The 120,563-nt window shown below is 41.8% G+C and overlaps 2 protein-coding genes, 1 long non-coding RNA gene and 2 other non-coding genes across 15 annotated transcripts; 3 read left to right on the top strand and 2 right to left on the bottom strand.

Annotated features, from left to right (window-relative positions):
- Positions 1–1,801: 1,801 nt before the first annotated feature.
- smco4.L lies at positions 1,802–25,496 on the bottom strand. The gene is made up of 2 exons (XR_005965530.1): positions 25,211–25,496; positions 1,802–2,509 (listed from the first exon to the last, which is right to left on the bottom strand). It is a non-coding gene; the product is annotated as a single-pass membrane protein with coiled-coil domains 4 L homeolog (transcript).
- A 1,231-nt stretch (positions 25,497–26,727) lies between these two features.
- LOC108708753 lies at positions 26,728–40,811 on the top strand. Of its 10 annotated transcripts, none has more exons than XR_001934524.2 (7): positions 33,554–33,792; positions 34,929–35,035; positions 35,149–35,300; positions 36,521–36,734; positions 37,668–37,790; positions 39,277–39,356; positions 40,691–40,811. It is a non-coding gene; the product is annotated as an uncharacterized LOC108708753 (long non-coding RNA). The 10 variants fall into 10 exon arrangements; XR_001934522.2 differs by having other exon boundaries at positions 33,556–33,792; positions 35,154–35,300; XR_001934529.2 differs by having other exon boundaries at positions 33,563–33,792; positions 35,149–35,217.
- On the top strand, positions 37,224–37,290 carry LOC121400262. The gene has a single exon (XR_005965668.1). It is a non-coding gene; the product is annotated as a small nucleolar RNA U2-30 (small nucleolar RNA).
- A 4,556-nt stretch (positions 40,812–45,367) lies between the features above and the next one.
- Positions 45,368–73,984, top strand: med17.L (mediator complex subunit 17 L homeolog). 2 transcript variants are annotated; one of them, XM_018244665.2, is made up of 12 exons: positions 45,368–45,735; positions 49,040–49,206; positions 49,829–50,048; positions 52,351–52,487; positions 52,591–52,675; positions 54,891–55,043; positions 63,409–63,539; positions 64,925–65,109; positions 65,522–65,659; positions 67,640–67,757; positions 67,892–68,051; positions 73,672–73,984. In XM_018244665.2, exons 1-12 carry the CDS (start codon positions 45,501–45,503, stop codon positions 73,875–73,877), a joined length of 1,935 nt encoding a protein of 644 aa, XP_018100154.1. In that variant the 5' UTR covers positions 45,368–45,500; the 3' UTR covers positions 73,878–73,984.
- A 15,115-nt stretch (positions 73,985–89,099) lies between these two features.
- vstm5.L (V-set and transmembrane domain containing 5 L homeolog) lies at positions 89,100–111,532 on the bottom strand. Its single transcript, XM_018247780.2, has 4 exons — positions 111,029–111,532; positions 94,987–95,313; positions 94,254–94,391; positions 89,100–89,746 (listed from the first exon to the last, which is right to left on the bottom strand). Exons 1-4 carry the CDS (start codon positions 111,087–111,089, stop codon positions 89,700–89,702), a joined length of 573 nt encoding a protein of 190 aa, XP_018103269.1. The 5' UTR covers positions 111,090–111,532; the 3' UTR covers positions 89,100–89,699.
- Between the last annotated feature and the right edge of the window lie 9,031 nt (positions 111,533–120,563).

Raw genomic sequence — 120,563 nt, 5'->3', positions numbered from 1 at the left:
TCTGGCTAAACCCAGCGCAAACCACAATATCTTCAAATTGGGATAATTACATCCTCCCTTTGACTTACACGTGACCTCGAGAGGTCTGAGATTGACGATTTTCGGATTCAGATTTTTTGCAGCATTGGGGTATAATAAATCTCAAACAAACTGAGTTTTTGCCCCAAAAAAACCCAACCAGATAAATTCAAGTTTAGTAAATAACCCTCTAATTGTTATTTCACTAGTCGTGAGAGATATAATTCGGCATTTCCCAACCTGGCAGGGGCAAGGGCAGTACAGACGTAAGGTCACAACTGTTGATCTCACAAGAGGCTCATAGTGTCTGGATGCCTCAAGATCTACAGTAGCCTATTCTACACTGTAGTATGTCTGCCTTGCAAGCTCCTATAGACAATAAAACACTTGGGAGGACCAGTCTATGGTTGAAATGGATGATGCAAGTTAATGGTGGTTCATTTGCTTTGGTGGTAGCTTTGGAATGCAAAAATGCACCTTGATTTGTGGCCCATCTAAATGATGACTCCAGGGCCTTGCCACCAGCAAACAGCACTGGCTGCATGTGATTAATTGGAAGCCATTTAATTTCTTAATTCTTGAAATATAGGGTTGTGAAAATATTAAGCAGTTTGTCTTGGTGTGTGACCACAAAAATAAAAAACAGATTAGTCTCATTTCTGATCCAGCTGCCTAATAATGTGCCCATCTTGTTTAGGAAAGACCTCAGTGAGAAGGTTGTTATTGTGGAATGTGCAGCAGGAGCTCACTTTACTCCAGTTTCACAAGCAACATTAGTAGGGCATTTTGGCTCAGAGGGAAAGATCATCTTTTAGAAGCAATGGCAGATGAAAGCTCACTCCCCTCAACCATGATGGCTGTGGTTTTGATGAGCAGCTCCTTATCAGTGGACTACAACTACCAATCTGGGCCCAGAGAGAAGGTGGTGTTATGGAGTACAGTCTATGGAGAACGTTCCAGAGGAGGAGATATAGTTGGGTGACAGGTCCCCATCCATACCTTCGGAAGGAGCTACCTGGTCGGGTGGTGAAATTACTAAGCAAGTCCACCTTTAATCCACTATAGACCTTTTTTATTCTAGTGTTTCAAATATACCTCATCTGTCAAAGTCCATAATAAGCAGTTTTTTTTTCTTAAAGGGACACTGTCATGGGAAAAAGAATTTTTTCAAAATAAATCAGTTAATAGTGCTGCTCCAGCAGAATTCTGCACTGAAATCCATTTCTCAAAAGAGCAAACAGGTTTTTTTTATATTCAATTTTGAAATCTGACATGGGGCTAGACATATTGTCAATTTCCCAGCTGCCCCAAGTCATGTGACTTGTGCTCTGATAAACTTCAATCACTCTTTACTGCAAGTTGGAGTGATATCACCCCTCCCTTTTCCCCCCAGCAGCCAAACAAAAGAACAATGGGAAGGTAACCAGATAACAGCTCCCTAACACAAGATAACAGCTGCCTGGTAGATCTCAGAACAACACTCAATAGTAAAAACCCATGTCTCATTGAGACACATTCAGTTACATTGAGAAGGAAAAACAGCAGTCTGCCAGAAAGCATTTCTCTCCTAAAGTGCAGGCACAAGTCACATGACCAGGGGCAGCTGGGAAATTGACAAAATGTCTAGCCCCGTATTCAATTTTGAAATCTGACATGGGGCTAGACATTTTGTCAATTTCCCAGCTGCCCCAAGTCATCTGATAAACTTCAATCACTCTTTACAGTATGCAAACCCTGATTCCAAGATGTACACACTTTCCTTTTCAGGGGACCACAAACAATGTAGACTTTTTTTTCATTCTTTATTCCAAAAATAAATATCAGAGATGGAGGATACAATATAGATAATCAACATCACCGCAAGGGAACGTCCTTTGGCAACTGCATAATACAGATACGAGGTTCTTTTTTTCTTGATACATTGAAATGAGGGCAGTATTGTTTTCAGATTATGGGGTGTCATTTACACTGGTGCATCAGCATATTTTATTAAAAATTAAAAAAATCACTATAAAAAGGCACAGTAACTGTTTTACTCGGAACGCATGGCACGTTTGTCATGGATATTTGCTCTTCGTTACATTCAATAAAGGACAGTTGGCTAAAAACACTGCAGGTGATTAAAGGGTCCATTTTACAAATTGTCAGAATGGTAAAATTCTTTAAAAGAAAAAAAAAAAAAAAAATCTGTTTTTGGCTCCATTGCCAGAAGGCAGCTGTGTATGAGAAGACTCTATTCTATTGTATTTGGGCGCGTTGCCACATACACAAATACAACGATTAATGCCACCACCACGGCCAGCGTGGGAAGCACTACAGTGGTTATCTGCTGCCGGGCCTCTTGCATGGCCTGTTTCCTCTCCTTTTTATCTTTTGACGTCTCTTTCTTGGGCTTTCCCTTCAGCTGCCGCATTATGTAGCCTCCGGCTTAATCCGGTTGTGCTGGTGACACCAAATTACGGCCTCTTCAGACTGCAGAAGATTTGCTTTCCTGTGAATTAAAACAAGTAGTTCAAATACAATCTTCATTTAGAACTCACTCTAATTATTTGTGATGGCATATTGAGTGGCTAGGTTCAAGAAATGTTTAGCGTTCACTCCTCCATCTTCTGACCAATAGTAGGCTTAAGGGTTTCATCTAAGTCATGCGTGTGGGTCAGTTAAGAAGATGAAGACCCTGCTTTCACACATTTTCTCATGAAATTTCTTAGGAAATCTTAAAGCAACTGCAAATGATCTCTAAGTCTAGCCATAGAGAGGAGAACGAAGGAAGAAAATAAAAGAGCAAAGTATACGAGATCGAGAAGAAGCAACGGTAGTAGTCAATCTAAGCTGCGTTGGCTAAACTGAAGCAACACACAAGACAATCCCCACCATGCAATAGACTCAACTCTCAAAATATATTTGCAGTTCCATTAAACAGAGCTGCAGATAGGTCCAAAAGTGACCCTTGCAACACTGCTCACTAATCTGTTATTAGAAGAACAGCTCTGGGACACTTGTGGAGAAAGGTTGAGCAATGGGTGAACTTAAATAAAACACACCAAGTCAGAACACATCAGAGGCAACTAAAAGGGAAAAAAGCTTCTGTATTGTAGGGTCTCTTGATAGTACAATGGTTACTCACCACGTCAAGGAAGTGTCCCAGGTGCCCTGCCCTGGGCCCTCAGCACAAGGGGCGGATAAACCGAAATATCAAAATGGAGCAGGCACTGAAAGGCAAATACTTCCACCAGGCAGATGTTTAAATGTGAAGAAGTTTATTGTGTCAACCAGCCTGACGCGTTTCGTGTTCCAAACACTTAATCATAAAAAAGTGAAGGAAGTCCTGTGATAACTTGGGCCCTGCAAAGCCTTGTTAGTACTGTTCAGCCTGTCATAAGGAACTCCATAATATTATCTCTGGGGCCAACAGAGAAGAACATACATTTTTCTGATAACACATAGGGGCAGATTTATTAAGGGTCGAATAGTAAATTCAAATTTTCGAGTCAAAATTCAAACATTCGAATTTTAATCCCCCTTTTCGAATGTAAATCCGAATGTGAGATTTATCACATCTCGACCATGAAAACAGTCCGGATTCGAATATTCGCCACTTAAAACCTGCCACGTTCATATACAAGTCAATGGCAGAGGTCCGTTGAACATGAAAGAAAGTTAATACCTGATTATCATGGATTAAAATTGGGATTACCCCGTTTGCTGCATAATCAGGTATTGTCTTTCTTTCATGTTTATTGGATCCATCACTGACTTGTGGCTAGGCCAGTGCCAATTACCTGCATCCCCTCAATTGACTTTGTGCGATAGGTCCATTGAGCCATTTGGAGATGTTAATAGCCTTCCTGACATTTCAAGGTTTTTTTTTTGGAAAAAACTTAATTCGTACGAATCGAATATGATTCGAATTTTCAAGTCTGAATCATTCCATTGAATATTAGCCATTCAAATTTTTTCTTACATACCCTCCCAGTCGAATTAAAAAAAAAAAAATCACAAATTCCAAATTCGACCTCTGATAAATGGGCCTCATGCCGCAGTCGTTCTGCCCCAGTAATTCCGCACGGGGAGGATGAATGCAGACATGGCAATTCTTTAAAGAAGGTCCCTTTAAGAGGCTATCAGGGGCGTGAATAGGTAGAAAGTTAAAACCTAAATAGGACTTATACAAGTGAACCTTCTACCTCAATAATATAAAACAAGGCGCAAAGTTCAAGATCTTTGTGACCTTTACGTGGGAGGTAATTGTGTGGGGAGCGGGGGGGGCTAGGCAACTTTACTGGATGAACCTTGGTAGATAAACTGAAATGGAAAGACGCTTAGGCAACCAAATTTGATGCTTCCAAAAAAGAGGAGGATACAAAAGAAAGATATGTCAAGATAGAAGACACTATCATGAAGAAAAGCACAAGCACAAATTGGATGACTTTTGGATATCCTTGTATATCAATTGGGTTTATTTTGGGTACCAGGAGGCCAGGCATTGCAGCTCTATCTCCTGGCCATTAAACTGCTAATTCCACGGCCTGTCTGGCGACGTCATCAGTAGGCCACGCCACCATCTGCACCTATCACAAAATTTGATGGTAACAAGACTAAGGACAAACCAAAACTCTACAGTGCACCAGTTCTTAATGATCAAGGCCCAGAAGAACCTGCCCCCATGAGTTCATAACAAACACGGAGAGAGAACTTTCTAGGCCTCTCAATACACAATTATATTAAATTATATCAACGCAACATTCACAACACTCTGCATAACCCATGTCTAAATCAGATGGAAGGACTGCATCGCTAAAAGGTTCCCAATAGAGTATCGGCTCATGGTAAATACACTGGTTCCAGTACTAGCAATGGCTCCCGACATGTATACAGGATGAAACCTCGCTTATCAAAAATAGAACTGCAGTTGTGTTTTATTTTTCTTTATTACCCAACAAATGGTCGGGATGTGCTGGCTGGGGATCGCTGCAGTACAGAGCTACCTCCTACTGATCCAGGTCATTTCTAAATAATAGCTTACTGGGAAGCAGCAGTGTGTGCTGGAAAACAAACAGCTTTGTTAAAAACTGAAGCAGAAGCAGTTATCCCTCTAGAAACCCCTAATTTATTGGTAAAATGTATCTATCCAGCAGATTCTCTATACAACACTGTAATTTTCTATTTTACTGAAGCTCCATCCAGTCTGTTAACCAGTTCAGTGTACGGCCTTGCACTACTGGAACTCCTTGTTGGAATGGTTTATTCTAAAGGAAAGAAGCCACACCATGTGACCACCCAACCAACCACCCCTGTGGGATGGTTCCATTTGCAGATATATACATTACCTTGCAAGGTCTACATCTAACAAGAGACAACGTGTTTCCTGATCTATAAAGGACCACTGTCCCATCAAAGTGGACAACGTAATTGCACTTAGTGTAGGGTAATACCTATGCTGGCATAGACTTTTACTGAGCAGACTATTGCAAAATACAGACCAATAAGTACAGTGCCATTTAGCTGCCCACAACTACATCATGACAACTCTTGACCATCTCCTCACACCAACCTTCTTATAAGAGGACAATAAACCCAACAGAAGCCCTAGGAAGTGGTGATGTGCAGGTCAGGAAAAACAAACCACACTTGACCCTAACCTGCGAAATGTTGCCATTGTAGGACCCGCACCCAACAAGCACCTGCAGTTTTCACTCTCTACCCTACTTCCGTAAGCACCTGGTTCCAAAACAGGAAATCTTTGGGAGCAGTGGAGCAGTGCACTTCTCCAGTCTGCCCACACCCAAACCTAACAATCAATGGTTGGCCAAATTTCAACCCAAACCTTCCCAACCGGTGGTCAAGCTGCGGGTCGCTGTGCGTCAACTCATACATCATTACTAGGAATATATTAGAGGATCTGTTGAAGCCTTTGAGTAAAACATTGGCTGCATAGGCAAGGCAAACATGGACCCTTGGTAATATGGGCCTGACTTCCAGTGGCTAAAAATGCAATGTTATGAATTTGAGATTTAAAAATAAGCAAACCACTTAAACCCTCCTCCTAAAGAGAGTCCTGCATAGCCCACTACTTAAAAAAAAAGTTTAGCAAAAAGTTGCAAAGACCTCTCCATGCCAAGAAGCGCAGTGGAGCTCACGGGCAACATCTTCGGTATCTTCGCTAAAGGACCACAGAAACAAAGCTTTTTTTGCGCATGGGCAGTTGGAGCCAGTTTGCTGTTCACGCCTACTGCGCGTGTGCTTGAAAGCTCCGTAGATAATCAAAGGTTAGAAGAGGATCTGAATATGGCACCAGTGAGCTCCAATGCGCTACTCTGCATGGAGAGGTCTGTGCGACTTTCTGCAACAATAAGTATCGGCCTATGCAGGGAAGAGGCAGCGAGGGAGGCAATGGGGGCTATTAGATGGCGACTCTCTTGAGGAGGGGTTTAGTTCTCTTTTAAAAGCAAATCTTTGATGAAGAAGGACCTGGTAGTGCTTGTAGATACTAAACTATAGTAAGCAATGCCAGTCTAAGGGCCTAAGACCCTTACCTGCAAAACCTTAACCTGCAAAATGTTGCCACTATAGGACATGCAAACCAATTCAGACTCATCCCTGCTCCCTTCGCTAGGTATCACAGACGACTACAGATGATTCAGAGTGCGTACATTCATGCAGAGCTGTAGGACCTGCGCTCAACCCAACATGTTCTTGTCGTGTGTACTACTTCTGTGGTAGCTTCTGGTTCCAAACAGGGAATCTTCTGGAGCAGTGGAGCAGTGTACTTCCCCAGTCTGACCCTCATCCAACCCTAAACCGCAATGGTCAGCCAAATTTCAACCCAAACCCACCCAGCACATGGGCACCATAAGCCAGGCTCTAACTTAAATATTTGTTTAAAAGTAAAATAACCTACAGAGATAATCCTTGATAACCAATCCAATCATGTTGCTGCTAGGCCAACAAATGGAGGAGCCTTGTGTAGACAACACATTCCTGGCCTAATGTGGACCTCAACAGGATTTTATTGCAAGCCTCACTGATACCTGAATAAGCCACAACTGGATATCAAGGCCATCTTCTCTATTCCATGCATGGACCAACAAGCTGCAAATCAAGTCAAGAGCAGCAGGAAATATCATCATGTGAATGGTCAGATCTAGACTGTAACCACCTTAAAGCAATGACTTGTAATGGATAATCGGTTCACTACACAACAGATAAAGATAACTGGATAATATTCCTTTTCTGGGAATAGCCAAGGACCAATATGAAAACTAGAGCCCACTTACATTATCCACATTGCAGAGAAATATTGTGATAATTGAATGTCTTACTGAAAGAACAATTAGAAATTTATATCCCAATTAAAAGATGGAGATTTACTGTTCCCAGCACTAACCTTCCGTGTCACGCAGACGTGAAATACAGCCGCAATTATTTCAGCAGTAAAATAATCTTTAGCTGCACAAACACCAAGCACCCTAAATGATCTTCACAAAAGCTGCAGAATTTTAAAATGTGCCTCAAAATAAGTGTTTTTTTTTTTTTTAACCTTTATTTTTTGCCAAAGCTTTCCAAAGACACAGCAGAGCAAGGCCGGCTAAGCTTTACTATTATTAATGTACCTTTAGTTATTACAGTTGCCTCCTGCTCTGATCTGTTCGGCAGCTTTGTGGGGGGATCATACTGGTCACTAGAAGAGGGGAGGCTCTTTGGGGGAAGGCTCGATTTTGGATGTTTGTTGGTGGGATTTGCTTTCATTCAGCCATAAGAGCATTAGTGAAGTTGGGCACTGATGTTGGGGATCAGACCTGGCTCACAGGCTCTCTTTTCAAAGGTAGAGTGGGCATTGTTGGCTTGAAATGGGGGTCCAAGCAGGGGTGACTGCACCAAGCTGAGTAAGATTAATAATCCACCCAAGTTACATTCTAGGCTAAAGACTAAAGATAATTCTTTAAAGGGCAAGTCACCCCCATTGCTGGCCTACGTGTATGATTAAGTACACAGGCCTGCAGCAGTGTTCATAGAGATATTTGTGGATTCAAAAGGCTAATTTAGCTCTGTAGATGCAGCGGGCAACTTGCTCTTTTCTCTGCAGTAAGTTGTGCCTAAAACCACTCAGTAAAGGTACTTGTGTCGAGATCCACTCTTTATACTTTGTATAGTTGTGTTCAGTCGTTCCAACCTTCTGTCCCAAATATCTGCAGCTGCACCTATCTACACACGAAGCTCAGGGCACCCTTCAGCTACCGTCTGGTCAGGAGGTGGTGGTAGCTCCAGGGTGCCCTCTGCCAATCAGTTGCGCCTAAAGAACTGGACACATACGTCACTTACACACTGAACACTGGAAATGATGCCAGGCAGACCTCAAAAATATTTGGAGCAACAAAACACGTGACCGTATTAGTCAGCACAAGTCCACGATTCGGAAGGAGGTACTCAAATTACCTGTTCCAGCTCATTTTCACTCAGCACGACATTCCGTAGCAACCGTCAGATTCCTTGTGCTGGAGTCTATTGCCCCCCCACGTCAGGGGGGCAATAGACTCCTGCAACTCCAGAAACGAAAAAAATTTTGGATACATACCTTACAAACATTATACCCTAAAGGGTTAAATAGAGAGTATGACTTGTACCCTTTGATATAGTGAGGTAACTCTATAACTTATGGATATAGGGTGGAGGTTGGGATAAAGGCACATCCTAAATATATGTGGTATAAACATGTTATATATTCATGCTGTATATTCATATTGCGTTGTTCACATTAGTACTATGATACATTTTGATTAACCGATCGGTTGTTTCTATGTGTATACCTTAATGTTAATGGTCTATTTTCCTCATTTTGTTAAAATGGTCATATACTACATTTAAATATATACCACCCCCTTGGGGGCGTATCTTCAGCTGTAACCTTTTTAAGGATGTGAGATCATTGTAATCTTGATTGCTTGATAAAGAAGCGGTTGCTTTGAAACGTTGCATATTCTTGCCTGATAAAGCATTTTCGTTTTGATCACAAGACAAGTCGTCTGGACTTTTTTGTTTATTATAGATTGTGTCCTTAATTGGACTAAGTCACGGACTGGTACACACTCCACTCCATTTTGTTTTGAGATAGAGAGAGAGATATAGAGAGATATAGATAGATAGATAGATAGATAGATAGATAGATAGATAGATAGATAGATAGATAGATAGATAGATAGATAGATAGATAGATAGATAGATAGATAGATAGATAGATAGATAGATAGATAGATAGATAGATAGATAGATAGATAGATAGATAGGCTTTCTGCATTGCCCTAGTCTCTCTGATCTCTGTTTAATGTAGAAGTAAACCCTTCAAATGAATATGGCTGAAGCTGCCATATTTTATATAGTAAACTTATTGCACGAGGCTTAAGTTTCAGCTTGATCTGACCTCATGCTGTGAGCGCTGGTTTTCCTTTGAAACTTTGAATCCTTGCTTTAAGTCTGAGGGAGAACAGACAGACGATATACCGGCAGAGGAAGCTGACAACCAGAATACTTGATATCTTTTTTTTTTTTTTAAAGTGTCAGCTTGTCAATAGCAGCAATGATCCAGGACTTCAAACTTGTCACAGGGGGTCACCATCTTGGAAAGTGTCTGTGACACTCACATGCTCAGTGGGCTCTGATTGGCTGTTGAGAAGCTAAGCTTAGGGCTCGTCACTAATTATCCAGCAGAAAATGAGCTTCCCTGTAATATAAGCTGATGCTACAGGTTTGCTGATTATTAAATTCTGATGCTAATTGCACTGGTTTCTGTGCTGCCATGTAGTAATTATCTGTATTAATTACTAATCAGCCTTATATTGTGACATTTCTATTCTATGTGTACTGTATATTGTGAGTGCCTAAGCTCAGTAAGTGACAGCAGCACAGAGCATGTGCAGCAGAAAAGAAGATGGGGAGCTACTGGGGCATCTTTGGAGACACAGATCTTTACTGCTAAAGGGCTGTGGTTGCCTTGGGCTGGTACAGAAATTTCTAGCCTACTTCTTTAGTTTAACTTTCCTTGCCCTTTACTCATGTTTGTCGGAGCGACCTAGACTGCTACTTGTGCCTATTTTGCCGAATTTCTGCCCCCTCTTTTCCTGTTTTACATGTTGGCTGTTTCCTAATGGCACCACTAAACTGATTAACTGAACAGACAAGTCTAAGGTTTCTCCTTATCCAGTCCGTCATTTCTGATGAGACACGCATGCAATAATGCCTCCTTTGGTCTCCACAGTTTCCATATAAGGCACAACAGGATTGGCCATTTCAGTAAACTGTCCAACAATCGCTCCATCAGAAGTCGGCTTCTCGTGGCCCAATGGCTACTGGCCCTAAACTTTTATGGCAGAGACAAGTGTGGAGATTTAGTCATCAGCGACAAATCGCCTCTTCATTTGGGCGACTAATCTCCACGAACTGCCTTCCCGACGGCAAGAATCTAAATAGAAGGCAGGACGGCACTCGGATCGTTTCCCGAAGTTGCCTCAAGAGGAAACTTCGGGCGACTTTGGAAAACAAAGCTTTCAGAGCCATCCCACTGGCAATGTAGATTCTAGCTGACGGAAAGGCATTGTGCGGAGATTAGTCGCCCTAAGAAGAGGCGATTTGTTGAGACGTGTGTCTCTGCCCTTAAGGTTATTCCTGCAAATACCTGGCCAACCCCAACACACACACAGTCTATAGCCCCAGCTGTGATGAAGGTTGAAGCATTCAGTGATGGTCTACAAAGCAAAATCCAGTCCCATTAGCAGCAAACACTACAAAAAGCAGAAGGTAAATTATCTCAAGTGACAAGAAAAATAACAAAAGGTTTCCAGCGAGTCCTGAAGCGCCAGGATAATTTAATGAATTTACAGCAGCTCCTTTGTAGCCACCAGATCTATTAATTTAACTTTATTCCTGCTGCTCCGCTCTTCTGCCAATAATCCCTTTGCTCCTAACAAGTGCGCTCGGCTGACGAGGGAAGACGGAAATCAATAGTGACTTTTATCTACTGTTTCTGAGCCGGAACACAAGCAAGACAGAAAGGTGCCGTTGTTATAGGAATAACAAATCCTTCTGCTTCCTGATCCACAGCAATTTGGGTTCTTTAAAGGGGTTGTTTACCTTTAAATGAACTTTCAGTATGATGTAGACCGTGAAATTCTGAGACATTTACAATTGGTTTTCATTTTTTATTATTTGTGGTTTTTGATTTATTTAGCTTTTTGTTCAGCGTCTCTCCAGTTTGCAGTTTCTTTAGAACTTACAGCTGGGAAGGAGATGCCATAGAGTGTAGCGGGCTTGAGCCTTCAGTACAGGTATCTGCAGAAAGTATACACAGCTCTATAGAACAACAGGTGACCAGGTAGAGACTTTAAATCATGGTGACACTTTACCGAACAGGTTTAAACCCTTAACTATTATATTTTACTGGCTAGGCCAGCTAAGGGCATGGCTGGTACAGGTATCGGATCCGTTATCCGGAAACCAGTTATCCTAAAAGCTCCGGATTACGCAAAGGCCGTTTCCCATAGACCCTTTTTTATCCAAATAATCCAGATTTTTAAAAATGATTCCCTTTTTCTGTGTAATAATAAAACAGTAGCTTGTACTTGATCCCAACTAAGATATAATTAATCCTTATTGGAAGCAAAACCAGCCTATTGGGTTTATTTCATGTTTACATGATTTACTAGTAGACTTAAGGTAGAGAGATCCAAATTACAGAAAGTAATTTAAATTACTTATTTAAATTAATATCCGTTATCAGGAAACCACCAGGTCCTGAGCATTCTGGATAACAGGTCCCATACCTGTATTACAATTTACCAGCAATTACCTTTTTGTTCTGCCTGTAGCCCACCGACTTTGGCACTGATTCACCCCAAATGTAGCTCCAGCTTATATCTATCTCTGCTGGGATAAACCTATATTTACTGCAAGGCTTTCGCCACTTTACGACTTTGATCTGCCCAATCACATCATTACTATACCCATTTGCATCATTGTTACAGCCCCTAAATAACTGCACCCCTTATGTCCAAGCACCCACCTAGAAACAGGGGCCAGTAAATCTATATTAAAAAGGTGTCAATCCTAACTGGGTTAAGACTAGAGGGCCTAGCCAGTCAAAATCGTTAGCCAATATCATTACCCCCCCAATGGTCTTAATTTGGCAAGGGGGCAGTCCTGAATCATGGGCCCAAGAGGGGAGGGGTTATTGGTTGTGTGGAAGACCTTAAAGCGGAAGTTAACCTTAAGTTAACTTTTAGGGGCAGATTTATCAAGGGTCGAAGTGAATTCGAGGGAATTTTCGAAGTAAAAAAAATTCGAAATTCAAAGTAATTTTCTTGGATACTTCGACCATCAAATAGGATAGTACGACTTCGACTCGAAGTAAAATTGTTCGAATATTCGACCATTCGATAATCTACTTCAATACTTCGCCAAATTAAACCTGCGGAAGTGCTATGTTAGCCTACGGGGCCCTTGTAGAGCATTTTTCTACGTTTTTTGAAGTCGAAGAAAAATCGTTCGATCGATGGATGAAATACTTTAAATGGTTAGATTCGAAGGATTTCATGGTTCGATCGAAAGATTTTACTTCGACCGCAAATGGCCAAATTCGAATATTCGGATATTCCAATTCGATGGTCGAATTTTGAAGCTTTTTCTACTTCGAAATTCGACCCTTGATAAATCTGCCCCTTAATATGTTATATAATGGCTAATTCTAAGCAACTTTTCAATTGGTCCTCAATTATTTTTTATACTTTTTGAATTATTTGCCTTCTTCTTCCGACTCTTTCCAGCATTCAAATGAGGGGTCACTGACCCCGTCTAAAAAACAAATGCTCTGTAAGGCTACAAATTTATTGTTATTGCTACTTTTTATTACTGCTCTTTCTATTCAGGCCTCTCCTATTCATATTCCAGTCTCTTATTCAAATCAATGTATGGTTGCTAGGGGAATTTGTACCCTAGAAACCAGTTTACGGAAATTGCAAACTGGAGAGCTGCTGAATAAAAAGCTAAATAACTCAAAAACCACAAATAATAAAAAATGAAAACCAATTACAAATTGTCTCAGAATATCACTCTCTGCATCATACTAAAGTTAACGCAAAGGTGAACAACCCCTTTACTTTATATAGAGTGGTGTAATGCATTACATAAAAACAATGCACAGGAAGCATTTTATGAAGCAAAACATTCCCTTCTTTCTAAAATGCTTAAATTCCGAGGGTGCCGCCAGGGCTCATACCATGGGTGTCAATCAGTCATTCTGCCTTACACATTTATAGGCAAGGTGCCCCAGCTGCAGGGAGCAAAAAGAGGGCTGTTTGTTTAAAACCTTGTTCCCCAGTCAAGCGACCGATATCATCACACCCATAACACTTATAGACTTTTGTTAGGAGATAACACAGTAGGGAGCTCATGGGACGCGGTGTGTGAAAGCCTGAGAGGCAATGATAGTTTAGGCAAGACTAAACCTTCATACATCATCATGTAAAATCTACATTGACTTTAAACAAATACAATACGAAATTTAAAATAAACCAAGGTATAGGGGTCCTTTAAGATGAAGTGCTGGGAAGCGATTAAAGGAGCTAAACCCTAAAAATAAATATGGCTAAAAAAGCCGTATTTTATATACCGATCTTATTGCACCAGTCTAAAGTTTCAGCTTGTCAAAAGCAGCAATGATCCAGGACTTCCAACTTGTCACAGGGGGTCACCATCTTGGAAAGTGTCTGTGACACTCACATGCTCAGTGGGCTCTGATTGGCTGTTGAGAAGCTAAGCTTAGGGCTCGTCACTAATTATCCAGCAGAAAATGAGCTTCCCCTGTAATATAAGCTGATGCTACAGGTTTGCTGATTATTAAATTCTGATGCTAATTGCACTGGTTTCTGTGCTGCCATGTAGTAATTATTTGTATTAATTACTAATCAGCCTCATATTGTGACATTTCTATTCTATGGGTACAGTACATTGTGAGTGGGTCCCTAAGCTCAGTAAGTGACAGCAGCACAGAGCATGTGCAGTGAATCAGCAGAAAAGAAGATGGGGAGCTACTGGGGCATCTTTGGACACAGATCTTTACTGCTAAAGGGCTGTGGTTGCCTTGGGCTGATACAGAAGCACAAAACATAATGTACAACATTTCTACCTACTTCTTTAGTTAGGCTTTAGTTCTCCTTTAAGCTCTACAGTGTAGCAGTTATACGGTTTCCCCATTGTTATAATATGCAGAGTTGTTTGTTCATTCTATGGAGATGCAGGAAAAGTATCGGTGCTTAGTTAGGATTGTAGATGAATGACATTTTGGCCAGTTCAGGTTTATTAATTCTGCAAGAAGAACATTACTGTCGGCACGAGGGAAGCCAAATACTATAATGATTCAGTTCTACACAAACTCAAGCTGAAGCTTATTAGCAGCTGCCCCTGTAATCTGGGCTCCGGCATTTCAGCCACACAAACACATTCATTTCCCTGTTCTCCATGTTTGGTGGGTGCCGGGATACAAATCAGCTTCCCACTGCTACAGACATTCACTGCTGAAAACACAGCCAGCACTCGGGATAAAGGGGACATCACAAAGAAAAAGAAAATAGTAGAAGAGCTATAAAACTGTATTTCTTAGGAGGAAAGATAAAATCAATCTGGCCGTACACTTAACAATAAATCATACATCTTTTGGTGGGCCATACTATACCACCTGATCTCATTCTACAGGTATAGGATCCGGAAACCAATTATCCAGAAGGATCCGAATTACGGAAAGGTGGTCTCTTGTAGACTCCATTTTATCCAAATAATCCAAATTATTAAAAATGATTTCCTTTTTCTGTGTAATAATAAAACAGTAGCTTGTACTTGATCCCAACTAAGATATAATTAATCCTTATTGGAAGCAGAACCAGCCTATTGGGTTTATTTAATATTTACATGATTTTCTAGTAGAATTAGAGGCACATTTATTCATGCGAGTTTTTCAAAACTCCCCTAAATTCCCATACATTTTAAATTAGACTTATCGAAATGTATTAATAAAATGTAAATTTTTTTACTTGGATGAATATAAACGACCTGAAAATTCAAATCAAATTCGATCAAACTCGATTCGAGTTTTTTCCCCCGGAAAAAAACTTGCATGTCAGGAAGGCTGCAAATTGATCCCTGGACCTCTCCCATTGACTTAAACAGCAATTCAGCAGGTTTTAGGTGGTGAATAGTAGAATTTGTATTGTAAAAGGGCTAGATTATTATAAATTTCAAAAATCAATATTAAAAAAACAAAAAAAACTCGAATCGAATTTGGATAAATCGCTAGTCGAATTTGACAGTTTTGACCATTAAAAAAATCGACCCTTAATGTCTAAAGATCCAGATTACGGAAAGATCCGTTATCCGGAAATCCCAAGGTCCTGGATAACAGGTCCCATACCAATACTATAAATAAATTGCTTGGGATATCGTCCGTAACAATTAAAAAACAGAAAGGATGCCCATGTCGTTCATTGGGACTGCAGGCCGGTCAATTGCCAGATTAAAGGGATACAAAGAGCCACGAATATCTGGTAAATTCTATCCTTATAAACAATGTCAATGGCAATGTCATCAGTTATAATCAGAGCTTAGTGATGTCATTTCTGTCACATGACTCACTGTAATTTGGATATTATAATAAAGTACTCTGTGTTGAAAAATATGAGGATATTAAGTCACTTTGGAGTTCCATAACCTGTATAAAAGCACTGGGGGGTTATTTATTAAAAAATGATTTAATTTATTTAAAAAAAAAAAAACCACAACCAAACTCCAATGCCCGATTTGATCTTATTTATTATCAAAATAATCCCAAATTAAATGGATCACAGAAAAACTCGATAAAACCGACCGAAAACCAGAATCACTTACGTTTTTCGAGTTTTTGTCCGAAATGGTCAGATTTTTGGTCCAAACCCAGAGCAAACCATGATAACTTCAGATTGAGATAGGTGCCTCTCCCATTGACTTATACAGGGCCTCGACAAGTCTAAGACGGCAAATTTTTGGATTCAGGCTTTTTTTTTTTTTTTTTTTTTTTGAGGTTTTCTTTCCCACAAAAATTTGAGTTTTTGCCCCGACCAGATAAATTTAAGGTTTAGCAAAAAACCTCCTTGGTGTTTGATGGCATATAATATCCTTATAGATTGCAAAAGTGGGTACTTTATTCACTACACAAATACAAGAGCGAACAGTTTACAAATGCTTTTGCCTGGGGTTTTCCGGATCTTGATACCTTCAGTTTACTAGAAAATCATTTAAACATTAAATAAACCCAATAGGCTGGTTTTGCCTCCAATAAGGATTAATTATATCTTAGTTGGGATCAAGTACAAGCTACTGTTTTATTATTACACAGAAAAAGGAAATCATTTTTAAAAACTCGGATTATTCGATTATAATGGAGTCTATGGTAGCTGACCTTTCTGTATTTTCAGAGCTTTCTGGATAATGGGTTTCCAGATAATGGATCCCGTACCTGCACAGGCATTTCACTAGAATTGATTGACAGTTACAATTGGATATTGTTAGAAGGCAATAGGGAGAGGGAAGAATCTAAGAGAAAATCAAGGTCTGATTATTGAAAAAGATGCAATATTATAAAATCTCTAAAGAGCACCAATAGAATAGTGGATACACTACATGGTCGCAAACGCTGACAACCCCTTCTAATTTTTGGAATTGGCTATTCAAGACACAATAATCATTTTCCACACAAGTGCCATTACACAATACAATGATATTCTCCAGTGGTCTCCAACCAGTTGACCTCAACCAACCCCTTGGATGTTGCTCCCAGTGGCCTCAAAGCAGGACCTTATTTTTAAATTCAAGGCTTGGAGGCAAGTTTTAGTTGTATAAAAACCAGATGCCAAACAGAGTCTCCCATAGGCTGCCAGTCCATATAGGGACTACTAAATAGCCAATCACAGCCCTTATTTGTCACCCCAGGAATGTTTTTCAATCTTGTGTTGCTCCATAATGCTTTTTACATCTGAATGTGGCTCATGGGTATAAAAGGTTGGGGACCCCTGTTCTTGGGCTTCTTAAGGTGGCCATACACGGGCCGATAAAAGCTGCCGACAGACCGTGTCGGCAGCTTATTGGCCCGTGTATGGGGGCCCCCGACAGGCTTCCCCGATCGAGATCTGGCCGAAAGTCGGCCAGATCTCGATCGGATGGGATTAAAAATCCCGTCGGATCGCGGCCGCATCTGTTCGTTGATGCGGTCCCGCGATCCGACCGCCCGTTTGGCGAACGCTAGGATCCGATCGTTGGGCCCTAGGGCCCACGATCGGATCAGCCCGATATTGCCCACCTCAAGGTGGGCATATCGGAGGGAGATCCGCTCGTTTGGCGACATCGCCAAACGAGCGGATCTATCCGTGTATGGCCACCTTTACTTTGTGGAAACAGTTTGGGGAAAGCCTTTCCAGTTTCAACACAATGAAGCCCAAAGTAAGGTCCATACAGAATTGGGGATGCACCGAATCCAGGATTCAGCCTTTTTCAGCAGGATTCAGATTAGGCCGAATCCTTGTGCCTGGCCAAACCGAATCCTAATTTGCATATGCAAATTAGGGGCCGGTAGGGAAATCACGTGACATTTTATCACAAAAGAAGAATTTTTTCCCACTTTCGCCTTTCCTGCCCCTGATTTGCAAATGTTCCAACATCTAGTGAGGGTCTTCACTACTATAACAGCCGTTACTCTTCTGGGAAGGGTGGAGCAACTTCATATTAATCCCCTTGGTTTGGGAATGAGTCCACAGACAGTCCTTTTGGCCATTTTGGGTAAATTGCATATACCTGTTCTCCTTTAAATTAACTTTTAGTATGATGTAGAGAGTGATATTCTGAGACAATTTGTAATTGGTTTTTAATTTGTTATTTGTGGTTTTTGAGATATTTTGCAGTTCTACAGTTTGCAAATTCGGCAATCTGGTTGCTAGGGTCCAAATCACACTAGCAACTAGGGATGCACCGAATCCACTATTTTGGATTCGGCCGAACCCCCAAATCCTTTGCGAAAGATTCGGCTGAATACCGAACCGAGTCCTAATTTGCATATACAAATTAGGGAAGGGGAAAACATTTTTTGCTTCCTTGTTTTGTGACAAAAAGTCACGCGATTTCACTCCCCGCCCATAACTTACATATGCAAATTAGGATTCAGTTCGGCCAGGCAGAAGGATTCGGCCAAATCCTAATCCTGGCAGGATCCCGAACCGAATCCTGAATTAGGTGAATCCCTACTAGCTACCGTGCCTTGATTTAAATGAGAGAGTGGATAATGAATAGGAGAGGCCTGAATAGAAAGAGGAGTAATAAATAGTAGCAATAACAACACATGTGTAGCCTTACCGAGTATTTGTTTATCATTGGAAACAGTCATAAGAAAAAAGAAATAATCTAAAAAAAACTATATAAAATAAATAATGAAGACCAATTGAAAAGCTTCTGAGAATTAACCATTCTATAACGAACTAAAAGTTAACTTAAAGGTGAACTACCCCTTTAAACACAGAACAGAAAAATAAGGAAGGTAACACCATGTGGTGTTTGACACAGATTGTGCCAACCCCCAGTTTAACACTCAATTTAATGAATCCCAGTAGGGACCCGAATAAAACTGTTAATGACTTCACAGATCCGGGTCGTGGAGGCGCGCAGAGCTCACAATCTCAGGGCTAAGAGCAACGTATTGGTTCAGAAACACAACGCTTTTGGCACATACGCAGGCTGCAAACACAAACTGTTAATTTGTACGTTTGATCAGCGCCCTCGCTGGGTTCTTCACTCTCGTAATTTATACTAATTAAGAAATAAATGACAGGAAACAGAAGCGCACTGGAAGGAGCTAATGAAATAACGTGTCGGGGTGTTTAAAAGGGTGATAAAACCCAACTGCTTGTAGATTTACCCTTTGTAATCAGCACACGATTCCTGCGCAGTTCCTTTTCTTATGAATCTCTTTGTACAGTATGGGATCCATTATTAGGAAACCCGTTATCCAGAAAGCTCCGAATTACGGAAAGGACCAGCAGCCAGTGGTGTTTTTTTGGGAAGGCATTTATTAAAGTGCCGGCACTCCACTGAAATTCAGCATACCACGAGCTGTTTGGAAATCACAGGCTGTAACTCACTCTCAGCGGTTTAGTTTGTGGAAATGAGACTTCCCCTTGTACTTATATTCAAGCACACGCTTACTGGAGTCTCTTAGAAATGTGTCATGTACAATAAAATGCCAACCAAGGGTCACATCTGCTTATGTGGCTGCCACCAAAACTGCAGCACATATGCCCCTCCCCGGGCCAATGACTGGATCACAATGTTGGGAGATGGCCATATTGTTGTGTTCTTCGTAAACTGGCCAATAAATATCTGGCAGATTTTCCAACCCATACTAATGGGTAGCCCCGGGGCTGCGACCTTAAAGGCTTCCCTCCCAACGTCCGTGCAGACCCCTCACTGGCACAACACGTCCCCTGGCCACCAACATCCCCCCCACGCGGCACATTTAGTTGAACTCCTTCATCCGTCACTGTGAACGAGGGTGACAAGTCGGAGTCCAGGGAGAGTGAGCTTGGGTCAGCGGCCCAAACCAGTGACCCACGGTGGTGATTGCCCACTAGTGATATGCAAGTTGACAAAAATTCAACCCACCTGCTCTCAACACACACCTGAACACAGCCGATACCTCCGTTTATAGACCTGCATCTGACCAGCCCATCTCTGACATCATGAAAAGGGGCAGGTGGTGCAGGTGAGCCCATATAAATGGAGGCTGCCAGAGCCAAAAGCCGGCAGAGTAAAGTCACTCAACCAAAATCTGTCCGCGACCTACTAAATGTGTGCGGAAGTCGGCCCAACCCACAGGTGCCACGGCGACTGCACCTGATCATTCCTTTTATAGACTCGCGTTGACCCACCCCTATGATGACATCACAAAAGGGGTGGGGCGGACAGGCACGCACCTATAAAATCGTAAGTGGGCAGTTTAAGGTCGCGACCCGCAAATGGGGGAGCGAGGTTGGCCCGAACCCGCCCATCACTACAACTAGGGCTGCCACCCGGCCAATATTGAAAACGGTATTGTAGTTGCTGGTGATTTGTAATACCCTTAAAGGAGAAGGAAACCCCTTGGGCGCAAAAACTCTCCCCCCTACCCTGTGTTGCTCCCCCTCCCTCCTCCCCCCTGGCCTACCTGTCCCGATGGGCAAATGCCCCTAACTTGTTACTTACCCCTCTACGCAGGTCCAGTCCACGGAGTTCACAGACGCCATCTTCTTCCACGCGATCTTCTTCCTGCTTTGACTGGCGTTTTTGGCGCATGCGCAGTAGGAGCATTTCACCGGTACGGATCTACTGCGCATGCGCCAAAAGTCTCGAAGTGAAATCGGAAAACTTTGTGACTTTTGGCGCCGGTCAAAGCAGGAAGAAGATCGCGTGGGAGAAGATGGCGTCTGTGAACTCCGTGGACTGGACCTGCGCAGAGGGGTAAGTAACAAGTTAGGGGCATTTGCCCAGCGGGACAGGTAGGCCAGGGGGGAGGAGGGAGGGGGAGCAACACAGGGGAGGGTTTTTGCAACCAGGGGGTTTCCTTCTCCTTTAAGAAAAAGCCCTTGGCTCGCCCCAATTCGCTCAGTACTTTTTTTTCAGGTTTCTGTCCATCGTAAATGTTGCTCCGCCCCCTTTTGCAGCACTAAGCTTGACTCTGCCCCCTTTTATGTCACGGCCCGCCCCTTTTTGTTCCCCCACCGGCCGGTAATTTTTTTTTTTTATAGTAAAGGTGGCAACCCTAACTACAACAGACCGATAACAAATGTACTGCTGGAAATTAAGTCATGGCTGGAGGTGAGCTGGTTCTGCTACTTTCTTTCAGTAGTCAGAACTAGCATTGAATGCAGAGAATAGAGGCATGTCAACATCAATAGGACCATCTACAGGATAACCTTCTCAAGCAATTCATGCCATGCACCAGAGCATTTGGGGAAATAATTATTTACCTGTTGTATTGGTTATTGGGGATTGTACTTTCCTGTATGTTTAAAGGACCAGTAACATCAAAAAATTTAATTGTTTTAAAGTAATAAAAATATAATGCAGTGTTGCCCTGCACTGGTAAAACTGGTGTGTTTGCTTCAGTAACACTACTATAGTTTACTGCTGTGTAGCAATGGGGGCAGCCATTCAAAGGAGAAAATGCTCAGGTTACACAGCAGACAATCTCTTTAGAAGATAATGGTGTTATCCGTTATCCACTATTTCACCTGTGCCATACAGGCTTTTTTCAATTTCCACCATTGTTACACAGCAGCTTATTTATATGAACTATAGTAGAGTTTCTGAAGCAAACACATCAGTTTTACCAGTGCAGGGCAACATTACATGATATTTGCATTACTTTAAAACACTTATTTTTTGGTGTTACTGTTCTTTTAAAATATACATCCATTTATTGTACAACACTGTGGCATATGTTGGGGTTTATACATACATGTCATTAATATTAATATAATGGGGTGATTATTCAGCGATACTGTCAGCATGACTAATGGTCCTCTCTGAACAGCACACAAACTGATCCACCATCATTACTAAGAAATAAATAGCGAGACGAGACCTGGATTTATAAAATTCCAACGACTTGCTGAAAAACCAAGATCTTTTCTCTGCCACATTCTGGAAAAAAAATCCTCCTTGACGGTACAGTCAGTAAATATAAATTAAAGTACAGCCCATACATGTGATATTCATATCAACCAACCAGCCGATTCTCACTGGCTCAAATAATAGAAACAACCACTAACACCGTGCGGAATTTAAATGACAGACTGGGGATGTGCAGCATGATCTAATAGTAACACAGGGATAATAGTCTCTGGGAAGGGAGTGTGACTGTGGGATAGCAGGTATAGTAGGGAGAGATGGTGCCTATAGTAACAGTGGGATAATAGTCTCTGGGAAGGGAGTGTGACTGTGGGATAGCAGGTGTAGTAGGGAGAGATGGTGTCTATAGTAACCGTGGATAATAGTCTCTGGGAAGGGAGTATGACTGTGGGATAGCAGGTATAGTAGGGAGAGATGGTGCCTATAGTAACAGTGGATAATAGTCTCTGGGAAGGGAGTGTGACTGTGGGATAGCAGGTATAGTAGGGAGAGATGGTGTCTATAGTAACAGTGGATAATAGTCTCTGGGAAGGGAGTGTGACTGTGGGATAGCAGGTATAGTAGGGAGAGATGGTGTCTATAGTAACCGTGGATAATAGTCTCTGGGAAGGGAGTATGACTGTGGGATAGCAGGTATAGTAGGGAGAGATGGTGCCTATAGTAACAGTGGATAATAGTCTCTGGGAAGGGAGTGTGACTGTGGGATAGCAGGTATAGTAGGGAGAGATGGTGCCTATAGTAACAGTGGGATAATAGTCTCTGGGAAGGGAGTGTGACTGTGGGATAGCAGGTATAGTAGGGAGAGATGGTGCCTATAGTAACAGTGGGATAATAGTCTCTGGGAAGGGAGTGTGACTGTGAGATAGCAGGTATAGTAGGGGGAGAGATGGTGCCTATAGTAACAGTGGATAATAGTCTCTGGGAAGGGAGTGTGACTGTGGGATAGCAGGTATAGTAGGGAGAGATGGTGCCTATAGTAACAGTGGGATAATAGTCTCTGGGAAGGAAGTGTGACTGTGAGATAGCAGGTATAGTAGGGAGAGATGGTGTCTATAGTAACAGTGGGATAATAGTCTCTGGGAAGGGAGTGTGACTGTGGGATAGCAGGTATAGTAGGGAGAGATGGTGCCTATAGTAACAGTGGGATAATAGTCTCTGGGAAGGAAGTGTGACTGTGAGATAGCAGGTATAGTAGGGAGAGATGGTGTCTATAGTAACAGTGGGATAATAGTCTCTGGGAAGGGAGTGTGACTGTGGGGTAGATATAGTAGGGAGAGATGGTGCCTATAGTAACAGTGGGATAATAGTCTCTGGGAAGGGAGTGTGACTGTGGGATAGCAGATATAGTAGGGAGAGATGGTACCTATAGTAACAGTGGATAATAGTCTCTGGGAAGGGAGTGTGACTGTGGGATAGCAGGTATAGTAGGGAGAGATGGTGCCTATAGTAACAGTGGGATAATAGTCTCTGGGAAGGGAGTGTGACTGTGGGATAGCAGATATAGTAGGGAGAGATGGTACCTATAGTAACAGTGGATAATAGTCTTTGGGAAGGGAGTGTGACTGTGGGATAGATATAGTAGGGAGAGATGGTGCCTATAGTAACAGTGGATAATAGTCTCTGGGAAGGGAGTGTGACTGTGGGATAGCAGGTATAGTAGGGAGAGATGGTGTCTATAGTAACAGTGGATAATAGTCTCTGGGAAGGGAGTGTGACTGTGGGATAGCAGGTATAGTAGGGAGAGCTGGTGTCTATAGTAACAGTGGGATAATAGTCTCTGGGAAGGGAGTGTGACTGTGGGATAGCAGGTATAGTAGGGAGAGATGGTGCCTATAGTAAAAGTGGATAATAGTCTCTGGGAAGGGAGTGTGACTGTGGGATAGTAAGTATAGTAGGGAGAGATGGTGCCTATAGTAACAGTGGATAATAGTCTCTGGGAAGGGAGTGTGACTGTGGGATAGATATAGTAGGGAGAGATGGTGCCTATAGTAACAGTGGATAATAGTCTCTGGGAAGGGAGTGTGACTGTGGGATAGCAGGTATAGTAGGGAGAGATGGTGCCTATAGTAACAGTGGATAATAGTCTCTGGGAAGGGAGTGTGACTGTGGGATAGCAGGTATAGTAGGGAGAGATGGTGCCTATAGTAACAGTGGATAATAGTCTCTGGGAAGGGAGTGTGACTGTTTGATAGCAGGTATAGTAGGGAGAGATGGTGTCTATAGTAACAGTGGCTAATAGTCTCTGGGAAGGGAGTGTGACTGTGGGATAGCAGGTATAGTAGGGAGAGATGGTGTCTATAGTAACAGTGGATAATAGTCTCTGGGAAGGGAGTGTGACTGTGGGATAGCAGGTATAGTAGAGAGAGATGGTGCCTATAGTAACAGTGGATAATAGTCTCTGGGAAGGGAGTGTGACTGTGGGATAGCAGGTATAGTAGGGAGAGATGGTGTCTATAGTAACAGTGGGATAATAGTCTCTGTGAAGGGAGTGTGACTGTGGGATAGCAGATATAGTAGGGAGAGATGGTGCCTATAGTAACAGTAACACTAAAAGATGTTAAATTACAAATTCAAAAGATTAGTTCTGTATAAGGGTCTGGGCACACAGGCAGATTCAGGCAGATTAGTCACCAGGCTTCACCGACTTCCATACAGGGCACTGCTACCGGTACCATAGGGGCATTTTTACATCAGTGGAAATTTACCCTTTAAAAATAAAGATCAGAATGAGGATCTGTCAGAATAAGAATTTAACTTCATTTGTGTATAAGAAAAACTGGCAGACAAAGCTGCTGGAGGTTACATGGGCTCTGGCGGTTACATGGCAGTCACAGGAGAACTGGCAGTTTTACATGGGATATGGCAGTTTATTGGCAGGTGGATAAGGCAATGCCCAGTCTGGGGAACAAGTGGATATTAATCAGGACATTGGATTTCCCAGGTCTGGGCTTGCTTTGTGCCAACTGGCACCTTTACCAAATCCGACAACTACTGGACTCCCAGCTCCCCCGCTGTCAGTTGCATATTTAAAGGGACATCACAGGCATTCTCATCACTCAGTAACGTGTGGGCGGTGTAACAGAGTCAGTTTAGCCTACAGGGCAAGTAGAGAAGGTGAAAGACTCAGTACAGACAGAGGAGGACACTACAATTAGCAGGACATTGTATTGGCTACACTCAATAGGCCAGCTGGCTGTAGAAAGTAAAGGGAAAGTTAGTGCTGAGGTCCATGTGCCCAGGCCAGAAGTTGTGAGAGCTGCAGGGGCAGCAGGACGGACACCCCTGAGGTCACGTGGGGTTAGGGGTCCCCCATGTGTCAGAGGGAGGGAGGGGTGACACTCTACGATATAAAGTTCCAGGGGTCGCCCAGTAGAACAGAAATAGAAAACCCAGCGGCTCCCACTGCAGCTGCTCAGCTCCCCTCGGTCACAGACACCTCCCAACTGCCGATCCCTCCAGCCCTTACCTCCGACTCGCTGCCGACTCCCAACCTGCAGGGGAAGCGCCAACAGCAGCCAAGACTACAACTCCCGACACGCCGAGCGAGGCAGCCAGCAAGGGAGGGGGTAAAGCATTCAAACGGCAGAGAACTTTATTAGAAAGGGAAGCGGGTGATGGATTTGCGAGGTGACGTGGCTGCAGGGCCCCGCCCCCTCCTGCTTGATTTAACCATTTCAGCGCTGAAGGACAGAGTCACAACCGATTGCTGTTTTTTGTGAGATTTCCACTTGGTCGGCTCCAAAGAGAATATTGCCCTGGGCTCCTTAGAGTACAGCACTAGGGCCCCTCGGGGGAGGAGCTTAGCAAAGCAAAGGACTTAACAGTAGTTATACATCTTTTAACTTAACTATTAATATCTTATAGAATGGCCAATTCTAAGCAGCTTTTCAATTGGCCTTCATTTTTTCAGTCTTCTTCTTCTGACTCTTTCCAGCTTTCAAATCGGGGTCACTGACCCCATCTATGAACAAATTCTCTGTAAGGCTACACATTTACTGTTATTGCTACTTTTTATTACTCCTCTTTCTATTCAGGCCTCTCATCCTATTTATATTCCAGTCTCTTATTCAAATCAATGCATGGTTGCTAGGGGGTGTTTTGGGCCCTAGCAACCGGATGGCTGAAATTGCAAACTGGAGAGCTGCTGAATAAAAAGCTAAATAACTCAAAAACCACAAATAATAAGATAAAATTAAACCCAATAGCAGATTGTCTCAAAATATCACTCTCTCATAAAAGTTAATTTAAAGGTGAACTATAATTTTAAATGGGTGGATCACCTTTAGGTTAACATACTGGGGGTCATTTATAAAGTTCACGCAGCGCATATTTTTCACAAATGGTTGCATAACCCACTGCTCTGCCCGTCTTTCCGTTTTTTTGCGAATTCGCAGTGTGAATAAATTTTCGCAAATGGCGCGCAAATGAGACGGGAGTTTGCGCGAGGGCCCCCACTGTGCGTGGTTGTTGTGCATGATAAATAGCGCTGCCAGTAGCTTAAATTCGCAGTTTGCAAAACTGTTTTGCGAATATTTTATCAGCCACCAAAGTTGTGGCATAACTGAGTCGCAGAGTGTGCGCATAAAGATCCGCAATTTGCTAATTGTGACATATTTAAAAAGCTCCTATAGACATTCGCATCGTGAAAAAAAAATTCACAATTCTGTTTGCACCCTCTTATTCAGCTTTATAAATATAACCATGCGCAGGGCAAATATATTCACTTTGCGAACCAATCTGCCCTGCACAAAGTTTATAAATGACCCCCCCAGTAACATCTATGGTGGTAATCCACCTAAATTCATTTATGGTGTACCAAAATGGCTCCTAATTGGAGTCAAGGGTGTAACCTCTAACCACACCTATCTAAACTGAATAGTGATTGGTGCACCTGGGTAAAGTTTCTGGATTGGTTGTTTTTTTCTAATTGGTCCGATGTTTTGATTGGTGCACTTTTGTTTAAATATTTGAAGCATGGCTCTGCAAACATAGCCTATGGTTAAGTGTTTCTAACACGAAAGGTGTAAGGCTGCGGACTCAATGAACGTTTATTTGCCTGGTGTAACTTTGACTTCTTTGAGTGCCTGCTCCAAAGGTTCTTTTTGGTTTGTCTGCTACCTGTGCTGAGGGCTTAGGGCACCTGAGCCTCTTCCCTTATGTGGTGAGTAATCTCTTTTCTACTTGCAGACCCTAAACTCCAGATTTATCATTAACATAGTAACAGAGTAAGTTAGGTGAAAAAAGACACATCCATCAAGTTCAACCTTCTCACTCTATTTTAACCTGTCTAACTGCCAGTTGATCCAGAGAGGAAGGCAAAAAACCCCATCTGAAGCCTCTCCAATTTGCCTACTTTTTGGTGTTTCCCCCCCCCATGGCCTTTAGTGTTCCATTAAGGGGCAGATTTATCAAGGGTAGAAGTGAATTAGAGGGAATTTGTGAAGTAAAAAAATTCGAAATTCAAAGTGGTTTTTTTTTTTTTTTTTTTTTTTGGAAACTTTGACCATTGAATAGGATACTACGACTTCGAATTTGATTCAAAGTAAAATAGTTTGAATATTCGATTATCGAAGTACTGTCTCTTTAAAAGAAAAACTTTGACTTCAATGCTTCGCCAAATGAAACCTGCCGAAGTGCTATGTTAGCCTATGGGGACCTTCTAGACCATTTTTGTAAATCGTAACACATTGAAGTAAAATCGTACGATAAAATCGTTTGATTCGAACAATTTAATCGTTTGATCGAATGATTTACTTCAATTGTTCGATGGCTAAATTCGGTGAAAAATCCTTCGACTTTGATAGTCTAAATATTTCAATTCGAGGGTCGAATTTCGAATTATTTATCACTTCGAAATTTGACCCATGATAAATCTGCCCTTAAGTGTCGACTTGTATTTCACATGTGTCTCCATGTCATGCTTATGGGTTTTGTTTGTCTTTACATATTTAAAACAATACAAATTACCTATACAAAAGTTAATTTAAAGGAGAACCACCCCATTAATAAGCTTTACCAGCAGCTTCTTGGCACAACAAGCTTGCTCTCTGGTTATATCCCAAAATTTCTTAGTAGTTTCTTATTAGACAGAATGTATTCCATTTACACTTTACTGATGGCCAGACCTATAGTCTTCTGTGCCCCAGTGATGGGGAAAATCACCTTCATGAGGCTGCGGTAAATAAGGACATTGATATGTTTTTGTTTTACATATTTATTTAATATTTTATATTAGTGTCTTCTATTTTAGTACCGGACTCCACTGACACAGTGAAACTAAATCCATGTAGGCTGCCATCCCAGTGATTGCTTGCTAACATCTGCTGCCTTACAGCTCCTCTATACTCCCGTGGCCAAGGACTATATAAGTGCCGACATTATGTCTCCTGCCTGTCATACATACACACTGCATGGCATTTAATCCTATATAAGACGGCAGATTGTATGAGCCAGTATTTTGCAGATCTGTGTTTATTGCAGTTCCCAGAAGCATTAACATAGCTAATATTTCTTTAAGTTCATCAATGGGACCTGGGGGTTTTACGAATAAGGGCTCTTTCTGTAATTTGGACCTTCATACCTTAAGTCAAATTAAAAACAACTTAAACATTACAGAAACCCAATAAGGAATTATTATATCTTAGTTGGGATCAAGTACAAGCTACGGTTTTATTACACTGAAAAAGGAAATCCCTTAAAAATTTTTTTTTAAAAAAACGGAATTATTTAATTATAATGGAGTTTATGGGAGATGGCTATTCCATAATTCGGCGCTTTCTTGATAATGGGTTTGCTGCTCTGTTTCTATAATTTGATATGTAGCATCCCAAGTAAAAGGAAGATTTACCAAGAAGTGAGAAGTTATACTTGGGGATATAGTTCATCATTCCTCAAAATTATGGCAATTGGGAAGAGGCCAGTGTCTATAAATGCTTAATATCTAAAAAATATATATATATATTTACTGTTAAAGGATCCCTACCCCACTGCACACTCTCCTCTACCATCTGCCAACTGCTTGATTTAAAAGCTCTCTCAATTGACCTTACAATTATTTATTGGCCGTGGTGTAAGTAGCAGGGAGCAGCCTCGGCACCAACGGGGGCCCACAGTAAGACAGGACCCAGTATGAATCCATGACCCCACACCTTTTCAGGCCCTAATTCCTGTACCATCTTTGAAACCCCATTCAGGACCCCCCCCCCGGGTAAAATCCCTGGGGCTGCCAAATTTTAGCCCCTCAAGTATTGCCACTGTTGTTTTTTTTTTTGTTTTTTAGTATAATGTAGATAGTGGTATTCTAACAAATGTGTAATTGTAGTTAATATTTTATTTGAGGTCTGTCTTTTTAATATATTCACATTTTTGTATTGCAACTGCAGTGGGCTGAAATCTTTTACAGCTATCTGGTGGCTAGGATATGATAACCCTAGCAACTAGGCAGCAGTTAGTAAAGAAGAAATGAAGATTGCAGTTAAAAATTCAATAAAACATATATAAAACTACTTTACTAGTCACTTGTATAAAAGCAAACTGCTGATTGGTCGCTATGGGTTACTATAATTCGGCAACCTTTGCTCATTTTTATAAATTCCCCCATAGACTCGTAGTGCTCCTTTTATGCTGAACAGAGAAGCATCAAGAGATTTAATTTTAGTTTGTGGGATTGTGTCTAGCCTGACCGACAAAACGGCAAAGGGGAACTCCACTTATAAATGAATATTAGCAGTATAAAGCTGCTAATATCAGGAAAAACTAAAGAATTATAAACAGTTCAATCAAACCATATCACAAGGGAGGAGCTTTTTACTAATTTTTTTACTAATAAGCAGAGCAGGAGAATAATGCCTCTGTGCTAATTGGCTGGCAGAAAGGAATGACACAGGGAGGCACATTTATTCAAGGGTCAAATTTTGAATTTCATTGTGGTACACTCCCTTAAATTAGAATGAATTCTAAATTCGACTTGGTGAAATGTATTAGTAAAATAGTTTTCAAAACTCGGACCAATTGAAACAACCCGAAAACTCAAATCAAATTCGATCAAGCTCGGTTTGAGTTTTTTTTCTCCAAAAAAAGTCGGGAAGGCCGCAAGCATCTCCAAATTGATCCCTGGACCTCTCCCATTGACTTAAACAGCAATTCGGCAGGTTTTAGGTGGCCAATAGTTGGATTCGAATTCTTAATGGGCCAGAGTATGACAAATCTCAAATCGAATTAGAATCTTAAAAAAAAAAAAAAAAAAAAAAAACCAAGTTTGGATAATTTTCTAGTCGAATTTGACAGTTTTGACCATAAAAAAAATGAAAGTTTGAATTTTCTATTTGACCTTTAATAAATATGCCCCTTAGAATAGGGTTTAGGGTGTGTGGTTAATGTTTGTCTCACTGAAATTGCCATTCAGTGAGACAAACAGGAGTTTGAACTGCTTATTTGTTCATCTGTAATCTCTGTATAAATGCTGCTTAGAAAAATATTTCAGCATGTGATCTCCTAATCACAATCATTCCCCCCCCCCAACCTGGAACGAGCTGTTTGTTTGTGAAAACCCATTGCCAGATAGTGAGTAATACTAATTTCCCTATGAGCAGCGTCGGCAGATTGAATTAATCAAAAACACGGCTAGAATTTAATCATTTCAGAAAAGGATCTTTGTTCTTTTATTAGATTCTGCTGCCCAAAAATCCAATAATGTAACCCCTACCCTCCTCCCATTACAGAAATGCAATCAGGTATTCAGGTATTCTTTCAAGTAAATTAATTGTTACCAAACCTGAATAGTCTGATGGATGTCCTTCTTCTTAAAGTGATATTGTAGGATGTGTAAGTATATACAACTTGCCGATCAATTGGACTGAATAAAGACATTACTGCTTTAGAGATTCCATTACAATATAAACTACAAGAGCTCCAAAATGCAATTATCATGCTGAATCAACCTGTTATTTCTAGTGTTGTCTTTTTAAATTATATTCACATGTGAATATGTTAATTAGCATGTACTTCTAATTTAGCATTTCCTGTGTTACTATTACAATCTCACCCTACTATACCTGCTATCCCACAGTCACACTCCCTTCCCAGAGACTATTATCCCACTGTTACTATAGGCACCATCTCTCCCTACTATACCTGCTATCCCACAGTCACACTCCTTTCCCAGAGACTATTATCCACTGTTACTATAGGCACCATCTCTCCCTACTATACCTGCTATCCCACAGTCACACTCCCTTCCCAGAGACTATTATCCACTGTTACTATAGGCACCATCTCTCCCTACTATACCTGCTATCCCACAGTCACAGTCCCTTCCAGGGGACTATTATCCACTGTTACTATAGACACCATCTCTCCCTACTATACCTGCTATCCCACAGTCACATTCCCTTCCCAGAGTCTATCATCTCACTATTACTATAGGCACCATCTCACATTTATTTACACACTGAACATTCCTGCTTGAAAACGGAGCTGACATATAAACACCGAATTACTCACAGTTGGCAGTGACCAATGCACATGAGACACTAATACCTTTTTACAACAAAACACACGACATATATTATAAAAAATACTGTTTATAATTGAGTTTATACAAGTCTGCATTTTGCCTATAATTCTGCAACAAAAACCTGTGTGACACAACTACAGCCTGCTGGATGATGTGTTGTCTGAGACTATAAATATATATATTCACTTGTCAGAACTCTGTTACAAAGACTTGCAGAATCCTATCCTAGGACAGGTATAGCCTTAGCCTTTCTAACTTGAAGAAATGTCCTCTGTCTCCCTCTACTGTAGCAGAGTTTACCTGTTCGCTCTAATTTAATCCAGGCACACTGCCCCTGTCTTGTAAAGTTTACACTCGTTATTAAACAGTCAGCCCACCCCATATCTGCTCAGAACTTGACTAGATATCCATCGAGGAGGCTGACATCCTATTGGCCCAGGACCTCAGCATGATATGTATGCAGTGACAGGTCCCTAATGAGAATTGCCCAAGGGTTCCAATCCGCACAATGTGGATAATTACTTCTAAGATCCTCTTGAGCAGATTGTAATATTTATGGCCAAGGAAAAGAAAATGCAAAATTTACTTGGGGTTGCCTAGTAAACCTTAGCATTATTTCTTTCCTTTTAGCAAGAAAATGCTCTGGCCTAGAAAAAAAAAAAAGTAGCAAAGCATGGACCAGCCATCTTTCTTTATCTACCCATGTAAGAGGTTGCATGAAAAATCCCATTCATTAAAGAGGTGGTTCACCTTTAAGTTAACTTTTAGTATGTCAATGCATGGCTAATATAATTTTTGAATAATTTGCCTTACTCTTCTGAGTCATTCCACCTTTCAAGTGGGGGTCACTGACCCCATCTAAAAAAACAAATGCTCTGTAAGGCTACAAATTAATCTTGCTACATTTTATTACGCATTTATCTATTCAGGCTCCCTTCTATTCATATTCCAGTCTCATCAAATCAGTGCATGGTTGCTAGGGTAATTTGGCCCAAGCAACCAGAAGACTGAAATTGCAGATTGGAGAGCTGCTAAATAACTCAAACCACACATAATAAAAAATTAAAGCAAATTGTCTCAGAATCTCATGCTCTGTCTACGTCATACTAAATGTTATGTCAAAAGTAAACAACCCCTTTAAGATAAGCAGGTCTCTTGGGGAAACTGACTTGCAGCTTAAAGGGATACTGTCATTTTTTTGAAAATGCATGAGTTAGTAGTGCTTCTTCAGCAGACTTCTGCACTGAAATCCATTTTTCAAAAGAGCAAGCAGATTTTTTATAAATTAATTTTGAAATCTGACATGGGGTTAGACATATTGTCAGTTTCCCAGCTGCCATTTGACTGTGGCATGTGACTTGTGCTCTACTTCAGTCGCACTTTACTGCAAGTTGGAGTGATAGCACTTTACTGCAAGTTGGAGTGATATCACCCCCTCCCTTTTCCCCCCAGCAGCCTAACAGACCAATGGGAAGGTAACCAGATAGCAATTTCATTTGTTTACAGAATACCTTTACACATATTGGTCTTTAATATAAAATGTCTGCTTCTGATCTTTTATATACTGCTGCTAGGGTTGCCATCTGCCCTGGGCCGGTAAAAATGAAGCTTGATACCAATAGGGTTGCCACTTTTTCTGGAAAAAGACACCAGCCCTCCTATATATTTTTTTTTTCCCTATTAATAACATTGGGATCAACCATTTTTACCAGCTAGGGTGGTAAAATACCAGGCAGGTGGCAACCCTAGTTACTAATGGGGGCAAAATGCATAAAATATAGGAATACCAGTATTTTTTTTTTTCAAGAAAAGGTGGCAACTAGGGTTGCCACCTGGCTGGTATTTTACAGGGCTGGCTGGTAAAAATTATGGTTGAACCCAATGTTATTAATAGGGAAAATAGATAAATCTATAGGAAGGCCAGTGATATGATCCCAATGTTAATAGGGGAAAAAAGATAAATATATAGGAGGGCTGGTGTCTGACTCTGCTGCCATGATAAAATGTTATTTAAATGTATTTTCAGATGCTAAAAAGGCAACTAAACCTTTCTTGCAAGGATTATATGCCAGTACAATGGCTTCAGAGCCGGAATATCATAGTTGTCATGTAGATACTGACTTTACAATAGAGCAATGTATTTCTCCTCAGTCTCAAGCACACAGAAAACAAGATTTTTAATTTATTACTTCATAGCGTTCCCCTGTTTACCACTCTAGTGCAACAGAGTACATTATAATGTCAATGATAATATAATTTTAATTAATCAGAATAAACCTAAAGCACAGATTCGGCTGCACTGAGAAACTACACTTCCCAGGATTCCAGCGTGTTAGTGAGTGCGCATGCGCGAACAGGTCTTGCTTCGTCTCTATGATATCCCTCGAATGCCGTGGTAGGACTTGGTATTGGCGCGGCGTTTGAAGACCGGAAGTGAAGTGACACGTTGTTAAAAGGAAACGAGTAGAATGTTTTTGCTGGAGGCCGTGACTGCTTGTTTTTGGGACAGAGCTGGTGCAGCTGTTTAACTGCAGGTAACGTAGATACAGGGAAGGGAAGAGGTTTTTGCAAAGCCATCATATCCCCGGCTCTTTTCACTGGGTAAAGGCAGAAATGGCAGGGATCTCCCAGGTGCCTTTGTTGATTCAGCAGGAGCCCAGGGTACATTGAGAGAGTCTGGCCCGTGCAAGCGGTTGTGAATCGCAGCGATCTGGTTGCTAGGATAAACAAACCTCTCTGCAAAAAACATGACTACAGGTAACTTAGGGGCAGATTTATCAAGGGTCGAAGTGAATTCGAGGGAATTTTCGAAGTAAAAAAAAATTCGAAGGATACTTCAACCATCAAATAGGATACTACAACTTCAAATTCGATTTGAAGTAAAACGACCATTCGATAATCGAAGTACTGTCTCTTTAAAAAAAAAAACTTGACTTCAATACTTCTCCAAATTAAACCTGCCGAAGTGCTATGTTAGCCTATGGGGACCCTCTAGAGCAGTTTTGTAAGTTTTTAAGTCAAAGAAAAATCGTTCGATCAAACTATGAAATCCTTCCAATTGAAGGATTTTATCGATCGAACGATTTTAATTCGACCACAAATGGCCAAATTCGATGCAAAAAAAACTTTGATATTTAAAGTTGAAGTATTCCAATTCAATGGTCGAATTTCAATGGTTTTTCTACTTCGAGATTCAACCCTTGATATAAGTCAAGGGTCTATAAGAACTCCTAGGCTAAGGCACAGTACATAATACTCAGGGGATTATTCATATGCAATTTTTTCACGGCGTCCGTTTTAACTCCGATGAGAATTTTTTATTGGTGATTTATTATACCCGAAGCTGTTCAAAGTGCGAATCAGAAAATGCTCCATCTCAAACCTGCTGAATTCATTTAAAAGTCAATGGCTGATGTCCCCTTAACCATCTGAAGATGTTTTAATCCTCACAAAATATTTGGGGTTTGGCCCTGGTTTTCCTGAGAACTCAAAATTTTTCTGGCATCAAATGTGGAATTTGGATTTTCTGCACAACAAGCAGAAAAAGTTAGTGTTTTTTTTTTCTTATTGATAGATAAGGGCAAATTGTGGATTCTAGTTTGGTTGGGCTTTTTTTTTTTTTTTTCAGAGTTTGATAAATAACACCCTTAATCTCGCTTATATACTAAAGGAGCCTGACCTTCATGCAATTGAGAGACAAGCAACAGTAAATAGACAGAAAGCAGAGAAGCTCTGAGAGAATGAAACCAGCACAAAGAAACTGTGGAAGTAAACCTGGTGAGTCTGATGTGCACTTAAGGATTTGTATTATTTAAACTGTTTTATTTTTTTTTCCCGTTTGGCTTCTAATGCATCTCAATTGACACCTGACAACTTTGCTATTCTGGAAGTGAAGACACTAAGAAGCGGCAGGCCTTCTAGCACAGGGCCATTGGGGAAATAAAAGAACAGCCGCTCAGGTACAAGCTAAAAGTCCCAATGCAAGTACAGTTGACCATTTTCAATGAGATACAAAGATGAGTAAGAGGACGTCAATAGAAAGGTAATTAAAAATGATAAAACGGTAGCCTTGCAAAGCAATATTTGGCTGCCAGTCCTAACCCTCGTTTGAAACCCGAAGAGAGTCAGGCTGATCATTCACAAAACTCTTAAACTAAAAAGTTTAAAGAATTTTGAACCCTGTGGAGCTTACAATCTTAATGTCCCTGAGGCAAACTATTAAAGGTGTTAAGACGGGAATCGAACCTAGGCCTACAGTTTCCATATCACTGAGGGAAAATGTTATGCTTTTAACTGTCTGAGCAATGATGAACATGACATTATCCAGATCTAAACCATGGTGGCTTCTACACTTGATCTGAGCTCCGATATCCTTTGTTTTATTCCATTTCAAGTTCTGCACATCCTATGATTGGTGTTGGAACATTGATTATCCTGACACAATCGGGCTTCTGTTGTAATTCAGCGGGAGCTGCAGAAGGTTACTAATTACAAATGTACAAAGCAGAATACAATCTGGAAAGACGGCTTTCTATCTTTACCCACCTTGAATCTGACAACATTTTGATAGTTGAGTAGAACTTAAAAAACTTTAGTGTGATTACTAGTTCTAGGACAATATTCGCCTCTTATTCTGCTAAAATTGAAGAGACAATTTAGATCTCCCCCGGGTAGTGTTGCCATGCCACCTGGCCGGTATTTTACCGGCCTAGCCAGTAAAACACCAGCCGGGGCCAGTATTACAAATTTACCGGCAATGTAGCTGCTGGTAAATTTGTAATACATCAAACAAATGCCCGTGGCCTGCACCCAGCCTAGTAAAAACTAACCTTTTTGCTGCTGGCTTGAGTCCAAACGTGCACTGTGGCCCTGCCCCCTTTGACGTCACGACCGGCCCAGCCAATCACGTGCCATGGATCCACCCCTTGATGCAACCCGCCCCTTTGCAGCCAGGGCTCACCCTTTTTATTCCTGCCCCCTCCACCAGCCGGTAGAGATTTTTTTTTTAAAAGGTGGCAACCCTAGCCCCAGGTGTTTTTTTTTTTTTTTTTTTTTTTTTTTTTGGGCTGGCTGTACCCCCAGAGGCAGACATTGTAAATAGGATCGGTTACCCCTGAAACATAGGCTCCTGTTCCTTTCTGCTGAATTAATGGAGGTTAGGCAAACCCTACCCAATCTATATGATGTGCCAGATAGGATGATCTATACCAAATTACAAGTACGGGCTTGGGTGCAAATGACTGAATTTTAATTTTTCTTTAGGCCAACAAGAAAATGTTGAGGGTTGGAAAGGTGTCTGCGCCCTCTGCTGACATAGAAGAAAACAGCAGACTGAGTCAAGCCAGTAACTTTTCTTTAGCAGATCCAGATTGTTCCAAAACATCTGCCAGCAGTAATGAAGACAATTGGAGCCGGACTAAGTTATCTTGGACATTGTCTCTGGAAGTTGCTTCATTCCATAACTTGAGCCTCCCAGGTAAATACACTAGAAACACTTTTTTATTGTAACCTGGCACATCTGTGAATACTTTCTTACACTTACTAAAAGGCCACACCAAAGGGCATACGATGTACAACGACCTTTAAGTTACACTTATACACTTCATCTGGTACACAAACATGTGCCACTAACATATATGGCTGACATTAGAGATCACAGATATAAGGTATCCAGGGAACTGTCATCGGAAGTAATTTTAATGATCAGAGATTAAATATAGCCAAATCTACTGTGTGTGTATAAGGTGAGCATGGAGAGAACATGTTGTGCTCTTGTCTGCTTGAGCAATGATGATTATGACATTATCCAGATTTTACTATGGTGGTTTCTACACTTGATCTGAGCTCAAATATCCCGTGTGAGTGTCTGCATAGGAGTGTAAGTGTGTGTTTGTGTCTGGGTGTATGTGTCTGTGTATAAGGTGTGAATGGAGAGAGAAAATGTTGGTTGTGTTCTTACTTGTCTGAGCAATGATGACAATGACATTACCCAGATTATAACCATGATGGTTTCTACACTTGATCTGAGCTCAGATAACCTGAGTGAGATGTCTGTGTGTTAATTAACATCTACTGTATTTATAAAGCACCAATATATTTTGCAGCGCTTAGTAGATTTAGTTCTGTATATGTAGACAATTCCAATATAGGAAGAGATCGACCACTAGTAAAGCGGTAGCCAAAAGTATTTATAAAATTAAAGACTTTTATTAGGACATATGCAAGTCTCTTCCTATATTCAAATTTTCTACATATTGCAAAAAATGATTGGCAAACCACCTGACTGGGGGGGTTCCCTTGGTAAGAGACCACTTTACAAGTCATTCTTTTTTGATTTTTGTTCCAAGAAACAGAGCCACACACCACTGTCTATGCGTTTAATAGTTATGTATGTGTGTCTCTTACACAGGGGGCAGCAGAGCTGGGAAATTTTTGATAAAATGCACAGACTTTCAGTGATCACTTTTCGACGACTACCATCTTTACGGGCAGTTTCCTGGCGAGCGAGAAGGCAGATTCAAGCATAATTTAGGTCAGGAAGGTTTTGTTTTAATAATTTTATACATAATACAAATATACATTTTCTAGTAGCCAGATTTAAATATACTGCGACTTGTACATGTGTATTCTTCTACTGTAAATGCAGCTTGGAATTCCAATGGCCCTAAAACTTACATTTGATGACCCAAGACTTTAGGCCTGCACAACTATATGCTATACATAAAGCAGCAGTTTTTTATGTTTACTTGCAAAGCTGTTGGCCAGGAGACTAGATTACACCTTGTCTCTTACCCTGGTTCTGCTCATTGGCTGTACCATTGATGGCTAACCAAAATTGGTGGCTATTGATGATTAGACCCGATACAATTTAAGTAGCTTTAAGGAGGAAGCTGTGGGTGACTGTTGATTCTTCAGTTTTGCTTGAGTCCTAGGCCTACAGAAACCCAAATAAAAATAACAAAAATAATAATAATCGCTCAAACTCCATTCCCCCTATGTGAAGTTAATTTAATAGGGCTAATTAACACCACTTCTCACCATATAACTGGGCGGGCCCGGGTGCAAATGCCCTGGACCTTTCGCTTCATCAATCTACGTTCACAGGCATTCTGTATGTGCAGGTAACTCACAGCTTGAAGTCCCTCGTCCGGGTGCAGCGCCTCGAACCCGCAGTTTAGCGAGACACGATAGTCCATAAAATTCCAATGTTGCATGCACTCACGGATCAGCATACAGCGGAGGTTTTAAAATGGCTTTATTTGCCCAACAAAATCACCTAACTCACTTAGTGTCATCACACGTACTCATAGTGATGACACACGAAACGCGTCAGGTGATTTTGTTGGGGAAATAAAGCCATTTAAAAACCACAGATGTCTAATGCGTGAGCTCAACATTGGAATTTCATTGACTACAGAAACCCAATTGTTCTCTCAAGTGATCCAGTATTCTGATTAGAGAAAAGTAGTCCACTGAGCTTAATGGGGTTGTTCACTTTTGAGTTAAGATTTTAGTATGATGTAGAGTGATTCTGAGACCGTTTGCAATTCGTTTTAATTTTTTTTTGTGGTTTTTGAGTTATTTAGCAGCTCTCCAGTCTGCAATTTCAGATGTCTGGTTGCTAGGGTTCAAATTACCCTAGCAACCATGCATTGCTTTGAATACGAGACTGGAATAGGAGAGACCAGAATAGAAGAGTAATAAAAAAAAGTAACAATACATTTGTAGCCTTACAGCACATTTGCTTTTGTTATTTAGATGGGGTCAGTGACCCCCCATTGGAAAACAGAAGGCAAATAATAAAAACTATACAAAATAAATAATGAAGACCAAGTGAAAAGTTGCTTAGAATTAGCCATTCTATAACATACTTGAACGTGAACTACTCCTTTAAGTAGAAAAACCATGTTTTTAAATTCTAAAACAATGTCCTCCTTGTATTGCTTTGTGTCAGTGACCACCTCAAAAACTGGTTTGTCTTCTGATCTCCTCACAAGCCTTTGCATTGTTTCGTTTAGGTTATACAACTGGCTCGATAAAGTCAGAACCAAAAAAAGGAGTCCTGTGCCAGAAACAGAAGGCAAATGAGTTTAAAAAGGTATGTTCAGAAGTTGCCTATTAAATACCTATAGAAAACTCTCTCCTGACTTCCAGCCAGTGCCCCAATTTGCCAGCTATGCAAGCACACGTGATGTCACTTCACACGCCCCAGTGACCTAGGCACCCCCAGCTCCACCCCCAGATTTAGGCAGCTGGGGAGAATCTTCTTCTAAAAAAAAAAAAATTACCCTTTTTATATAGGCAGCAGAGGGCCATCCCTTTAAAGGAGAACTAAAGCTTAACTAAAGAAGTACGGTAGGTAGAAATGTTGTACATTATGTTTTCTGCTTCTGTACCAGCCCAGGCAACCACAGCCCTTTAGTGTAGTTACACACGCTAAGATTCTGGGGAGATTAGTTGCCCATCGATAAATCTCCTCTTCTTCGGGCGTCTTATCCCCCTGAAATGCCTCCTCGTGAGGCGACTTCGGAAAACGAAGCGATTAGAGTGCCATCCTGCCGGCAATTTAAATTATAGCCTGCGGGAAGGCTTTTCGGGAGATTAGTTGCCTGAAGAGATTAGTTGCTGGGCGACTAATCTCCCCTGAATTTTAGCGTGTCACCAAACTTAGCAGTAAAGATCTGTGTCTCCAAAGATGCCCCAGTAGCTCCCATCTTATTTTCTGCTGATTTACTGCACATGCTCTGTGCTGCTGTCACTTACTGAGCTTAGGGACCCACTCACAATATACAGTACAAATAGAATAGAAATGTCACAATATAAGGCTGATTAGTAATTAATACAGATAATTACTACATGGCGGCACAGAAACCAATGCAATTAGCATCAGAATTTAATAATCAGCAAACCTGTAGCATCAGCTTATATTACAGGGGAAGCTCATTTTCTGCTGGATAATTAGTGACGAGCCCTAAGCTTAGCTTCTCAACAGCTGCTCAGAGCCCACTGAGCATGTGAGTGTCACAGACGCTTTCCAAGATGGTGACCCCCCTGTTTCAGGACTTCTTGCATTGTTACTATGACACACTTATCACTCTTATTTCTATTCAGGCCTTTCCTGTTCATATTGCATGCTCTTATTCAAATCAATACATGGTTGCTAGGGTAATTTGGACCCCAGCAACCAGACTGAAATTGCAAACAGCTGCTGCATAAAGTTAAATAACTCAAACCTTAGATAATAAAAAATGAAAACCAATTGCAGATTGTCTGAGAATATCACTCTCTACATCATACTAAAAGTTAACTCCAAAGTGAACAACCCCTTTTTAATATCATATTCATGAAATTCCTGATGACGAAGCTGCGCTCCTGACATTGCTTGTGAGATAATGCTCTATTGTCTGTTATTTCCTTCTATCTATATTATAGAAAACTCTGGAGAAGCTGAGATAAAGGAAGAAATAACTTTGCTCTGAAGAACGGAGTCTGTCCCCTTTGGACCAAGGATTAAAGAAAAAAAAAATGTGTTACATTCAAAACTAAAAAATAGTTTCTGTTAATCGTTAGTTCCTGTTGGGAGAAGAAGCGTATCTTTGCATCCAAGTCTTTTTTATAAGAATTTACGTTTTATTTATGCTCGTTGCTATGGCTGCTGTGTGAATAGAAAGAATGGTATATGTTGGTCTATATAGATAGGTGATGGTGAGGACAAAAACTATGCAGAGTAGTAGAACTTTAAACAATGTTACTTATCGCCCCCTCATCTGTTCCAGCTCTGTAGCATTAGATATCCCAGTTAAAGGAAAACTATACCCCTCAAACAATGTAGGTCTCTATAAAAAGATATTGCATAAAATGGCTCACATTTAAAAACCCTGCTTTGTGTAAATAAACCATTTTCATAATTTACTTTTTTTGTAGTATGTGAAAACTGCCATTTTAAAAATTAAGGGCCGTCCCCTGGGATCATATGATTCACAGTGTACACAAACATACTAAACAAACCATACGTGTTGGGTCACATGAGCCAATTAACAGCCAGAGTTGTCTTTTGCTTCCACACTTCTTGTTAGAGCTGCAGTATTTCTGGTCAGGTGATCTCTGAGGCAGCACACAGACTATCACAAAATGGTGGCTCAAGGGAAGAGATGAGAGGGCAAGTTTTACTTAAATATATATTGCAGTTTGGTAAGATTCTTTAATAAGCTCGTTAATTTGATATAAACTATCTGTTGCTCAAGTATTCATTTTGGGGGTATAGTTTTCCTTTAATTTCACGCATTGAGTTATTCATGTACTTAAGCACTTGCTATATATATATATATATATATATATATATATATATATATATATAATTTATATTTTCATTCGGTGGATTATTCCTGTTTCAATTACTTTTATGTCTGTTTTAGAAATAAATTAATAATTCTTCATCTTTCTGTTCTTGGTGCCTTATTGTGGTTATATAATGGATAAACTTCGAAATAGCAGAAAAATCAACTCTAACTAGAGTAACATCCCAAGACTCGGGGAACTTTCCAAAATGTAGCCAATTGGCTGAAAGGACCAGCAGGTGGAGCTGTTTCAAATTCAAAAGTTCTTAGAAAGACACTGGTCAATTTTACATTATTGAGAGTTTACATTTTCTTTTGACCACTTCACTAAGAAGCCCTCTGTATAAACAAACCCCTCCCCAGCAGCCTTTTGTTAAGCTTACAGATAAGGAGAAGCTGATTAATACAGAATTTTGGTATTTACCCAATCAGAATCATACATATGACTGCAGCACCGCTCAAAGTTCAAGCTTGTAGCTTCAGCCTTGCCTAAACTGCCATTTTTTTTTTTTCAAGCTGTTTGGCTACAACCTCTATTGTCTTAAATCCCCATAAGGGAGAGTGGACTGAAACTCTTGGGTATGACCAGCTAAACCACATCCATGTAGAACAGTGTCAGGGCCTTACATTTTATAATTACCAGCATGCAGCCGAATGGACTGGATTCTCACTGTCTCTAGGTGACCACTTCAACCCCTGTTCTATTTGTTAGTAACATAGTAAGTAAGGTTGAAAAAAGACACATCCATCACATTCAACCTTTTACCTCTAAATATAACCTGCCAGTTGATCCAGAGGAAGGCAAAATACTCAATTTGAAGTCTCTCCAATTTGCCTCAGAGGAGAAAATCCTTCCTGACTCCAAAATGGCAATGGGACCAGTCCCTGGATCAACTTGTACTATGAGCTATCTCCCATATCCCTGTATTCCCTCACTTGCTAAACACCATCCAACCCCTTCTTATACCTATCTAATGTATCAGCCTGTCTATTGCTTAGGTTACACCACCTGACCGAACAACATTCGCGTGGATGGAGTATATTGACTGAGAACAGAGGAATTACAAAAAATTAAGACCAATTGCAAATTCACCCCTTTTACTTGAGTGGGAACCCTCTTGTTGGGAAGGTAGAAAATTGTGCTTGGCTTTCGTCGCCCTGTTCACCCCAGACCCTGCAGGGGACAGAGTAACTGGGTTAAAGCCCTCTGTTATATAGTGAATAAAGTACCCCCTTTTGTAAAACATAGGGATATTAGTTACCGAGGAGTTTCATGACCATATAAAAACACGAGGCCGAAGGCCGAGTGTTTTTATACAGGTCATGGAACTCCTTTACAACTGGGGGTACTTTATTATAATACACAAATTTCAGTGAGTCATGTGACAGAAATTACATCAGAACTCACCGTTTATAACTGATGACATCAGAACTCACCGTTTATAAGGATATAATTTACAGGATATTCATGGCTTTTGTGTATTATATGTTAATAATGAGGCTTCTGATAAAAAAAAAAAGTAAGAAAAGGTCACCATCAGAAACTCCCTTTGGCTGGGGCCTCATTTCATGATTTATGCTCTGTTTTTGGTTCCCCCGGTAACAACTAAAACACAGCCCCCTACAACTGTACCCCAGATTATCATCAGAGATTGTGGGGTCCCAATACTATTAGATGAGCAGTCCCTGTACCCCAAGGTGGCCATAATTAGTAACTCAACACTCCACAAATTTTTGTACGATATTCGGGGCACGTATGGTGGGAGACGAGCCGACCAATATTGACAGAACACTTTGATATCGGTCAGCTCGTCAATCAGGCTGGCCGGAAAATTTTGATTGGGTGCCTTTTAAGTAGGGATGCACTGAATCCAGGATTGGGTTCGGGATTCTGCCTTTTTCAGCAGGATTCCGCCGAATCCTTTTGCATGGTGAATCAGAACCCTAATTTGTATATGTAAATTAGGGGCGGGTAGGGAAATCGCTTGACTTTTTGTCACAAAGCAAGGAAGTAAAAAATGTTTTCCCCTTCCCACCAATATTGGGTTCGGTATTCGGCCGAATCTTTCGCAAAGGATTTGGAGGTTCGGCCGAATCCAAAATAGTGGATTCGGTGCATCCCTACATTTAAGGCACCCGAACATCGGCCATTGTTAATGCTGAATTGTCAGATACAGGTAGAATTCTATTGTTTGTACCTGTATCAGCTCTACACGTCTGTATTGAAATGAACGATTTTTCTTTTCAAGGAAAGAACGGAATTGTAACGTCTATGGCCACCGTAAACCCTGTGCACCTGCAATTAGCAACTTTGTGTCCCTTAAACCCCCTCCTCTGCTACAGTCAGGGGCCCCTAAATAGTGTGTACCCCCTAATGGTGGCACACACTGCCTGTACCCTCCCTCCTAATGGCTGACAGATCTGGAGCAGCTGCTCCACCTAGTTATTTCCCATGAACCAGAGCATTTGTAGCCTATAGGCAGGCCATCATTTTAAGGGGCACTAATATCAAAAAATTAAACAAAAAAAATGTGTATATTTTTTTTAAGAAACATTTAGGGGGTTATTCATCAAAGTCCAATTTTTATCTCCACATTCTCTGCTGCAAACTCCGATCAAATCCGCTTGGGTTTTTTACGCTTATTTATTATTACACTTTGCCGAAAATTTGCTTTGCGGGGAAAAAAAAATCAGATTTTCACGATTTTTCCGGATATTTCACCCGAAAACTCCGATTTCTTTTTTGCCCGCAAACTTCGGGGTATTGCACAAAACCCAGCGCACATCAAAAAACCATTGGGACTTATATGCAACCTCGACAGGTCTGAGATGCCAGATTTTCAGATTTGGACTTTTCCAGCCTCGGGATTTAATAAATTCCAAAAAATTTGTGAATTTTTAAAAGTCCAATTTTATTAAAAAAAGAACCCCACAAATTTTTCGGGATTTTTGCATTCGGAATTTAGTAAATAACCCCCTTAGTATTTTAACCACATACTTCTTAAAATGGCATGTTTCTATTAAAGGAACAGTAACATCAAAAAATTAAATTGTTTTAAAGTAATAAAAATATAATGCAGTGTTGCCCTGCACTGGTAAATCTGGTGTGTTTGCTTCAGAAACACTATTATTGTTTATATAAATAAGCTGCAGTAGCAATGGGGGCAGCCATTCAAAGGAGAAAAGGCTCAGGTTACACAGCAGATAAGCTCTGTAAAACATAATGGTGTTATCTGTTATTTAACCTGTGACATATAGCCTTTTTTCCATTTTCAGCTGCTTATTTAAAGGGTAAGTAAAACTTTAAAATAAGTGAATGTAAAATTGATGAGAGTGCTATTCTAAGAACGTTTGCAATGTACATTATTTTTTTTCTTTTATTTTTAAGGTTTACTTATCCTTTAAATAAACAAAAGCAGTGTTTCTGAAGCAAACACAGCAGTTTTACCACTACAGGGCAACACTACATTATATTTTAAACATATTATAATATTGTACTTTTTAACATATTATAAACACTTTTTTGTTGTTACTGTTCCTTTAAGAAAGTCCACTTCCCGTCTCTTGCCCAGCAGCACTTCTCTCCTGCTTTGCGGCTGAGTTTCCGACTACTTTTATACCAGTATAATCTGACTACAATGGTGGAAAGCTATGTGTGCCTTTAAGATCGTTATTACTGATAAACTTCATTTAGGGGTTGGGACACAGGGTATTAGAAACCAAACGGTTACGGGAGGATTGAAAAAACAAAGCCACTGTTCTGCAACTCGGCGACTGGGTAAACGCGTGCGCAAGTTTTTGACCTCACAGGCGTACCGTAGATGAGCTGACGCACGGAGTCTGCGCATGCTCGTGGGTGAGCTGGTGTCTGTAGTGAGTTCCGGTTGTTCTGTATCTGTGCAAAGATGTCGGGGGGTCCAGCGGTGAATATCAGCATCGAGTCTTCCGCCGAGAAGCAAGTGCAGGAGGTGGGGCTGGATGGCTCCGAGACCTACGTGCTGCCTCTGTCCATGTCCCAGAACCTGGCCCGGCTGGCTCAGCGCATTGACTTCAGTCAGGAGTCCGGGGAGGAGGAGGAGGGGGAAGCGCTCCGGGAGCCCGAGTGGGCGGAGCAGGAGGAAGAGGAAGGTAATGGGGAATGTTAGTACCTCACCTGTCACTCTATGGTACTGACTTCATTGGCTTCATTTTCCCTCCATCTCTCTCTCCCACTGCCCAGACACTTCCCTCCATCTCTCTCTCCCACTGCCCAGAGACTTCCCCTCCATCTCTCTCTCCCACTGCCCAGAGACTTCCCTCCATCTCTCTCTCCCACTGCCCAGAGACTTCCCTCCATCTCTCTCTCCCACTGCCCAGAGACTTTCTCTCTCCATCTCTCTCTCCCACTGCCCAGAGACTTCCTCTCCATCTCTCTCTCTCCCACTACCAGAGACTTCCTCTCCATCTCTCTCTCCCACTGCCCAGAGACCTCCCTCCATCTCTCTCTCCCACTGCCCAGAGACTTCCCCTCCACCTCTCTCTCCCACTGCCCAGAGACTTCCCTCCATCTCTCTCTCCCACTGCCCAGAGACTTCCTCTCCATCTCTCTCCCCACTGCCCAGAGACTTCCTCTCCATCTCTCTCCCACTGCCCAGAGACTTCCTCTCCATCTCTCTCTCCCACTGCCCAGAGACTTCCTCTCCATATCTCTCTCCCACTGCCCAGAGACTTCCTCTCCATCTCTCTCTCCCACTGCCCAGAGACTTCCTCTCCATCTCTCTCTCCCACTGCCCAGAGACTTCCTCTCCATCTCTCTCCCACTGCCCAGAGACTTCCTCTCCCTCTCTCTCTCCCACTGCCCAGAGACTTCCTCTCCCTCTCTCTCTCCCACTGCCCAGAGACTTCCTCTCCCTCTCTCTCTCCCACTGCCCAGAGACTTCCTCTCCATCTCTCTCTCCCACTGCCCAGAGACTTCCCTCCATCTCTCTCTCCCACTGCCCAGAGACTTCCCCTCCATCTCTCTCCCACTGCCCAGAGACTTCCCTCCATCTTTCTCTCTCCCACTGCCCAGAGACTTCCCTCCATCTCTCTCTCCCACTGCCCAGAGACTTACCTCCATCTCTCTCTCCCACTGCCCAGAGACTTACCTCCATCTCTCTCTCCCACTGCCCAGAGACTTCCCTCCATCTCTCTCTCCCACTGCCCAGGGACTTTTCCTCCATCTCTCTCTCCCACTGCCTAGAGACTTCCCTCCACCTCTCTCTCCCACTGCCCAGAGACTTCCCCTCCATCTCTCTCTCCCACTGCCCAGAGACTTCCCCTCCATCTCTCTCTCCCACTGCCCAGAGACTTCCCCTCCATCTCTCTCTCCCACTGCCCAGAGACTTCCCTCCATCTCTCTCTCCCACTGCCCAGAGACTTCCTCTCCATCTCTCTCTCCCACTGCCCAGAGACTTACCTCCATCTCTCTCTCCCACTGCCCAGAGACTTACCTCCATCTCTCTCTCCCACTGCCCAGAGACTTCCCTCCATCTCTCTCTCCCACTGCCCAGGGACTTTTCCTCCATCTCTCTCTCCCACTGCCTAGAGACTTCCCTCCACCTCTCTCTCCCACTGCCCAGAGACTTCCCCTCCATCTCTCTCTCCCACTGCCCAGAGACTTCCCCTCCATCTCTCTCTCCCACTGCCCAGAGACTTCCCCTCCATCTCTCTCTCCCACTGCCCAGAGACTTCCTCTCCATCTCTCTCTCCCACTGCCCAGAGACTTCCCTCCATCTCTCTCTCCCACTGCCCAGGGACTTTTCCTCCATCTCTCTCTCCCACTGCCTAGAGACTTCCCTCCACCTCTCTCTCCCACTGCCCAGAGACTTCCTCTCCATCTCTCTCTCCCACTGCCCAGAGACTTCCTCTCCATCTCTCTCCCACTGCCCAGAGACTTCCTCTCCATCTCTCTCTCTCCCACTGCCCAGAGACTTCCTCTCCCTCTCTCTCTCCCACTGCCCAGAGACTTCCTCTCCATCTCTCTCTCCCACTGCCCAGAGACTTCCTCTCCATCTCTCTCTCCCACTGCCAAGAGACTTCCCTCCATCTCTCTCTCCCACTGCCCAGAGACTTCCTCTCCATCTCTCTCTCCCACTGCCCAGAGACTTCCTCTCCCTCTCTCTCTCCCACTGCCCAGAGACTTCCTCTCCATCTCTCTCTCCCACTGCCCAGAGACTTCCTCTCCATCTCTCTCTCCCACTGCCCAGAGACTTCCTCTCCATCTCTCTCTCCCACTGCCCAGAGACTTCCCCTCCATCTCTCTCCCACTGCCCAGAGACTTCCCTCCATCTCTCTCCCACTGCCCAGAGACTTCCCTCCATCTCTCTCTCCCACTGCCCAGAGACTTACCTCCATCTCTCTCTCCCACTGCCCAGAGACTTACCTCCATCTCTCTCTCCCACTGCCCAGAGACTTCCCTCCATCTCTCTCTCCCACTGCCCAGGGACTTTTCCTCCATCTCTCTCTCCCACTGCCTAGAGACTTCCCTCCACCTCTCTCTCCCACTGCCCAGAGACTTCCCCTCCATCTCTCTCTCCCACTGCCCAGAGACTTCCCTCCATCTCTCTCTCCCACTGCCCAGAGACTTCCTCTCCATCTCTCTCTCCCACTGCCCAGAGACTTCCCTCCATCTCTCTCTCCCACTGCCCAGGGACTTTTCCTCCATCTCTCTCTCCCACTGCCTAGAGACTTCCCTCCACCTCTCTCTCCCACTGCCCAGAGACTTCCCCTCCATCTCTCTCTCCCACTGCCCAGAGACTTCCCCTCCATCTCTCTCTCCCACTGCCCAGAGACTTCCCTCCATCTCTCTCTCCCACTGCCCAGACACTTCCCTCCATCTCTCTCTCCCACTGCCCAGACACTTCCCTCCATCTCTCTCCCACTGCCCAGACACTTCCCTCCATCTCTCTCTCCCACTGCCCAGAGACTTCCCCTCCATCTCTCTCTCCCACTGCCCAGAGACTTCCCTCCATCTCTCTCTCCCACTGCCCAGACACTTCCCTCCATCTCTCTCTCCCACTGCCCAGACACTTCCCTCCATCTCTCTCTCCCACTGCCCAGACACTTCCCTCCATCTCTCTCCCACTGCCCAGACACTTCCCTCCATCTCTCTCTCCCACTGCCCAGACACTTCTCCCACTTACTATTACTAACCAACAGCAGCCGATCCAGCTTGTTTTTACTGGTCTTCTGGAACTTTAAAAGCAAATTCCTGATTGGTTACTGGTTACCCAAGTTGCTTCAATTCAAATTTGTGTATATCCTCTTTAATTGCACTCACCCTTGTTCTAAATTGTAAAAGCATTATTTCCCGTCATTTCACCTCCTCTCCCTCTTTTGTTTAATGCATTATGGGATGTTGGAAGGTTCCTAAATTTGCTCATGAAATGTCCTTTCATTAATGCACATAAATTCCGTTCTGCAGGTTTAGTAAAGTTCCAGCCGTCTCTGTGGCCCTGGGACTCTGTAAGGAACAATCTGCGTAGCACCCTCACTGAGATGTGTGTCCTCTATGATGTCCTGAATATAGTGAAGGAGAAGAGATACATGCACCTGGATCCTGTCTCCCAAGAGGCACTCCCTGCCAAGCCGGTATCTGTCTGTCTACATTTGTAGTCCAGTAGTTACTTTTCCTAGTAAAAAGACCCCCATGCCCTGCTGACTTACTGAATGCTTTAAAGGGGGAACTATCGCAAAAATTAAAATGTAATATTCATGCTTCATCATACTGAAATGAGAAACTTTTTATATACAACCAATTAAATATTCTGCATAGTCTTAAACAAACAAAATCTAACAAAGTAACTGCCTTTTGCACAAATCCTGCATGTAGAGAGACGTGATGTCTGGTGATTATAATAGCCCCCCTATAAGATATAATGGAACTCATTTATGACACCCAACTGCTGCATGAAGACAGAATGAAGAGAACAGATGCTGATAAAAGACTAGTGAAGATAAACTTGATTATTTCAGAAATGATGCAGAATAGTTAATTGATTGTGTTTAGAACATTTTTTATTTTCGCGATAGTTCCATCTTGGGCTTTATTTCCATTTAGACTTGGCCTGTAGAATCTCATAGTAGTGCCCACATTTGGCTTCTTCTTCCCATTAAGTCAATTATCATTGGAGTAAGCACTCATCCTATGAGCATTTGGACTCAGTATCTACAGGGGATTCAATGTATTTCTATTCTTTTCCATTCTGACCAGAATCAGCATGGTCTGCTGTTGGTTTCTAAGAAGAAGTCCTTGGCTGCAGCTGCACAGATCCTTCTTAAAGGCGCAGAGAGGTTGTCCAAATCAGTCGCAGAAAACCAAGAGAACAAGCGGCAGAGGGACTTCAATTCTGAATTACTGAGACTGCGACAGCACTGGAAACTGAGGAAGTTGGGGGACAAAATTCTGGGAGACCTGAGTTATCGTAGCGCCGGTAAGAGAGTTGTCTTTGTATTTGGTTCAACTGTTTTAAACTGGAATCCAGAAGCCATCAGCGGGTCTTCCAGTTCTCAAAGCAGCTGGTGGTCCTTGGTGTCTAGAATATGATGACAGTTTATGCCACAAGTGGAAATACTGCCAGTGATTACTGTTTGTCTGGTGTAAAAAAAACGGATCCGCACACATAATCGGTGTGTGCGGATCCGTTTCTTTTACACATTGGTTGCTAAGGGACCCGGCCGGGTCAACGGAAGGAACGCACCACCAGCTTGCAGGATTGGTGAACTACAGGTGTGCGGTAGGATAATTACATTGTAATCAAATACTGTTTGTCTGGGACAGCCCATAGGATTAGAAGAAGGGAAGCTGCTATGACAACTTTGAAAGCCTGTTATAGAGTTGCTGGTGAAGTAATTTCAGTATATTAGAGGGATCCTGTCACAGGAAAACATGTTTTTTTCTTCAAAATGCACCAGTTAATAGTGCTGCTCCAGCACACTTCTGTAAATGAATCTGGAGCAGACACCTGGGCCACTTCACTTATGTGGTGAGTAAATACTCTACTTTATGGAAACCCCCTCTTCATCTTATCACAATTCCAGCACACTTCTGCACTGAAATCTGTTTTTCAAAAGAGCAAACAGATTTTTTTTTATATTTAATTTTGAAATCTGACATGGGGCTAGACATATTGTCAGTTTCCCAGGTGCCCCCAGGCATGTGACTTGTGCTCTTATAAACTTCAGTCATTCTTTAGTGCTGTACTGCAAGTTGGAGTGATATCACCCGCCTCCTTCCCCCTCCTCCCAGCAACCCATCAGCAAAACAATGGGAAGGTAACCAGATAACAGCTGCCTGGTTGATCTAAGAACAGCACTCAATAGTAAAATCCAGGTCCCACTGAGACACATTCTGTTACATTAGTAGAAGAAACAACAGCCTGCCAGAAAGCAATTCCATCTTAAAGTGCTGGCTCTTTCTGAAAGCACATGACCAGACAAAATGACCTGAGATGCACCTACACACCAATATTATTGAGTTTTCCCTTAGCTAGGAAGGATGGTTTCATGAATCCTGTTTTAATGAATACATATTGAATGAAAAACAAGAATGTGCCAGTGCATTATACTCCTCTAAAGATAGACACAATGGGGGGAATTCACAAAAGTGCCGGTAAAATAAGTAAACCAGAAGTGGCAAATTTGTAAAATGTCGTATGAACGGCAAATTCACAAAGGCAGATGTTACCATCTCTGAATGTCTCGTAAGTCTGTCAATTTTCTAAAATGTCGTATATCTTTTCATCGTACAAACGACATTTACCAAGACTTTTCAAAAGACAATTTGACAGACATTTTCGTTTTGGAGAGCCTAAAGTGTCTGAAAAATTGTCGGTAAAAAAAATGAGTTTACAAGTAATTCTTAAAAATGTCGGGAAAAGTGGCGCCGAAAAAACCACGCCCACTTTTAACGACACTAATTCAAAAGTGTCGCACATGTCGGAAAATTGGCGGAGAAATGCTCTGTGAATCTGTCGGCTGTTGCTACGACACTTTCTACGACATTTTAAAGACATTTTTTCGTTCCCGACACTTTTGTGAATTCCCCCCAATGTGCTTAAAAAAGTAGGTGCACCGAATCAAGGATTCGGTTCGGGATTTGGCCAGAATTCGGCCTTTTTCAGCAGGATTCGGTTTGGCTGGATCCTTCTGCCTGGCCAAACTGAATCCTAATTTACATATGCAAATTAGGGGTGGGGAGGGAAATCGCATGACTTTTTGTCATAAAACATGGACGAAAAAAAACATAATTTCGAATCTCTCATGAAGGATTCGGGGGTTCGGCCCAATCCAAAATAGTGGATTTGGTGCATCCCTATGAAAAAGTAGTGTTTTGGGGTGAGTTATTGAAAATTTCTGCAAAAACCCTACTGTACAGGGGAGCTGGCAGCACTCAGCACACTGCCCTATAGGACACGAACCAATCAGCAGTTGGGTGGACCTGATAGGAAACAGAAGCTTGTCTTTGCTTCTGTAAATGCAGGGCTGTAATTGGCTGCCCCCCTTCTACTTCTGGCAGGAACGTTAGGGCACACCCACCTCTCATTTGAAACTCAGAAAACTTAGCAGATCTATAGGGAGCTCCAATAAAGGGGCAATTTTTAAAGTTAAAGAATGTTTTTAGCCCAAAGTGAAATCAGAACCATATATTATTGCCTACAGGATTGGGGGGGGGGTTTCATTAATTGTTTTATCCCTTTTAAACAATGTAAGATTCTGCCTTTCTTTTACTTGTAGGCTCTCTCTTTCCTCATCATGGTACTTTTGAAGTCATAAAAAACACAGACATAGACTTGGATAAAAAGATGCCAGAGGATTACTGCCCTCTTGATGTCCACATCCCTAGTGATCTGGAAGGGTCGGCTTATCTCAAGGTCTGTTTCAAACTCCGTACTTTATCCCAACCTCTAAGCTGTTGTTTATCTTAAATTACATATTTATTATATATACGGTATATATATTCATTTTATTTTGTAGGTTTCGATTCAAAAGCAAGCTCCGGACATAGGTGACCTTGGAACGGTTAATCTTTTCAGGCGTCCTTTGCCGAAGGCAAAACCAGGTACACGAGCCAACTTTAGTCTTTGTGTCATTCATATAATGTCCAGGGATTTGTATAATGACTTATAACAGGATGACATACTCCAGTACATAACATATAAATACCTTGTGTAGAAATACAATCATTGTATCAGTTGTAGCTACCCTGCTGCACTATTTCAGCTTCCAGATAAATGTCTGATTCCCCCTTGCGCCTGTCATTAATATAAATAGAGTGTCGGCTCTTGTGACGGGGGTTTCCTTCATTTAAATGTGCTGCTCCCTATATCAGGCCTCCTATCAGTCATTTCTGTGCCAGTTGTTTCTAAATGTAATTGCTATTGAAAGCAGTGTGTGTGTGTGGTGGTCCCTTTCTTTCTGTATTCCACTTTCCTGGCTCAGTCTCCTAAACAACATAGCAGAAGCCTGCTGATATTAAAAGGGTTGTTCACCTTTAAATTCAATTTTAGTATGATGTAGAGAGTGATATTCTGAGACATTGGTTTTCATTTTTTATTATTTGTGGTTTTTAGTTATTTAGCTTTTTATTCAGCTGCTCTCCAGTTTGAAATTTCAGCAATCTGGTTGCCGGGGTCCAAATTAACCTAGCAACCATGCACTGATTCAGTAACGTAACTAGGGAGCGTGGGCCCGGGTGCAGGCCATGCAGTTGGGTCCCCCCCATCACCCCCCGGAAGAGAATTTTTTGGCAGATCGCAACTGTGCGAACCGCCGGCAGGCCTGAGGGGGTGCAGGCCCTGGTGCAATCTCACCTTCTACACCCTCGGTAGTTCTGCCACTGCATTGATTTGAATAAGAGACTGAAATATGAAGAGGAAAGGCCTGAATAGAAAGATAAGTAATAAAAAGTAATAGCCTTAGAGAGCATTTGTCTTTATATGGGTTCATTGTCCCCAATTTGAAAGCTGGAAGAAGAAGGCAAATACTTCAAAAACTATAAAAAAAAAAAAAGAATAATTAAAGAAAATTGAAACATTGTTTAGTCTATTCTATAACACACTAAAAGTTAACTTAAAGGAACAGTAACGCCAAAAAAATGAAGAATCCTATTGTATGCTACAGAGCTTATCTGTTATCTACTGTGTATCCTGTGCTTGAATGTCTGCCCCCATGGCTACACAGCAGCTTGTTTATATAAACTATAGTAGTACTTATCTGTTATCTACTGTGTATCCTGTGCTTGAATGTCTGCCCCCATGGCTACACAGCAGCTTGTTTATATAAACTATAGTAGTACTTATCTGTTATCTACTGTGTATCCTGTGCTTGAATGTCTGCCCCCATGGCTACACAGCAGCTTGTTTATATAAACTATAGTAGTACGTATCTGTTATCTACTGTATATCCTGTGCTTGAATGGCTGCCCCCATGCTACACAGCAGCTTGTTTATATAAACTATAGTAGTACTTATCAGTTATCTACTGTGTATCCTGTGCTTGAATGGCTGACCCCATTGCTACACAGCAGCTTGTTTATATAAACTATAGTAGTACTTATCTGTTATCTACTGTGTGTCCTGTGCTTGAATGGCTGCCCCCATGGCTACACAGCAGTTTGTTTATATAAACTATAGTAGTACGTATCTGTTATCTACTGTATATCCTGTGCTTGAATGGCTGCCCCCATGGCTACACAGCAGCTTGTTTATATAAACTATAGTAGCGTTTCTGAGGCAAACACACCAGTTTTACCAGTGCAACACAACACTACATTATATTTTCTTAAAAACACTTCTATTTTTCAGTGTTACTGTTCCTTAAAAGGCGAACCAGCCATTTAACAGATTTGAAGGAGAAATGACTTCTGCTACATTGTTTCAAGAGTCAGAACCAGACAACTGATAAACGCTGCTATCAACTGCACATTATACTTAAAAATCATGTTAAAACCATTGGAACGGTGCAGTTAATGCACATTGGAAAGTTGCTTAAAATTTTAATTTTCTGCCTAAAAATTCATTTTTGAGTGAAGATCCCCATTAAGGATTTATGAGTAGAGAGACATACGCTTACGTCCCTTTGGCCAAACTTGCAGACGGCTGAAGTGGATCTTGTTGAATCTCTTCAGTGAGATCTTACAGAATATTCCTTTATTTAATGGGTCCCACTGATTGTGTAAGGAAGGCTTGGTGCCAGTAGAGGGCACTGTGTATAATGGTGAAATAGACACTGGAGTTTATACAACAAGGCCTCATACCGGTACCTTATTGTTCCAGGCACCCCACACTGGCAGACCCGACTGGAAGCCGCACAGAACGTGCTCCTGTGTAAGGAGATCTTTGCCCAGTTGTCCCGTGAAGCTGTTCAGATCAAATCCCAAATCCCTCACATTGTCGTCAAAAACCAAATCATCTCCCAGCCGTTTCCCGGTAAGATAAATATTTATGTGTTTCATGGGTTGCTTATAGGGATACTTTCTCTGGAAAACTTTTTTTTTTTCTTTTCAAAACACAAAAGTTAATAGTGCTGCACTGAAATCCGTTTTTAATAAACAAAACAGATTTTTTTTATATTTAATTTTGAAATTTGGCATGGGACTGGACATATTGTCTGTTTCGCAGGTGCCCCCAGTCATGTGACTTGTTCTCTGAGAAACTTCAGTCACTAGGGTCTGGCCACACGAGCAGATTTGGGGAGATTAGTCGCCCCAGCGACAAATCTCCTCTTCTTTGGGGCGACAATCTCCCCAAACTGCCTTCCCCCTGCCCTCCGCCGGCTAAAATGAAAATCGCCCGTGGCAATGCACTCGCGGCACTTCGTTTTCTGAAGTTGCCTCACGAGGAAACTTCCGGCAACTTCGGGAAAACGAAGTGCCGCGTGTGCATTGTCACAGGCAATTTTCATTATAGCCGGCGGAAGGCAGTTCGGGGGGATTGTCGGAGGAGGAGATTTGTCGCTGGGGCGACTTATCTCCCCAAATCTGCTCATGTGGCCAGACCCTTACTGATATCACCTCCCCAGCAGCCCATCAGCAGCATCTCAACAGCAATGGGCAGCTAAAAAGATAGCAGCTATCTGACACTTATGCTGAAGGATTTGTTCACATTTCTAGCCCCACCTGGTGGTAGACATGAGAATAGCACCAAAGCAGGAAAACCCTTACCACTAGGTGGGGCTACGGAGCATGACGGTGTTGTGGTACAATACAACGGGAAGGGGCGAAACAATAGCTGTCTCAAAGCAGTTCCATCCTAAAGTTCTGGCTCCTTCTCAAAGCTCAGGATCAGGCACAATGCACTGAGATTGCTCCCTCCACATCAATATTACAGCTAAAAAAAAAAATGTTGGTTCAAGAATAACGTTTTAAAAAGTAGAGTGAATTATTTGTAGTGTAAACAGTGTAATTTAGAAATAAAAATTAAACCATAAAAATCATCTCTTTCATTTAATTTAATTGTGACTTTCTACATAATAATGTATAACGATATTCAAAGCCTTGGGGAATAATAATACTTTTAGGAACCTGCCTATGCATTCAAAGTAGTTGATCCTCAGATATTAATACACAGTGGTGTCAAACCATGAGGCTTTGGATGAGGGGTGGTTATAATGATTTCTCAGGAATATAAAGATTTTTTTCAGCTGTAATAACTTTCAGCAACCAATGAGTAATCAGACTGCACAATAACGATACATGCTAACTGCTGATTGGTTGCTGTGGGTTACCGTGCAACTGTTATCACTTAAAGGAACAGTTCAGTGACAAAATAAAAACTAGGTAAATAGGCTGTGCAAAATAAAAAAATGTTTCTAATATAGTTAGTTAGCCAAAAATGTAATGTATAAAGGCTGGAGTGACTGCATGTGTAATATAGTAGCCAGAACACTACTTCCTGCTTTTCAGGTCTCTAACTCTGAGTTAGTTATTGACAATAAGGGGGCCCACATGGGACATAACTGTTCAGTGAGTTTGCAATTGATCCTCAGCATTGAGCTCAGATTCAAAAGCAACAGTTGTGTCCCATGAGGCCCCCCTCAAGTCACTGATTGGTTACTGCCTGGTAACCAATCAGTGGAAAGCAAGAGAGCTGCAAAGCAGGAAGTAATGTTCTCTGCAAAGCAGGAAGTAATGTTCTGGCTATTATGTTAGACATCCAGTCACTCCAGCCTTTATACATTACATTTTTGGCTAACTAACTATATAAGAAACATTTTTTATTCTGCACAGCCTATCTATTTACCCTGTTTCTATTTTTATACTGAGCAATTTCTTTAAGACTTGGGTTGGTGTCAAGAGCAGCCCCAGCAATTGGGTTGGACTGAGCATAGACTGCAAAACCTTTGTTCCCATGGAATTTGTAGAATGATCCTAGGAAAGCTTATTTAGGCTATTTATCCATTCACTATAGAAAGTTCTGCAGGGATAAATAGTTGTAAATGTCTGGGGGGGCATGGTGTTAAAGTTCCAAGAGGTGCGAGTAATGAAGAAAAAATCAGAGAAGATTGTTGCTCTGCTCTGTTACCTTTATCCTTGAAGAGGGGTACTTTTTGGGGTTACTGCACCTGCCTAAAAGTTCAGCATCTCTATAGTAGTTATAGGCCTTCAAAGTTGTTATGGGAGTTTCCCATCTTGGATGTTATAAGTGTGACACTCACATGCTCAGTGGGCTCTGAGAAGCTGTTGAGAAGCTGAGCTTAGGGGTCGTCACTAATTATCCAGTAGAAAATGAGGTTGGTCTAAATATATTGTGAGTGGGTCCCTAAGCTCAGTAAGTGACAGCAGCACAGAGCATGTGCAGTGAATCAGCAGAAAAGAAGATGAGGAGCTACTGGGGCATCTTTGGAGACACAGATCTTTACTGCTAAAGGGCTGTGGTTGGTACAGAAGCACAAAACATAATGTACAACATTTCTTACTACGGTACTTCTTTAATTGAGCTTTAGTTCTCATTTAAGAGGGTCCAAAAAACCCTTACTCTTAGCAATGCTGCTGTTTTCTTTTTATCAAGTATTCCTTGTGTGTTCTGCTCCATAGGTTTTAAGTTTAAGCCATTGGAAGGTACTGATATGTTTCTAGTTTCTTTAAATTTGAAGTGTTCTGCAAAGACCCTTTTATCTGGCAAGGGCCCTTTCTAAATAAGTAATGATGTGTGGGTGAAACCATGTGAAACACTCAGAGGCCTGGAGCTGAAATACATGTCAGTCCATGTTCTACACTGGAACAAAACTTTGCATTTGGGGAATGACACCTGAAGCATGTGAGAATTGAGGGGAAAATATTGCAAATCATACCTTCTGCCACTAGATGTCGATCACGTGTTAATAAAATCACTGCATAAGTTACATACTATAATAAAAAAAATTTTGGTAAATATAAGTGCTATACCTGCGTATCATTAATGAAGTGGAAATATACTACGATAAACAAACATAGCCTTCAAAATTGCTATTAATAATAATACGAGACATATATACACAATGTTGTTATATACAAATGAAAAATATATATATATATATATATATATATATATATATATATATATATATATATATATATATATATATATATATATATATATATAATATATAGCAATGGGGTTTTGGTCATGGATTCACATACAAAATAAACTTGCAAGTAATATAATAACCCATTTGGAGGGTCTGTATAATATCAAACATTTTGTAGGTAAGGTTAAGGACTCCCCTGCTTAAAGGATTACTGTCATGGCAAAATATGTTTTTATTTTTCAGAATGAATCAGTTAATAGTGCTGCTCCAGCAGAAATCTGCTCTGAAATGTGTTTTTCAAAAGCGCAAACTGATTTTTTATATTTAATTTTGAAATCTGACACGGGGCTAGACATATTTTCAGTTTCCCAGGTGCCCCAGTCATGTGACTTGTGCTTTGATAAACTTCAGTCACTCTTTACTGCTGTACTGCAAATTTGAGTGATGCCACCCCCTCTCTTCCCCCTCCCCCCCCCAACAGCCATCAGCAGAACAATGGGAAGGTAACCAGATAGCAGCTCCCTAACACAAGATAACAGCTGCCTGGTAGATCTAAGAACAGCACTCAAATAAAAAAATCTGGGTCCCACTGTGACTCCTTCAGTCACATTGAGTAGGAGAAACAACAGCCTGCCAGAAAGCAGTTCCATCCTAAAGTGTTGGCTCTTTCTGAAAGCACATGACCAGGCAAAATGACCTGAGATGCACCTACACACCAATATTACAACTAGGAATTCAGGAATTAAATATTAAATTTATATTGTAGAGTGAATTATTTGCAGTGTAAACAGTGTAATTTAGTAATAAAAACGACACCATAAAAATCATGACAGAATCCCTTTAAGTTACAGAAGTCTCCTTTAGAATTGCTGCTCCCCAAATTCATCACAAGTTGCCAAGATTGGGTCTTTGATGGACCTTCCCATCACCACTAAAGGGCCGGTAGTCTGTAATTAATTTTTCATATGCCTATACCTCTGTATACCTTCTATACCTGTGCCTAAAAAGTCCAGGTTCTACTGTAATTCATAGCAAATATCTGGTTGCTATGGGTTACTAGACTACTAGCAAATGGCAGCATCATTCAATCACTCCTATAGTTGGCAGCCGCTCACAGTATCATCTCTATGCCAGGATTGGAATGAAGATATGGTAGGCAGATATATAGGAATATTTTCCAGGCATCCAAAAAGGGATCATGAGGGTGGAATTTCGTGTATTGCGGAGCCTGCCCTCTTTATTCCTCCATTCATTGCAGTGTTTCCTTTGTATTTAACAGTAGCCAGAAAGGTGACCTCCCCAAACAGAGCGTGTTGCTCAGAGATCCTTTATAGTTTCCCAGGACAAAGACATAGTAGAAGGTCTATTAGTGTTGCCTGTGCTACTGGCCTATATGGGTTCCCTCTGTGCCTTTACATTGCACCCAGAACACGTAAGGCCACATTGTGCGGCTGAATTGATGCTGAAATCTCAGATCCATCCAGCGTTTTCTTGGCTCGTAAAATGCTCCGTTCCCGGCAGCGCCTCCTTTTGTTTAGACAACAGAGAGCGAAAACCACAACATTTTATTTATAGTACAAGAGCCTAATGGAGGTTTCCAAGTGTCGTCTTTATCCAGCGGCATAATGAGGGACACAGCAGCGGAGGCATTCTGTCGTTGCCCTGGTATCTCTTTTTGTTGTTATTCCCAGTAAAGCATCCATCTTTCATGGTGCACAGCTTGTTCCCTGGCTCAGCGCTCCGCACTTCCTTTATTTTGTCTGGTCCTCGTTTGGTATTCATTAGGTGTTCGCGTTGAAGCCATAATGTATTTATAGAAAGATCTGAGCTCCACAGATACCAGTGACCTATACTATGTCTCTAGAATCGGAGGGAAATCCCTTTGTAAGCTTAAAGGGATACTGTCATGGGAAAATATGTTTTTGTTTTCTTTTTCCCCCAAACGCATCAGTTAATAGTGCTGCTCCAGCAGAATGTTGCACTGAAATCCATTTCTCAAAAGAGCAAACAGATTTTTTTTTTATATTTAATTTTGATATCTGACATGGGGCTAGACATATTGTCAGTTTCCTAGCTGCCTCCAGTCATGATTTTGCCTATGACAAAGTGCTAGGTAAGCATGAAACGCGTTAGGCGCTATAAGGGTTTATTTTTCTAATGTGTTTTAATACTTTGATGTAATAAACTCTATTTTTTAACTTAATAGCATGCCTTAGAGAATCATTTAAGCCCCCAGTCATGTGACTTGTGCTCTGATAAACTTCATTCACTCTTTACTGCTGTACTGCAAGTTGGAGTGATATCACCCCCTCCCTCCCCCCAGCAGTCTAACAGAGCAATATGAATGTAACCAGATAGCAGCTCACTTACACAAGATAACAGATATAAGATATATACCGTAGATATAAGAACAACACTCAATAGTAAAATCCAGGTCCCACTGAGACACATTCAGTTACATTGAGTAGGAGAAACAACAGCCTGCCCGAAAGCAGTTCCATCCTAAAGTGTTGGCTCTTTCTGAAAGCACATGACCAGGCAAAATGACCGGAGATGCACATACACACCAATATTACAACTAAAAAAAAATACACTTGCTGGTTCAGGAATTAAATTTTATATTGTAGAGTGTAATTTAGAAATAAAAACTACACCATAAAAATCTTGACAGAATCCCTTTAAAGGAAAACTATACCCCCCAAACAATGTAGGTCTCTATAAAAAGATATTAAATAAAACAGCTCATATGTAAAACCCTGCTTCATGTAAATAAACCATTTTCATAATAATATACTTTTTTAGTAGTATGTGCCATTGGGTAATCATAAATAGAAAACTGCCATTTTAAAAAATAAGGGCCTCCCCCTGGGATCCTACGATACACTGTGAAGACAGAGTTGTGTCTTTTGCTTCCTCACTTTTTCCTGATACAGTTAGAGGGCAATATTTACTTAAATATATATTCCAGTTTGGTAAGATTCTTTAATATGTCACTGATATAAACTATCTGTTGCTTAAGTATTCATTTTGGGGGTATAGTTTTCCTTTATCTGGGACAGGTAACTATAAGTGCCCTAGCTGCAACTCCCAGCACCCTCTACAACCACCTTTTTGTGCCGTAGCTATAGAATATCCAGTGTTGTTTCCAGAAGGATGTAGGGAAGCTTCAGGTGCTCCAGGGTGCCATTGATTCAGAGGATTCCTCTTAAAGGAGAAGCAAACCCAAAAGTTAAAAAAAAAACCTACCCTACATAGACTCTCCTTCCCCAGCCTTAGAGTTACCCCGGGAAAATGCCCCTAACGTTTTACCTACCCCTCTGTGCAAATTCTGTCCAGCGGAGTTCACGGGCGCCATCTTCTTCTCTTTGGTAGTCTTCAGATTGAGACTGGTTTGCTTCTCCTTTAAAGGGGGTTGTTCACCTTCCAAACACTTCTTTCATTTGAGTTGTTTTCAGATTGTTCACCAGAAATAAAGATTTTTTCCAATTGCTTTCCGTCTTTTATCTATTACCATTTTCCCGAAATTGAAGTTTAAAGTTTAATGTTCCTGGCTCCAGCGTTTCAGTCTGGCAGCTCGGTGATCCAGGAGCATTTTGAACTGTTACAATTTAATACATTTAGTTGATACACGGGGAGGCCCATTTTTCATAGATCGAATTTCGAATTCTTGTGATTTTTTTTAATTCGAATATACTATACAATTGGACTAGGAGGAATCGCATTTGATTCTTATTAGATGAATCGAGTTTTTCTCCCGAAAAAAAAACAAAAAAAACAATGTCAAGAAGGCTATTAACATCTCCAAATGGCTCAACAGACCTCTGCCATTGATTTGTTAATGAATTTGGCAGTTTATAGGTGGTGAATATTTTTATTAGGACTGTTTCCATAGTGATAAATCTCACATTCAAATAGGGGGATTAAAATTCGAATGTGTGCAAATTCGAATTCTAATTTACAATTCGACCCTTAATAAATCTGCCCCTTAGTTGATACATTTCTCAGCAGCATCTGTGGAACATTAGCAACTATTGTATCAGCTGCCTGTAATTGAAGCTCGGGGATTCCGCTCAGCAGTGTAAAGATAAGGAATGTATGTATACTAAGGGGCAGATTTATCAAGGGTCGAAGTGAAAATTCGAAGTAAAAAAAAAAAAAAAAAAATCGATTTTCAAACTATTTTTTGGTGTACTTTGACTAGGGAATAGTCCAAATTCAAATTTCGAAATGTACTGTCTCTTTAAAACTTCGACCATTCGCCATCTAAAACTTGCCGAATTGCTGTTTTAGCCTATGGGGGACCTCCTAGATTTGTGGGCACATTTACCTAGGGTCGAATATCGAGGGTTAATTAACCCTCGATATTCGACCGTCAAAGTTAAATCCTTCAACTTCGAATATTGAAGTCGAAGGACTTAGCGATATTCCTACAATTGTACGATCGAAGGAATAATCGTTCGAACGATTCGAAGGATTTTAATCCATCGATCGAAGGCTATTCCTTCGATCAGAAAATTGTTAGGAAGCCTATGGGTAGGTTTTAGGTGGTGAACTAGGGGGTCGAAGAATTTTTTAAAGAGACAGTACTTCGACTATCAAATGGTCGAATAGTCGAACGATTTTTACTTCGAATCGTTCGATTCGAAGGTCGTAGTCGAAGTATCCCATTCGATGGTCGAAGTAGCCAAAAAAAACATTCGAAATTCGAACTATTTTTCCTCTATTCCTTCACTCGAGCGTAGTTAATGTGCCCCTAGGAGTCAATTGGTGGACTTTGAAAATGTTGAAACAAATTCGATTGAATACGATGTTACTTCAATTCGAGCGATTCCAATTTGCACGAATAGGGCCTATTCACCCGCAGAAAAAAACCTTTGAATTATTAATACATTTCGGTTGGTCTTATTCGAATTTTGAAGTTATGGGAGTTAAAAAAAAAAAAATATCAATTTAGAACAGTTAAAGAGTCAGCGACCCCCCCCCCCTCCCAGAGCTGCTGTGAAAAATGAAACTTTACGCTTCAATATAAGAAAAACAGCCACTCATACAAAATAGAAAGTAATTGGAAAATATCTTTATTTCTGGGGAACAATCTGAAACCAACTGAACTAAAAAAAAGTGTTAGAAGGTGAACAAGCCCTTTAACCCTTCCTATCTCCAAGCCAGGAGACAGTTGCTTTTTAGTCTCAGATTCCCTCCATTCCTTGCCTGATAATTAGTTGCTGTCCTGTCTCCAGAAATGTACAATTGTCAAAAGCTTCAGCTTTGTTTTTCTGTTGCCCCTAGGGTTACAGTTGTCCATTTCCCTGTGTCACTCCTCGAATGACAAGAAGTCCCAGAAATCCAACAATGAAAAGGTGGGGGCGGAAGATCATCTGTATGTCCTGGAGCACAACCTGCACCAGCTGATCAGAGAGGTAGGTCTGTGTGTCCCATAACACTAGGGATGCACCGAATCCACTATTTTGGATTCGGCCGAACCCCCGAATCCTTCGCGAAAGATTCGGCCGAATCCTAATTTGCATATGCAAATTAGGGGTGAGAAGGGGAAAATATTGTTTACTTCCTTGTTTTCTTACAAAAAGTCACGCAATTTCCCCTAATTTGCATATGTAAATTCGGTTCAGCCGGGCAGAAGGATTCGGCCGAATCTGAATCCTGCTGAAAAAGGCAGAATCCTGAACTGAATCCTGGATTCGGTGCATCCCTACATAACACGGGACACGATCCTCTTGTCATGATCCTTCGAAATTCATTTTGGATTTGTTATGGGGAACTATTGCAAAAATGAAAATGTAATATAAGCTGCAGCATACTGAAATAAGAAACCTTGTAAATACAATCAATTAAATATTCTGCATCATTTCTGAAATAATCAAGTTTATATTCACTATCCCTCTCTCAGCATCTGTTTCTCTTCATTCTCTCTTCATGCAGCAGTTGGGTGTCAGATATTCATTGACAGTTAGATCCAATACTTGACAAAGGGCCTAACCAAAGGGTCAATTTTTTCCCCAATAAAAGCACTTTGCAGTCCAAGTTTACTGCTTTGGATTGGTCCTGCATTCTACTATATTCGTTGATGGTGTCATTTTGGGGTGTGGACACAGGACACCCTTGCAGGAGAATCTACTAAGAAACAACCGATACTGGTGAGCTACAGTTTATTCAAATCTACTGCCCCCCCCCCACTGTCCAGCATCTTACTTACCTCATCATAAAAAGCAATCAAAATCGTCTGACATGTCCTATCCTTCATAAAGTCATGCTGATTGCCGCTCCTAATGTCATTCACTAGGACAACATTTTGAATGTGATCCCTTAACAAGCCTTCAAATAATTTGCCCAACACAGATGTCAAATTTACTGGCCTACAATTGCCAGACTGAGATTGTAATCCCTTTTTAAATATTGGAATGACATTATCTTTTCTCCAATCCATAGGTATATCAGATAAGAGCAAATCTTGAAAAAATTAGATATAGGGGCTGGTCTAAAACTAATATAGCACATTTGCCTTTTCTGTATCTGTTACAAACATATTGGTACCATTATTTAATGGAGTAACACTCTCAACCTGCATCTTTTTATTACTAATATATTTAAAAAACTTTTTGGGGTTAGTCTTAGCCTCTGCCGCTATGCACTCTTCATTTCCTTTCTCTGCCTTCCGGATTGCTGATTTACAATATTTATTATTTAGTATGATGAAGCTTATATTAAATTTAAATTTTCGCAACAGTTCCCCTTTAGTTTCAGTGTTGAAGCAGTCAGATGGTCTAATAGCCTCTTATTGTGTCAGTTTCATGCGCAGACTTTAAGTAACAACGTGATGCCCCACCCTGCCAGTGCCCCCTTTGGCTACAAGAGAATGCGTCTAGCAGGGCCGCAGGCCTTTGATAAGAATGATATTGGTTCCATGCAGCAAAGTGAAGGTCTGCTGGAGAAAATCATCAAACAAGCCAAACACATCTTCCTTAGGCGCAGGTGAGTGCTTTGCAATGGAAGCGTTATCTGCAGTCCTCCGCTCTGATTTCATATGCCTGCATGTTTGGAGTGGTCCCATCTGTAGGTGGAATTGATCAGCAGTACCTTGCATTTTTTTAGGGCAGAGACACCCTGCGATTCGGGGAGATTAGTCGCCCGGCAACAAATCTCTTCTTCTTTGGAGCAACTAATCTCCCCAAACTGCTTCCCACTGGCTAGAATGTAAATCGTCAGCGGAATGGCACTAAGAGCGCTTCGTTTTCCGAAGTTTCCTCATGAGGCAACTTCGGGCGACTTCGGAAAATGTAGCACTCCGAGTGCCATCCAGGTTAGGCGCAGGGCGACTAGTCTCCCCGAATCGCAGTGTGTGTCTCTGCCCTTAAAGTAACACTTATCTCGTGTTTGTTTGTAGAACTGCCCGGACTATTGACAGCCTTGCCAGCCGAATTGAAGATCCCCAAATCCAGGCCCATTGGTCCAGTATTAACGACGTGTACGAGTCCAGTGTGAAAGTTTTAATCACATCTCAGGGCTACGAACAGATCTGCAAGTGAGTTACATTGCTCTTGTAAGCTTTTCAGTTTGTTTTTTTTTTCTCTGTCCAGAGAGCAGCACAGGTTGTTATATTGCTAAAGCAAAGAGCCTATACTGGTAAGGGTTAAAAGGAGCCAAAAATCCCTTCACATGCACAACATGCAGTATAAAGCCTTCTGATAATAGGTGGTATTTACTTGCCTCATACTATAAACATAGCACTGCCTTAAAGGAGACATATACGATATTTGAAAAAACCCTAATTTTGTAGGCAATCATGAGTAATATATGGTGTTGTTTTACATGGTGCTAAAAATTTTATATTATCTTTAAAAATAGCCCCTTGTAGCTCCCTGTAGATGTTCACTGGTCTCTGTCTGTGTTTCAAATGAGGGGTGGGTGTGTCCTTACGGTCCCTGCCAGAAGCACAGTAGGAGGGGGACAGCCAATCACAGCCCTGCAGTCACACAAGCACAAACGGGATTCAGTTCCCTATCAGGTCCTGCTAGCTGCTGATTGGTTCCTCTCCTACAGTGCAGTCGGCCTGGGAATTCAGGGAGAAGGGAAGGATTATTAGGGTTTTTGCAGAAATATTCAATAAATCAGCCTCAAACTGGAGTCCTGCGCGGGTAACCCCAAACAATACTTTTTTAAGCACAGTTCTTCTATATCTTCTGGTACATTCTTATTTTTTACACAAAATGTCTCCTTTAATACCAAAAATGAGACGTTAACTCTCACATAAGGCATGGTCGGCGCAGACATGCAAATCACTCCTTTATGTCCCTTTGGCCAACTATGCATCCAGAACCGCTGGTTTTATAGGACAGATACAGCCTTATAGCTCAGAGCCATATATCCAAACTTGCAGACAGCCTGTTCCCATCTTGTTAGATCTCATCAGTGCAACATATTGGAATATGACTTCTGAGTGGGTAGGACTCTTGCTAAAGGGAGCTGAACTCAGGTCTCAGACTATACTTTAGGACTATACTGCCATGCTGCATAGTCAGTGACATTAGTCCCCTGTTACTTGCTTTCTAGAGTTTGACCACTGTAGGGAATCTTACACTAAGGTGGCCGCACATGGGAGGATTGATTCTTCTGATTTAGACCCATTCAGCACTTTTATCTCCCTATGTCTGGGGACCTTCCCATGTCTTTGGATGCGTTGACCTCATAAGAGCAATGAAGGCTGTGCCCACTCATATCAACAAGCATAAATATTCATATAATATGTATGAAACACTGGGGCAGTAGGTAATACATTTATAAGTAAATGTATATTATAAGATGGGGTATTTTCAGCCTATTCAAGTTTAGGACTTTACTACTAAAACCCAGGCAGGGCCGGAACTAGGGGTAGGCAAAGTAGGCACGTGCCTAGGGCGCAAAGCTTGAGGGGCGCCAGGCACATACCTTTCACTGCTATCTACCCCTAGTCCAGTGAGTGCCGCTCTTCTCCAGTCCATGCGCCTGTTTGTGCACATGCGCGCGTACACGAGGGGAGAGCGTACCTGGAGAGGTCAACCGGTTAGTGCGCACGTGCGCGTCTCCTATGTGTGCGGTCAGTGCGCATGCGCGCGCTTCCTATGTGTGCGGCGGAAGGGTTGTCTCGGCTGGCTGGGTTTCCTGGGGCACCCGGTCAGCATGAGCCCGTCACTGAACCCAGGTTACAGCAGCTTATGCAAACAAAGATATAATGGTAAGGACATGACCTAGTAGTGATGTATCTGGGTCGGTGGCGTAACTTGATGTTGCTGGGCCCCACAGCAAATTAATTTTAGGGCCCCCAACATATCCAGTGTTTGTCCTGTTTTACCAATATATGTTCAAATTGCTCATCAATGAGAGCCTCATGGGGCCCCCTGTACCTCCTGGGCCCCCATGCAGCCGCAGGGTCTGCTTCCTCTGTAGTTACGCCCCTGACCTGGGTATAATATAGTACATAACATATATATTACATAACATTTCATGTCTGTGTCATTTGAACCAGGTCTATTCAACTGCAGCTGAACATGGGGGTGGATCAGATCAGAGTGGTACATCGGGATGGCCGAGTCATCACATTGTCCCACCAAGAACAAGAGTTGCAGGATTTCCTCCTGTCACAGGTACAAGCTGCCTCACTCTTGGCCAATCACAGCACATTACAGTGGACGTACTATAGTTTGATATAGTATCGTATAGATGATTTATATGAAGCATTGCAGAAATAAAAATGTGTTGTTTTTTTTTTTTGTGCCAGATGTCACAGCACCAGGTTCTGGCCGTTCAGCAGTTGGCGAAAGTGATGGGCTGGCACTTGCTGAGCTTCAGTAATCACGTTGGACTTGGCCAAGTAGAAACCATTGGAAATGCATCTTCAATCACAGTGACCTCTCCTAATGGAGACTATGCGATTTCTGGTGAGTCTGGGTACCCGCTTATCTGCTTCTATGGCTGACTGGCTCTAGAACTGGCTCTGCCCTATACCGTATGTATTTATATAGTAACAGCTCTTTATAAAGTTTATACATCATTACCATTAGTCCCTACCCCAGTGGAGCTTACATTCTAAGGCACATATCTAATTCACACACACTAGAGTCTATTGGTCTGAGGAGAGATGCAACTGAGTATTAACTCCCCCACTGCTCCTCCTTTTCTGCTGCTCTGCCTGCACCCTAAATCATTACCTCCGCTCAAGTACAGACCGATGCCGTGGATTTTGCTGCTGAAATCCGCCACGTCTGACTGCACCCGAGCAAAGGTTATGTATTTGGGTGCAGGCAGCGCAGTAGAAGAGGAGGAGTGTGGGAGTCAATACTGTATTCCTTTGCAGGTCGATATCCATATGGTGTGGCCCTTGCCTTAAAGGGCACCTCTTGGGCAAAAATACAATCCCCAACTAAAGTCGCAGGTTAATAGAGGCCCACACTCCGATTGAGAGTAATAAATTGCCCCCCTTTTAATGCTAGGCCACCAGCACCGGGAGGGAGCTGACCATGTTGGGGCACATGCATGCGAATAATGAGGGAATGCAGCTATTTGCCCATTATGCGAATGCGTGTGACGCCAAAAGCTCTGCCAACAAGGCTGGGAGCTCCCTCCGGTGCAAGTGTCCTAGCGCTGGCTGGGGGCAATTTTTTTTCCACCTTTGGTGGGAGTAAAAATATTTTTGCCCAACAGGTGCCCTATAAGCATACAATACATCTACTTTTATACCAAGTCCATCTGGGACAATTCTCTGGTCACAGTAGGAGACAATTGAGTTCTGTTAAGCCAAGGGATTCGATCATTTGATGTCTAATTTTTGGGCAGAAATTCATTAGGCAGACCACAGATTTGTCCGTATAGATGAAGAGTCGGTAGCTAATATCAGAGACTCACTGCAAAAGAAAATATTTAAAAATGAAAACATCACAATTCCTACCCAGAGATGGAGGTTGTCTCCCATAGACTCCATTTTAAAGGAGAACCAAAGCTCAACTAAAGAAGTAGCTAGAAATGTTGTACATTATGTTTTGTGCTTCTGTACCAGCCCAAGGCAACCACAGTCCTTTAGCAGTAAAGATCTGTGTCTCCAAAGATGCCCCAGTAGCTCCCCATCTTCTTTTCTGCTGATTCACTGCACATGCTCTGTGCTGCTGTCACTTACTGAGCTTAGGGACCCACTCACAATATACAGTACACATAGAATAGAAATGTCACAATATAAGGCTGATTAGTAATTAATACAGATAATTACTACATGGCAGCACAGAAACCAGTGCAATTAGAATTTAATAATCAGCAAACCTGTAGCATCAGCTTATATTACAGGGGAAGCTCATTTTCTGTTGGATAATTAGTGACGAGCCCTAAGCTTAGCTTCTCAACAGCCAATCAGAGCCCACTGAGCATGTGAGTGTCACAGACACTTTCCAAGATGGTGACCCCCTGTGACAAGTTTGAAGTCCTGGATCATTGCTGCTATTGACAAGCTGAGACTTTAGCCTCGCGCAATAAGTTCAGTGTATAAAATATGACATTTTTAACCCTATTCATTTTTAGGGTTTAATTCTCCTTTAAGCAATTCAAATTTTAAAATCAATATCCTTTTCCCCTGTAACAAAAAGAATGCACCTTGTGATCGAACTAAGATATAATGAGAGGCAACACAATACGGTTTAAGTGATTTTTTTTTTTTTTTGATACACTTAATTTATGCAGATCCAAATTACAGAAAGATCCTGTTATTTGGGAAGCCCCAGGTTCCAAGATACTGGCTGAAGCATGACGACACTTTGATTCATCAACGCTGGGCAGTAGCCCACAACAGCCAGACTAATTGTTGCCTTTATTCTTCTTCCTGCAGTTGGCTTGAAAAAACGTAATCACTGATTGGTTGCTATGGGTAACTGCACATGGGCAAATTTGCCCAGTATTGATAAATGAGCCCCTCCCCATTAGCAGAGGCTTGAGGCACTGATTATGAATGGATCAGTTCATCCTACTTGACCTTTAATGTTAGGGTCTCTCTTACTGCACTTTATGGAATGTGACAGTTTTGCTGAGCCAGCGAATGTCAGTCCAACTCTATATCCACTTTATAGACTGGATGGATTATATCTGAGCTCAGCTTTTATTGTTACTAATCTCTTCCATCCACTTTACTGATGATCATGCCCTTTTGTTAACCCAAACTCTACAACAACGTTTTTCATGAGCCGCTGCCCAGAAACAAATCTCGTATTGAGGATGGGCCCAGCCTAAATATTTAATGTTGATCCATTCCTCCCTTCCCCCCTCTGGACCTTTCAATGCCTCATTAGCTCTCATAACACAATGCGTTCTTTAATGGAGTCTGCTGTCTCCACTCTTTCCACCGGCGGAGCTTTCCAAAGATGCATTATGCTTCAATGTCAGCTCTTTGGAACAGAACCAGATTATAGTCTTCCTCCTCTCGTCATTATCATTGCGCCAGTAATTCATTTACACTTGGATGGCTTCACTTAACTGTTTGTGGTCGAAAAATCTGGAGTTATTTGAGCCGGAACAGCAGTGGCTGTTCAAATAAAATGACATTTTTATAACACAGTACCAGTATTGTGAAAATAATCTGGTGCAGACTGCGGTGATTAAAAACAGGGATGCACCGAATCCACTTGTTTGGATTCGGCTGAACCCCGAATCCTTTGTGAAAGATTCGGCTGAATACCGAATCCAAACCCTAATTAGCATATGCAAATTAGGAGTGGGAAGGGGAAAACATTTTTAATTCCTTGTTTTCTGACAAAAAGTCACGCAATTTCCCTCCCCGCCCCTAATTTGCATATGCAAATTAGGATTCGGATTCGGCCGGGCAGAAGGATTCGACCGAATCCTGCTGAAAAAGGCTGAATCCTGGCCGAATCCCGAACCGAATCCTAATTAAAAATCAGGGAAGCAGGAACAGCATTGGTGGGTTTGGGACATCTATGGAGGCGGTTCTGTTAACTGTTTGCGCTCCGCTCATTGGGGAGAAGTAACGCAGTAGCATTTTAATGTATAATTGCCCAGATATCACAGCAGGATAGACACAGTGACAATCTCATGTATAATACCCCCAGAAATCATAGTCAGATGAACACAGGGGGGACCTCCTGTATAATATCCACAGAACTCATAGCAGCACGGCACAGTTGCAATTCTATGTGTAATTACCCCAAGAACTCACAGCAGGATAAAAGCCGGGGCAATTCCATGTATAATACCCCAGAACTCATAGTAGGATGGCACAGTGGCTCATGTATAATACCCCCAGCAATTTCAAGGATCGGGCAATATTTTTAGTGCCCCTTTCAACTTTTTGGAATAATGTTTTTTTTTTAATGCAGTGCAGTCGCAGCCCCTGCACCCCTGGTAGTTACTCTACTGGAATCATATCAGGGGAATGGAAGGTGGGAATATAAAGGGAATCGTATAAGGGGAATGGAAGGTGGGAATATAAAGGGAATCGTATAAGGGGAATGGAAGGTGGGAATATAAAGGGAATCGTATAAGGGGAATGGAAGGTGGGAATATAAAGGGAATCGTATAAGGGGAATGGAAGGTGGGAATATAAAGGGAATCGGTGGGAATATAAAGGGAATCGTATAAGGGGAATGGAAGGTGGGAATATAAGGGGAATCGTATAAGGGGAATGGAAGGTAGGAATATAAAGGGAATCGTATAAGGGAAAGAGAATCGTATAAGGGGAATGGAAGGTGGGAATATAAAGGGAATCATATAAGGGGAATGGAAGGTGGGAATATAAGGGGAATCGTATAAGGGAAAGGGAATCGTATAAGGGGAATGGAAGGTGGGAATATAAAGGGAATCGTATAAGGGGAATGGAAGGTGGGAATATAAAGGGAATCGTATAAGGGGAATGGAAGGTGGGAATATAAAGGGAATCGTATAAGGGGAATGGAAGGTGGGAATATAAAGGGAATCGTATAAGGGGAATGGAAGGTGGGAATATAAGGGGAATCGTATAAGGGGAATGGAAGGTGGGAATATAAGGGGAATCGTATAAGGGGAATGGAAGGTAGGAATATAAAGGGAATCGTATAAGGGAAAGAGAATCGTATAAGGGGAATGGAAGGTGGGAATATAAAGGGAATCGTATAAGGGGAATGGAAGGTGGGAATATAAGGGGAATCGTATAAGGGAAAGGGAATCGTATAAGGGGAATGGAAGGTGGGAATATAAAGGGAATCGTATAAGGGGAATGGAAGGTGGGAATATAAAGGGAATCGTATAAGGGGAATGGAAGGTGGGAATATAAAGGGAATCGTATAAGGGGAATGGAAGGTGGGAATATAAAGGGAATCGTATAAGGGGAATGGAAGGTGGGAATATAAGGGGAATCGTATAAGGGGAATGGAAGGTGGAAATATAAAGGGAATCGTATAAGGGAAAGGGAATCGTATAAGGGGAATGGAAGGTGGGAATATAAAGGAAATCGTATAAGGGAAAGGGAATCGTATAAGGGGAATGGAAGGTGGGAATATAAAGGGAATCGTATAAGGGGAATGGAAGGTGGGAATATAAAGGGAATCGTATAAGGGGAATGGAAGGTGGGAATATAAGGGGAATCGTATAAGGGGAATGGAAGGTGGGAATATAAAGGGAATCGTATAAGGGAAAGGGAATCGTATAAGGGGAATGGAAGGTGGGAATATAAAGGGAATCGTATAAGGGAAAGGGAATCGTATAAGGGGAATGGAAGGTGGGAATATAAAGGGAATCGTATAGGGGAATGATATAAGTGCAATGCCCTACACTAGGAGGGAGACAGAAGACAGACTGGTGATATTCCTGTGATTTGGGGCAGACACAGCAGCAGCTCAGGTGTCAGCAGAAAACACTGGGAGGAATTGGGAGGTCTCTGCCAATCACAATGCGGGGCTGATCCAGAGACTAGGGAGTCCCCACCCTGCACCCCGATCCACAAGCAGCACCTCGGCCACACCCCCATCCCTCCCACTCCTCCTGCCTGATCATCTTCTGCACCTCGGCTCCTGCCCGCCTCCTCCTTCTTTTTCACCTGGTGTGTGCAGCTGGTCCCTCAGTTCTGCTCTATCTGCAGCTCACCTGTGTATCCTGTGCTCCCTCTTCTTCTCTCCCAATGGGGGGCTGGCCCTGCTGCAGTCACACCCCTGCACCTCTGGTAGTTCTGCGCCTGTATAAAGGTGGCCACACACGGGCAGATAAAGCTGACGAAATCAGTCGTTTAGACCAATTTGACAGCTTATCTGTCTGTGTATGGGGGCTGATTGATATCTGCCCACAATATCGATCGGGAAGGTTTGGTTTTTACCCGACCGACCCGTCTGAGCCCCTTGGTGCATCGCAATTCGATCGTTCGACCATACAGCCGAATTCGGATTACCCCCGGTATATCCATGCCGTTAGTGGCATATCACCAAACGAGCGGATCTTTGAGTCTATGGCCAGCTTAAGAGAGCGAGTCTGGGGCTGCAGGGACCCCCCCAAACCGCTAAAGTTTTAACTTCTCCTGCTGTATATGTTGTTTTGTAGTGAGGAACGGGCCTGAGAGTGGCAGCAAGGTGATGGTGCAGTTCCCTCGGAATCAGTGCAAGGATCTGCCCAAGGGGGACGTCATGCAGGAGAATAAGTGGCAGTATCTCCGGGGACCCTTCAAAGAAGTTCAGTGGAACAAAATGGAAGGAAGGAATTTCGTCTACAAGATGGAGTTGTTAATGGCAGCCATGACGCCCTGCTAGGATGTGCCCCCCTATAAGCACCGCTATATTAATGTACCCCATGAAACACTTGGCAGCAGCCACTCACTACTATTTCCTTCAAATAAATATTTCTTTTTTTTTTTCAACATGTTTTTGTCTTTTCTGTTTGAAAATGTGGCAGTAACACAAAACTTTAGAGCTCCCCCCGTTATCTTGGCACGATGGTGTGGGCATCAGGGCTTTCTGGCATCTAAGTAGAAGACGACATTTAGTGCCATGAATATATTCATGCTACATGTACCCTTAAACTGCTGGTTTGCCTTTTAGTATATTGTAGCCTCACAGAGCAATCGTTTTTTGGCTGCTGGGGTCAGCGACTCCCATCTGACAGCTAGAAAGAGAGAAGAAGACGACTAATAATTAGAAACCATAAAATTGAAAAGTTGCTAGTAAAAGATAAATGTTTTCCTATAACATAATAAAAGTTACTATAAGGGCAGAAACACTCCGATTTGGGGAGATTTAGTCGGCCGGCGATAAATCGCCTTTTCTTTGGGCGACTAATCTCCCCCCGAACTGCCTCCCGCCATCTTTAATCTAAATCGCCGCCGGGATGGCACTTCATTTTCCTAAGTTTCCTCCTGAGGCGACTTCGGAAAACGAATCGCACCGATTTCAACCAATAAAGGTCTTCATCAGGAGCAAAATACAAAAATATAATAAGGAAAAAAGCTGCTTTTTCATTTTCTTTATTATATTTTTGTATTTTGCCTGTTACTACTGTTACTTTAGTATAATGTAGACATTCATATCCTAAGTCTGTTTGCAGTTTGGTTTCTTTTTTTTTCTTTTTTTGTGGTGTTTGAATTATTTAGCTGTTTGTTCAGCAGCTGATGGGTGTGGAATTTCAGCAGGTAGCTGGTTGCTAGGGTGCAGTTTAAACTAGTAACGGGCAAAATACAAAAATATAATAAAGAAAAGGAAAAATCTGCTTTTTTCCTTATTATATTTTAGTATTTTGCCCCTGATGAAGACCTTTTTTTTTTTTTTTTAAAGTTTTATTTGTTACCAGCACACAGTCCAAAACACAGAGTGATACAAACTTGTTGCATAATAATAAAAGGAAAAGTTAAGGACACATTGCGCCAGTGATTTTTCAATAACACCCCGGGGAAACAATAAAGAGGCGGGAAGCACGAAGCAAGAGAGAAAGAGAAGAAAGGAAGAAAGTGTAGGCATGGAGGAGGGAGACCCAAAGTATCACACACATACAACGCCTTAGGAATCATATCTAGTCATATGCGGACACAGCAATTACAGAATCTGCCTTTTTGCCCTCAAAGTCCATCAGACATGCCCTGACGAGATCCAGTAACTCAGTCACAGTTTGGGTCCAGTAACCACTCAAGTGTAAGTTGAGAGGAGTCCGGTTCCCTAGCCGAGTAAGACTCATTTTGGAGTATCCACAATGTCCAGATAGTGTTAAATTTAGCAGGACATCCCCTCGAGTAGTATACTTGTTCCAGAATCGGGAGCGCTTGCTCCACTAGGGTAATCCAGAAAGCAATGGTAGGTGGATGATCATCTTTCCACTTAATAGCAATAGCCTTTTTGGCATAAAAAAGGAGGAAGGTGAGGAGCGTTTTTTCTGTACGGGAGGTAACTGTATCCGCAAGGTAATTGAGTAACAGCACTGTCGGGTGCACTTCTATTGGTAGAGCCATAAGGTGGGAAATGTAGGAAGCAATTTCCGTCCAGAATCCCTCGATTAAGGGGCACTTCCAGGTCAGGTGGAAAAAGTCAGCTTGAGAACCCTTGCAGCGGTTGCAAACATCAGGGAATGCGGGGTTCATCCTGTGAAGCACGGCTGGAGAATAATAGGCTCTGTGTAAGTATTTAAATTGAATCAATCTATCGCGGGCCCGTATCAACGGGGAGAGAGAGTTGGCCAGAATGTCAGTCCATTGCTCCTGAGTTAAATCAGGTATATTTGTAATCCATTTTTGATAGAGCCCAGGCATAGGCATACTTCCAGAGGGGCGAAGAGAAACATAAATGGTACTGATGAAGACCTTTAGTGGTTGAAACGCGTTGCACCAATATTTTAACTTTTCTATGGAATAAAAATGGATTCATTTTTGTGCAATCTTCAATTTTTCTGAATGTCTACCATGTTTTGGTGACTGTTGGGGAGTCCCGTTAGGCTTGCACCTCGCATTTATTTTGTTGGGTGTGGGTGTGCGCCTCTAACCCTTTTTTGTACTTTGGTTACCCTAGTAACCAGGCAGAGGTTTAAACGAGAGACTGGAATATGAATAGGAAACGGTCTGAGTGGAAGTATAATTAATAGAAAGTAACAATAACAACAAAATTGTAGCCTCACAGAGCAATCGTTTTTTGGCTGCTGGGGTCAGCGACTCCCATCTGACAGCTAGAAAGAGAGAAGACGACTAATAATTCAAAACTATAAAATTGAAAAGTTGCTAGTAATAGGTAAATGTTTTCCTATAACATAATAAAAGTTACTATAAGGGCAGAGACGCTCAGATTTGGGGAGATGTAGTCGGCCGGCGATAAATCACCTTTTCTTTGGGGCGACTAATCTCCCCGAACTGCCTCCCACCGGCTTGAATCTAAATCTCCGCTGGGATGGCACTCGGAGCACTTCGTTTTCTGAAGTCGCCCGAAGTTTCCTCCTGAGGCGATTTGCATTCTAGCCGGCTGGAGACAGTTCGGGGAGATTATTTGACCTAAAGAAGAGATTTGTTCTTAGAATCTCCCCGAATCTGAGCGCGTCTCTGCCCTAAAGGGGAACTACGGCATTAATGGCAATGAGTGAAGTGTGTCGTTTATGAGAACAGCCTTGAATATTTCAATCCATTCATACAAGTGTTGTAATGGAGTAGGAATAGGAGTAGTAGTAGTGAGGAGGAGTAGTAGGAGGAGTAGTAGGAGGAGGTTTGGTTGAAAAAAAGACACTCATTCATCAAGTTCCTGCCTTCCTGACTCCATAATGGCAATGGGACTAGTCCCTGGATCAACTTGTACTATGAGCTATCTCCCATAACCCTGTATTCCCTCACTTGCTAAACACCATCCAACCCCTTCTTAAAGTAACATCAGATTGAAATGCTGAGCCTAAAAAAAATCTTTACAAGTTGTGGGGTGTCTTTATTATTAGGGGGGACTGGGTTCAGACTTCACACCTGATTGTATGGTGAGTAAATGTACGACCCTTATGGAAACCCAATGAGACCCCTTCCCTTGCTGGTGGTGCAGGATCCAAGTCAGAACACATGGGATGATATAAATGAAATCTGCGCCAGGTCCAATAACCAATAGTAACCATTCAGATACCGCCCTTGAAACTGGGGATGAAGAAATGTGACCAGCTGATTGGTGAGTCACTAAAACTGGTGCCCCGTTTATTTGGCCAAATGAGTGAATCTTTCCTCCATATGTTCACCTTGAGCTGGACGTTATCGAGTTGATATTGAGAATTTAAATTAACAATTAGATAATAATGGAAGCCGATTCAGACTGTCACTTATTATTAATACCCCAATGCAGCCCGTGTATGGCCACCTTTATGTTAGCTCCATGTCCCTAAGGCGGCCAGAAATTCGTGTGGTTATAAATGACCCCTTAAAGGACCGGTAACATCAAAAAGATTTTTTTTAAAAAAAATTCGTTAGTATACATTAAAAAAAAAAAAACCAGCACCAAGACAAATTAAACTTTAAAATCGCAAAGACTTTATTAAGAAATAACTTACCGAAACTCTGCTTCTGCTCCTCTTCCGAAAAGGCGACAGGGCGATGATCTATCATGCGGCACGCGATTTCTCCTTCCTGTCTATCTCCTATAAGGAAGGCAGGGAGGAGAAATCGATGGATCGCCCGATCACTTTCTGAAGAGGAGCACAAGCGGGGTTTCTGTATGTTATTTCTTAATAAAGACTTTACGATTTTAATGTTTTTTTTTTTTTTTTTTTTTTAAAAGTTTTTATTTTCATTTCAACAAGGAAAAAGGAAGAAAAGAAGAAAGAAAAGAAAGAAAGGAAGAGAGAGAAAAGAACAGCAAGATTGACATTGTACATCTTTGGAGCCATAATAAATACAAAATCCGTGCCATTACATGTGTTCTGTTGTTGTCGTTATCTAACAGCTTGAGAGCAACATATCATAATTTAATTTTAATTATTTTATTTTTTAGCTAGTGTCCTCCATGTCCAAACCACTGGGCCCAAACCTTCTCAAATTTTTTGGGGCATCCCCGAGCTATGTAGGTAATTTTTTGGTTTGGAAGGGAATCATTGACCAAATTTCTCCAGAAGCCTAAAGATGGAGGAACCGTGGACTTCCACTGTAGTAAAATGGCTTTCTTAGCATAGTACAACAACTGGAGATAGCATAATTTAACACCGGCCTGCATGCCAAGATCATCCACAACCCCCAATAGACATATCCGAGGATTTTTTATACATGGGACCCTCAATGTGGCAGAGATATGGTGTAGAACTTCCCCCCAATACCTTTGGATATGGGGGCAGGACCAGAAAACATGCAAAAATGTGCCGACTTCCTGTAAGCATTTGACACAATGGTCTGGGGTTAAGGGATATATCCTAGCCAACCTGTGAGGGGTTAGATACACTCTGTTGAAGAATTTTGCCTGGATATATCTGTCTCTGACTGACATAGTGATAACCGGTATCTGCTTCAGAGCGTCATCCCACATCTCATCCTCCAAATCAGGAATATCCCTAACCCACATCTGCTTTACCTTGGCTAGGGGGTCTGGGGAAGCCTGGCACAGAATGGTATAGAACCAAGTCGTTGGTTTTTTAAGATCCACCCTTCGTAAATATTTCTCCAGTGTGGTGTCCATCAAATCGATGGGTGGGGTGGGAAACTGCATTCTGAATGCATGTCTAAGTTGTAGATACCTAAAAAGCATAGAGTTGGGTAGCTGAAATCTTTCTTTTAGGTTTTGGAACCCCTCGATGTCCCCATTCTCTATGATGTCCCCAAGTGTTTTAATTCCTCTAGATGCCCAGGTATTAATATCAGGTATTGAGCCAAAGTGTGAGAGCATACCATTGCCCCAAATAGGTGTCCAGGGGGACCACACTGTCCTCGCCTTGTGGACATGTTTGAGGCTTTTCTTAAATACCTCGGCCACTGTAGCCATAGGTGTAGTAATTTTATAGTACTCTGAGGGACCCCGATATGGCAGTTTGGACAACGCTTCCAAAGACCCCATGCTAGCAGCTTCCAGTATAGTAGAGGGGTTGTCATTTTGGGGTACCATCCACCAGTGCACATAGGTTAATTGACTGGCCAAGAAATATAACTTGAGATTAGGGAGCGCCAGTCCCCCACATGTCACCGGGACCTGCAATACGTTGAAACTCATACGTGGGTGCTCCCCCGCCCATATGAACCTCCTCAGTATGGAGTCTATGTATGTAAACCATTGACTTCGTGGTAGGATAGGCGAGTTGTGGAATACATACAAGAACTTGGGTAGGAACACCATTTTAAATAGGTTAACCCTACCCGGGGGGGAAAGGGGCAGCTGTCGCCAGACCTCAGTCTTGGCCTTCAAAGCCTCCACAATTGGGGTCAGGTTATTCTCCTCAAATTTCTTGTAGTCCCTGTGGATGTTTATTCCCAAATATTTAAACTTCTGCAGGACTTGTAGGTGACAAATTTGTGTTGGTGAACCAATGGGTAGCGGGTCGATTGGAAATATCACAGATTTGGCTCTGTTAACGCAAGGCCCGAATATTTCCCAAACTCCTCAATAAGATTCAGGGCTGCCTCTAAGGCTCTACCAGGATTAGCCAGGTAGAGGAGCATGTCGTCTGCGTACAGCGACACCTTTTCCGTTATGTTACCTACCAGAAGTCCCTCCACCTCCTGGGCTTCCCTTAGTTTCACTGCCAGAGGCTCTATTGCTAGAGCAAACAGCAAAGGGGAGAGGGGGCATCCCTGCCTAGTCCCCCTTTCGAGCCGTATTGCCTGTGTAAGTATACCATTAACTAAAACCTTGGCTTCCGGTTTGCAGTATAATGCCTTTATCCAACCCAGAAAACGCTGCCCAAATCCAAATCTGCCCAAGACTACCCAAAGGTACTCCCAAGACACCGTGTCAAAGGCCTTTGCCGTGTCCAAGGACACCACTATCCTGTTCCCACTGTTGATGTGATCAAGGGCTAAGTTATTGAACAATCTCCTAATATTAATGTCGGTGGCCTTGTTTGGCATGAAGCCAGTCTGATCTGGGTGCACCAATTCAGTTATTACCCTTTTTACTCTATTAACTAGCACTTTTGCAAAAATTTTAGTATCACAGTTCAGCAGGGAGATGGGGCGGTACGAATCACAACTGTCAAGTGGTTTTCCGACTTTGGGAATCAGAATTATATGGGCCATATAACAAGAGTCTGGAAGTGGAGTGTCTGGCAATACTCTGTTAAAGAGCGCACAAAGCTTGGGAGTTAAAGTCGTCCCGTGTTTTTTGTACCACTCCGTTGGGATACCGTCTGGTCCAGGGGACCTTCCTGCCGGCATGTCAGCGATAGCCTCAGCTATTTCCTCCTCAGCCAGGTCAGCCTCCAATTCCCCTATCAGTTGTTGATCTAGGCGTGGGATTGGTATTTTATCAATGTATGCCTGAAGTTCCTGGGGTGTATGTGATGGAGGAGCAGCATAGCTGCTTTGATAGTGTTTATGAAACCTATTTACCACATGCGGCCTGTCAGTGATCAGAACAGCATCATCCCCCATAATTCCCTGTATAACCGTATGTGGGACATCCCCCTTTGCTAGCAAGGCAAGTAACTTCCCATTTTTGTCCCCCTTATCAAACCACGCGGCTTTCCTATATATTTCATTCTGGGAGGCTTTTTCGGTTACCAACAGGTTTATACGTCTCTGGGCAGCCGCATGATCCTGTTTGATACCGTCTGTAGGGTGGGCTATTAGATCGGATTCAAGGGCGAATAGTTCCGCCCTGGCCACGTCTAGTTTTGCATCATGCTCCCTCCTCACAGACGATATCAGAGAGATATATGTACCTCTTGTGTGGGCTTTGCAAGCATCCCATACTATATCTGCGGAGGCACTGCCTTGATTTTCCTGCCAGTAGGCCTCAAGCAGTGGGGCGTATTTCTCCTCTACTTTATCGTTGGAGATCCATTTAGGGGGGAGTCTCCAATTCCGTGTGACCCCAGGGTCCCTTCCCTGCAATGACATTATTACTGGGGAGTGATCAGAGCACACTCGCGTGGCAAAAAATACATTTTCCATGGCCTGTAACACCTCGGCACTGACCAAGATGAGGTCGATCCTGGACAGCGCCGAAGAGGAGGAAGTATAGCACGAGAACTGCTGGAGGTACGGATTCCTCCATCTCCATGAGTCTATAAGGCCGGTTGCGTCTAACCACTGCGCAAAAGCTTTGTTGTCACTGGCAATGGGTCTCAGCCTGTCGAGGCCAGGGTCAGGAACCATGTTAAAATCCCCCGCCCAGATCATAGGGAAGCTTCCCAACTTAGCAACCTTATGTAGAATCTCATTAAGAATTTGTAAATCCGCAGGTGGCGGCAGGTAAACATTGACAAATATAAATGTGGAGCCGTCCACTTGTCCTTTCAGAATTATAAATCTCCCAAAACCATCTGTCATTATCTTTTCTAACGTAAAGTTTAGGTTTTTCCTAATCAATATGGCCACACCCCTGGAATAGTTGGAAAATTCTGCATGGTAAACTTTTGCAACCCAACATCTCTTCAGGGCCCTAACCTTCTGACCCACGAGGTGGGTTTCCTGTAACATAATAAGGTCTGCATTCGCTTTCTTAATCTGTTCCAGCACCACAGACCTTTTGATTCTGTCATTTAAACCCCTGACATTCCATGATAGTAAGTTAAACTTTTGTTGTACCGCCATTGCATCTGCAAGAAGCATGAATGAGTGGGATAACCCTGAGCCCCTTCCCTAGAGCAGAAACCCGTAGTGTAGACATATCATAATAGACATTCAAATGGCACAATGAATCCGTGTATATCTGGCATCCACATAACATCAAAAAAAGAGTTAGAAAAAGACAGATAGTAAAACTTGCCCGAGTAGAATTCCCCCCTCCCGGTATCCTCCCCCTAACTTGGAGATACATCACTCCCAAACTATCTCTCGTTCCAGGGCGTGTGGAACTCTGAGTAACTTGAACAACAAACCCAACGGGCAGCAGACCAAACTCGCTCTGTGATTTAAAGTGAGTCAGCAGCAGTGACCTTTTTAGACCGAATCCTTGACTGCGCAACATTGTGAGCAGCTCTTACCCCGGGTACTGCAGGATTAAGTCCCAAATAATCCCCTACCTCCGGCCATCATAATAACCAATGTCAAAGTAGCTCCCTCTCCGCTTCTAGGGGCCCGCCCCCCCCACCAGCAATTCCGGAAACAAACGGCCATTTGTCCCATGTGTGCCATGTTCAGATGAGGGACGCAGCAACTATCAGGGAACAACTTGTATTCATAGTGTTTGTGTAAGGAGGTGGTCCAATGGGCAATAAGTACAGGCCATGCAGGGAAACACAGGGTGGAAGAAGAAATCCCAGGGCTTAGCCTCTCAAGGCTAACCCCCCAAACAAGGGGGACAGGTTATTGGGCACGTGGGCTACGGTTACCTCTTGGCCGGCGTTCGAGCCAATTCAGAACCTCCTCGGACCGATCAAAAAATATCGGCTTGTCTCCCTCGATCACTCTGAGCTTTGCTGGAAACAGCATGGAGTAGGTAATTCCCAGGTCCCGGAGCTTTCGCTTGACCCCGGTGTATGACATTCTCTTCCTCTGCACCGCTGCGGAGTAGTCGGGATAAAGTGAGACTTTGGCTCCGGCATATTGTATCTCTCCCTTGTTCCTTGCCTCACGTAGGGCCGCATCCCGATCTCTGTAGTTTAGTAGTTTCATGAGAAATGGGCGAGGAGGTGCCCCCGGTGGGCCAGGTCTGGTCGGGACTCTGTGGGCCCTCTCAACCACATATTGTGCAGAGAAGATTGTTGCGCCGAGGATTTCTTTCAGCCATGATTCCGCAAAGGATTCAGGATTGGCCCCCTCACATCTTTCTGGAAGCCCCACCACACGAATATTGGACCGCCTTTGCCTGTTTTCCATGTCCTCTAGTCTATCGGTAGTAGCCAGTAGCTGGCGATGCAGGAGCCTTATATCTTCCGGCAAGGAGGCTGTACTGTCCTCCAGTTCGCTTATCCTGCCTTCTGCACGACTTGTCCGCTCCCTTATTGTTTGTAGATCTTGTTTTATCAGGGAGAGATCAACCTTAAGTTCCTCCAGTTTGGAGGTAAAGGTAGTGGACAGAGTGTTCTGGCACTGTAGGATGGCCGCCATGAGGTCTGTGGGTGTCGGGTCCTCTTGGGCCCCAACTTCCTGTGGCTCATTTGTTTTTGCAGGGGCTCAGTGCAGGTGTTTGTGCAGGTGTTTGTGCATTAAGCGCATTGTTTTTGGGGCTGTGCGAACGGACCGCCGCCATTTTTGATTTGGAGCGCGGGCAAACTGCTCGAGCCGCGCTGCAGCGTCGGATTTCCCTTTGGGAGCGTTTCTACGCATACCTGTGGACTGCTGCTGCTTTCGGTAAGTTAATGGAGGTTAACCTGCTACTTTTCGGTCACCGCTGCTCCTATATATATGGCACACAGGATTATTATAGAGCGGAGCTCCGCCGCAGCACGTCTCCTCAGCCCAGCATCCGGCCACGCCCCCCACGATTTTAATGTTTAATTTGTCTCTCTGGTTTTTTTTTAATGTATACTAACGAGATTTAAAAAAAAGTTGTTACTGGTCCTTTAAAGGGATGGTTCACCTTAAATTAAACTTTTAGTATGTTAGAGTATGTCCAATTCTAAGTAATTTTTCAGTTGGCCTTCATTTTCATAGTTTTTGACTTATTTGCCTTTTTATTGCCAGCTTTCAGAAGGGGGGTCACCGACCCCATTTAAAAACAAATTCTCTTTAAGGCTACAAATTTGTTTTTGCTACTTTTTATTATTCATGTTTCTATTTAGACCACTCCTATTGATATTCCAGTCTCTTGTTCAAATCAATGCATGGTTGCTAGGGTAATTTGGACCCCAGCAACCAGATTGCAAACTGGAGAGCTGCTGAATAAAAAGCTAAATAACTCAAAATCCACAAATAATAAAAAATTAAAACCAATTGCAAATTGTCTCAGAATATCACTCTCTACATCATACTAAGGGGCAGATTTATCAAAGGTCGAGGTGAAAATTAGAATTAAAAAAATTAGAATTTAGAGTTAAATTTTGTGTACTTCGACCAGGCAATAGTCCAAATTCGTTTTGAATTAGAAAATTAGAATTTCAAAATTTTAAAAATCAGACTTCGACCATTCGCCATCGAAAACTTACCGAATTGCTGTTGTAGCTTATGGGGGACCTCCTAGAACCTACTTGGAGTCAATTGGTGGACTTTGAAAATTCGAAGGTTTTTTTTTTTTGGAAAAACTTAGAATCGAATTCGATCGAATGCGCTGTTACGATTCGAAAACTGACCTTTTGATCAACAACAGACCAAAAAAAATAAACTTCGACTTCATTTAGGTTGGTCTTTTTGAATTCGATTTTCGAAAATTTTAAATTCGAAATTCGACCCTTGATAGTTAACTCAAAGTTGTTGGCTCAGGTTTTGTTGTTGAAAATGAAAAACGAGGCTATTGTTTTTGGGGGTTTTTCTTGTTCTGCTGCACATATTCTGCAAGTACATGAAACACACTGCTAAAAGGAAAATATTTGAACATCTGTGCAAGGCTGGGGTTTATCAGGTCGTATCCCAGCGTGAAACGCTCCAGCCAATCTGCGGCTGTGTTATTTGCCCTTATCTAAGGAAGCTGTTGGCATGATATTTCCTAGGGGGTTATCCCAGAGGGGAGGCACATTGTACTGGAGACAAGCTAGGAACATAGAGACATGAATAGGAACATAGAGTCATGAATAGGAACATAGAGACATGAATAGGAACATAGAGACATGAATAGGAACATAGAGTCATGAATAGGAACATAGAGACATGAATAGGAACATAGAGACATGAATAGGAACATAGAGACATAAATAGGAACATAGAGACATGAATAGGAACATAGAGACATGAATAGGAACATAGAGACATGAATAGGAACATAGAGACATGAATAGGAACATAGAGACATGAATAGGAACATAGAGACATGAATAGGAACATAGAGACATGAATAGGAACATAGAGACATGATAGGAACATAGAGACATGATGAACATAGAGTCAATGAATAAGGAACATAGAGACATGAATAGGAACATAGAGACATGAATAGGAAATAGAGACATGAATAGGAACATAGAGCATGAATAGGCAATAGAGACATGAATAGGAACATAGACACTGAATAGGAACATTAGAGACATAATAGGAACATAGGACATGAAATAGGACATAGAAGACATGAATAGGAACATAGAGACATGAATCAGGAACATAGAGTCATGAATAGGAACATAGAGTCATGAAATAGGAAATAGAGCTAAATAGGACATAGGAACATAACATGAATAAGGAACATAGAGACATAAATAGGAACATAGAGACATGAATAGGAACATAGAGACATGAATAGGAACATAGAGACATGAATAGGAACATAGAGTCATGAATAGGAACATAGAGACATGAATAGGAACATAGAGACATGGATAGGAATTAGGAACATAGAGACACTCATGAATAGGAACATACGGAGGACGATGAATATGAACATAGAGACAATGAATAGGAACATAAGAGACATAAATAGGAACATAGAGACATGAATAGGAAACCAGTGAGAGCAACTATGAATAGGAACATAGAGACAATGAATAAGGATACATAGAGTCATGAATAGGAACATGAGAGACATGGAATAGGAACATAGAGCGGATGAATGAGGAACATAGAGACATAAAATAGGAACATAGACATGGAATATGGTAACATAGAGAACATAAATAGAACATAAGACATGAATGGAACATAGAGTCATGGAATAGGAACATAGATACATGAATAGGAACATAGAGATCATAAATAGGAAACATAGAGAACATGAATGAGGAACATAGAGACCATGAATAGGACAAGAGACATGAAAGAAAATAAGACGACATAAATAGGAACATAGAGACATGAATAGGAACATAGAGACATGAATAGGAACATAGAGACATGAATAGGAACAAATGTGACATTATAACATGTAATAATCCTTCACGGTAATACAGAGAGACCATATTAAAGGGGTTGTTCCCCTTTAAATTAACTGTTAGTATGATGTAGAGAATAAAAGTCTGGGACAATTTGCAATTGGTTTTCATTTTTTATTATTTGTGGTTTTTGACTTATTTAGCTTTTTATTCAGCAGCTCTCCAGTTTGTAATTTCAGCCCTCTGGTTGCTAGGGTGCAAATTACTAGGGATGCACCGAATCCACTATTTGGGATTCGGCCGAATCCTTTGTGAAAGATTCGGCTGAATACCAAACCGAATCCTAATTTGCATATGCAAAATCGGGACGGGAAAGGAAAAAGTGTGACAATTTTATTCACTTTCTTGTTTGGTGATGAAAAGTTATGTGATTTCCCTCCTCACCCCTAATTAGGGGTGGGCGAATTTTTTCACCTTGTTTCGCCGTGGTAATGACACCCATAGACTTGTATGGCAGTGAGCGTCAAAAAAAAAAAAAAAGAAGTGCGTCAATAAAGTTTTGCCGCGCGGCAAAATGTTTTTGACGCCCATTAAAGACGGCAAATTTTTGGCGAAACAAAACTGCTCAAATTTGCTCATCCCTACCCCTAATTTACATATGCAAATTAGGTTTTGGTTCGGCAAGACAAAAGGATTCGGCTGAATCCTGCTGAAAAAGGCAGAATTCTAACCGAATCCAGAATTCGGTCAAATTCCCCTAGCAACCATGCATTGATTTGAATAAGAGACTGGAATATGAATAGGAGAGGGCCTGAATAGAAAGATCAGTAATAAAAAGTAGCAATAACAATACATTTGTAGCCTTATAGAGTATTTGTGTTTTAGATGGGGTCAGTGACCCCCATTTGAAAGCTGGAAAGAGTCAAAAGAAGGCAAATAATTATAAATCTAATCAAATCTGTTCACAAGAATCCCAAATAGTGGATTCGGTTCATCCCTACAAGAAACCCTCACTAGTTAGTGCCTGTGCTCCCTGCAACGGATAAGTCGTCTCTCACCTTCCGGGAACTTTCTGATGCCCATGGAAGTCCCTCATTTGCTAAGCACAGAGGTGGATTAAAGGGGTTGTTCACCTTTCAGATAACTTTTGGTATGATGTAGAGAGTGAAATTCTGAGACAATTTGTAATTGGTTTTCATTTTTCATTATTTGACTCCAGCTGGTTATCCATTAGATACATGGGGGCTCCTTTATAAACATTGGGCAAATTTGCACCTGGGAAGTGCTTTTATTGTTCAACCTGCAGTTGGCTGAAAAAGCCAGTAACTAAGTGGTTGCTATGGGTTACTGCCCACGTGCAAATTTGCCCAATGTTTATAAATGAGCCCCATGGAGTTCTGTGGATACTCTCCAGAGTTACAAGGGATCAATGCTCCCCAATACACCCCATGCTGCCAATACTATAAACCCTTTATCCTCAATCCACTGCACAAAATAAGACAGTTAGGTTGATTAGCAAGGGGCTTCCTGGTGTCCCCAAACAGCTGCTATTGGGTGCATTTAGCATTTTATAGAATTCACTCGCAGGGTTGGAGTGGGCCCCGCCGGCCCAGATCCACAATTTCCAGGCGCTTTCCTGCTGTGGGCGCTCAGAAAGCATATTGCGCGCACACGCCAGCGCACAGGCGCACACACGCTACGTCACTCCCTGACAGTGCGCGCCTACGCACACATCAGCAGCAGCTCGGCAGGGATGGCCGGGTAGGTCTGGAGGGGGTCCTGGACAGCAGCCCCGGTGTGCCCCAAGCCCCCCAGTCCGACCCTGGTCACCAGTGCCGGGCTATGCTGGGCAGGTGCCCTAGGCAGGCCCGGCAGTCGCAGTGCCTTTTTAGTGTGCACATGCGCGAATTTGCGCATGCGCAGAAGCGCACAAATCGCAAAAACTACATAGAGTCGGCCAGAGAAGGGAACCGGACTTGGGGTAGGCGACAGAGGAGGTACATGCCTGGCGCCCTCCCAGCTTTGTGCCCTAGGCACGTGCCTACTCTGCCTACCCCTAGTTCCGGCCCTGCTGGTCACTCAAACCTGTCTACAGAGATTCCCCCCTATGGTTGCCACCTGCCCGGTTTTGACCCGGACAGGCCGGTTTTTTGAAGGGCTGCCCAGGTCAAAACTGCCTGCCTGGTTTTCCAAATTATGAAAACCGGGCAGGGTTCCCTATGATTGACACGGTGATCGGCCAATCACTGATTGCCCTGCCCCTGATATCACTGCCCTACACATCACGGCCCTGCCCCCAAGTGTCACTACCCCACCCCCTGCTTCGTCTCTGCCGGGCTGAGGGAAACCCTATTCCCCCCCACCTCTGTTTTGTGGGACCTTATTGAATTATCGAGCTGGGGTCCTGGTTAAGAGGCCTACAGGTTGTTTATATGATCTGTGCATTTTTGCATGTCCGGGTAATGGACATTACAATTAGTGATGGGCGAATAAATTCTCCAGGCACGGATTGGCAGCAAACTTCAGCATTTCGCAGCTGGCGAATAAATTTGCAAAAAATGCGGCAAAATAATAGCCTATTGCGTCAAAACTGACGAGCATCAACATTATTCGCACTTCAAAATCTGCGTTTTGCTAATTTTTCGGCGAAACGGGACAAATTCGCCCATCGCTAGTTACAATTACAGTCTTTCCTGGAAATAATCTTTCCAGGAAAGATCGTTTGTTTCAAAAAACTCAGATCGTCAGATAGAAACAATAGAATTCCACCTGTATCTGACAATTCAGCGCTAACAATGAATGTTCCGGTGTCTTCAAAGGTGCCCGATCAAAATTCTCCGTCCAGCCCGATCCATGAGCCGACTGATAGCCAAGTCTTCTGCCGATATCGGACGACTCGTCTCCCACTATACACGCACTCATTATTGTAGGAAAATTCGATAATATTAGTGCGTCTGTGGCCATTGCAAATTTCACAAAGAGTAAAACCGACACTCGAAACTGGTTTGTTCATTTATTTCCAAATAAGCGACAATAAAAATGTAAACAAAGTCACTATAGTGGACTCACACACAACATACAAAATAAATTACCATTCCCTCCCTCTCTCTGCGTGATACGGACGCGTTGCAACATGTCGCCGAGCCGTGGATGGCATGTCATGGAACTGGTTGTATCAGTTGATAAGATCATTGTCTGGAGAATGTGCCCGTCCCTCGTCGCCGTGCTCAGTGTTTATGTACAGACCATGATCCGGAGTATTCTGTATCGTACCGGCTCATTTACAAAAACTGGGCACATGCCTCCCCTAGGGCAGCAACCCATAGCAACCAATCAGTGATTAGCAGACGGCTGCAGAACAATTTAAAGGAAAAGTTTCACTGTGTAACAAGTAAATGAGCCCCCTGGAAGTGAGTGCAGAAGTAGCCGGAGGACAGAAATCCTTGCCCCCTACACGAGGGGGGGGAAAACTGTCAGTCAGTGCGGAAAGACAAGGAACCTTTCAGTTCTTTCTCAGTTTCCATAGTGACCAGTAGGAAAGTGATGTGGAGTCCAACTCAGCAACATTCTCTGCTGGATCTCTATGTAGAACATGTACATCAGCTGCTTAACTGTTCTGCTATTATTCGCATTTCCATCTCCTCCGCTGTGAGAGACAAAAACATGTGTTAGAATAAAGGGAGAAGAATAACATTATCTACAGGTATCTCTCTATCTGTCTATATTCATAGTCACAAATATTGGCACAAGATATTCCAGGGGGTGGGGGTACATAGTTCAGCAGGTATCTTTTATGTACCCCCCCCCCCAACCTGCTCATCACCATAAGGGGGGGGTTGGTCACCCTTCTGCTTTTGGACTGGCCCACAAAACATTTATATGGCATTTTTTAAACAACTTTCCAACTACACTAAAATAAATGGATCTACTTACATAGTTACATAGTTAAATTGGGTTGAAAAAAGACCATCAAGTTCAACCCCTCCAAATGAAAACCCAGCATCCATACACACACCCCTCCCTACTTTTAATTAAATTCTATATACCCATACCTATACTAACTATAGAGTTTAGTATCACAATAGCCTTTGAAATTATGTCTGTCCAAAAAATCATCCAAGCCATTCTTAAAGGCATTAAATGGGTTGTACACCTTTAAAATAATTTTTAGTACTATGTCGAGAGTGATCTTCATTCTGAGACAATTTGCAATTGGTTTTCATTTTTTATTATTTGTGGTTTTTGAGTTATTTAGCTTTTTATTCAGCAGCTCTCCAGTTTGTAATTTCTACAGTCGGATTGTTAGGGTCCAAATTCCCCTAGCAACCATGCATTGATTTGAATAAAAGACTGGAATATGAATCGGAGAGGCCTGAATAGAAAGATGAATAATAAAAAGCAGCAATAACAATACATTTGTAGCCTTACAGAGTATTTGTTTTTTGGATAGGGTCAGTGACTCCCATCTGAAAGCTGGAGAGACAGAAGAAGAAGTCAAATATAATATACTCTACGTTGCTTCAAATGAAAGTTCTTTTCTTCTAGTCTAAAGGGGTGGCCTCTGGTACGTGATCCACTTTATGGGTAAAAAGGTCCCCTGCTATTTGTCTATAATGTCCTCTAATGTACTTGTAAAGTGTAATCATGTCCCCTCACAAGCGCCTTTTTTTCCAGAGAAAACAACCCCAACCTTGACAGTCTCCCCTCATAATTTAAGTCTTCCATCTTTATAAAACAGGAGTGCCCATACTTGACTACTGCAAGGCCTACTTTTAGTGATGTTGTCCCATTATGATCTACATCTATAAAATATTGTTAGCATTCTGTTCCATGGAAAATATTACTTAAATATTGATTTATGAGAAAATGTATATTGATGTATTTTACAAACAACTATTTCTTATGTAACCTTAACATAATAAAAATCTGAATCAAAAGAATGAAACAGGAGGGAGATTTAGACAAGCTGTTTGTTGGCAGTGTCTTGCGATCTACTGATCACCAACTAAAGGTCTACTGGTAGATCCCGATCTATCTTTTGGGCACCCCTAACCAATTTAGTTGCACTTAGTCTCTGCACTCTCTCCAGCTCATTTATATCCCTCTTAAGGACTGGAGTCCAAAACTGCCCCCATACTCCAGATGAGGCCTCACCAGGGACCTATAAAGAGGCAGAATTATGTTTTCATTCCTTGAGTTAATGCCCTTTTTATACAAGACAGAACTTTATTTGCTTTAGTAGCCACAGAATGACACTGCCCAGAATTAGACAACGTGTTATCTACAAAGACCCCTAGATCCTTCTCATTTAAGGAAACTCCCAACACACTGCCATTTAGTGTATAACTTGCATTTATATTATTTTTGCCAAAGTGCATAAACTGCGTTTATCAACATTGAACCACATTTTCCAGTTTGCTGCCCAGTTTCCCAACTTAGTCAAAGTGGCAGCATCCTGCATGGAACCTATAGTTCTGCACAATTTAGTATCATCTGCAAAAATAGAAACAGTACTTTCAATGCCCACCTCCAGGTCATTAATAAACAAGTTGAAAAGCAAGGGACCTAGTACAGAGCCCTGCGGTACTCCACTAACAACACTGGTCCAATTAGAAAATGTTCCATTTACCACCACTCTTTGTAGTCTATCTTTTAGCCAGTTCTCTATCCAGGTACAAATACTATGTTCCAGGCCAACATTCCTTAATTTAACCAGTAACCTTTTGTGTGGCACTGTATCAAATGCTTTAGTAAAGTCTAAGTAAATCACATCCACTGCCATCCCAGAATCGAGGTCTCTACTTACCTTCTCATAAAAAGAAATTAAGTTAGTCTGGCAAGATCTATTACGCATAAAACCATGCTGGCACACACTCATAGTATTGTGATTTGCTATGAAGTCCAGTATCTTATCCTTTAATAACCCTTTGAAAAGCTTTACCACTGACATCAGACTAACTGGATCTACTGCAACATCAATTAAAGGTGATGCTTCCACAACTCCTTGTATCACTTTCACTTTTACAATTACAGAACTTTGTTTTTCCATTCAAAACACATCCTTTCAGAGCTAAAGAAAAAAACAACACTGACAAAACAATAGACACCCTAGACTTTGCATTTAGTGGCATGCACTTTGGAAAGATGAACAGCTAAAATCAAGCTCTTCTTGTAGTCACAAATAAGATTTTTACATCTCAGATTTTTACATTTTTGGATCACTCTTCCTTTGCCAACTGCTTCAGTTCTCCCAGATTTGATGGATACCTTCTGCCAACTGCAGTTTTCCGAACTCTCCACAATAGCAGCAAAACAACGCCAAAATATCAGTGAACCTTCTACATGTTTGACTGTAAGAATACTGCTCTTTTCTTTGAAGGCTTCATTTTGTCACTTTAAAGAAAGAGATCTTGTGCTTTACCTAAAAGCTCTAATTCCATATCATCTGTCCATGGGATATTCTTCCAGTTCAATTTTGGCTTTTTCAGGTATGTTTTAGGCAGGGAACTTCAGCCAGTCTTTTAGCTCTCTGTCAGCAGCAGGGTCTTCCTGGGTCTCTTACTATTGAGTTAGTGATGGATGGTGTGAGTTAAAAACTGTTGTGCCTTGTGTCTGAAGGGCGGCTTGTATCTGTCTGGCAGTTAATCACAATCTGAACAATCCTTCTCTGCGATTAATTTTCCTATTGCAACGACGGCCGGGGAGAGATTGGCTACAATGCTATGACCCTCAAACTTCGGGATAACTTTGTGAATGGTGTCAGTCAAATGTATTTAAATGATTTGACTTCATGGGGGGAGATTGTAGCTGTGTATGAAATAATAAATAAATAAAAAGCAGGGTAATCTGTCCTCATAGACATGTATTAGTGGCTGCTGATTGGCCAAAGTTTACCTGCAGAGGTGAAGGCGCGAAAACTGTGAAGTTATAAATAGAGGCTCGCGTCTGGAGTTAGCTCAGGCACGTGCAAGCTGGGCAGAAGATTTGTTCCCACCCACCCACCCTGTTTATTTCAGATTAATAAATATACTTAAATTTTTTATATATATATATATATATATATATATATATATATATATATATATATATATATATATATATATTATTGTCGCAGCTGGAGAATATGGAGATTTGTTTTATTGGGGACTCTTGGCTAGTATACAGTATATGGCTGAGCCAACTTATAATTTTTGGCAGCCTATGATTGTTTTATGTGCAAGGTGAAATTAAGGTAATATTAATTTCTGGAAATGTTTGAACATTTTGTGTTAATAAACGCTGCGGCCATTCTCCATCATATACTGCATTTTTTCTTGAGTCTTTATTTACAGTTACGTGTTATAGTAAATATATAAAATGAGAGCATGGTTCTGGATAGTAATGCTACATATGCCTCCCATGATTATTCAGTCTCTAGAGGAGAACCTGTAGCGACGATATTGGTCATGCTTTGCTTGGACAGAACTCTGCTTTTCCTTCTTTTCTCTATGTTAAAGGAGAAGGAAAGGCTTGTTGCCCTTGCCAAATGTTAGGCACCCCCAAGTGATTGTATTTACTTAGCTGAAACTCCGGGAAAGTGCTCCTATCAGCAGAAAACTGCACCAGCCCGGGGTTATACCAGTGAGCACCACGGAGAGATCCTCTTCCGTCTTCTTCTTTCTTCAAATTTTCCGGTGCAAACGAATGTCCAGTTGAACGAAATAGCCAACTTTTTAGTTAAAGTTCGGCTTTTCATTCTACTGCGCATGCACAACCGCGAGAAGGAAAGAAGAAGCCGGAAGATAAGAGCTCCGTGGTGCTCACTGGAATAACCCCGGGCTGGTGCAGTTTTCTGCTGATAGGAGCACCGGCCTGGGGTTTCAGGTAAGTAACTACAATCACTTGGGGGTGGCTAACATTTGGCACTGCCAAGTGCCAAATGTTAGGCAAAATGTTAAGCGCCTGTTAAAGTCAATGGGCGTCTGTTAATCGTCTTAATTGACGCTGGTGAATTTTCGCTGCAAATTTGCGAATTTATTCGCCGGCAGCGAAACACGGAATTTGCTGCGAATACTAGACACCACCCCTTTTTTTTAAATCCATGACCTGTGTGTGTGTGTCCAGCATTGTCTACCCCTGTCCCCGGTAAGAACAACAAACAGATTAGCGATTACCTCTTTGGAGCTGCTTTTTCTTATGATAAATATTTGCGCATTTGTTGCAAATCCACAGTACAAGGACTAAAACAGCCGCACCAGCAGCCAGAAATGCAATGAACACGGCCACAAAATAGAAGTCTTCATACAAGATTTCTGAAAGAAAGAGGTGGAACAGAAATTGATTTCAGTCGTCTGCAGGTAAGTCCCTCACAACCCCACCAGCAATTTCCATCTCCTGCCGAATTTCTATTATAGCCCCTAATATAATTTTCCCCATATTCTTCTGTGGGCCCTGAAGACAGCATTGTTACACAACAAGACTCTCTGCATTCTTCTTACCCCCTTTCCAGATCCATAGATTTCACAAAATCCCACCCAGAAAGCATCTGGCAGGGGAATTTAGAATAGCAAGACCAGCTACTCTTTATGCAAGTTCACCCCTAACAAGGAAGAAAAATTTAGCTTTTTGGGCTCTGGATACCAGGTCCACTGGTGCGCCTTGGAAAGAAGGTTATGTGGTGGGCCTTGGATAGAAGGTTCTGTGGTGGGCCCTGGATAGAAGGTTCTGTGGTGGGCCTTGGATAGAAGGTTCTCTGGTGGACCCTAGGGGGCCCAGTCTGACACAGTTTCTTTCAATATCTGCTAAAACTTTCTGCATTTACATTTAGCAGAGAAACAAGACTAATCAAGAGTATCTTCCAACATCCAGCACTGTACAGGTCTCCATGCATGCCCTTGTGGTACCTACCATGAACGTTGAGGACGATGGTGCCATGTTTGGTGAGTCCAAATTCTTCAGTCACTGTTACCACATAAAACCCAGTGTCTTTCACCCCAACGTTCAAAAGCTTTATAGAACCATTCTCGTAATTTTGAACCCTGTCGTTGTAATTTTCCGAGATGTTACGATAAGATCCAGACTTCCATTCGATAATGTGCTGGATCCCTCTACTGGACATATGTTCCCACTTGATGAAGGTTGTCCCATTACAGAGACATTCTATGGCCAAAACGATATCCTGTGAGACGGTTGTGTTTATGATGGGGTCTTGGACGTGTAACATGACTCCATGGTCTGCGAAAGAAAAGAAAACGGGTATGTCAAGTGATGTACAATATCTATATGTACAGATTATGTTGATTTAACGTTGATACTGAAACCTGAAAATGATATAGTCATTTTGGGAAATTCAGATCAATTCAACCAGTATGATGAATTACTTTTATCTTGCTTTCCCCTCGTAGGTCCCTTTAAAACCAGTATGGCTGTTCCATTGCCATCTTCATTCTGAATGGTGCAACTGATTTATTAACCCTAATTATAAAAGAATAAATACATTATACAGTATTGAATATTAAACAGAAAATGTTGCAAGCGCTTATCATTAGAAAATGATATACATATTCTTTGCACACATGTATGCTACAAATATGGTAGAGATAAAGTAATATACGTTGTGTCCCTGTGTGTGCTGTAGGTATAAATTATAAAGAAAATTATAAATAAATAAAATATTGCATAACCATACTATAAAGTAGACAGGATTGGTGCTTTCCAATAAAGATGACAAGCCCAGTATATAATTGTTATTGAAGTACCCCATCTAGCGAAGAAGCGAGAGGTATCATGTCTTTGATGGGTACCATGATTACCAACCGCGTGGAGCCTAAGGCAAACTCTTGAGTCCAGCACAAAGGAAGGCGCTAATACAGCAGTATCAGGACTTACTGGGTGAAATAGAGAATGTAGAAATGTCAACATATTGCAATGGGAGTGTCCTGGGCTCACCCATTTCCGAGAGATAATTTATTTAAATAGCTCTCACCTGGGAAGAACTTGGCAAGGGGAACAGCTATGTCAATCAGAGTTAAAAATAAATAACCATGGACTTGCTGCAAGCTGGATTATACTGTTCCTTCTGTCTGTTTTAAATGCTGATGCCTCACCAAGAAGTGGGGGAGTTCTGAGGGAGTAGGCTTTAAGTATGGGCCAGCTCTAAGCCATTTACTTCAGTTTGGTTCTTCCTGGACCTTACACGCATGCACATTGCAAAGAGTATTTGACTGTACCACGCAAGGTCTTTCTTCTGGATGAAGAAGACTTTAAAGGGATCACTAGCATCATGTAGGCATTGAGAAATATTATGGGGCAGTTGGTTGATATATGGGCTAAATTTGACTCTTTCCTTTAAAGATTACACCTTGGAACCCCTCTCAGGTCATGTCTGTGGTTAGGGCTGGATCTAGGGGACAGACAGGACAGCCATGTGCTGTGGGCGCAACGTGATGAGGTACAATTGGAGGGAGAGTGAGAAAAAGTACAGAGACTGGAGACCAACAAAGGGTGAGCAAGTTGTGGGGGGGTCGGGCCATTGTTGACCTAACATGGGGGGGCAGGGAGTTGTAGACTATGAGGCTGGGTGCATACAGGAAGGATAAAGGTCCTTTCCATCGACACATAGATGTTGCTACAAAACCTAGAAAATAGAGCTGGCACCATTCCGACACCCCAAAAATAATGATGAATTAAGTAAGGATTCTACTTAATTCATCAATATTTTTGGGGTGTCAGAATGGTGCCAGCTCTATTTTCTAGGTTTTGTATGTATTTTCCCCCTTGCTGAGGGTTTGGAGCATGAGCCTATCAGAGCTCAATCTTCACAAAGGGAAAAAACAGGTTTGCCACACCGTAGGCTGTGCACCCACATGCGTCTTGGCTGGAATTCTGCAAGCAAAGGACTAAGTTACTCCGGCTCCCTGAGTAGCCTGAGAAAATGGGCAGTGGAATAAGAACTGACTGGTAGTTCAGTGGTGGATTACAATAAGGGCAACACTGGGCTAATGGGACCCATAGGTCTCTGGGAAGGCAGCAGTGTGGTGGGGAAGGGGAGCAGATAGAGCTAGGACAGATAGGGTGAAGAACAGGGTAGGGGAGCCACTGCCCAGGGAAGACAATGTTAATTGACTCATGTTGTGATTGCAAGGCTTTTGAATACATTTTAAAGGGACCTAAATAATTGTTCTTGACACTATGGGGCCGATTCACTAACTTAGAGTGAAGGATTCGAAGTAAAAAAACTTCGAATTTCGAAGTGTTTTTTGGGCTACTTCGACCATCGAATGGGCTACTTCGGCCTTTGACTACAACCTTCGAATCGAACGATTCGAACTAAAAATCGTTAGAATATTCGACCATTCGATAATCAAAGTACTGTCTCTTTAAAAAAAACTTCGACCCCCTAGTTCGCCACCTAAAACCTACCGAGGCCAATGTTAGACTATGGGGAAGGTCCCCATAGGCTTTACAAGGTTTTTCTGATCGAAGGATAATCTGATCCCCCATGTAGTCAAATATTTATCCTAAGAAGCCAGTATAGGGGAATTCACAAAGCTTTGCCACGTGATTTGCTGAGCACAGTAAACACAATCTCAATAGTTTCCGATGCCAAGCACATGCCATAATAATAGCACAAATAGCAACAGGAGAGCTGACAAGGAAACCATAATGCACATTGTAAACATAATGTTCCAATGGGGCAAGAGTCAGGAAACATCTCAACTACTTAAGAGCTGCATTACAATCCCCCACAGGAATTAGCAAATATAAATTTTGTTATGAGAGCCAATACATAATGTTTTAAGCACAACCTTAGATTGTGTAATTTCTCTCTATGGCTACACTGGAAAATGGTTAATTTCCAAAAGTGTTAAAAATACTGGATTCAGATTGAATGTTCTCCTTATGGTTTTACTAATGCGTCTGTATCTACACTAAGGCAGTGTTTCCGAAACTGTTGGACTGGCCGGGGTTGCTCAGCCTAAAGGTCAATAATAATGAGAATTGGGTAATGCCCATCTATATCAGGGGTCCCCAACATTCTTACCCATGAGCCACATTTCACTATAAAAAGAGTTGGGGAGCAACACAATCATGAAAAAAGTTCCTGGGGTGACAAATAAGAGTTGTGATTTGGTAGCCCCTATGTGGACTGGCAGCCTACAGGAGACTCTGTTTGGCAGTACACCTGGTTTTTATGAAACCAAAACTTGCCTCCAAGTCTGGAATTCAAAAATAATCACCTGCTTTGAGGCCACTGGGAGCAACATCCATGGGGTTGGTGAGTAACATGTTGCTTGCGAGCCACTGATTTGGGATCACTGTTCTATATACACTTGGAAACATATTATGGTCAGATATTTAAGGATATTTGGGAGTGAGAACTATGCTGCCCCATAGATTGTTGAATCTACCGCTGATACAGCAATTTGAACCTGAGGGGTTCCTCAGCAAAGGTTCTACTTCCAAGTTGGTGATAACGGAGAAGCCCAACAAGGACAGTTCTACAGCAATGGCCGGAGTATTATTTTCTTCTGTATAGAAAATGGGAATCACGGTGCTTGTGGTACGTGTCATAGACTCTTTTCCTGCAAGAAGTCGTAGCTCAAGCAACTGAAGCAGGATTTCTGCTTGAACATTCCTGGCTAAAATATTGTCATTGACCAATGATATATCATTAAGCCATTGATCCCCAACCAGTGGCTAGCGAGTAACATGTTACTCACCAACCCCTTGGATTTTGCTCCGAGTTATGTCAAAGCAGGAGCTTATTTTTGAATTCCAGATGTACTGCCAAACAGAGTCTCCTGTAGACTGCCAGTCCACATAGGGACTATTAAATAGCCAATCACAGCCCTTATTTTGCACCCCCTTTAACTATTTTCATGCCTGTATTGCTCCCAAACTAATTTTACATTTGAATGTGGCTCACTGGTAAAAAAAGAGGAGTTGAGGACCCCCATTAGACCATCATTTTTTACATGGAAAACATACAATGGTCCAGAGTCAGACTCTTAAGGTTCTTGGTTAGTGGAACGAGTACTAGGTGACCCATTCATAAACCATAAGGATTTGCACAAGATCCACCATACAAGGTGCTTAAAGTGGGGGAACTGAGAGTCAATTGAGCTATTTTACTAACACTGGGCAAAGTGTTTCTAATCCAATATCCCATGGCAACCAATGACATTTCTGTTTTAACTGTTTTTCCTGCAGTTGCTATGGGTTACTGCCCAGGTGAAAAGATTTACACTTTGGGGATACGTCATGAGCCTTGGTCCTGAACTGCTAATAGCAGCCATTTGGAACTGTCTACCACAAGCTGGAAAAGGATAGCCATGACTTGATGAGTTGCTATTGGCAACTGCACTTGTGGTCATAACTCAGCCCTTGTTAACAAAATTAAGCCATTTCCATTAACTAAAGGTACCATTTTACTGCTCTTGGTTTGGTACAGAAGTGATAAAGAACTTTATTATTCCTTCTGCAAATTCCATCAGGAATCTGGGTATGTTATGGGAAGCCACACTCTTTTTGCACCACTGTTCTATTGCGGAAATAGCCAAAATAATACACAAAGCACTCGTGCTGATTATAGATTTATATTGCTCCTTTAAATGGGCACCAAGCCTTATGGGAAAATGATTGTCCCCCTCTGCTCAGAACCATGTGGTACATGTATGCAGGGCCGCAATTAGAAATCATGGGGCCCTGTACAACAAAAATTTTGGGGACCCCTGGGCCCCACCCACCTTCACGCCCAAGCCCCACCCCATATCCCACCCACTCCACATCACAGTTAAAAGACCAAACAGACATCAGCTCCTAAAAAATTAACCCCCACACACACAAGTTATAAAAAAGCTATTGATGGTCAGGACCTCCTTATAAGTTGAAAAAAATTGGGGCCCCCAAAAAAATGTAAAAAAAAAAATGTTTTCAATTGGTGGCAGGGGCCCCCTTATAAGTTAAAAAAAAATTGGGGCCCCAAAAAAAATTTAATTTTTTTTTTAAAAAAAACATTGGTGACAAGGGCCCCTTACAAGTTAAAAAAAATAATTCCGTAATTTGGATCTTCATACTTTGTCTGCTAGAAAATAATGTTAACATTAAATAAACCCAAATAGGCTAGTTTTGCTTCCGATAAGGATTAATTATATCTTAGTTGGGATCAAATACAAGGTACAGGTATGGGATCCGTTACCCGGAACCCGTTTTCCAGAAAGCTCCAAATTACAGAAAGACCATCTCCCATAGAGTCCATTTTATCCAATAATCCCACATTTTTAAAATGAATTTCCTTTTTCTCTGTAATAATAAAACAGTAGCTTGTACTTGATCCCAACTAAAATATAATTAATCCTTATTGGAAGCAAAACCAGCCTATTGGGTTTATTTAATGTTTACATGATTTTCTAGTAGACTTAAGGCATGAAGATCCAAATTACAGAAAGATCTATTATCTGGAAAACCCCAGGTCCTGAGCATTTTGGATAACAGATCCCATACCTGTACTGTTGTATTATTACAGAGAAAAAAGTAATGATTTGTAAAAATCTGGATTATTTGGATAAAATGGAGTATGGGAATGGACTTCTGTAATTAGGAGCTTTCTGGATAACAGGTTTCTGGATAATGGGTCCCATACCTGTACAAGGGACACTGGAGGGACAACTTAATCTTGGAAAATGTTTTCTTACTGACTCAGGCACGGGATATTTGCTTGTTTCAGATAATATCGCCCAGTACGAGCTCCACACCCTACAACCAAACATTTCACTTGGGAGAACAACAGAAGGGCTCACGTTTTAAGTTAAAGCTCATGGTTTTACTCGGGGTGTCAAACGTGCTGTTGTTAAAAGGCAGATGATTTATCGAGTTCTTGGCGTCCCTCAGGCAGCACACAATGGGCCAGTCTGTAGCCCAGTTATTATAAACCTCCCTTGTCCCACTAGTTATTATGTGTCCTATGGAAATGAACCGCTGCGCTTATGATGCAAATAGGATTGGCCGAAATCAGACTGTGCAAAACAATCAGAGAAACACAAACCGTCCATCCAGAATATAAACTCACTCGTAAGAGGAAACAACATTTATATTCATCAACCACTCGGTTACTCCATGTAAGTAGCTTCTCGGATCAATAATGGGCCCCAATGAGAGTCACTCAGTTTATAGGCAAAACTCCTCGGCCTTAAAAAGCTTCTACTATAAACACCAAAAATATGTGTTTAGATATGTCAATAAGGAGAAGTCTTAAATGGGAGGTTCACCTTAGAGTTAACCTTTAGTATGTTATAGAATGACCAATTCTAAGCAACTTTTCCATTGGTCTTCATTATTTTTTTTTTTAATAGTTTTATTTAACTAATTGCCTTCTTCTTCTGACTCTTTTCATCTTTCAAATGAGGGTCGATGACCCCATCTAAAAATGCTTAGTAAGACTACAAATGTATTGTTATTAGGGAAGCACCGAATCCAGGATTCGGTTCGGGATTCGGCCTTTTTTTAGCAGGATTTGGATTCAGCCGAATCCTTCTGCCCAGCCAAACCAAATCCAAATCCTAATTTGCATATGCTAATTAGGGGCGGGGAGGGAAATCACGTGACTTTTTGTCACAAAACAAGGAAGTTTTCCCCTTTTCATCCCTAATGTGCATAAATTAGGATTCGTTCGGTATTCGGCCAAATCTTTCGCAAAAAATTCTGGGGTTTGGCTGAATCCAAAATAGTGGATTTGGTGCATCCCTAATTGTTATTGCTACTTTTTATTACTCATCTTTCTATTTAGGCCTCTCCTATTCATATTCCAGTCTCTTATTCAAAGCAATGCATGGTTACCAGGGTAATTTGGATCCTAGCAACCAGACTGCTGAAATTGCAAACTGGAGAGCTGCTGAATAAAAAGCTAAATAACTCAAAAACCACAAATAATAAAAAATGAAAACCAATTGCAAATTGTCTCAGAATATCACTCTCTACATCATACTATGGGGCAAATTCACTAAAGCGCATAGCGGCTAACGCTAGCGCAAATTCGCCAGCGTGACGTTATTTTGTTACTTTGCCGATTTACTAACGGGTGCTGGCGTAAATTCGCTAGCGAAGTGGACCTACTCTAGCGCTACTTCGCACCCTTATGCCAGGAGAAGTTGCGCTATGGTGAAGGGACGTAACTACGCTTATTCACTTACTTGCACATTTTACTGAACATTACCTCTTGCGCCAGACTTGCCTTCGCCACCTCAGACCAGGAGAAGTGCAATAGAGTAGATAGAGATTGCTTCAAAAAAAGTTGACATTTTTTCTAAGTCCCAAAAAACACTGGCGTCTTTTACTTTTTTAAGGGTGATAGGCTGAAAATGATTGACATTTTTTGGGGGTACCCTCCTTAACCCCCTACATTTCCTAACATATGGCAACTCAACGATACAGTGGGCACATGTGTAGGGCAATAGAACACATTTATTTTATTCTTTAAAGGTTCCCTGGGCTTGTGTAGTGTAATGTAGTTGCTGCAGCATATATGTCCATTATATTTTAACTTTGCGCTGTATGCAAATTAGGAATTGCTAGCGTAACTTCGCTCTTCCTGATGAAGTAACGGTAGAGCATTGTCGCTACGGTTCACCTCCCTGAGCGCAACTTCGCATTTTAGTGAATTTGCGTAGCGCTTGCGAAACTACGCCTGGCGAAGTGCGGCGAAGCTGTCGCTGGCGCAAGTTCAGATCTTAGTGAATTTGTAAGTTATAAGTTAACTCAAAGGTGAACAACTCCTTTCAGTTCTCATTTACAACTGCAACCACAGAGCAAAACTGTACTCCGTTTTGGAAACCATTGTAAGAACTGATGCCACTGATGTCACAAGCATGGATGCCTCAAAGGGACAAAAGTCATCCAGACTCCATTCATCCAAGTAATCCAAATTTACATTTTTAAGCTTTTTTTTCTTTCATAATAAAACAGTAGCTTGTACTTGATCCCAACTAAAATATAATTTATCTTATTGGAAACAAAATCAGCCTATTGGGTTTATTTAATGTTTACATGATTTTCTAGTAGACTTAAGGTATCAAGATTCAAATTACGTAAAGACCCCTTATACAGAAAACCCCAGGTCTCAAACATTCTGGATAACAGGTCCCGTACCTGTATTATAATGTGCCATGAGTTCTGGAGTTATTATACATGGAATTGCCACTATATTTATCCTGATATGTGCCCCAGGGGTATTATATATGGCATTAGCCCTGTTTTTATCGCGCATTTTGTTCTGGTATGTATAAAATTAGCCTTTATTTGGTATATATTTTAATGCAGGGGTGTCCAAAGGGTAGATCGGGATCTACCAGTAGACCTTAGGCTGGGGATCAGTAGATCTCATTGTCAGAAAACAGCTTGTCTAAATCACTGTCCTATTTCATGGTTTTGATTCAGATATTTATTATGTTAAGGTTACATAAGAAACAGTTGTTTGTTAAATATAACAATATACATTTTCCCATTAATCAGTATTTAAGGAATATTTTCCATGGAACAGAATGCTGACAATGCTTTTATGGATGTAGATCATAATGGGATAATCATCGCTAGGCCTCACATTAGTAAAGTATGGGTACTCCTGTTTTAATGTATTCTGGGGTATTATATAAATCAGGTATGGGACCTATTAATCAGAATGCTCAGGACCTGGAATTTTCCAGATAAAGGATCCTTCAGTAATTTTGGATCCTCCATTCCTTAAAGGGATGGTTCACCTTTCAGTTAACTTTTAGTATGTTATAGAATGGTTAATTCTAAGCAACTTTTCAATTGGTCTTCTTTACTTATTTTTGAAACTTTTTTAATTATTTGCCTTTTTCTTCAGATTCTTTCCGGCTTTCAATCATCTAAAAACAAATGCTCTGTAAAGTTACAAATGTATTGTATATCAGGACAACTGTCTCTTAAAAGTCTCTTTACTACGTCAACAGCTTCATCATCAGAATCTGATCATTCCAAATTATGGATGGATTTTTAATGAAGGAAAGTCAAGCTTGCAAGCCACGACCTCAAAAAGTTTCTTGGTTTCCACATACCCTACTAAATGTGATGGAGGAGCCCTGATGTTTCAATATGATTTTGCTTCAGAAACCATGAAAGTATTGGGACTGACAATTGCCGCCTCTAGAACTGATACCTTGGACAAGAGCGCTTGCATTAGTCTCTTCAACATGTGATCCATCTCACCCTGGAAAAGTCGCAGATGTCTCTAGATGAATATTTTAATGTCCCATACAATCTCAAGAAAGAAACAACAAGGTGGACCGAGATTCAGATACTTCGCTAGGGCACATCCTCACTTTCAGTCATGTGGTGCTCACCTTGGAGGCAACCTAACCCAGGGAAAGTGGTCTCTATTAGAAAAAGCTCAATCCTCCAATTTCAGAGGAGTTAAATATACTTTGGTGAACTTCAAAAAAAAACTAGTGAGATATTAGCAAGTTCTAGATCATGTGGAAACATGGGGAAACCAGAGTTCCAGTTCTAATGGTGGCCATACATGGGCCAATAAAAACTGCCAGGAGACCAAGACCATTGGCCAGTGTATGGGGCCCTCCAACATGGTTCCATGACTAATATATTTGGCTGAAAATCGGTCAGATGTTGATTGGGTAGGTTTAAAAAACGAGTTGGATCAAGAACCACATTGGTTTGTTGAAGAAGTCCTCGCTCCCAACATCTGCATTACCTGCGTTGGGATCCAATCGTTGCCCTCTAGGGCCCATGGTTTGATAAGCCCGATAATGCCCACTCAAGGTGGGCATATTGCGGCAAAATCCACTCGTCTGGCAACCTCTCCAAAGATGCGGATCTGCCCATGTATGGACACCTTAAATGTAAGAAGGTCATGCCTTGGGCTGAAGGGACCAAGAGTGGTCTACATAAAGGGTGAGAACAACTCAAGCTGATTCATTGAATAAAGGTTAAAGGGATTCTGTCATGTTTTTATGATGTCGTTTTTATTTCTAAATTACACTGTTTACACTGAATATAAAGTTTCATTCATGAACCAGCAAGTGTATTTTTTTTAGTTGTAATATTGGTGTGTAGGTGCATCTCAGGTCATTTTGCCTGGTCATGTGCTTTCAGAAAGAGCCAGCACTTTAGGATGGAATTGCTTTCTGACAGGCTGTTGTTTCAATGTAACTGAATGTGTCTCAGTGAGACCTGGATTTTACTATTGAGTGTTGTTCTTAGATCTACCAGGCAGCTGTTATCTTGTGTTAGGGAGCTGCTATCTGGTTACCTTCCCATTGTTCTGTTGCTAGGCTGCTGGGGGGGGGGTGATATCACTCCAACGTGCAGTACAGCAGTAAAGAGTGATTGAAGTTTATAATAGCACACGTCACATGACTGGGGGCAGCTGGGAAACTGACAATATGTCTAGCCCCATGTCAGATTTCAAAATTAAATATAAAAAAATCTGTTTGTCCTTCTGAGAAATGGATTTCAGTGCAGAATTCTGCTGGAGCAGCACTATTAACTGATGTGTTTTGAAAAAAACATTTTTTCCCATGACAGTATCCCTTTAAATTAGGAGGAGTGAGATCTCAACACTCGGCAACTAATACAGAGATAAAGGCCTTTTGCCAATGACCTGAAAGCAACAATGGAGAAATATCTTCTAACCCAGCGTCTTCTAAACTTTCCATGCATCTCTCCCCGGAAATTGTCCAATTGCAAGTATTATTAGGACATCAATTTCTTGTCATCTTCTTGTTTGCTGGCCTGTACTATATTTTATAAAGGGCAACTCGACCCAGAACACTTGTTTTTTTGCACAACGAAAGAAAATAAAATTCTAAGCAACTTCTCATTATACATTCATGATATGCACTCAATGGTTTTAAAGGTTTTTATAAATCTGTTTTGCTAATGAAAGCAGCACCTTTGTCAGTTTGCATTCTCTGCACTCCTGGCTCTGACTCCTGAAACAATGTAGCAAGGCAGCTGATTAAAACAGATAGGAACCTGACTTCTGTTACATTGTCAGACCCTGAGCTTTCAGTTGCAATCAGATTTAAAAATACGTTTAAGATAACTGGAAATGTTGTCTCATGATCATACGGGTAAGGGGTCCGTTATTCATAAAGCTCTGAATTATGGGATGGCCTTCTCCCATAGGGGTATATTTATCAAAGAGTGAAGTTAGAGATCACCACAGTCCTCTAGAGCAGGGGTCCCCAACCGCAGGGCCACGGACCAAAATTGGGCCCCAGACACTCCCAGTGTGCAAAAACGAGGTGCGCCAAATTGGATGCCGGCGCGTCCAAATTTGCTGCTGACCCCGCCATGACCCCCGCCGACCCCATCCCCCCGGTCCTCGCCAAAAAAATACAATTTTGTCACCAGTCCCCTGTCCAACAAGGTTGGGGACCCCTGCTCTAGAGTGAGATCCGCCACACCATTCATTGCTATGGGATTTTTTTAAAAGAGTATTTAGCAATGGGTGAAACTGAAAGTTCATCCTTTGATAAATACGCCTTTCAAAATCCCATAGAAATGAATAGAGAGTGGCGGAAATTTCACTCTAGAGGACTGGGGTGATCTCTAACTTCACTCTTTGATAAATATACCCCATAGACTTCATTTTATCCAAACAAACTCCAGGGGACATGAGTAGAAGTGCCTGGTTTTGAACCAGACAGTCTGGTTTTTCTTGGGGCTTTGTGGTTCTACACTGCCTGTGAGACCTTGACAAAAATAGTGCGTCATTGCCCTCTAATGTCACAGCCCCACTCCTGAACATCACAGATCTGCCCACTGATGTCATGGCCGCACCCAGTGGTATATATATATATATATATATATTGAAGTAAATATTGCCCTTTTACAACTCTTTCATTTTGTGATGGTCTGTGTGCTGCCTCAGAGATCACCTGACCAGAAATACTGCAGCTCTAACTGTAAGAGGAAGAAGTGTGGAAGCAAAAGACAAGCAGAAGACTAATCTCCCTGAACTGACTTCCCGCCGGCTAGAATGTAAATAGCCGGCGGGATGGCACTCGGATTGCTTCGACTTGCCGAAGTCTCCCGAAGTTTCTTCGTGAGGCAACTTCGAGCAACTTTGGAAAACAAAGCGTTCCTAGTTCATCCGGCCCGCGATTTACATAGCTGGCGGAAAGGCAGTTCGGGGAGATTAGTTGTCCGAAAAAGAAGAGATTTGTCGCTGGGCGACTAATCTCCTGAAATAGCACCGTGTGTCTCTGCCCTTAATTGGATCATGTGACCTAACATGTATGGTTTGTTTGTGTGCACAGTGAATCCTACAATCCCTAGGGGCGGTCCTTATTTTTTAAAACGGCAGTTTTCTATTCATGATTACCCTATACTAAAAAAGAATATTATTATAAAAATGGTTTATTTACATGATGCAGGATTTTACATATGAGCTGTTTTATGCAATATCTTTTTATAGAGACCTACACTGTTCGAGAGTATAGTTTTTCTTTAAATTCTGATGGTGGTCCAGGGTATAAACACTCTTCCTGGCTACCTGATTTTAAATGCCAGACCGGGCCACTTTTTTGCCTTCCTTGGTAATCTGAGGGCCACTTCTGTCCGTGGCTTGCCTGCAAGCTGTATGAAGCCATGCAAGCTGTTTGTTTGAAGCCCTGCATGCTGTATGAAGCCCTGCAAGCTGTATGAAGCCCTGCAAGCTGTATGCTGTTTGTTTGAGGTCCTGCAAGCTGTATACAGCCATGTAAGCTGTATGAAGCCATGCAAGCTGTATGAAGCCCTGCAAGCTGTTTGAAGCCCTGCAAGCTGTTTGTTTGAAGCCCTGCAAGCTGTATGAAGCCCTGCAAGCTGTTTGTTTGAAGCCCTGCAAGCTGTATGAAGTCCTGTATGCTGTTTGTTTGAAGACCTGCAAGCTGAATTAAGCCCTGCAAGCTGTATGAAGCCCTGCAAGCTTTTTGTTTGAAGCCCTGCAAGCTGTATGAAGCCCTGCAAGCTGTTTGTTTGAAGCCCTGCAAGCTGTATGAAGCCCTGCAAGCTGTTTGTTTGAAGCCCTGCAAGCTGTATGAAGCCCTGCAAGCTGTATGAAGACAGAATAATGAAGGCAGAATAACGAAGGCAAATCATTAAAATGCAGATGGAAAATACTAAAGGAACGTGTTCCATCTACAAGATAATAAATAATTGGGTTATATCACAGGTGCAACATTGGCACCAGATATAGTTTTGCATAGCAACCAATCATGTTTGCTTTTCAAATTAGAAAAGCAAACATTTTTTTTTCATTAAAGGGGTGGTTCACCTTTTAGTATGTTATAGAATGGCCAATTCTTAGCAACTTTTCAAATGGTCTGCATTATTTCTATTTTATAGTTTTTGAATTATTTGCCTCCTTCTTATGATTCTTTCCAGCTTTGAAATGGGGGTCACTGACCCTATCTCAAATTGAAAACTCTATAAGGCTATACATTTATTGTTATTGCTACTTTGAATTACTCATGTTTCTATTCAGGCCTCTCCTATTCATATTCCAGTCTCTTATTCAAATCAATGCATGGTTGCTAGGGTAATGTTGAAACCTAACAACCAGATTGGTGAAACTGCAAACTGGAGAGCTGCTGAATAAAAAGCTAAATAACTCAAACATCCCAAATAATAGAAAATGAATACCAATTGCAAGTTGTCTCAGAATATCACTCTATACATCATACTAAAAGTTAACACAAACGTGGACAACCCCTTTAAGTTTCCTTTTAAGCGTTAGACTTCCTCTCAACTACCCTTTAATTGCCCACTCATATGTTTTATTGCATAGCCTCACATTTACCCTGCTTTAGAGCTCATATTTCCTTTGTACACATATTTGCAATGTACTCGCTGCTTTATAAGATAATAAGGACTGATGACTAATTCAAATCTAATGCAAATAACACAGTCGCCTCGTCAGATTCAGCCTGTGCCACATTTCTTAAAAAACAAGAGCAGCACCCGATGCAAATCCAGCCCTCGCCAGGCATCTCCCTGTCCCCCCATGAAAGACACATGAGATGCACTTAGTTATGTGCTTAGTAATAATGCAGGAGTGTCCGGAGTTAATCACATACTTTATACTGTACATATACTTTATCCCACGAGCCAAAAGTCACTACGGAACTTGCCTCTTGTTATTCAGGGATAGTCCTATTAGCCCAGAATAAGCTCTTCTCATCTCTGCAGATACACTGCTGGCTCCTGCCCTACACTTGCAGCAAGTCAAGCACAGAGCCCAACCCTCCTTATTCTCTCTGCAACAGGACAGCCTGGGAAACCTCACGTCCTGATATTCACATACATCACAGATAGAAAGAGAGACAGACAAAAAGACAGATAGATAGATCTAACTATCATCTATGTACCTAACTAGCTGTCTGTCTGTCTCTCTCTATCACTGTAATATCTATCTGTCTACCTACCTGTCTGTCTGTCTATCTCTCTTTCTATCTTATCCACCTACCTACCTGTCTTTACATGTATTTAACTGACTGTCTATCTATCATCTATCTAACTCTTTATCTATCTATCTATCTATCTATCTATCTATCTATCTATCTATCTATCTACAATATCTCTCTCTTTCTCTCTCTCTCTCTCTCTCTCTCTCTCTCTTTCTATCAATCTATCTATCTATCTACAATCTCTCTCTCTCTCTCTCTCTCTCTCTCTCTCTCTCTCTCTCTCTCTATCATCTATCTATCTATCTATCTATCTATCTATCATATCTCTCTCTCTCTATCATCTATCTATCTATCTATCTATCATCTCTCTCTCTCTCTCTCTCTCTCTCTCTCTATCATCTCTCTCTCTATCATCTATTTATCTATCTATCTATCTATCTATCTATCTATCATCTATCTATCTATCTATCTATCTATCTATCTATCTATCTATCTATCATCTATCTATCTATCTATCTATCTATCTATCTCATCTATCTATCTATCTATCTATTTATCTCTCTCTCTCTATATCTATCTATATATCTTTCTCTCTCTATTTATTTATCTACCTGTCTGTCTATATATATATATATATATATATATATATATATATATATATATATATAGATATAGATATAGATATATATATAGATATAGATATATCTGTCTGTCTGTTTATTTATATATATCTGTCTGTCTATCTTATCTCTCTTTCTATCGTATCCGCCTATCTTCCTGTCTGTTTATGTATCTATCAATCTACCTACCTATGTCTGTCTATCTATCTATCTATCTATCTATCTATCTATCTATCTTTCGATCTACCTACCTATCTGTCTGTCTCTCTATAATATATATCTACCTATTAACTTACCTGCCTATCTATCTATCTATCTATCTATCTATCTATCTATCTATCTATCTATTTATCTATCATCTATCTACCTGTCTGTCTATTTATCTATATATATATATATCTGTCTGTCTATCTTGTCTTTCTTTCTATCTTATCCGCCTACCTTAGTGTCTGTATATCTATCTATCTATCTATCTCTCTCTCTCTCTCTCTCTCTCTCTCTCTCTCTCTCTATCTATCTATCTATCTATCTATCATCTATTATCTATCTATTATCTATCTATCTATCTATCTATCTATCTATCAATCATTATCCTGATTAACCCTTAGAATGCTGCCCTGTAACTATTACAATCTGTGTGTAAAGGAAAGAGCACAGTAATATTGTGGGTACAGACAGGAATTGTTCCATGCTAATGACAGTTAATGAGGGGCAGAACATTGACAAACATTGCCATTCTCACGATATGAATATAATCAGGTGTCAATAAACAAGAGCTACAGAATAAAAACACAGAGATGAAATATGACGGTGCTAATGTGTAAGTGAATCATTACTGACAGTACCGATAGGGATTAGTGACAGACTAGTAATGACAGAAGCCCAAGAGCTTACACTTACTGTCAGGCACCTGCAGCTGAAGGAGGAGCCCAGCGATCAGACATGTCCGGAGAGACTTCATCAGACTCACAGACTCGGCGCTTTCATCTCACGCTTCCCCTGTGGCCCCGGGAGACTCCGCATCAGCCTCATCCGTGGAAGCAGCTCAGCCCTGAACATTCACCTCTGTCTCCCGCTCCCACAGCTTTATATGAGAAGCAGCAACAGCTCCGGCTCCAACCACTTGTCTCGGTCACTTCCCCTTTAACTGGAACAGGAACTCGCGCCGGTGCGTCAGGGAATGTCACTCACTCACTCCTGTCCCTTCATCTTCCCCCGACTCCTCTACTCACTGACTGCTCAATCACTGCTCACTCACTACTCACTCACTACTCTCCTCTCACTCACTGCTCACTCACTACTAACAACCGGGACTAAAGGCTTCTTCTTCCATTCATGCGCCGCTCTCTCACACTGACCGGTCTGTAATCACCGGGGTCGCCGTTCATTGTCATGGAGACATAGAGACACACTGTCTGACTGATAATCCACTGACCAATCACATTCTCGTTTTACTGCTGCCCCTAGTCTGGGGTCTCATTTGTACAGCAGGATCCTGGGGCAAAACACACTTTGTCAGGTCCATTAATTATACTAATTACTATTTATCCTATGGGCTGTCACGTGATCTTCTGTAACTCCCAGCATCCCCTGTCATACTGCAGGGCTTCACAAACTCTGATAAATAAGAGTAATAACCTCACAGACTATTATCCCACTGTTACTATAGGCACCATCTCTCCCTACTATACCTGCTATCCCACAGCCACACTCCCTTCCCAGAGACTATTATCCACTGTTACTATAGGCACCATCTCTCCCTACTATACCTGCTATCCCACAGTCACACTCCCTTCCCAGAGACTATTATCCACTGTTACTATAGGCACCATCTCTCCCTACTATACCTGCTATCCCACAGTCACACTCCCTTCCCAGAGACTATTATCCACTGTTACTATAGGCACCATCTCTCCCTACTATACCTGCTATCCCACAGTCACACTCCCTTCCCAGAGACTATTATCCCACTGTTACTATAGACACCATCTCTCCCTACTATACCTGCTATCCCACAGTCACACTCCCTTCCCAGAGAATATTATCCCACTGTTACTATAGGCACCATCTCTCCCCTACTATACCTGCTATCCCACAGTCACACTCCCTTCCCAGAGACTATTATCCACTGTTGCTATAGACACCATCTCTCCCTACTATACCTGCTATCCCACAGTCACACTCCCTTCCCAGAGACTATTATCCCACTGTTACTATAGACACCATCTCTCCCTACTATACCTGCTATCCCACAGTCACACTCCCTTCCCAGAGACTATTATCTACTGTTACTATAGACACCATCTCTCCCTACTATACCTGCTATCCCACAGTCACACTCCCTTCCTAGAGACTATTATCCCACTGTTACTATAGGCACCATCTCTCCCTACTATACCTGCTATCCCACAGTCACACTCCCTTCCCAGAGACTATTATCCACTGTTACTATAGGCACCATCTCTCCCTACTATACCTGCTATCCCACAGTCACACTCCCTTCCCAGAGACTATTATCCCACTGTTACTATAGACACCATCTCTCCCTACTATACCTGCTATCCCACAGTCACACTCCCTTCCCAGAGAATATTATCCCACTGTTACTATAGGCACCATCTCTCCCCTACTATACCTGCTATCCCACAGTCACACTCCCTTCCCAGAGACTATTATCCACTGTTGCTATAGACACCATCTCTCCCTACTATACCTGCTATCCCACAGTCACACTCCCTTCCCAGAGACTATTATCCCACTGTTACTATAGACACCATCTCTCCCTACTATACCTGCTATCCCACAGTCACACTCCCTTCCCAGAGACTATTATCTACTGTTACTATAGACACCATCTCTCCCTACTATACCTGCTATCCCACAGTCACACTCCCTTCCTAGAGACTATTATCCCACTGTTACTATAGGCACCATCTCTCCCTACTATACCTGCTATCCCACAGTCACACTCCCTTCCCAGAGACTATTATCCACTGTTACTATAGGCACCATATCTCCCTACTATACCTGCTATCCCACGGTCACACTCCCTTCCCAGAGACTATTATCCACTGTTACTATAGGCACCATCTCTCCCTACTATACCTGCTATCCCACAGTCACACTCCCTTCCCAGAGACTATTATCCCACTGTTACTATAGACACCATCTCTCCCTACTATACCTGCTATCCCACAGTCACACTCCCTTCCCAGAGAATATTATCCCACTGTTACTATAGGCACCATCTCTCCCCTACTATACCTGCTATCCCACAGTCACACTCCCTTCCCAGAGACTATTATCCACTGTTGCTATAGACACCATCTCTCCCTACTATACCTGCTATCCCACAGTCACACTCCCTTCCCAGAGACTATTATCCCACTGTTACTATAGACACCATCTCTCCCTACTATACCTGCTATCCCACAGTCACACTCCCTTCCCAGAGACTATTATCTACTGTTACTATAGACACCATCTCTCCCTACTATACCTGCTATCCCACAGTCACACTCCCTTCCTAGAGACTATTATCCCACTGTTACTATAGGCACCATCTCTCCCTACTATACCTGCTATCCCACAGTCACACTCCCTTCCCAGAGACTATTATCCACTGTTACTATAGGCACCATATCTCCCTACTATACCTGCTATCCCACGGTCACACTCCCTTCCCAGAAACTATTATCCACTGTTACTATAGGCACCATCTCTCCCTACTATACCTGCTATCCCACAGTCACACTCCCTTCCTAGAGACTATTATCCCACTGTTACTATTGGCACCATCTCTCCCTACTATACCTGCTATCCCACAGTCACACTCCCTTCCCAGAGACTATTATCCACTGTTACTATAGGCACCATATCTCCCTACTATACCTACTATCCCACGGTCACACTCCCTTCCCAGAGACTATTATCCACTGTTACTATAGGCGCCATCCCTCCCTACTATACCTGCTATCCCACAGTCACACGCCCTTCCCAGAGGCTATTATCCCACTGTTACTATAGACACCATCTCTCCCTACTATACCTGCTATCCCACAGTCACACTCCCTTCCCAGAGACTATTATCCCACTGTTACTATAGACACCATCTCTCCCTACTATACCTGCTATCCCACAGTCACAGTCCCTTCCCAGGGACTATTATCCCACTGTTACTATAGGCACCATCTCTCCCTACTATACCTGTTATCCCACAGTCACGCTCCCTTCCCAGAGACTATTATCCCACTGTTACTATAGACACCATCTCTCCCTACTATTCCTGCTATCCCACAGTCACAGTCCCTTCCCAGGGACTATTATTCCACTTTTACTATAGGCACCATCTCTCCCTACTATACCTGTTATCCCACAGTCACACTCCCTTCCCAGAGACTATTATCCCTCTGTTACTATAGGCACCATCTCTCCCTACTATACCTGCTATCCCACAGTCACACTCCCTTCCCAGAGACTATTATCCACTGTTACTATAGACACCATCTCTCCCTACTATACCTGCTATCCCACAGTCACACTCCCTTCCCAGAGACTATGTCACTGCAAAATTCCAGTGTAAGGCCAATAAGTTTATAATCTCACCAGCAATAGGAGGGTTCTGGGTGGACATGCCCCAGACCTACAGCTCAAGGTGGAAATATGCAACCCAAACAGACAGGCACTCACAGATAGGCTTGTAAAAGAACTTTGAGCTTTATTTCATGCCACAAAGTAAATTAATACATCACCTTATGCCTTATGCCTTTAAGAACTTAATCATAGGCTCAATTTTGTTTTAATTTTTCTTTAAAATCAGGCTATTTTATTGCATGATTTTTCTGTAATTATCATTCATTTTTGTTGCTATGACATTGCTTTGATAATAGCTGTGACCAGGCCTTGTAACCTGCCCTAGAAACAGGCCCATTGTAATCATACAACATAGAGATACAATGAAACAATGGCACCTCTAGGCAAGATACAGAATAATGGCTCCAACCAATCTTGCCCTGCAACAAAGACTTATTTGATAATTAGAGTAAATCAGAGGAGGCCTAGGGGTTTCACTCACCTTTTTCACCACTTAGTTACATTTACTCTAGGTTTTGGGTGTTTTAACTCAAACTCTATCTAAAAAACAAATGCTCTGTAAGTCTACACATTTATTGTTATTGATTCTTTTTATTTCTCATCTTTCTCATCTTTCTGTTCTCCTATTCATATTGCAGTTCTATGCAAACTGGAGAGCTGCTGAATAAAAAATAGCTCAAAAACCCACGAATAATAAAAGATGAAAACCAGTTGTAAATTGGCTCAGAATATCACTCTCTGCATCATACTAAAAGTTTTAAGAGTAAATTTAAAGATGAACAACCCCTTTAAGTTAACCTTTCATATGTTATAGAATGGCTAATTCTAAGCAACTTTTCAACTAACCTTCATTATTTATTTTTTATCATTTTTTAAATATTTTGCTTCTTCTGACTCTTACCAGCTTTCAAATGGGGGTCACTGATCCCATCAAAAAGAAAAATGCTCTGTAAGTAAGGCTACAAATTAATTGTTATCGCTACTTATTATTACTCAACTTTCTATTCAATTCCACCTCCTATTCATATCCCAGTCTCTTACTCAAATCAGTGCATGGTTGCTATGGTAAATTGGACCCTAGTAACTAGTGATGTGCGGGCCGGCCTGATAACTGCGGGACCAGCAGGTCGCATTAAAACCCCTTTGAAGAGCAATATTCGGTCTTCAAGGCTCTAGCTTGACAGCACTTACCTGTTACAGAGCTAACAAACATATTCTACATTCTGCCACTAGGTGGAGCTTGAAACTATCAAGAAGCCTTTTGCTAAAGACCTTGGTCATTGGCAGTGCTGCAAAGTCTCCAGATATGGTATCAAAGCTATTTCTCCATTCACATTGACAGCCAAATCACAATATGCATCTGTTTTCCCCAAGGCTATTCATCCCCCAGTCTACCATTTAAACCACCGCCTGGTTGCTAAGGGAAAAAGCAACCAGATAACAGTTTAAAGTCCAAACTGAAGAGCAATTTATCGCATAATCCAAAAAAAAAAACATAAAAAAAAACCCAAAACATAAAAAATTCTTTGTGAATTGCCTGCTGTTCTCTGCAGAATACCAAAAGTTTATTTTAAGATGAACTTCAAGTTTAATTGCTATCTGGTTGCTATGGCAACTATTATTCACATCTCATTGAACAGTCTGTTCTTGATTTGATGGAGCTGCAAAGGAAAACTCTGTACAAGTGCGGCCACCTGTAGCCCATGTGGTCTCTGCAATTGTTCAACCCACTCTTAGGTGGAAATCGTTTCCATTCTGCTTTTTTTCCACCCTCTTCCCCAAAATTGTCCATCCCCCCCAATACAAGGTAAAAGAGGGCAAATAATTGAATTCAGATGGACAGAAGTTGCTCAGCGGGTGTGACCATTCTTTTAATCGCCAAGCAATTCTCCTCCCCCCCTCCACCCCGGGAGAATGTTCTGGAAATAACAGGAGTTGTTTTGTGATTTCGGCCTCTTTCATCAGCGACAAGAATTATTAAAAATGACGGATGTTTTATGTATTTTGTAAGACTTGCTGCTGAGACCACGTACTTAGCCTTTAATCCTAATCTGAAATAAAAGGTCTGTGCCCTGGCGGGGGGTAAGATACAGTGTTGCCCACTAATTGACTTCTTGGCTCTGCTTTGTTCGACTGTATTTGTGTGATTCGAGGCTCTCGCTAAGCAGCAAATGGAAATGCCCCCAATTTAGTTCTGTATCTTTGTTTAACACATTAAAGGGGACCTGTCACCCAAGCATAAAAAGCTGTATTATAAAAGTCCTTTTCAAATCAAGCATGAAATGGAAATTCTTTTTATTAAAGCATTCATAGCTGTTATAAACTTGTTTAAAAATCACAGCTGTCAATCAAATATTGCCTGCCCCTCCTCTATGCCTTAGAGGCGGGGCAAACAATTACTTTCACTTTCCATTCAGCACTTCCTACATGTCACTGCTCTCCCCACATTCCCCTGTTCTCTTCACCATTTAATTGTGTAGTCAGGGCATGGGGATGGACATCAGGTCCCCCATTCTGGTGCACAAACAAGATTCTGAGATGATACAAGACTTGCCTTAATAACAGTGTCCACAAAATGTCTCCTGCCTGCTTGTTATAATTATGAATTCCCAGATGGAAGGAAACACGATTCAAATAATTTATACAGTGTAATTAAAGTTCATTTTGCTTGACTAACATGATAAAATAGGATTTAGAATATATTTTTTTGGGTGACAGGTCCCCTTTAAGGGATATATATAATGATGACTGGTTGTGATGGCATAGCAAGCAATAAATGGGGCTTATACACAGGTATGGGACCTGTTATCCAGAATGCTCGGGACCTGAGGTTTGCCGGATAACAGATCTTTCCATAATTTTGATCTTCCTACCTTAAGTCTACTAGAAAATCATGTAAACATAAATAAACCCAATAGGCTGGTTTTTTCTTCCAATAAGGATTAATTATATCTTAGTTGGGATCAAGTACAAGCTACTGTTTTATTATTACACAGAAAAAGGCAATCATTTTGAAAAATTTGGATTATTTGGATAACATGGAGTCTATGGGAGTTAATCATTCCATAATTCTGAGCTTTCTGGATAATGGGTTTCCGGATAATGGATCCCATACCTGTACTAACACAGCTGCTAAATGCATCAGGGTAAATGTGACCAGTCAGCAATTAGTTTTTATATAACTAAAAAAAGGAAAGCAAAGGTCTGATTGGGTGCACTGGTGAAATTCTCATGATTTTTATGGTGTAGTTTTTATTTCTAAATTACACTGTTTACACTACAAATAATTCACTCTGCTATATAAAATATTATTAAATATAAATGTATTTTTTAGCTGTAATATTGGAGTGTAAGCAGTAGTGATGTGTGGGCCAGCCTGATACACGCAAGGTCCGCAGGTCGGGTGGGTTCAGTCTGAACTTGCTGCACCATTTGCAGGACGCGTGTGGGTTTGAGCTCTTCTGCCTGATCTCTCCGACCTTAGATTGCCGACTTTTGGCATTATAGGCTCGCTGCTGCCCGCCCCTTGTGATGTCATCAGCGGGGATAGGCCGGTGCGGGTCTATAAAGGAGGAGTGAAGACAGGTGTGGGTGGGCATGAGTCGGGTGGGTGCGGGTCCAGGGCAGGTGAGGGTCGAGCTTTTCTGGACCCACACATCACTAGCAGGCAACCATTTCAGTTTATTGTGCCTGATCCTGTGATTTCAGAAAGAGCCAGAACTTCACAATGGAACTGTTTTCAGATAAACTACTGTTTCTCCTACTCAATGTAACTGGAGGAGTTACAGTGGGACTCGGATTTTTACTATTGAGTGATTCTTATATTTACCAGGGAGCTGTTATCTTGTTACAGTTGTACATTGTTCTGTTGTTATGCTGCTGGGGGGGAGGGGGTAATATCACTCCAACTTGCAGTACAGCAGTAAAGAGTGATTGAAGTTTATTAGAGCACAAATCACATACCTCCCAACATTATGGAAGTAAAAAGAGGGACAAAAATTTTTTCCCCGCATGTAGTGCAGCAATTGTTTGACCACACCCCTTTCTGTGGCCACACCCCCTAATTACCATGTTTGTTTTACAAAATTTAGCAGGTTATGAAAGTTTGAAAATATTTCTCCTTATCTAAACTGTGTTTTTGTGTCTCAAAATTGTTACAAAGTATCTTATTTGCACCTGTAGCTGTTCTGGGCTCTCTGCTAAAAGCCAATTAAGTGAGAAACTTTGTTTCTTTTTCTGGCTGTTCAGTGCAGAGAAAAGAGGGACTTTCCAGTACAAATGAGGGACTGCGGGTTGAGCTGTCAAAAGAGGGACTGACAGTTGGGAGGTATGAAATCACATGACTGAGAGCACCTGAGAAACTGACAATATGTCTAGCTCTATTTCAAAATTTTAAAATTAAATATAAAAAGATATGTTTGCTCATTTTAAAAACAGCTTTCAGTGCAGAATTCTGCTGGAGCAGCATTATTAACCGATGCGTTCTGTTCCCATGACAGTATCCCTTTAATTGCTCAGCATTGTAGTAGAGGTTCAAAGAGAGAAACCAAATGGGGAAATTATTCATTGGAGCACAAATGATACATAAGGAAAGGGCAAGTCTCCCTCTGTAAGAAATAAATCTGATTTATAATATTATGTGTACTTTCTATGAGCAGATGAAGAAAGAGGGTTGCTTGCTCAGTGTTGGTCACATGAATATCACACCCTCAACTGACACCCTTTCATAGAACTTACACACCTTTCCCAGGAGCAAGATTTCTATTATGATTTTACAAAGGTTTTAGCTATGCCTCATCGACTGTCTATATAGTATAGTATAGAGGCACACATGTCTGCACACCACTGCCCATGTCATTAGCTACTGTGGTGTTAGGGGGTTTGGTTAAATCCCCATAGGAACGGGCGACAGCTATATTTGCCTATAGGAGTTGGAAATTAAAAACTTGGCCATTAGAAGTGCTGAGGAGAGATCAATAGGGCTTTCTGCACCAAAACACATGGATTTTCTTCCTCTCACATCTCTTAAAGGTTAAGTAAACCTTTAAAACAAGTGAATGTAAAATTGATGAGAGTGCTATTCTAAGAACATTTGCAATGCACATTCATTATTTATTTTTTTAATCCCAAGATAATAAAGGATACATGTACTGTTAAAGGGATCCTGTCATCGGAAAACATGTTTTTTCAAAACGCATCAGTTAATAGTGCTGCTCCAGCAGAATTCTGCACTGAAATCCATTTCTCAAAAGAGCAAACAGATTTTTTTATATTCAGTTTTGAAATTTGACATGGGGCTAGACATTTTGTCAATTTCCCAGCTGCCCCTGGTCATGTGACTTGTGCCTGCACTTAAGAGAGAAATGCTTTCTGGCAGGCTGCTGTTTTTCCTTCTCAATGTAACTGAATGTGTCTCAGTGGGACATGGGTTTTTACTATTGAGTGCTGTTCTTAGATCTACCAGGCAGCTGTTATCATGTGTTAGGGAGCTGCTATCTGTTTACCTTCCCATCTTTTGTTTGGCTGCTGGGGGGGAAAAGGGAGGGGTTGATATCACTCCAACTTGCAGCATACCTCCCAACATTTTGGAAGTAAAAAGAGGGACAAAATTTTTTTTCCCGCACGTAGCACAGCAATTTTTTGACCACACCCCTTTCTGTGGCCACACCCCCTAATTACCATGTTTGTTTTACAAAATTTTTGTTTGTGTCTCAAAATTGTTACAAAGTATCTTATTTGCACCTGTTAGCTGTTCTGGGCTTTCTGCTAAAAGCCAATTAAGTGAGAAACTTTGTTTCTTTTTCTGGCTGTTCAGTGCATAGAAAAGAGGGACTTTCCAGTA

This window comes from Xenopus laevis, chromosome 2L (genome assembly GCF_017654675.1).
Source record: "Xenopus laevis strain J_2021 chromosome 2L, Xenopus_laevis_v10.1, whole genome shotgun sequence".
Lineage (NCBI taxonomy): Eukaryota > Metazoa > Chordata > Amphibia > Anura > Pipidae > Xenopus > Xenopus laevis.
Note: the sequence above shows the minus strand (reverse complement) of the source record. Positions and strands in the feature narration are given on the sequence as shown.

What these genes read in the sequence shown, in the direction of transcription:
- med17.L (XM_018244665.2), top strand. Translation starts at nt 45,501, where the DNA reads ATGTCGGGGGGTCCAGCGGTGAATATCAGCATCGAGTCTTCCGCCGAG. An exon ending in AGAGGAAGGTAATGGGGAAT is followed by an intron (nt 45,736 to 49,039) that starts GTTAGTACCTCA and finishes TCCGTTCTGCAG; the next exon opens with GTTTAGTAAAGTTCCAGCCG. An exon ending in AGGCACTCCCTGCCAAGCCG is followed by an intron (nt 49,207 to 49,828) that starts GTATCTGTCTGT and finishes CATTCTGACCAG; the next exon opens with AATCAGCATGGTCTGCTGTT.
- vstm5.L (XM_018247780.2), bottom strand. Translation starts at nt 111,089, where the DNA reads ATGAAGTCTCTCCGGACATGTCTGATCGCTGGGCTCCTCCTTCAGCTG. An exon ending in TCAGCTGCAGGTGCCTGACA is followed by an intron (nt 95,314 to 111,028) that starts GTAAGTGTAAGC and finishes TTTCTTTCGCAG; the next exon opens with ACCATGGAGTCATGTTACAC. An exon ending in CATCGTCCTCAACGTTCATG is followed by an intron (nt 94,392 to 94,986) that starts GTAGGTACCACA and finishes TCTTTCTTTCAG; the next exon opens with AAATCTTGTATGAAGACTTC.